Consider the following 144179-nt stretch of genomic DNA (forward strand, 5'->3'; position numbering starts at 1 on the left):
CTACACTGAGTGTGTTATGGGTTATGTTACTTTTGAAATGACAATACTATACATTTGTCTTCAATGCATATTTACTTTCTCTCTGTCTTCCTATTGGTTTGCTTGGGCCAGAGCAAGAATTATACAGATCTATTAGTTCATGTAAGGAGAACAAAAGAAGTTTTAGTGAGGAATTCTTTAGTAATCAAATTAACTGTTTCTGAAGAAGCTGTATGGGCATCTGCTGTCTAGTTGTGTAGACATTACATCATGATAACAAAATGCTAGGCATTGTTTTTCCTCTTAAAAAAAGAAAGTTAAGGCACCATAACATTTGCTGCACTTTGCTAACTAGGCAATTAGATGATTACCCAAAGAAAGAGTACACTTATTTAAGGGTCCCATAACAGCCACACCAGAATAAAATAAATGTCCATAATGTATTCCTTTTACTGTGTTCTAAGGTTCCACACTAGAGAAAAGATGGAAAGTGTTATATGGACTTTACTACTCCTTGCATATGGGCACACTTGTTCATCTTATGGTTCTCTGCTACATACCATCACATTTTGTGTGGTGAACTTCACTGCCTCTTACAACTAAGTTATGAAGTGAATCCTTAACAGCTAACTAACCTGTATACAGAGTCAAATGGATGCATGAAAATATATGTTTAAATTACTGTAGAGGATGGGAGCATGTTTAATAGCGCCATAATTGTTGTAATAAGGCCATTATAAAAGGAGAAATTCACTACCCTAAGGGATATGAGTCGTCAATCTATTCATTGCCTGATTTTCCCCTTAATCCAGTTCTGGTTTATATGGAAATCAAAGCCCATCCTGGTGCTCAGTGCATGCAAGGTATAGAAACTAATCCTGGACACTAAGCCAGCAAACGATGGATCTCTCTCTCTTAAACACACACACTCACACTCGCACTCGCACTCACGTACACACACACACACACACTCCTAGGGGGCAAAGAAAAAGGATCACATTATAATTTAGTATAGTTTTGACAGCAAGCCACAATATGTTTAATTTTATTAGCTTTTTTCATGTTTAAACCTGTAAGTTGTTGTATGGGTAGGGGCCCCAGTGCATTGCTCTGCCCAAGGGTTCAATAATGCTATCAAGACTGCCCTGTAGCACAGTGGTTGGAATTGTTGTGCTACAGTGCCTGTTTTTCAGTGCAGTTCTCAGATGTTTACTTTGTAAAAATGCTGTGCACACCTTTCTTGTGCCTGTGTGAATTCTTATCAGGAGTAATGGGATAGAGTAGCAATTTAAATCAAAACTAAATATATGTGATAAGAAACATTTATAAATGATGTCCAAAATGGCCAGTATTCATAGACAGCACAATGCTCTGCATAAAACAGCATGAAGAAAGGTGATTTGCAGGTAAGAGGTGATTCAGGGACTCAAGTGGCATGGCAATGATAGGTAAAAAAAGGGTGCACTATGGACATTATGCAAATCATTGCATGATGATATGGAGATGAGATGTCAAATGCAAATGAGGAACAGTGAATATGTAAATGATGACATCTACGATGACAGAGTGATTCAGCACCATATTACACACATCTGCAGTGCTGGGTCACTGACTTGTTCTGAATGCCAGAAATTGCTGGTGTATAGGATGCTACAGTATGCATTACAGCAATAACTATAGAAGAGCAGTGCATATTAGTGGCTGCTCTTGGAGTCAATGCCACTACATGGAGCACTATGGTCCTGTTTGTAAATGCAGATGACACTATCATTTGGCTGTCCAGCACATTGTGGACTATAGATGTGTGTCATCCATATCTGGAATAAATGGGAAGTTGTAGACAGCCCATTTCAATGGACACTAGGGTATTTGCAGCTTTAACCATTCTAGTTACAGGGACCTTTCAGTGATCTACAAGGGGACACATTACGAATTTCAAAGACATCATCCTTGGATATCCTACACCAGTTCCTTGGCATTATGCTGCAGCACGGTAGACAGCATACATGGTGCCAAATGATTGCAGGGGAGAGAACTATGAGAACTATTACTTTACAGCATTTTAAATCCTTACCTATTTCCCCCTTGAGGTTTTGGGAGCTATTGATTACACACACATTGTCATCAAGGCCTCATCTGGTCCACACAGTGTAAGATACATCAATAGGAAGGGCTTCCACTCCCCAGCTGCCAGGTGGCTTGCAGTGCAGCACAGTATCACCTACTGTCCATGCACTGATACGGTTCCTATGATTCTCATATTTGACACATAGCTGAACTATTAACATTTCATGCATGATGACTTTACACAGTGTCACCTCCTCAATGGATGTATGTCTATGTGGGTACCCACTACATAAGGTTACCATGTGATCAGGTTGCAGGACATATATAAATATGTGACCATTGTGTGTTGGAAAACAGGCTGTATAAGTACATGGCTGATGACTCCCATCTGTGAACCCCAGACCATGGCAGAGATGGTATACAACATTGCGAATGCACAGACATGGAACACTGTGGAACAGGCATTCAGTTATCATAAAGGATGCTTATGCTGCTTATCTGCATCGAGTGGAGTACATCAGGATTCACCCAAGACTTAGAGCCAAATATTTGTATTGTTTCTTACTGCATAATGAAGTTATGTAGAAACAACTTCATCAGCAGGGAACCATCCCAGGAGGGCCCACTATACCTGCTGGAACAGCAGATGATGAGCCAGACAGTCAGAGGAAGAAAAAGCAGCAGAAGCTGGACTTCGTATGAAATAGAAGTGATTGCAATACATCATGGTACTGGCAAAGAGGTGGCATCAAGTCCACAACTATGGGTTATGACACAAACAACATGGCATAATATGATGTATGCATTATCAAATGCATGCTATACAATAAAGTGCATTGACTGGACATGCCATGCATTAGACATTACTTATCTATGCAGGTTGGGGGGCAGGGAACAGTCATCATCATTTGTACAGGTGGGGGAATAAAGTGACAGGTGACAACAATAATGCCATACAGGTCAGTACCATGGGAGGAGGATGTGGTAACCACATAGTCTGGTAGAGTATTGTTATGAGTCAGGGTTCCAGTGTTGCAGTTGACCTGTCATGTCATGAATACTGGTGATGTGTACTGCAATTGTTTGCAGTCGCAGGTCTTTGTACTGTTTGTTGGGGGGGTGGTATAAAACTACAGGAGTGTGTATATGTAGCATGATGGGATGTCCAGTGTAAGGAGACATTAGATGTATGACATCTTGACCAGTATAGTGACCACATGTAAATGTGACACTTCATGTACCCACAGTGGATATTGATGGTATAGAGCAGTGGATCAAGAGACAACCATCTGATTAGGTCTTCTTGGGTGGATCCCGAGGAGTGTCAGTGGTTGCATATGTGAAACTGGCCATGGTCAGGTTTAGTAGTCTGCTTGGCCAGAGCTGACAATGATGCAATCTCAGCCCAGCCAGTGACTAATCAATTTGCATCGAGATATTCCATGGGTGTTTAGTACTGTAATATTGCCAGGTGTCTTGCCATATCAAAGTTCAGTGTCCTAGTACAATAAACTCCTGTTTCCAGTGTTGCTTGTGTTGACATCTCCCTCACAGTATGGTGATGCCACATTTCTTTGTGGTAATTCAGTCCTCATAGCATGGTGGTTATGCCAATGAGGTGATTTTTCACACCGTCTTCTGAACTACCATAATGCAACATACTATTATTATGAGTGGCGCTATCCTGCTTGGCCTTGCCTGTCCTGGGGGGGGGGCACTATATGCTTATACATGGCCTTGGAAAATCTCATAGTGCCATGGGTCTGGACTATATAATCATTTTGTAGTATCGCACTCCTGGACTATGATCCATATCACATGATGTCAGAATGTGCAGCCATGTACACAGGGCTACAGTTTTGCCCTATGAGTAATCCTATCTAAACATGGCTGCTTCAGGTGTTAGGAACAGAAGAGCTGCTGCTGCAAGGTCCAAGGGAGAGCAAGAGAGTTCCTGCTGGTCCCATATGATGGCTCTTTGTACAAGGCTGATACCAGGCAAGTGCTTGTCAAGATGATGCATGACACCTCTGGCATTGCCCATTCTGGTGAACATTGCAAGCATTACCTTAGCAACCTGTGGTAGTATCACCATGACCTCCTATGTCAGTAGTAAACAGAGGTTAGGGACAGACAGCTTGAGTTCTCTAACTTTTCCAGGTCCAGCATTGTACTAAGTTCTTCCTATTTTGTTTTATAGTGGTGGGAAAACAAAGGAAGAGCATGGCAGGATGCTGGATGAGCCATGACCACCTCTCCCAGTAGTGGGGTGCATATCCTATGTACTATGTGTATATTAATGAATTTTCTTTTTATTTTTTCTATCTTCTGCACTTCCAGTTGTAGTGGCAGCAGAGGAGTGGCAACAGTCTCTTAGCCTATGTTGCTTGATGCCTTTGACACTGGGTGACTAGTGGGTGCCAGACCAAATCAACAGGGGAATGTAAGTCACCCTACTGAAAGTGACATAAAGAGCTCACTGGTGACCCCTGTGGCCACTAATAAAAAGGGGAGAGGATGGTCTTCTTATGATAGCATCCTGAAGACGTCCTCTGTAGTCAACTGGCATGACTTGTTATACAGTGGATATAAAAAGTGTACACACCCCTGTTTAAATGCCAGGTTTTTGTGATATAAAAAATGAGACCACAATAAATCATTTCAAAACTTTTCCCACCTTTAATTTGACCTATAACCTGTACAATTCAATTGAAAAACAAATAAATCTGTTAGGGAAAAAATAAAAAATAAAAAAAAAGTACAATAAGCTGGTTGCATAAGTGTGCACACCCTTAAACTAATACTTTGTTGAAGCACATTTTGATTTAATTACAGCATTCAGTCTTCTTGGGTACACACCTGTCATCAATTAAAGAGACTTTGATTAACCCCAAATAAAGTTCAGCTGTCCTAGTAGGATTTTCCTGACATTTACTCAGTTGCCTGCTACAGTAAAAGCCATGGTTCACAGAGAGCTTACAAAGCATCAAAGGGATCTCATTGTTGAAAGGCATCAGTGAGGAGAAGGGTACAAAAAAAAAATTCCACAAGATTGGATATACCATGAAACACAGTGAATACAGTCATCAAAAAGTGGAGAAAATACGGGACAGCAGTGACGTTGTAAAGAACTGATCATCCCTCCAAAATTGATGAAAAGACAGGATGAAAACTGGTCAGGGAGGCTGCCAAGAGGCCTACAGCAACACTGAAGGAGCTGAAGGAATTTCTGGCAGGCACTGATTGTGTACTACATGTGACAATAATCTCCCATATTCTCTATATGTCTGGACTATGGGGTAGAGTTGCAAGACAGAAGCCTTTTCTTACAAAGAAAAACATCCAGGCCCAGCTAAAATTTGCAAAACAATATATCAAGTCTCCCAAAAGCAGAACATCACTTCCTTAATATTAATTTAGAGAAATTATTTAATTTTATTTCTTGGCAAATGCAATGATCGATGTTCTTTGGTTGAAAGTCTTTTGAATGTACAGCTATAAATGGGCCCGAGCAGAGCATGGTAAGCATACTGAAGTGATCCTTACTATACAAAGAGAGGGCTGATATATAACAATATTATATTGTATTATAATAGTGCCTTTGGATTTATAGCAATGCAATGTATCATCATGATTACACTTTTGCTAATATTTCATATGAGGAATGCTTTTATTTATAACATTTAAGTTATTTTAAATCCCATTTAGGAAGCATTCCATGATTTAATACAACTGAATCAAAGTAGCATTTCACTTTGATGCAAGATTTGCCACCAGTGTACATTACCTAGCACATATAACATCAACCTTTCATAACACTGTTGCAGATTTCTAGGTCTGAATTCATTAAGACTTTTAGTAAAGTATCGATACACACAAGAAACTGTTATATATTTCGTTTCGTGTTTTTAGAAATATCCAACAGGTTGACAAATCCATGCAGCTGAAAAAAAGTAGTCAAAAAAGCAGAGCAAGGCTAATTTGTGGAAACCAGTGGCAGAAACTCTCAAACGCAGAATCTTTCTTTCTGTGTAGAAAGGATTTGTGTTTGTATAAAATATTGTTTTCATTCATAAAAATGAACTTTTGTTTTATTGCTTGTAGCATATTTACATGCCTCAAATTGAACAATATCCATTTTGGTGGTTTTGACTAATTTATCAATCAGTTCAACAGAAGAGCAACAGATCCCAATTTGGTATGATTAGTTTAATCAACCAATTGGATGACAGACAAATATTTCAATAGGAACTACAGCAGTATGGTTTGAGAGGTCAGCTAAGAGTGAAAGGTTGTGATAGAGGGAAAGAAAAAAGAATCAGATAAATCAAAGATTCCAAGAGTTTCAGGTTTTCATTTTGAGATCTATCGAATCTAATGCAATTACATCTCTATGTTAAAGAAAGGTTTCTCATTTATTCTGGCAAAGCAGGGTACAATAACTGACAATATCCTTGAACTAAAGCTTTTTAACAAGGAAATGAAGTCTGAATTTTAAAATGAGTCAAATGGAATACACAAATGTAAGTACTAATTTGCATTTAAAATGTACTTTTACTCTGCCCTTACTGTCTGTGATGTAAACTTTTGAAAACTCATGTGATTTAAGCAATAGATCATTTTTGAGAAAACCTACAACAAAAACATGTTTTATAATTTAATCAGAGAAGAAAAGCAACAACTTGTTACATGCAAACCCCACATATCCATATTATGAAAATAAATAAAGGGGCAGGGTTTTTGTCATGAATAAAATGAAATATATTGAAGCTATCAACAGTTTTTAGATGATGACAGTTTCTACAAATGAATAACTTATTCAGATGTTATAAAATCATGCAAAAGTATCAATGGGTGCTTGCATCATTTTCTTAACACTTGACATATTTTTACTGAAATATTTACTTTTTCAAAGTTGAATTTTCAAAAATCCTAGAATGTTTGATATTCTCTAAATACACAGTAATACGGAGAGCTTTCCTTTTAAATTCACCTTTTCAGCTAAAGTGTGAACCCCTGGCCTTGTTAAATGGCCATGCCATCACTCATTTTGTTAGCAGCTCCAAGAGTATTTTAAGAGAGTCTTAGGAATTTTTGAATACATTCAGGGACATTGTGCTTTTAGATTCTACATTGTTACTGACTTTGGATATTGTGGATTTGTTACAGTCTTTTTGCACTATGTGGGGATTTATTAATACATTTTAATTATGTTTGATGATGTAAATACAAATTTTATTCAGTTAATCTGCAGCCTGGTGGAGCTATTTTTTGAAAATATATATTTTTTTATTTTGAGAAAGATTAATTTTAACAATTCAATGGGGTAGCAATGGAAGTTCCTATGGCCCTAGCTTAGGCTAATTTAGTTTTGGCAGCTATAGAAAGTAATGTGTTTAATTCAGATTTAATTTGTATATTTTAATGGTTATTTTATATATGACATGCATTTTTGTGCACTGGGTCCATGGAATATTCAATGGGCTTTGCTAAATTATTAAATAGCTACTCTAAAATTTTTAGATTCAAACTTAACTGCTCATTCAATGACATTGAATTTTTAGACATGAAACAACCAAAACACATCATTGACTTGTTTTTAGCCTAGTATTTTTTGAGAAATGCCCTTTGCACATTGTTATTTTTATTCTAGTAGCTTCCCCCATACTATGTTAAAAACTATGTTATTAAGGAACAGACAGTAAGTAGACTGATTTCTGACAACAAAGTGTTTTAAACTGAATTAACTCTTCTAAAAGAGTTATTTGGACAAAGGGGCTATAAACATGACAAAATAAATTATATTTTCCAACAAGGTGGATATCACAGACATGATATTTATAAGACCATTTTAAAGAGTAGTATCTTGACTAAAAGTAGACTAGTGTAAATTCTGATGCACAATAATGGACATCTACCCTTAAAGTTAGTCAAATGATGGATTTTATTTATTTACTGCATTGGAAAAGTCTGACAAGACACAGAGTCCCCTTTTCAGCAGCAGCCTGGGGAGAAAAGTTCTAAATGATACATATTAGATAAAGATTTATACATAGTATAAAAAAGCAGTACTTTATAAGAACATGCAGTGTATAGCGAATAAAGACATTTTATAAATGTTTATACATGGTACAGAAAAGTCATACAATAGTATTTTGAAAAAGTCTGTACAGTTATGGGGTCACTGCAGATAATACAATAAGGCACAGTTACAGATGATTATTTTGAGCAAAAGAAGATGAGCATAATTCAATATACAGCAAGTTTCAGTGGACCAGTAGCTTTGTATAGATACAGACATGAATTTCAGTGGACCAGTAGTATTGTACACTTCAGTAAGAAGCTTCATAATAAAGACATAAAATAGGGAAACATTTGCAGAAAAGCAGCTTCCTTTTATGCTTTAGTCTTTTATGCTACTCAGCAACTGGTGCAATAGACTAAACAACTAAAAATCACATAAGTATTTACACTGAAGACATATGCACCCTAGACAAACAATAACTAAAAAAATAAACAGATATCTTGTTAAAAATATCGTATTAAACAAAATATGTATTATTTGATATATTTAATATGCTTGACATTTTCAATATATTGTTTATTATTTAATTCTTTGCAGTCTTATGTTTTTAAAAAAGAGACCTGGGAAACTCAATGGCAAATTAAATTGCAAGCTAATAGATTATTGGGGATGAACAAAACTGTTAACATAATTAAAAAAAAACAGAAGATCATGTGATTTGTTAGACAGTCATTTTGTTAGGTATTTATTTTATTCACTTTCTCAGCTGTTTATTCTGATGAAGACCTTGGTTATTAGTTGAATGAAAGAGCTTAATAAAGTTATTTGTTATAAGAATTTTCCTTTGGGTTTCCTTCTAGTGGGTGTTGAGGTTGTCACTGGTACTTTTCAGTCATCTGGAGAATTTTAGCACTGATGGCTGGAATCGGGTTCTAGTTTGGTGGTGTCATAGACTAGAGACTAATTGAAGAAGAAGAATGACTAGAAGTGATTGAAAGTGTGATGAAGGAGGAGATGGCAGGGAAAAGACGTTTCTATAGATGAATGTAAGAAGGATGATGTGAGTGAGAATGTAGGGGTAGTAGTCAGTTATGGCAAGTGGGTGAGACTATAGAGAAGAAGGGATGTGAGAAAGTGATGAGAGGGAAGTAGTTGAGGGGTAGGAAGATATGTGAAATTATGGCTTAGTCTAGTGGTACTTATACATGGTTATTGCAAGTGAGAGTTTCTGCAGGTGTGACTTTAGCTTCTGTTTAAATTTTTTCCCAACAAACATCTTTATTAAATTTTCACACTTGATATAGGCAATCTTACATTTATGCAAATGAAAAACAAACATGACACCACTTTAGTTGCAAACAGTATACATCACAGATACCATTGAAACAGCTGCAGTTGCAAACATTATATATCATGTATAATCTATCCAGTCATTGTCAGTTAAACATTATATGGCTCTTTCAAATCCTGCCTCTGAAACCTCATTCCTCCTCTGCATATATTGTTCCCACAATTTGGAATTTTTTTCTATGTAGTTTGCTCCGTCCCTTTTCTTTTTTTTCAATAATAAATCTTTATTTGTTTTACCACTTATTCATACAACATTAAACAAAAAAGAAAAACAGATCATTCCCAAATAATGGTTCTAACAACAATACTACAACATATATACACTATTTACATGAATGCTTCCATCAGTTATCAAAGAGCAATAAAAAAATATATGAAGAAGATTATCAGTAGACCTAATATCTTGTAATAATTAATTTCTGATAACTTTTCCTTTTAAGGTATATATGTCCAGGGGTTAAGCTGGGTTCGGTACATTAAGCCAATATAATATTGAAAATTCGTTCCCATATTTTCGGATTATTTATATTTTTGCTATGATCATTGATTAGTAATTTGTGGGCTAATATATGTTTCATTGCTAAAATCTTAAAGTTGTCCCATGAAGTTTGAGATGGATTCAACCAATTTGTAGCTATGTAGAGTTTCATTAACAAAAAGATATTTATGAATATGGTCATTTGGGATCTAGACAAATTATTTGGAGGGATATGCAAAATCATAAAGTCCCAAGAAAGTGTTGAATTTTGGTAACCCATCTTTTGAAGTTGAATTTTTAAAGAATTCCAAAGTTTATATATACATTTGCAGCTCCAGAACATGTGAAGTAGGTCATCAGTTTGATCTTTACAGTATGGGCATTTAGGAGAGTTTTTAGAGTTAAATTTATGCAAGCTAAGACGTGTATAGTAAGCATTAAGTATCATACGTTGGGTAAATGTTAACTTTTGAAGAGAGATTGATTTTATTAAATTAATTGTTTTTAATATTTTACTTTCTTCCATCAATGATATTTTTTCTTTCCAATAATTTGGCAAGAGTACTTGATTTTAATATTTGAAATCTTTTATCAGTTTACTTGTAGATGTTATAAATTTAGTATCTTGTAAAAGAGTTTGCCATAAATTTGAGCATTTTGTTAAGTCATCATTAACTTTAAAATCTTTAAAGTAACTTACGGAAAGTTCCTTTATCTGTCTCAATATGACTAAGTAAGATTTAGGAAGATTCATTTCCTGTCTTAATTCATGAGTTAAATAATTGAGATATGGGTATATATCAAGTAAAGCTAAATTAATCATAAGTGGAAATTTTTTAAGATCTATTAATTGATTATTAATTTTCAGGTTGGGATTCCTATGAAAGGGTTGGAAGGTCATCATATGTTGAATAAGATTTAATGATTGAAAAAGATTTTGTATCAGTTGATCACCATAAATTTGAGAATATATCAGTTCAGCTCCCTCCCTTTTCTAAAGATCCAAATTCCCGTTGTTTTATATTTGTTACTATATTGACTACTTCTAGTAAAGTTGGTCTAGACTTTGATTTCTATTCTCTAGTAATTACTTTTTTGTCAGTCACCATAATTAGACTCAGAAAGGCTTTACTATGTCTAGTTAATTCTGATTCTGTATCATAACTCAAAAAAAAAAATCATCTCCCAAGTCAATCCAATCTGCTCACCCAGCATCTCCAGCAGAGTGGTCTGCAGGGAATCATTAAAGTCTGCCAGCTCGTTACACTCCCAGCCATCTCTTTCTTGCCTGTCACGCCTCCAGGGCTTGCTATCTGCCTGAGAAAAAATACTTTGGAGTCTACTTGGGGTATAAAAATACCTATGTAAACATTTCCAGGCAAAGATCCTAAATCTTCTAGACTTTGTTGCATATTTGGGAGATATACACATATCCTCCCATTGTCTCTTTTTGAATTTCTTATCCATTCTCTCTTCCCAAGCCTTTCTAAGCTCCTCTAATTGATTTTTATAGTTATCATGCGGTATTTTATATGCTTTACTAATTACTCCTTTTTTAATGGCAGCTTCTGTTCTACATTCTATTAAAAACTCTACCAGTGCTGGACTTTCATTCAGGAGCCCCCTATTTCTTTCTCTTTGCCTATACTGTGATATCAATCCTTGATAGGGAAGGCAATCTCTAACCTGCAGTTCAAATAAATTATTGGACTCTTCCCATTCTCTTACCTTTCCCTTTCTAGTTATTTGCTCTCAATTCCTTGGTTCCTTTGCCATTTTTCACCAATAAATTCCAACCCTCTCTTGCCTATTATCTATATCCCTGACCATAGTCATCCCTATTAGCAAAATCTACTTTTTCCATTCTCATGCTGGTTTGGTTCTTATAATACTCCCTGCTATTTTAAGAATATAATAATATTCTGTATGATTTTGTTGTTCTCCTTAAGAGTCTGCATACAAAATCACAATCTCTCTTTATTTCTTGAGCTTCCTACCTGTATCAGCATCATTCCTTTCCACTTTAAATTATAGTTTTATGCTTGTGCTATGTATAAGATCCTTAACTGTATTTTTGTAAAATACCCCCTCAAATTGGGTAATCCTAGTCTGCTTTGTTCTATTGGATGAATTAGCTTATCCCACTTGACCCATGCAGTCTTCCCTTTCCAAAAAAATCCTTCATCTCTTTTTTAATTGCTATCCACAGCTTCTCCTCTGGTTGATAAAAATATGCCTGACCTGTGTATAAGACTAAAGGGATGAAAACATTTTAATGGCTTGTAGCTTAGTATCCATTTCCATATAACTAAGCTTACAGTTTCTCAATTTTTGTATTATCTTCTGTTTAGTCTCTTCCCACATATCCTTAGCTGCCACAATAGAGTCATTTCTAATCCATACTCCTAAATACTTAATTTTATTATGTCCCCATAAATATGGATATTGTTGAATCAATTTGTGTGAGTGTACATAATTTACCGCTATTGCCTTTGTTTTAGATTCATTAATTTTGTATCCTGAGAAAATATGAAATTGTCTTAAAATGTTCCACAACATATGTCCCTTTCTGGTATTGTCATGAATAAAATAATATCATCTGCAAATAGAAACACCTTTTCCTGACTACCATAGCAATTATATCCTTGAATTTCTGAATCCCTTATTTTGTTTGCTAATGTTTTTAAATATAGTGCAAACAACAAAGGGGAACATGGACCACCCTGCCTGGTTCCTCTACTCAAGCAGAAATTATCGGAGAGGACCCCACCCACCATAATTAGCACCACAATTCCTCTTATATTCTTCTAATCAACCTTACAATTGTATCAAGGAAAGCAAATGCTTCCATTTACCTGCTCATGAAGTTCCAGTCTACTGTCGAATGCTTTCTCTGCATCAAGACCCACCAATAAAAGTGGTACTTTTTTACATTCTGCTTCTGTCTGATCATCAAAGTTCTGCTAATATCATCAAATGTTTGCCTCCCCTCCACAAAACCACACTGATCCATATCTATCAATTTTGGTATCACTTTTAGCCATTGTAGACATAACTTTATAATCATGGTTTAGTATTGAAATGGGCCTGTATGAAGCTGGATCTGATGGATCTTTACCCTCTTTAGGTATTACAGCTACCACCTCCTTCTTTCCTGTTTAAAATGTTTGAGATTGTTGGTTCTATTTTTTTAGAGAAAGATGTAGTGTTGTATGCTTTGGTGACACTGTTTGAGAATAGACTGTAACCAGCTATACTGTTTTATTTAGTGACATGGAATAGCAGCATTTGGGTTGAACACAAGGGGTCTATTTGGTTCATATGGCTTGACAGAGATGGACAGTTTTTAGAATTATAGATGAGGTTACAAGTGGTCACAAGTTGGGAGTAAGATAAGCGGTCTGGTTCGAGTCCATTTTGTTCACTGAGTGCTAGGCAGTGGTGGGATTTTTCTTGAGTGATTTACTAAAAACTTTGCTACTTTGTGATAGCATTGTCCGAGCTTTGAAAGCTGAGAGACTTGTAAGTTGGTGAAAATAGGGGCAGAGTACAGAAGTGTTGGTAGGAGTAGTGTAGCTGTTAAATGTTTTCTGCTTTGGTCACTGACAGAATTTTTGACTCTATATTGTGAACCCAATTTCTGGTTAGTTTTCTTTACTGTAAGTTGGATGTGGTAATCAAATTTAAGTCATTGTCAGTATAGATGCCAAGAAGCTTTGTATGTGATACAATTTCAATTTTAGTGTTATTCGCTAAGACAGTATCAACAAAGGGTTTATGGGCAGAGAGATGTCTTGCTGTAAAGAGAACAAGTTTGCTTTTTTGGGGGGGGGGGTTATGAAAAAGTTGTGAATAAGTTAACTAGGCCTCAATGGATGAGAAGGATTTTTGAGTATTTTGCTGCAGGTTGTTAAGATTTTGGGTGCACCATATGAGGGTGAAGTCATAGATGTACTGAGTTATTGTGGCTGATTTGGAGGCATCTAGAAGGTGATCTGTTAGCAAGATAGCTATTAAATCATGTGGTAGAGGCTTTATCTAATCTTAGAGCTGGGAGTTTTACAATTATTTTATTTAACTATTCTTTTGTTGAGTAGGTTAATCCCATTAGATTAGTATTCTATTTTCAGGGGGGACTTGAAGTGGTATTTATAATACTTGGTGAAATTTGGCCAGGGCATCAGGGAACTTCCTCTACTTCATTTGTTCGTGAGTGGGACCTTTACCAATGTGACACTTCCTGCTTCTATTTTGGGCACATAGAAAGATTGGAGAAGCAGTGAGCTTGTTGTGTATCCAAACAGGAACAAAAGAAACCACAAAATCCAAAGTGAAGCAAATGCAGGCAGGAAGTAGTAAATCCACACAGTTTATTTAGAGGAATAAGCGCTTTCGTTCCAAACAGTTAAATTATCAGGAACGTCATCAGAAACAGTATAGATTCATCCTTCACCAAATTTATGTAAGTAAAAGATGACATCATATCCTGTCTTGGAGCCCAAATGTATAAACACCCCCCCTAATATAAATATATGAATATGCATATAAACACTATATTAGTATCAGGAAATTAAGAATGTATAAATAAAAAACAATTCATTTTTAAAAAATGCAAACATAAATAGTACAAAAACTATCTTTTAAGATCTTTCAATTTTGAAACACTAGAGATAGACAGACGTTCATTTAAACCTATATGGAATTCAGGTGCATTTGCCAAATTATTTCCAATTTTTCCAAAAAATAGAGCCATGCACCACCTCTTTCTAATACAGATACAACTTCTAAAACAATACATTTAAACATGTATCCTGGGTTTAGTGTGACATGCTTTGCTAGTGCATTCACTTCACAACAATCTGTAATATTTCTCAGATGTTCCCCAATCCTGCTTTTGAGTTTACGTTCTGTCTTCCCCACATAAAAACATAAACAGTTAGAACATAAAGCACAATAAACCAATTTCTCACTGTTACAACAGCATTTATGGGGTATTTTCACCTTCATATTATTAATTGTAAATGTATTTCCTTCAAAGATATGGGGACAAAATTTACACCTACCACATTTATACATATATCCCCCAGTAAACAGAAAGTGCTGATGCTCAAAGAGGTTTTCTAAATTAGAGCCTCTTCTAAATCCACATGTGGGTCTATCCCCCACAAGTTCCCTAAGATCCCTGTCACCACTTAATAACTTCCATTTTTTTTTGCAAGATGTTCTTAATATGAAATGCATCATATGAAAATGTAGAGGTGAAACTGGAATGGAAGTTCTGTTGTGGCACATGTGCCATGGTATTCAAATCCAATCCACTTATAACTGTTGAGCACTGTACAGAACTGGCAATGGTAGTATCTGTAACAGTAGATCTGGTTATATTCTGATTAGAAGTAGGATTTAAGATTAGTAGAAAGTACTCATTATGCCTCTTATCCATAACTTCCCCCATCAGCTCATCTATTAGATTATTAGGTACCCTCTCTTAGAAAACTGTCTTTCAATTTCAAACATTCATTCTCAAATTACTCAAACAAGGTCACCATATGGGATGCCCTGACAAATTGGCCTTTAACCTGAAGGACAGAACCCACATGGTTAGAATTGCTGGAGCCATGTCAGACTCCAAACCAGTTACAAGTGGCGTCCCACAAGGCTCAGTCCTGGGACCTCTCTTGTTTGGTATATATTTCTCGGAGGTACAGGCCAACACGGAAGGACTGTGGCTGACCAAGTTCACAGATGACTGCAAACTGGGTGCCATAATCGACTCTCCAGCCGACACAAGCATCCTCCAAAAGGGCCTCATAGAAACAGACAACTGGTGCCAGAGCCATGGCCTCAAGCTAAATGCCAAAAGTGTATAGTCATCCCTTTGGCAAAACAAAGTGCCCACAAATTACCACATAGGTGGTAATCTATTAAGTACAGAAGAAGTAATTAGGGACCTGGGGACCCAAGTTGATAGCAATCTCTCATTTGACAACCACGTGGCCAAAGTGGTTAGAAAAACATTTTATATAGCCCACCTAATCATGAAGGGATTCACATCTAGATTAGGGGAGGTCATCGTGCCTCTTTACTCATCCCTCATCAGGCCCATAATCGAGTACAATGCCCCTTTTGGGATGTACCTTACCAAACACCTCAGCAACTGGAAAGACCCCAAAAGTACCTCACCAAGAGGATCAAAGGGCTCAAACAGATGCCATATGCTGCCCAGTTAAAGAAACTCCAGCTCTACTCAGTGGCATACCGCCTGCTCAGAGGTGACCTGTGCCTGATGTATAAGGCCATGTCCAACCGGAATTAAGGGACATGCTGCACCTCAAAAAATCCAAATCCCATCGAGCTACACGCTCGAGAGACTTGAACCTCAGCACTGAAATAAATAGGACATGCTGGAGGGACAGATTCATAACCCAGAGGCTCCCTTCACTCTGGAATAAAATCCCAGTCCAGGTTATGCAGAGTCCCTCATTGATTCTCTTCAAGAGGAATCTTAATGAGTGGATGGGAGATCATAGGTTTACCCCGGATATCACTTCTGTGTCACTGTTAGACAGAGGCACAGTATACTAACCTCGAAAAAGGGCATAGCAAAATTCATTTAAAATGGGTGGCAAAGCCAAACACACTCTGGCTAGGCTTATAAATGCCCTAGGGCAGATAGCCTAGTATGAACCTATGAACCTATGAACCTATGAACCATGGCCCATTTTTCTGAGAAGGAGCGACTACTACTATAGTGGAGGAAGCTATTGGAATATGTTTTTTTAAGATACATTTCCACTAGGAATCTATAATTTATATTGTCTTTCTTCAGTAAAATGTCCAACTATGGCATTTCAATATCACTAATAGTGTGTGTGAACTTCAAGAATGAAGTAATGTTATTAATATAGTGCAAGAATGGTTCAACCTGATCCCTTGGTCCCTTCCACAAAATAAATATATCATCAAGGAAAAGGATTTATGTATGGCAGAAAGGAAATAATGGTGAACTCTAAAAATCATCTTTCCCATTTGAGCATCACAATATTAGCATAAAAGCCCCCACAATATGAACCCATTGCCACTCCTTGGATCTGGAGGTAGTATTCCTTCTCAAAAATGATAAAATTACTTTTAAGTACAATATCCAGGAGTTGTTCATACATATAAATTTTTTGTTGTGGGATATTCTTCAGATGTAGGTAATCACAGAACCATTGTTCCCCTATTTCATGGGGAATAACTGTATACAAATCGACCACATTAACTGTTATCAGTATAAGTTCATTATCATATATTATATTATTCATTTTTCTTAAAAAAATCACAGGAATCGATACACAAATGGGGTTCTCCCATAAGATGTATCTTTAATTACATGTCTAGGAATTTCACCAGTGGGTGGGTTATTGAACCCCTGGCATACACTATAGGTTGCATTGGGGGCTGATAAATGCTATTATATAATTTAAGTACCCAAAAAGTAATCAGGGTTATGGAGGATTCTACTGATAAAAAGTGTAATTCATCGATGGTTATTAAACCATCAAGAAAGAGGTCCTGAATAAATCCATTTATTATTCTGTAAGTGCCATTCATTTCATTTAATGAATTCCTGTTATAAGTGGGGGTACTCAGGATCAACCTTATTTTCTTGATGTAATCATCCTTGTTCATGATGACCACACCACCCCCTTTATCTGGTTTCATGATTCTAGTCCCCACAGAATGCTTAAGAAATTCTAATTCATCTATTTCATCATTACTCAGATTGCACTTTTGTCTCCTATTATTATTGTTTGTATATAGCATTCTTATATCCAATTCACAAACCTTTTCAAAAATCTCTAAAGCCCGGTGAACAGGGGGGGGGGTTAAAGGTACTAGAGACCCTAAAGGGGTCACACACCTGCTCAGTTGGAATTGACTGCCTCTCCTGTAAATTTGTGTTTGAACACTCCTCCTGGGCCCATCTCATTTGCTCACTCAACCAAGTACAGTGAGATTATATTTTGATTTCAGACACTCCTACCATTCCCATCAGTTCAGCCCTATCCCAGCTCTATCCTAGTCTAGTCTCATTACCTCATCCTGCCTAATACAGAGAGAACATTTGAGTAGGCATATCCACTTAGGCCCTGAACTTGTCTGATTGAAGACTGCTGGAACAGGGCTCAGTTCTGCGTTTTTTTACTGGTTAATTGGGTAATTTGTTTAAATCAGTTTGCTTGTTTTCTATTGTTATATATAAAAAAAAATTTGCACTTTATCTGCTTTTACTCTATTTGTGTTTCTTCCTACTTTATTACCTTATTTTGCTTTTGCCTCTTCCTAAAATTACTCAACTGTGTTTATTCTGCTGCATTTATTACTGCTTGGTAGTAGCCTGATTAAATTGTAACTGTTATTCTAAGTATTTTGGTTAAAGCAATTGGGCTTCAGATCAGTTGTTTTACATTAAGAAGGTTTGTGGTCTGCACTGTTCTGGCAGGACAGGTAGCTTACATCCTTCTAAGTTGGGAATTGCTGATTGAAGGCTCAGTGTCTGTTATTCTAAAAGTGTATTAGTTCTGGTTTAAGCACTTGGGCTGCAGGCAAGTTATTTTACATTAAGAAAGTTTGTGGTCTGCACTCTTGTGGGAGGAGAGGCTAGATTCTGCCCTTCTGAGCTGGGAATTTCTGGTTAAAGCCTTACTGTGCCTGCTTATTTGAACTGTTTTTCTGATATTGGTGCACCTTGTCTGCTGTAGCATATACTAGATTCAGGCCTGCTGAATCTAGCTTTGTTTGTATAACTTGAACACTAATCCAGGCCATCTTTTTTGGAGAAGGTTCCCCTGCACCCTAGTGGCAGGAGTGTGCGGTTCGAATTTGTCTGATTGAAGACTGCTGGAACAGGGCTCAGTTTTGAGTTTTTTTACTGGTTAATTGGTCGAATTTGTTTAAATCAGTTTGCTCATTTTCTATTGTTATAAAAAATTGCACTTTATTCATCTGCTTTTACTGTAATTGTGTTTCTTCCCACTTTATTACCTTATTTTGCTTGTGCTTCTTCTTAAAAGTACTCATTTGTATTATTCTGCTGCAGTTATTACTGCTTGGTAGTAGCCTGATTAAATTGCACCTGTTATTCTAAGCCTTTTGTTTAAGCACTTGGGCTTTAGACCAGTTGTTTTACATTAAGAAGGTTTGTGGACTGCATTGTTGTGGCAAGACAGGTAGCTAACATCCTTCTAAGTTGGGAATTGCTGATTGAAGGCTAAGTGTCTGTTATTCTAAAAACACATTAGTTCTGGTTTAAGCACTTAGGCTTCAGGCCAGTTATTTTACATTAAGAAGGTTTGTGGTCTGCACTCTTGTGGGAGGAGAGGCTAGATTCTACCCTTCTGAGCTGGGAATTTCTGGTTAAAGGCTTATTGTGCCTGCTTATTTGAACTGTTGCTTTCTGAAATTTGTGCGCCTTGTTTGCTGTAGCCCAGAAGTTAGTAGTTTATTGGCCATTTTGGACTAATTTCTATCTCTTTCATTTCCCTGCTATAAAAACCGCATTTGCGCGGTTTTGCACACCGGGCAGCGACGGTTAGCTAGGGTTAAACTATTCCTTACTCTTCAATTTTCCCCTTGGAACTAGACAAACTTTCAACTTAAGCACTCAAACCATTCATTTCACAGCCCAACACTTGCTCAAAACTCATAGCAAGCACTAATTAACCCTAGCACTAGACCCTCTATACTGTCCAGAAGGACAAGACACTCTATTTGTCCCTATCAGCCACTCACTAAAACAGCTCACTTTACCTATTCAGGCATGTCCAAAGAGTAGTTTCAGGTGTACTCTCCAGTCCAACTGGTGAATCTGGGCATTTTGAGGTAATGTTACAACTGCCTCATGTACAATGACAACCCTCTCCTCCTAATATATGCGAGAGATGCAATTATACAGCCAAACTGGATGCAAAGCTCTCTCAACCCAAGACTGGAACTGACAGTCAAGAGAAGAAGGGAAATACTTGCAACACACCACTAGTCTCACATAGACCTACTAAACCAACACCGGCAAATAACCCACATAAATACACAAAAACATACTCAGAGGCTCTAAATAAAATCTGCAAAAGCAACAGAGATCTCCAAAGCAGACATCCAAGCAACCTCCACACCCCATCACAAACCATGAAACACATACTTCACATAATCAGTGTGCCACACAATCACAGCCCTTAAGGCAAAATAACATACCCAACACACTAGTAATAGGCGACTCTATAGTCTGGCATACTGATGTCCCACTAATTAGGCTGGACAAGGAGAAGGTTATAGTTAGCTGCCTGTCGGGCGCCAGGATCCGCTACATAACACAAGCACTCAGGTCTCTCCAGAACAAGTACAAATACAACTCTGTCATTGTTCCTGTTGGTGTGAATGACCTGAGATGTACCTCCCTGGACTACATGAAAAGAGACACGGAAGAGCTCTCTGATCACGTAGCCCAGGCAGGTATGATGCTGACCCTGAGTAGAATCCTGCCCTCACCAAGAATGATGTCACAGTATAAAGACAAAATTATCAATTTCAGCAATTGGCTAGGTTTCTGGTGTCATTCAAAGGGGATCCAGTATCTGTCTGCCTGGGATGACATGCTCAACGAGCCACGTTGCTTCACAAGAGATGGCTTGCACCTGTCACCCTTAGGCTTTTGAATACTGGCCAAGGCTTTTGCCGCTCCCATAGTGCCTTTTTTAGGCAAGGCTCAAAAGACAAACCCACAACTGTAAATAGCAGAAGTAACCAAAAACTGAGGGTAATGCTACTCAATGCCAGAAGTCTAAACCTCAAAATGCATGCACTTGAGGCACTCCTCAATATGGAGAACATCGATATCTGTGCAGTAACAGAAACCTGGTTTAAAGCTCCAGAGAGCACCCCAGCACTACCAGGCTATAACTCATGCCATACTTTTTGGCCACAGAACCCGGACCGAAATACAAAAGGTGAGGGTGTATCCATATTCATCAAGGATACCCACACCTCCATATTAGTGGTTTAGCACGATGCTGCAGAGATCATCCATGTGCAACTATCAATGGGCAAAATTGCAATTCAAATTGTAGCTTGCTACAGATCATGCACCATGACCCAGGACCCCCAATCCACATTTCTGGAGACACTGGAAAATATGAAGGTCCTACCAAATGCCCTAATATTGGTGATTTCAATTACCCAAACATTAACTGGGACAACTACTCAAGTACTAACTTCCTTGCATAATGCTTTCTAGAATTTATAAACTCGAACACCCTGGATCAACTGGTCAACACCCCACCAGAGGTGACAACATATTGGACCTGGTCATCACCAACATGGGTGACTGGTCTTCCACACCGGAGGCAAACCCCTCGCTGGTTAGATCAGACCATAGACTAATCACTCTGGATATCCACATTCTGCCCCCACCCCCAATCAAGGAATCCACAGTGAAAAACTTTTCAAAAGCAAACTTCACATTACTTAAGACTGAGGTGGAAAGGTTCACTGCCCCCATGCTAAAGGACAATGCTGTCTAAGCTGCTGAATCCCTTACAAAGGCACTCTATGAGCACCTGAGAGAATGCATGGATCGTGCTATCCCATGCAAAACCAAGACTCACTCCTCCAAGAAAAGGAAACCAGTGTGGTGGACCTCTGCCATAAACAAGCTATACAATAGAAGGTGGAAACTAGTACAGAAAAGAGTAAAATCCCAGGAAGGAAAGACATCCCTGATCAGTATCAGCAAGAAACTACAATCCCTCATAAAATTATCCAAGACTAGTTTCAAAAGAAAAATTGTCAAGAATTCCAAAGATAACCACAAAGCATTCTTTAGCTATGTCAAGAACCTAAGTGGAAACTCTCAGTTTTGCTCTGAGTTAGTGCAGAATGGCACAAAATACACTGAACCGACTGATATTGCCAACATTCTGGCAGACAGGTTTAGTGCAAACTTCACCCCCCTCTTACCCTCTAAAGGGCCCATAACCATACCAAAAGAATGTAAAGCCCCAGCAATCACTGATGCACAGGTTAAAATAGCCCTATCCAAAGCCAAAAACACAGCTTCAATGGGACTGGACAGTGTCCCAGGCTGTATCTTACACAAGCTCCAAAATGTAATAACCCCTCACCTAAGCACACTGTTCAAACTCAGCCTCTCTACAGGCTATGTACCCATAGAGTGGTGCACAGCAACAGTTATCCTGCTCCACAAAGGTGGAGCAACAATGGACCATGGGAACTATCTCCCTATAAGCTTGACTAGCCTGGTCTGCAAGGCTATGGAGCGCATCATCATGGAACTCATTAACAGAGACATTGGGAACCTCCAAACATTGGACCCTACCCAGTTTGGCTTGGTTAAAGGCAGATCATGCCTCCTAAACCTGGTGGACTTCTTTGAGACAGTTACCAAGGCTTTAGATGAGGGAAAGGAGGTCCACACAGCCTACCTAGACCTCGCAAAGGCTTTCAACACCATTCCTCATTCTGGTATTATAGACAAGCTCACCAACCTGAACATAAACTCCTACATCATGAGATGGGTTGCCAACTGGCTCATGGATAGAACCCACATGGCGAGGGTTGCAGGCTCTAGGTCCGACTCTAAACCGGTTACAAGTGGTCTCTCCCAGGGCTCAGTCCTGGGACCCCTCCTGTTCAGTATATGCTTCTCAGAGGTACAGGCAGGCACAGGAGGACTATGGCTGGCCAAGTTCGCAGATGACTGCAAACTGGGGGCCATAATTGACTCTCCAGCTGATACAGACATCCTCCAGAAGGGTCTCACTGAGACAAATACCTGGTGTCAAAATCATGGCCTCAAGCTAAATGCCAAAAAGTGCATAGTCATCCCCTTTGGAAAAAACAAAGTACTCATGAACTACCACATATGTGGTTGTCCCCTAAATATAGAAAATGTAATAAGGGATCTGGGGACCCAAGTAGATAGTAATCTCTCCTTTGATAATCATATTGCCAAGGTGGTTAGAAAATCCTTTTATGTAGCCCACCTAATCACACAAGGGTTCGCATTTAGAACAAAAGAGGTTATTTTGCCCCTCTACTCATCACTCATCAGACCCATCATAGAGTACAATGCCCCATTTGGGATGTACCTTACAAGACACCTGCAACAGCTGGAAAGACTACAGAAGTCCCTCACCAAGAGGATTACTGGCCTCAAACAGATGCACTATGCAGCCCAACTGAAGAAACTCCAGCTGTACTCGGTTGCATACCGCTTACTCAGAGGTGATCCATGCCTGACATACAAGGCCGTGTCCAACCCAGAATTAATGGACATGCTCCGCCTAAAAAAAAACAAATCCCCAAGAGCCACACGCTGTAGGGATCTAAACCTCACCACAATGATAAATAGGACATGCTGGAGGGATAGATTCCTGTCCCAGAGACTCCCCATGCTTTGGAACAGGATTCCAATCTACATTAGGCAGAGCCCCTCACTAACACTCTTCAAGAGAAACCTTGACGAGTGGATGGGAAACAGAAAATTTACCCAGGGGATCACTGCAGTGGGAAGGCTGGACAGAGGCATAGGGAACTAATGGCTCTTCTGGACAGAGGCACAGGGAACTAATCTAAGGGGGCGACAAAAGCCAACACATTCTGGCTAGGCTTATAGATGCCCTCGGACAGATAGCCTAGCACTTACCTATGAACCTATGAACATTATGAAAAATGACATTAAAGTTAAGCTTCCTCACATATTGTTCGAGGTCAATTAATGTCTGCACTAAATTCACAGATTTACTTGGAATAAAGGTAAAAACTTTAACAAGTAGGTCACAAGCAGTAACATTCAATATTAAATCAGAAAAGTTATACACTTTAAAGTCCTTAGTACTCTTTAATTCAATAGACACAGGTGGTAGAAAAAATACATTTATATCTAACAGCTCACTGTTTAAGTCCAGCATGTGTTCATCCTCTAACTGTTCTCTCTCCACGCCCCCCTGTTGTTCCCCCTGTTTGACCGGAAAGTTCCCCATTGGTAATTGGGATACTGTTGACACCCCTGGTTGTTGTTCATGCCTTCTTGGTTCATGAAGCATTTGGAGCACCTCAACAGGGATATTCTTCATCATCTAAAAATTATCCTCAGTCAGCTCATAGTTAATGTCAACAGTGGGGGCATTTGAGTCCATTCTGGGGTAGTTATTGATCTTACTTGGATACCATTCTTGAGATTGGATGGTGGGGGGTATGCTATATTAGTACTGCACTCCCTCTCATCCTTCATGAGTTTCTTTAATTTCCTATTTTTTTTATCACAATCATTTGTTCATCAGTGCTACAAAAAATTCTGGCATAGTCAAACCTATAATCACCAAACAACTGTTTTTTTTTACAATAGTTCTGTCCAAAGCAGTAACCTCCTTACTCAGCATCTCAATCTGGGTTTCATTGTGGTTAATGACCATGCCCATATACTCAAACCAAAATTTATCAAATAACCGGATTAACTCTTCGTGAAACAATGAGTCATAAATCAAGCCTGTGGGGTAATGCCACAAGCGCAGACCCTTAGGAACAATTTGCAGTCTTAAACACTCCTTAAAAAATAATTATTCATCTACAGTTTCTTTCATATTTTATACTGCTTTTATGCCTTTTGTGTATAATTGTTTTTATTTATACATTCCTTAATTTCTTAATACTAATATAGTGTTTATATGTATATTCATATATTTATATTAGGGGGTGTGTTTATACATTTGGGCTCCAAGACAGTATATGATGTCATCTTTTACTTGTATAAATTTGGTGTAGGATGAATCTATACTGTTTCTGATGACGTTCCTGATAAATTAACTGTTTGGGACAAAAGCACTTATTCCTCTAAATAAACTGTGTGGACTTACTACTTCCTGCCTGCATTTGCTTCCCTTTGTAGATTGTTGTGTATGGCTTCAGAAACTGATCTCAACAGTTTCATGGAGAATTCAGTGGTGCAGGAGAAGATTAAACTTGTTGATTTGTTGGGAGATAGTTGTAAGCTTTCTGATGAGAAGAGGAAAATGAGCGATGGTGAAGTGAAGTCAATCTAGACTTCACTTCAGGCTGCAAAAGCGAAGGGTATTGGAGATATTTTGCAGAAGGCAGTCAACCCTTCTTATGGAGACAGAATGCAGAGGAAAGCAGAGAGAAAAGTGAAGGGAATCGGTTCTTCTCAAGATTCGGAGGGCAGGTACCAGCAGGAACTTTTGAGGTGAACACCATGGCTGGAGATAAGGTTGTTTGCAGCCCTCCAGTTGGAAGGATTGCAGGATGATATTTTGCAGGATTTATTGGTTGCCAATGAATGTGAAAGTAGAAAGGGCATTTATTATGGTGATATAATGGATAAAATAGAAATTGAAGATGTAAAAGCTGTGAAGAAGAATAGATCATATGCATATATTGTAAGAGAGAGAGGGAGAAAATAAGGAGAAGAAAAGGAGTTGGAAATAAAGCAAAGGTGGAATTACAGTGTAATAATTTTTAGCAAAGAAGACAAGGGAATGGAAAGATATGAGGTATAGGACAATATAATTTCTCCATTTGGAACTAAACCAACTGAGGTAAGAGCCTTTATTCATATAAGTAAAGAAACTTTTTGTGACATTATTTTTGAAAATGAACATGCAGAAAACATTTGGGGGGGTATGAAAAAGAAAGACCTTGGAGTTTATATGTGTTAAAACTTTTCATACAGAAATAAAGAAGAGAATAAATATACAATTTAGGACTGAAGTTGAAAAAGAGAGTTTAAAAAGACACAAGTATTATATGTCAAGGAATAATAGATATTTCTAAGATACTTTAAAATATACTTAAGTAATATGTGTCAAGAAATAATGGATATTTCTAAGGTTTATGATAATAGAGGTTTATGGAATGGAGAATAGGACTGCAATGTTATACTGAGAATGTAAAAATGAACATATTTTAGTATTATAAATGTTGAAGGACAAAACGGGGTTGTGATATATTGGGGTCAACCAAAACATGTTTTTTTCTGTGGAAAGGCAGATCATTTGATTATGAATTAAGAGAACATTTTTATGTGTTGAAATAGGACATGATGCAAAAAAATGTAAAATGAAATGTAATACATGTAACAAGGGTGGACATTTGTAGAAGGACTGCAAAGAAGGGAAAGATGGGTTAGAAAAAGTAAATATATTAGAGCAGGGGAAACAGGAACACACTTGAGAAGAATTAGAAAAAATAAAACAAGAAGAACAGAGATAGAAGCAGAGAGAAGTAAAGGTTATGATAAAGGTAACAATAAGAACATGGCTTTAACAGAATTGTAAAAAGAACAGGAGTTAACCATAGAATAAGGATCTGAAATTAGTGATGAAGAAGATGTTAGTTGGAAAATTGTTAAACTTAAGAAGAATTTAATTGGTAAAAGGGTATGAGGGAGAAAAAGAAAATGTATAGGGTTAAATATGAAAGAAAAAAGGAAGAGAATGAAGGGATAATTATGTTCATTCTATGGTATAGTTATGAACAGGAAAATAGATAATTGTAGAATATAAGCAATAAATGTAAATAGTTTAAAAAGTGTGACTAGAAGGTTAGCTATTATAGGTTGGTGTAAAAGGGTGGCTATGGATATAATAATATTGGAAGATTTTAGATTGTCAATGAAAGAAGATAGGCTGCAAAAAGAAATTATATGGGAAAATTATATCATTTAGAATTTAGGTCAAGATACTTTTTCTAGGATAGGTATTCTAACAAGGAAGACGTTTTGTAGACAATCTCTTTTTCATCTGGAGTTCTAATGAAGTCAAGCTTAAAGAATTTTTGACAAAAATTTATGTGTTTACACAGTATTTGAAATTTACTATGGAAGCATCTTTAAATATGATATCATATTTGGATGTATATGTTGAGAAACTACCTAATGGTTTTCTTAATACAGGGGTCTATAGGAAAAGTTGTTATAGAAACTCCCTGCTACATAGAAATAGCATGCATCCTGGATTTATTTTTAAAAATATCATTAGAGGGCAGGCAATGAGGGTATCATGTCTTAATTCTACTGATATTGGATATAAGACAGAATTGAGTAACCTGAAACAACAATCATTAGACAGATCCTATAAGCCTAAAGAAATAAATGGAGAACTATATAAAGTAGTAACATAGCGCAGCCCTTCTTTTCTGACAGTGGAGTTAATACTGAAATAGCTGCTATAAGTAATGATGAACGTGACATAGATACTAAAAATGAAGATATTAGGGTGCTGATACACTACACACAGGATGTGACAAGTATAAGAGATATCTACAAAAAATATTGGGAGATACTGACAGTAGACCCTAAAATATTAAAAATAGTAGGTAATTATCCAAAATTTACATATAAAAATAAAATGAATCTATATAGAATGTTATGTGGGCCAAATAGAGTAGGAATGGGTCACAGGAAAGATAATAATAAAGAGACAAAGCCTTGTCAGAAATGTAGGTATTGCACATATATCGATGGTACTGCAAGCTTTACGCACCCTGAAACGTTACAATGTTTCACGTTTTCAGCACAAGCTACTTGTGATACGGCCCACGTCATCTATCTTGCTACCTGTATAGTCTGCCCCGCATTTTATGTGGGAAAAACAGATAGACGACTTAGGGACCGTATTAGGGAGCATTTATACAACATTAAAATAAAATCACACAACAATGCCCTTTCAAAACATGTCTTAGATACATCCACAGACCATGGATTCAAGTTTATGGTCTTACAAAATAATAACATAACGATTAGACGTGGGGATATAATTAATAAAATTGAGGAAAATGAAATGAAATGGATTATCAGACTAAGGGCTGATCATAAACCGGGTTTGAATGATAGAATTCCTATCAAACCCACTTTGAAGGCTAGGAAGTTAGGTATCAATAAATAATTGTACTATATAGAGTTAGAATGAAAAAGTGATGTACAAAATATTTGTATTCATTATATGTATGTTTTACATATATACTTTTCAAGTATTTGACATTAATATTGATATGACTCACTTACATCTAAAGTAGCATGTTTGGATAGGTATGTCTCTAAGTGAGAATAGTATGCTATTTATATGCATTCTCTATATATTTCTATTTTCTTATCATTTCATATTAATAAGTATGTTTAATATATGTATTCAATAAGAATTTGATTAAGTATGTTATTATAATATGGAAAATATATACACCAGTAGGCAAGAACTATAAGATATTTATATGCATGAATATCTTAAAATATCCATTCATTTAATTATGTATGCATTTATCAAATTGATTAAAATGATGTCTTAGTAGTTTTTAATAATTTAAAATTTTTTTAAAAATATTTAATAATTTAATTACGTATGTATTTGATTAATTGTTCAAGATTTTGTCATTGGATATCATTTGCATCATAACTAGTGAGAGAGAGTTATATCTAATGATAGCAAATAGTAGCAGTTATATATAAACTAACAGGAATGAATTTTATAATTAATAAGTTATGCAACCATGTATATATTTTGATTTTGAATATATGAACATTTTTTAAATATATATACATTATGAGATACTTATACATATAAGTGGATATTTATCTAGTTAAATATGTATGTAATTAACTATTATATTAAGTTTTTATAATAATATTAGAAACTGTTTCGTAATTTGAGTAATAGCAGGAAGTGACCTCAGTATCTATGATAGGAAATAGTATTTAAATGTATTAATTGTGAATATATGCTGTAATGGCCTGAGGAAGCCTACGGGTGAAAGCGCTAGCCAAGTTTTACTAAATAAATATTTGAGCAATACAGAACGAGTGCTCTCTTGTTTTATCCATGGTGAAGTGAAAACTGCTGTTGGATTATACTATCGTTGTGCCGAAGGGCAGTTGATGTTGTTAGCTACATTCATTTAAAGCGTTTCCAAGTAAAAGTATTTGAGAACTATACTGTTATCGTGCTGAAAGGCAGCAGAGGGTAATTACAACACTTTAACCACGATTATATATATTTTGGAATATTTTATTCACTTGGAATTCTATGCGAGTGACTAACATTTGCCATTGTATCTACCCGATTCTTGTTGTACTATTTATTTGTGTTATTTCCATAGGGCAAGGCACATACGAAGCAGTAACAGTTTTTTATATTTTATTTTTATTTTATATATATATATATATATATATATATATATATATATATATATATACATATATATATATATATATATATATATATATATATATATATATATATATATATATATATATATATATATATAAAATGGAAACAGAAAGTGTACAAATTAATTGTGGTGTACACTAATAGTACAAAGAAAGGGAAAATATGTTTAACAAAATGTTGAATTACATGGCAGTAAATATGGACATTATTATTGTGGAAGACTTTAATTGTGATTTAAGGAAAAGTAAAAAAAAGTGGTGACATTAAGAAAGTTATGGAAATTATGAGATGTGGTAAATTGAGCATTAGGAATAATAGTGACTGGACATGTAGAAGGGGATTTCCAAGAACAGAGATACACTATTTTTTTATATCTGAAGGAATACAGATTACATAAGTAGGTTTAGTGGAACCTCTTTTGGGGATCATAGAGCTATTTGGATAGAAATAAAAGATAATAAAGAGGTTATTAAAATAGGTAAATGTTTAAAAAGACTAAACAAGAAAGAGTGGGTAGGAAAATGGGAAAAATGCGGTTAGAATTCTGGAAAGTTCATATTAATATGAGACAATTCTATAAAAATTGGTCAGAAGGATGGATTGCTTTTAAGAGAAAATATAAAAAATGTTTTATAATTTGCCAAAAGGATAAGAAGAAATAAGTAAAAAAGAAGTACTGTATAATAAGTGAAAAAGCATTTGAAAATTTAGAAGAAAATAATTATAGGCATTTTATAAATGAAAAAGTAGTTTATAAGATAAATCAAGGAAAAAAAAATCACAAATGTATTATTCAAACATAAATACTTTCTTCAGAAAAAAAGAGGAGGTAGCTCCATATCTTACTAAAATAATGAAAGAAGATATTATAATTAGGGAACTGCAGCATGAAAAATATTTAATACAGAGAGATAAAACATATAATGAAAATAGTAATGGATTCTGTTCAGGAAATGTCTGGAGATAAGACAGAACAAAAAATTATATCAAAGGTGAAAGCATTATCAGATTGAGATAATAAGGATTAGAAAAAGAAAATAAAAGCAAAAGAATTGGACAAAGTATTAAGGAAAGTAAATTTAGAAACAGCATCAGGACTGGATGGAATAGAATATAAGATGTGTAAGAATTTGCCAGTAGTACAAAATAATTGTTTTTTAGAAGTATTAAATGAATGGTTAGATGTGGGTTTTATTTATAAAAAAAAAAAAAACATGTACTGTGGTAAATTTATATGGAAAAAGGTGATGGAAATGATATTCGGAATTAGAGGCCGATAGTATTGAATAGTACAGATTATGAAATCTTTATAAAGATTATTCAAAAAAAAACGATGAAATGTAGACTTTTACATATTTTATATCATACCTTATATAGTATTAAAGAGAAAGGATGAGAAGAACTATTAATGGTGGATAGAGAATTAGTAGATGACATATTAAGTAGGCAGGATACATTATTAATTATAGTAGGTGATTTATATAAAGTGTTTGATTATATGCAACAAAATTTTATGGGATATATTTAAGTCATATAATATGCATAATAATAATGAATGTATGTGTTGTGTCTTAAAAATACAATAAAGTAAAATTATTGATTAATGGGTGGTTAAGAGATGAATTAGACAAGGATGCCCTTTTAATGGCAAAATATTTGCACTGTCTTAAATTCCTCTAGTGATTTGAACATCCTCCAAGAGGGCCTTACCCAAACCAAGGACTGGTGCCAGAAGCTTGGCCTCAAAGTGAATGCCAAGAAATGCATCATTATTCCCTTTGGGGAAAATGGCATCCCCACTAAATATCACATTAATAACAATGTACTAAGCATGCAATCACTCGTGAGGGACTTGGGCACTCAGGTTGATAGCAACCATACTTTTGATCACCACGTTGCCTCTGTTGTATGGACGGCTTTCTACACGGCCAACCTTATAAATAAGGGTGTTTCATCAAGGAACAAGGAGGTCATAACATCCCTGTACTCCTCCCTTATCAGACCCATTATTGAGTACAATGCCCGCTTTGGCATGTACCTTGCCAAGCACATGCAGCAGTTGGAGAGACCACAGAGGTTCCTGACCAGAAAAATCCAGGGTCTCAAACAACTATCCTATACAGAAAAGCCCTGTCTCTCTACTCAGTTTCATACAGACTGCTCAGAGGTGACCTGTGTCTGGCATACAAGACCATTTCAGATGCAGCCTTGATGGAGTTGTTGCATATCTGTAAGACAAACTCCACTCAAGCAACTCACATGCAAGGCCTTAACCTGGTCTGTGGCAATAGAACTTGCTGGCAGGATAGATTTGTGTCCCAAAGACTCCCCCATCTGTGAAATTGGCTCTTTGAACATGTCAAGAAAAGTACCTCTCTAGCCCTCTTTAAAAAATAACCTGGATGACTGGATGGGAGACAGAAAACACATCCGTGGGATCCCACCTGTGTCCCTGCTGGACAGAGGAAACAGGTGCTGTCTTTGAGGGAACATGGGTGAAATTCTTAGCTAGGCTTATAAGGGCCTCTGGGCCAATAGTCTAGTATCATCCTATGAACCTATCAGTCGTGAGGGACTTTGGCACCCAGGTTGATGGCAACCTCACTTTTGGCAACCACATTACTTCTGGACTATTAATGAATTCAGCTACAAGTAATGTGAATCAAGATATGAAATATGTAAGATATGCATCTAGAGAAAAAACTGAAGTCCCTGTCATGTTCTCTTATACTGATCATATTATATTACTATCTAGAAAGACAGCTGGGATGGATGAGTTAATATGGCAATTGAGTTTACAAATAATAGGTATGAGTTTGAATAAAGAGAAAAGTAAAGGTTTGGATACAAGGGTAATAGAAGAGAAATTGAGTTTAAATATGCAAGAAATAGAAATATTAGGGATTAGATTTGGTAGGCAGGAATTATATTATATTTTCTTTTATATAGAGGTCCAGATTAAACCCTGCAAAGAAGAGAATTTTGTATGTAGAAAAAGAAGACGGGGGTCTGGGTTTATTTAACACTATTGTATATGCAGTATCTTTAAATTTGTATAAAGTGCTCAAGTAGATAAGGGATAATAATGAGATTTTAATAAATAAATTATTAAAATGTAAATTTAAAAAAGAATGGGATACAGTGAAAAGGTATAAAAGAGAAAAGGAGCAGAAAAATAAATATAGAAGAAGAAAAATATGGCATAAAAATGTAATGGGGAAATGTTTCTATGTGCATCTATGGAAATAATTAGAAGAAAATAAACTTAAAGCTATAAAAGTTAGAAATGATAGATGTAAAAATATGGTTGAACATCAAGATTTTTTGTGGAGACTTGTTATAAAGAAAGTGCCAGTGAAAGCTAATATGCCTTATAAAAAATGAAATGAAAGAATATGTTCTAAGTGTGGTGAAGAAGAAACTGCAGAACATGGTTTTGAAATGTACTACAATTATAAAATTATGGAAAAAATTAGGAGAAGAAAATTAATTAGATAGTATACAGGGCAGCAGATGGAATAAACATGGACATGACTGAATATAGCTTTTATAAAGGAATAAAAATACACTGACAAAATGAATAGAAAAAGTTTAATATTATTTGGGTTATTTGGAATCAAAGAATTAAGGAAATAATGTATGATGCTATATGGGACTTGGCAGAAATGTTAAAAATGATTAGATTCTGGTTCTGCAAGATAGAGTAGGTGTCAGATAAAAACTAATTGTGTATTTATAGTAAGGCATAAAGTATAATAGAAAGGTTTTTTTTTAAGTAATTTATTGAACTGTACAAACAAGATTATAAGTATTGTAAATAATATTTAATATGTTGTTCATAAAATAAAGGACCCCTACTTTTTCTGATAGGTGCCATGGGATATTTTACATCCACCTGACCTACCACCAACATAAGTAGATGGGCCTCAGTTTAATATGTCATCTGAAGACGACACACTCAGGAGTGCAGCACCCCCATTATGCTGCATTGCAGTGTCAGCAATCAATCTACCTGGTGTGGGAATAGAGCCCATGGCTTTCTGCACCAAAAGCACATGTGCTACCTGTTGTACCCCTGACACTGTGTTTCTGTAGAAGGATGTGGTGTGACACTATGCCAAAGGCTTAGGAAAGTTCTAGAAAAATGGCAGATACGAGATTTCCTTCATTTCTATGGGTATTTACAGTATTGATGAAATGTAGGATGGCAGCAGTAGTGCTATGATGGGGCAGAAGCTGTCTTAGGAGGGGGAGAGGACATTATTTTTAGTGAGGTGTTGGAAGAGCTAGTATTGAATGGATTTTTCAAGCATTTTAGATAAGGACAACAGGATAGAAATAGGGCAGTAGTTGCTAAGTTTAGTGTTATTCCTTCCTTTATGTAGTGGCGAGTTATAACTTTTTCCATTGTGGTGGGAAGTATGCTTCTGAGATAAAGCAGTTTGTGAGATTGTTGTGTTCTAGGATGGTGGGTTTTAGTTTTAAGAGTTTTTAATGGTTGAAGAGAAGTTTAATAGTGGGTGAACCTTGTATTAAAAATATAGTGGTTAATAATTGGAAAATATTAAAACTGAGATAGAGAAGTATTAGCTCAGTTGGCATAATGGTTAAGGTCTTTGCCTCCCAGCCACAAAGTACAAGGTTCAATCCTGACCTCCTGCCAATGCCTGTATCAAGTTTGCATGTTCTCTCTGTGGGGTTCCTCCCATCTCACAGAAACATGTTGAGTTTTTCCACCTCAAACTCACACAAGCATGGAGTTGTGGCCAGTTGTACAGACATTAGATAACTCCTGTAGGGGCTGAATGGAGAGATGATAAAACCAGCAAGCAAAAGAGAGTAGTATTGCTGAAGCTGAATTCATTGTCAAGTCTTGGTGAGTCCCTTCATAACGTGGACCCTGTTTTTAACAAAATCTCACTAAGACGACACTGATATATAGACTGTATTTTTTGTAGCATATATCATGGACAGAAATAGGTTGAACAATAAAAAAGATAGCTGGGTGCACAAGACCCAGTATAGAAAAGTGTCCAGTCTTGGTAGGTGCACTGATGCCAGGACTGGAAAAAATGACAGTGTAGAATCCTCAGGACATGGAAACATTTCTACAATGGGGTTAGGCCAGGCCCAGGGAGGGGATGCCCCCCCCCCAATTGTAGAAGGAAGCAGCAGTCAACAAAAAACACAAAAACTGATAATACAAAAAAGAGCCATAAAGACAATAGAATGGACTGTTGAGGATAAGAAAGAAATTATGTATGGTTACTATTATGCAAAAAGCCCAGAATTTCCAGACAGAAGCTATACAAAAAGACTAAGATAAAAATTAGAGGAAAGAAAAATACTTCCACAAGAAAAAATGTCAGAAGCTTCAAATAAAAATTTGTGTTCATTAATACAACAGATTAATGAAAAGCATTATATAGACCAAGAAACCTTGGTTCATTTGGAAAATAAGCAACTGAGGAAGTGAATAAATATAAGGAGCAAAATCCAGAGACCTTTGATAGGTATAAAAAAGAAATATAGACATGAAAAAGAGAGATCTGATATGATACAATATTTATGCAAAGGAGAAAGCTAAATTAATGAACGCAAAAAAGGCAGACCCGAAGATATTCGAATGAAAATACAGGCAAAGGCATCCAGCTGTGGAAAATTTGATAATAAAAAAAATTAGATCACAAAGAGGGAATGTAGAATGGAAGATTAGGAAATAGAAGATGACGCTGTGGAATACTTTCAAAGTGAAGGATTTAGTGTAGGAAGTCTAACACAGGTTACATCTCAGCATAATAGAACAGTAAGAACCCAAGGTAAGGAGAAACAGGAGGATCAGGAGACATCTGAAGAAGACGTATGGACATGGGAAAGAAAAAGAGATTTAATGTGGTGCAATATTTATGCAAGGGAGAAAGCAAAACTAATCAATACAAAAAGAGCAGCACCAAAGTTATTTGAAGAGAAATATAGGCAAAGGCATTCAGACATTGAAAATTTTACAATACAAAAATTAAGAAAATACAAAAAATAAGAAAAGAAAGAGGAAAAGTAGAAAAGATGATTAGTAATGGAGAAGTTAAAGAAATGGAAACTGAGGTTACGGATTACTTGCGAACTGAAGGATTTAGTGTAGAAAATCTAATTCAGAAAATAACACAACATGATACAGCAATGGCTGCCCAAATTAAGGCAAAACTAGTGGAGTGGGAAACAATCTGATCAGATGCCTGATGAAGATACTATGTGGCCTTCCATAGGAAACCAATACAAGCTTTCAGCTGGAGTTGCACAAGGGGAAGAACAAGAAACTGTGGCAACTCTGACACAGCCAATGCTGTGGGGTGATAGGCCGGTGAGTTCCCATATGAAGGACCAATGAATGACAGGATGAAACTGAAGAGAATGTGGTACAGGCAGATGTTGTGGAATTATCTATAGAATACTCACAAGAAATGGGGAACAAGGAATATGCACTCACTGTAGAAGAAAATGATCTAAGAGAAGAGTTGCTTGATTTAATAGAGATGGACAGACAAATTAAGATCAATGAAAGAAATAGAATACAGAAAGTCAATAAAACCCAAAAAGTTAGAAGTTTGATAAAACAAATGAACACAGTAATTAGGACTGTCCATAGACATTCAGCAATATAACAGAAGTAAATAGGATATATTACCGTGCAGCTAAATTAATAGCAGATAAAGTCTTATCACAAAAACACATGGTAGTAAGGGAAAGGAAGGGGAGAAATCAAATGCCATCATGGAAGTATCAAACAGAAAAAAAAAAGCAGTTAAGACAAGAGGTGCCACTGTTAGAAGAGTATAGAAGAGGGAACAGATCAAGAAAAATGCTTAGAGAGATAGACATGATAAGAGCAATGCACTGTATAAGAACAGATCAGGAGTTATCATGCACTATCGCAAATAATAAACTAAACATATCAGCACAGGCAGAAAAACTTAGAACATACACAGATGAATATAAAGGAAAAGTACAAAACAAGCAATTTATTGAGGTCCCAAGAAAGTTTTATAGAGAATTGGGAAACAAGGCAAAAGGAATTGAAACACGACCAAAAAAGAAGAAATAGATACCTTCTGGAGAAATATCTATGAAGACCCTGTGGAACATAACAAATATGCTAAATGGATAGAAGAAGTAAAAGAAAGAATACAAAGTTCAAATGTACAGGATATGCAATGGGATGAAGTAATGGCCAGAGAGACTGAAACAAAATTAAGTAAATCTCCTAATTGGAAATCCCCAGGCCCAGATGCAGTACCTAACTTCTGGTTAAAAGTATTAATATCTTTACATGAAGAGTTAGCCATGAGTAAGAACTATTTATATGCACACCCAAAACAGATACCAGCCTGGTTAATAACAGGAAAAACAGTACTCCTACTAAGAGCAAACCTGCAAGCTATCCTAAAAAACTATAGACCCATAACTTGTCTTCTGACGACATATAAACTATACACTGGAACTGATGCCCAAAGAGTTTATAGTCATTTAGAAGAAAACTCAATCATGGCAATAGAATAAAAAGTAACAAAAGAAAGACATATGGAACAAAGGATCATTTGATGTTAAATAAAGTCATAACGAAGAACTGAAAAAAGGGGAAGAATTTAAGTATGGCATGGATAGACTACAAAAAAGCATTTGATAGTATCCCATATTCATGGATAAAAGAGTGCTTAAAAATGTATAAGATACACTTTACACTGATTGATTACATTTATTTTATTTTATTTATTTTATTTTATTTTACATTTGTTGACCAGGCTAGTCCAACTGGATACATGTCCATTTTCAGTAGAGGCCCGGGGAGATAAGCTCCCCATTAACCTAATAATACAGGACAGCAAAACTCCAAAAATATTTAAATACATTATTCCTGAAGATTTTCAACAAAGAACTTAATTTTCGAGAAAAGTGAGTACAGAGTTTAACACAGCAATACAGTACTATTTACATGGTAAAGGGTATGACATTAGTAAGTATAGAGTTTAATACAGCAATACAGTACTATTTATGTGGTAAAGGGTGTGACATTCAACATAAAGTATGTTAGGAACGAAGGTACAGATTGAAATGAAGTATTCAGGTTGCCTTAAAATATAACTCTAAAACACAAGAGAGTTTGTATATACACACTTAACAAATGTTACACTCATAGTAAAAAGATAGTTGGCCTATATACAGGTGGAAGACTTTTGCTCACAGCAGAATGAATGTACAAAGAACAAACTCAATGATATTTTATTTTATTTATTTATTTATTTTATTTTACATTTGTTGACCGGGCTAGTCTAGCTGGATACATGTCCTTTTTCAGTAGAGGCCCGGGGAGAAAAGCTCCAACATAATGAGAGGACGACAGTACATTTACATACAGAGAAAAATAGTATTAACAAAAGTATAAAGGAAGACAGCAGTCAATACATGTAACTAAGTTAACATTCATATGAGAAGGAGATTAGTTTAAGACATGGTTACATAGAGAAGCCTTGAGGTTGAGGAACATAGTCTCCAAGAAGGTGAAGAGACTAGGGTGGTAGTTGTTTTGTCGGGTTTAGCCTGGTTTAGGACAAGGACATAACCAGTGTGATTTTAGGAATTCTTTGAGATTGTTTTTGAATTGATTAAGCGAGGTTATAAGTCTTAGGTTGTTTGGAAGGGAATTCCAGGGTTTCCCTATGGAGCTGGCGTAGAGGGCATCACCACCCGAGTTCTTGGATTTAATGGTTTGTATTTGAACGCTATTTGCTGATCGGAGGCAGTTTAGGTTAGAGTAGGGGGTTAGTATTTTGCTCAGAGCAGGAGTTCTATCAGGTTGGTTAATTATTTTGAATGCTTCAGTAAGTTGGGTGAATTTGAGAAGATTGGGCAGTTCCAACCAGCCAAGTTTCTTTAGGTTAAGGCAGTGGTGAGTGCGGTAAGGTGTTCCTGTTATAAATCTGGCTATGTGATTGTAGGCAACGGAGAGCATGTTAAGTTCGCGCTTATTGAGGAAAGATAGTATAGGGGAGGCGTACAGGAGGGTAGAGAGGAGATGAGTGCTGGAAATGGTTAGATTGGCATGAGGGGTCAGAAAGTTCTTAATACGATACATTGAACTGAGTTTTTTGTTTACTGTCTTAATGGAATTGCTAATGTGTATGTCAAATTTAAGCTTATGGTCGATAGTTACTCCTAATAGTTTGGTGTTGGAAACAGGCTCTATGATGGTCCCGTTGGTGGATTTTACATGGAATGGCATATTGTTAGGAGTTGGAAGTGCGTTTCCTAGGGGAGTGGTTGCTGAGGGGAAGAATAGCAGCAACTTGGTTTTTGCTGGATTAAGTAGGAGTTTCAATTCAGAGAACCATTTTTCGACTTTAGCAAAACAGTGCTGGGTTTTTACTTGGAGTTGTGGGAGAGAGACATCAGAACAGATCAGGGTAGAGTCATCCGCATATTGGATGCAGGTGGCTTTAGGTATGACTGAGTGAAGATTGTTAATGAAGACTGAGAAAAGAAGGGGACCAAGTATGGAGCCCTGAGGGACGCCAATGGTGTTGGGGAGCAGGCCAGATAGCCTGTTTTGCCATTGGACAGCTTGTTGCCTACCAGTGAGGTAAGCATCGAACCAACTTAGGGCTGGGAGTAGGAGAGTAAAAAAGGGGGGGAGGATTACTAATCCCACACTATGGGTTTTGGGTGCGAGGTATACAGTAATGTTATACTGGGGAGTGTTAGTCAGGGGTAGTACATGGGCATAGCCATTGTGTTTTTAGGAAGTTTTTAGTTGCTTTTTGAAGAGTGGTAATGATGACAGAGATGCAAGTTTAATGGGAAGCTTGTTCCAAATCTTCCCCACAGAATTTGAGAAAAGAGAATCACCTGCTTTGTTGTGGGATTTCTGGATGGTGACCAGTAGTTTATTTGCTGAGTGAAGAGTAGTAAGATTAGAGTAGGGAGAGATGAGGCTACTGAGAATAGGAGTATTACTAGGATGGTACAGAATCTTATGCATGATGGTGAGTTGTTGAAATTCTAGCTGGTTTTGCAGTTCTAGCCATCTTAGATGTTTGAGATTTAGACAATGGTAAGTTCTAAATGGAGAGCCAGTAGCGAATCTGGCAATATTGTTATAAGAAGTGGTTAGCTTATTAAGGTTGCTTTTGGAAAGATTACTATAAATGGGGGAGGCATAGAGGAGAGTAGAGATCAGATGGGTATGGGCAATTGTAGTTTTGGCTTCAGGGGTGAGGAAAGGTTTTATCCTATATAAGGAACCAAGTTTTTTGTTTACTGTTTTAATAGTAGAGTTGATATGCGAGTCAAAGTTAAGGTTGTGGTCAAGTGTTAGACCTAAGAGTTTGGTAGTCGGGTCAGGAGCTATGATCGTACCATTGTTGGATGTAATAGTGAAATTTATTGCGGAGGATTTAAGAGTTGGAGTAAATAGCAATAGTTTTGTTTTTTTGACATTTAGGAGGAGGCATCCTTGTTGGAACCAGTTTTTGACTAGGTTAAATACTGTTTGGGTGATGGATTGGAGTTCAGATGCAGAGGAGGCTTTACAAATCATTGTGGAGTTGTCTGCATATTGTATGCAGGTAGCTAGAGGTAGATTTATACTAAGGTCATTTATGAATATGGAGAAGAGCAGAGGTCCCAGGATAGAGCCTTGAGGGACACCAAGGGTAATAGGTAGATGTTTGGATAGGTTATTGTCCCAAAGGACAGCCTGCTGTCTATTATGTAAGTAGGACTTGAACCATTGTAATGCCTGTGAGTCAAATGAGAATGATTTGTGTAAGTTAAGAAGTATTTGATGGTTAACCATATCAAAAGCTTTAGATAGGTCTATGAAGAGTGCAGAGGAGGGCATGTTATTATTATTACGATGTTTATTAATGCAGTCAGTAAAGGATAGGAGAGCAGTGGTGGTACTATGGAAAGGTCTAAAACCATGCTGACAGTCAGCTAGAAGATTATTTTGGAGAAGGTGGTCAAAAAGTTGGTGGATGCATTTTTCCATGATTTTGGCTAGAGTTGAAAGTAGGGCTATAGGCCGAAAGTTAGAGAGTTCAGTTGATTTACCACCCTTGTGAAGTGGGATTATGTGAGAGATTTTCCAGAGAGAAGGAATGGAGCCTTCAGTGAGTGTTCTATTAATTAGGATAGAAATGGGATAGGCAAGTACCTTTGCTGCAGATTGAAGGTAGTCAGCTGGTAGGAGATCAGCTGAGGGAGTACAAGGTTTAAGGTTATGAAGTAGAGTATAAAAGAGGGATGTAGGAACTGGTTTTAAGTGAAAGGTAGAAGGTATGCTTGGTAGGGAGGATGAGAGGATAGAAGTAACGGGAGGTAAGATGTTTGCTAGAGATTGGACAGTTTCAGCAAAAAAGGTATTAAAAGCATCAGCAATCTGGTTGGGAGTGTTAAGAGAGAGACCTGATGGGGTTAGTGTTTTGGAGTGGCCTGGGTGTAAAAGTCTATCTATGCCTGACCAGAAGGTTTGTGGTTGTTGTTGGTGCTTTTGCTGGAGTTTAAAATAATAGTATTTCTTAGCTGTTTAAAGTATTGACGATCAACTGGGTCTTTAGTGTTTCTCCACTTGGACCAGATTTTATTTCTTAGTAGGATCTGTTGCCTAGTCTGTGAACCATGGGGCTGCTTTACTTCTAGTTCTTATTGAGTGTGAGGAGGCATGGAATTCCAGGATTTGTAAGAATTTAGAGTTAAAATAGGATACTGCTTCCTCTTCCTCAAGAGGGAGTTGTTTTAAGGGTGACCAGTCACAGGCTTGAAGTTCTGCCTGGAAGTTTGTTGGATTGAATTTTTTTTCGTTCCGGGTGGTTTTAAAGGTAAACTGAAGAAAAACAAACTGTCAAAAAACAAACCAAAAGGTTCCAAACCAGCAGGTGTAAAACTCCAAAGGTTTATTAGGAAATGTAAAAGTAAAGCGCTTTTCATCTCCCTTAGTAGGAAGACTTCTTCAGACAAAGGAAAAAATCATCAAACACAATTTAAAACCCAAAAAAAGGGGTGTATGTTACAAAATTACAAACAGCTGCCTTAATTGAACCCACTGACATACCTTCACATTTAAAGTTGTATTACATTAAAAGCATAAATAAATGTCCACTTAGAGTAGACAGGGTGTCAAACATAAAAAAGTTTTCAAAAAAAGAAACATGAACTTGATAAAAGTAACCAAGAATGTCTTAGTGAAGATTCGTGAACCTAATCAAGTGTAAATACTGTTTCCCTTAAAATATATTTTAGCAAACAACTTTTCATAGGGTAAAACAAAACTCATACAGAATCTTGTGATTAATAAGAAAATAAAATGAAGTAATGCTTGCAACTAAGTATATACAAATATAATATCCATTCCTTAACAGAAAAGGTAGTAAGGAGTACACATCTCTAATGCATAATGAAGAATCAATGATACATGAATAAATAAACAGTGCAACTCAACTAGGGGTCTGCAAAAAGCGGAATTTCAAAGGCGTTTCTAATAAAAGAAATGCTATTTCTAATGTTAAATAACCGAATATGTTTATTTCTATGTTAAAAATCTAACACAGAAATTGCTTGTCATTTCAACGCCAACAGAATGCAACAACAGTATATGAAAAAGAATTTTTTTTTTTAAAATGTTCCTTGAGCAATGGGTAAAGCACCAAGCTGCGATGAGAACACTTTCTAAGCTTTAGTATGCACAGTTGTAGCAGCCAAAACAAATCAAAATGCAACTGTTTCAGAAAAAATATGGCAAGGCATTGCGTGGAAGACACTTCTAAATCAAAACAAACAAACCGCTGGATTCACAAGACGGTACTTCATTCAAGAACCATGCAGGTACTAAGCATGCGAAAAAAGCGGATAGCCAAACAAATGAAAAATCAGTTCACAATCGTGCCCATGAATACGACACATTGCTCTGCAAATGAGCTTGTATTGTGTGCGAAAAAGGTAATAAATAAATTAGCAGAAGACAAAAGAAAGAAAGAAACACAACACCTAAATAAATCCACAGCTGTTGGTGTTCAATGACATTGACAATAGGTAAACTTAGTACTTCAAAATACCGTGGGTCTAAACATTAAGATCTCATTGTCACTCACACAAAAAGGTGTATGTGTCTAGAAGTAAGCAAAAATCAAGTCAGACCACAATGCAGAACCTGTCAAAAATAAAACATACAAATCCTGAACGAAACTATGTAAAATGAAAATACAAATAAAAATAATAAAATAAAATAAGGTATGGGTCAAAGTACAGCGAAGCGCTGCAGAGGTCAGAAAACCAATGTTTCTCAAGTTAAACATTTGTGAATTAAGGTTTAAAAACCAGACTTGAGGTTTAAGTAATGATGAAATAAGTCTTATCTTAGCAGGTTTCTTAACTTTAAAACACAAGTCAAAGAGGTAACTTCGTTCAACCCTGGTGACGTGTAAGAGTTCATTTTAAGTTGCCAAATGAGTTCCTTTTTTTCTAATAACAATTGTTGGGGTCCTCCTCTTTCATCTGTAAGTACCTGGTCTATAACTTTAAAAAGGAAAGCATGAGAAGGGTTGTTATTACAATGTCTTGCAAGGGCATTAGTGTTGCTCTTGTTCCTAATGTGGTACGTATGCTCATAAATTCTCTCTTTAAGTTTTCTGTCAGTCTTCCCTACATAAAAGGCAGGGCATGACTGGCACACAGCTAAATACACCACTGATTTTGAGTTACAATTGTAACGACCCTTTGCTTTAAACAGACATTGCTTCACTATACATGTGGACCCTGTAGATATAAATTTACAATAGTTACATGTCTCACATTTGTATGTGCCTTCAGTTCTGGTATGCTTTATTGAAGGTCTTTCCATAATGTTTTTGAGGTTTCTGCCCTTTCTAAAAATGATAACAGGTTTGTCCCCTATTTTCTCCGTGAGTTTTACACCTGCTGGTTCGGAACCTTTTGGTTTGGTTTTTGACAGTTGGTTTTAAAGGTAGTTTAGTTTGGGATAAAGGTTTTTTGTCTAGAAATATAGGTAAGTGAGTGGTCACTAATATCATCAGGAAGGATACCTACTTTGTAAGAGAGAGGATGGCTGTTAGTTAAGATCCAGTCTAAGGTACTTTCTTTGCTACTGGGTTTATGGATTCTTGTAGGGGTGGTAATTATTTGGGAAAAGCCATAAAGGTTTATATGGGTTGTGGGTTTATGAGTGGTACAGGTGTTCCAGTCTATATTAAAGTTGCCAAGTACAATGGCTTCCTGTGGGAAGGATGTAGAAAGCCAGCAGGGAATACTTTCTAGGATGCTGATGTTATTGCCTGGATGTAGGTAGGAGCATATTATATATAGAGATTTATTAGAATTGACCTGGAGCTTGGAGATAAGGATTTCAACATTGTTATGTAGAGGTGGTTGTACTCCTAGTGAAGTAACCTGTAACTGAGATTTGTATAGAATTGCTACCCCACCACTCTTTTTGGTTGTTCAGTCTAATCTCAGGATATTATAACCAGGTGGAATTATTTCATTGTCCTTTGTTAATGGTTTGAGCCAGGTTTCTGTTAAGCATAAGATATCACATGAGTGTGTATCTAGTAGAGCGTGTAGTTGGCTAACTTTATTGTTTACGCTCCTTATATTGAGATGGGCTATGAGTAGAGAATTTGAGGTTTTACTGGGAGTGCAGGGGGAGAATGGATGAGGTAGGAGGGGGTTTATAGGGGTGTTGCTGTTTGGTCCTGGGTTGGGATGAATGTCACCATGAAGGAGAGATTGTTTTTGAGTACTTTATGAAGGCTTCAGTAGTTTACAGAAATTATTTTGTGATTTCCTATATTGGAGGTAAGTAAAATGGGCTATTCTGTGATACTTTGGCAAGAAATAGGTTGGGGTAGATATTATGTTTGAATGGCTTTGGAAGGCTAGCTGACTTAATAGTAATGTTTGTTTTAGGGGTTGGTGAGATGTGGTATACTGTAGAGTTTCATAAAAGGTAAGGATATAGGATATAGAAAGAATAGATAGTGTTGCAAGTGAGAGAAATAGATTTATAAGTCTGGGTTTGTGAGTTAAGGGCATGGTGAGGGAGAGTATAGAATGTAGTCAGAAGTTAGGGGGTAGGTAGAGAGAGAGTCTAGAGTAAAGGAATATTTAAGGGGTAATAGAGATTAGTTTCATTATGGGAGTGTTACAGTGTCCATGAAACAGTGGCAAACCACTTTGCAATTAAAAGGCAAATTATTATTCCAGGGATAAAAATTCAAAGGGGGATATTCCAGGGTGACTCTCTGTCACTGCTGCTCTTTTGTCTTGCCCTTAACCCATTAAGCTGTCTACTTAACAGATTAGGTCATGGCTATAATTTGGCTCCAAGAAAAGAACAAAGTGTAAAGACTTCTCATCCTCGTTTTATAGATAATTTAAAACTATATAGTTCATCAGATGGGTGCCACGGTGGTGCAGTGGTTAGCGTTGTCGCCTCACAGCAAAAGGTTCTCTGGTTAGATCCTCGGCTGTGGTGCCTTCTGTGTGGAGCCTGCATGTCCTCCCTGTGATCGCGTGGGTTTTCTCCCACATCCCAAAGACATGCTATAGGTGGATTGGATACTCTAAATTGGCCCTAGGCGTGAGTACATGTGTGTGTGTGCCTTCTGTGGAAGGTTGGGCGCTGGGCTGGCAACTTGACACAGTAAAAACTCCACTGCCAATAATGAGCGGACAGGTGATTCGCTGTGGCGACCCTTAACCGGGAAACGCTGAAAGAAGATAGTTCATCAGATGAGGAACTGAAAACACAACTGCAAGTGGTCAAAACTTTTTCAGATGATAGAAGAATGTCATTTGGTCTTGATAAATGTGCAAAAGCAACCTTTAAAGCAGGAAAACTGCAGCACCAAGAAAACATCACTTTGGGACAGGAATGTGATATAAAAGAACTTGAACAAGAGGGAGTGTATAAATATTTGGGAACCGGTGAAGGATCAACAATAAAACATAAACAAATGCAAATAAAACTCAGTAAGGAATATTTCAGAAGGCTTAAATTAATACTAAAAATAGCATTGACATCTAGGAACAAAGTCCAAGCTATAAACCAATTTGCTCTTCCTATCCTAACATACAGTTTTGGAGTGATTGATTTGCCCCAAAAGGTGTTGGATAGTTTGGACAGGAAAACAAGAAGGATACTTCATGTTTATCAAATGATTTATAAAAATCAGTGCATACCAAGAATATATATTCCCTGTTCTGAAGGAGGTATGGGCCTCCTTGAAATTGATTACATGTATAGATCTGTGATAGTGGGATTGCATGCATATCTGTTGACCTTGCAAGACCCAAATGTAGTGAAACTTTTGAAATATGAGGAGAACAAGTCTAAGCTGACTTCCCTGCTTAGTTTAACAGAGGCATATCGGTGTCAAGTGGGAATGGAAATCAAACCAGAAGTAGAGAAAAATTGGGTAGCAAGTGAATGTGCCAAAAAACAAAAGAAATAATATAAGGTGAAGGGTCAGATGGGAAGGCAAGAAATGTGGAAAAATGTATAAATATAGTTGCAATATATGAAACTCTTGCAGCAACCTCATGTTGATCAATTTTGGATGCAGGAATGGTTAAGGAGAGGTGAATTTAAACCAAAAAATGAAAGGTTAATATTGGTGGCTCAAGATAGTGGACTAAGTATACATTGATTTACAAAGACATTGAACATGTGGGAGAAACAGAAAAATGTAGGTATTGTAAAACAGAATTTTAAACAGTTGCACACCTTGTTGCTGGTTGTGATATACTGATGAAAGAAGGAGTGTATACTGAAAGACATAATAATGTGGCAAGACTGTTGCATTGAGGATTGTGCAAACATTATAATACTGAAGTAACTGAAAAGCACTGGAAACATGAGCCACAAAGCATCATAGAAAATTATGAAGTTTATATTACATGGGATCACCCAATAGCAACAGTTCAAAAATAAATGCAAAAAAAACAGATATAGCAGTCCATGAAAAGAAGACAAAAGTAGCATTGATCATTGAACTTGCTGCACCCATTGACAGTGTCTTACATACAGAGAGATACAAAGTCATAAAGTACCAGGATTTGCAGGCAGAAACAAGGGCAATGTGGAAGAAAGATACCCAGACAGTTCCAGTAGTAGCAGTAGCAACGTGTCTTATAAAAAAATAATCTACATTTGTATTTAGATATGCTACCAATACATGCAACTCCATATGAATTGCAGAAGGAGTCATTACTGGACACATTACAGGTGCTGCAAAGAGTACTTCTGGCTGACATCAAAGACTGAAACAATACTAATTTTATGAACTTTAATCATACTTCGACTTAGGAATAGGGTCCATTCCTCGTCATGGTATTACAAACCCAAAAGATTTAGAGAAATTTAAAAAAAAGGGGGGAAGAGTAGCATAGACCAATTGCTTTGGGCACCAACTGTGGTTCACATTGGATAGGAGATGATGGATCACAGACTGCACACCATGTCAGGTTTAGCCACTTGATGGTGTAAAAAATTGGCTGTAGGCAATTTAGTTGTGATGACTAATGTCACCAAAAATGGGCATGGTTATTAGCTGGAGATAAGTCGGTCGAGAACTTGGTTAACTCTGACCTATGCAAGGGACCCACATTAAAGGTGGGAGGGTGTATGTGCTGCTATTGGCCAGAAAGAACCTGCCATAAATCCCAGCAACCCTGGGTCAATAATCTATTGGCTGGCTGGTGTCCAGTTGCCCAGCTTGGTTTACCTGGAATAGTTCTGCTGAGTGACAGCTGGACATAAAACAAATCAACCTGCCAAACATGAACTGACAATTGCTACACTCACTGTAGGTTCACTGAAAGGATGTAGCTTGGAAGTGGATGACATGATGACAAGGAGAAGGCTGGTCATCCTATGTATCCAGCAGACATGATGGAAGGTCAGTGCAGCAAAGCCACTTGGCTTGGGATTAAAGTCTACTACTTAGGAGGAGGAGGAGGACAGACTAGAAAATGTGTGGGAATTGTAGTGATGGAGAGGCTTTAGAAGAAATTGAGGAATATCATCAGAATTAATGACAGACTCATGGCAATCAGACTCCAGTATAAAGATAGGGCACTATTCATATTCTTAGCATGTACCCCACAGCAGGGTTATGACAATGAGGAAAAGAGTGCATTTAGACAACAGCTGCAGGATCTACTAGATAAAGAAGGACAACAGGAATTGGTTCTGATGATGGGTGACCTGAATACACATACTGGGCCAGACAGAACAGGATATGAGGACTGCATCAGTCCACAGGTGTAGGGCAACAGGAATAAAGAAGGAGAGACCATTCTTAACTTCTGTCTGGTAAATGACTTGATGGTGGCCAACACTTGGTTCATCAAGAAAGACAGTCACACGATCATACATAACAGTAGCCAACACGCAACTTGCTTAGTCTTCCTCCTAGTAAGGGATAGCGTCAGAGATTGCAAAGTCATCTCCAGTGAAACAGTCAGCCCACAGCATGAACCACTGGTTGCCACAATCAGCTGAAGCAGTGTTCAGTTCAGAGAAGGATCTAAGGTTGATGAAGACAACGTTGAAGACCTGGAAGTTGAATGGAGAGAAAGGAAAAGAGTTCAAGGAATTGCTCAAGGCTTTAGCATCTCAGGAAGATAAGAAAATAGGTGGAGTGGAAGAAGAATGGCAGTACCTGAAAACTACATGTGTGAGGACTATAGAAAAGATATGTGGTTAGACAGGTATGGAAATAAGGAGCATAAGAAAAGCTGGTGGTGGAATGCAGAAGTCCAGGTAATCAAAAGAAAGAAGAAGTGCAGGAAAAAGTAGGAGACAGAAAAGACAAACCAGGCTAAGAAGAAATGCTGATTGGCTAAGAAAGAGGCTAAGAGAGGAGTTGCAAAAGCAAACAACAAGGCATCATGGGCACTGTACCAGCTTCTAGAAAGTTTCTTGGTAGATGCAAGGCAAATATAGAAAGATAAAGAAGATAGTCACCCTTCATAAGGATGCCAACAACAACCTGCTCACAGACAGGAGTACTTTCAGCAGTTTCTGAATGATGAAAAACTGCACAAAAGCTGTACTGTTCCAGATGCAGCCTATAATGAAAGAGAGGATGAGCTCACCATAGAGGAAGTAAGGACAGGACTAAGGAAAATAAAGTCAGGGAAAGTATCAGACTCAGATGAGGTTATGGCAGATATGATCAAAATGTCAGGTGAGCTAGGGGAGAAATGGCTCCTGAGAGTACTCATAGCAGTGTAGAAAGAAAAGCATATTGCAGATGACTAGAGAATAAGCATTCTAGTGCCCTTATACAAGACAAAAGGGGGAAATCCACAACTGTGAGTAATACAGACATATCAAACTCCTTTCGCACTGCATGGAAGTTCTGGAGATGGTGATTCATAAATGAATATGCAGAGTAGTAGAAAATAAGACTAGAGATGAACAACTTGGACTCAGATCAGGATGCAGCACAACTGACCCAATATGTGTTGTGAGACATCTAGCTGAGAAGACGCTAGAGATGAAGAGTATCCAACTGGACATTCCTAGACTTGGAGAAAGCATACGACAAGGTCCCAAGAAATCTGATTCGGACAGCCCTATGGTGGTTTGAAGTCCCAGAAACATTGATGAAATTAGTGCAGGCTATGTACAAGGATCTAATTACTCAAATATGAACAGTGTTCATCCACGCAGAGGGGCTCCCAGTTGGAGTGGGAGTGCATCAGAGTTCAGCTCTAAGCTCACTGCTATTCATACTGGTAATAGATTACATTAGCAAAGAGGTCATAGGAGACAGATCAACAAAGTTGCTATATGCAGCCGATGTGGCATTACAGGCAGATCCTGAGCAAAACCTTCAGCAAAGTTAGGACAATGGAATGTAAACCTGAAGGCACATGGGATGAAACTGGAGTACAGATAAGACCATTGTCATGACTGCAAATGGTGGAGTTCAGAAGAAGCTGAGATTTGAGATAAAAGGGAAAACAGTGGAACAGTTTAACAGCTTAAGTATCTGCGAGGGTGGTTGAGGAGAAAGGAAGTCTGAATCAGGTGGTAAAAGCTAGAATCAGTGGGGCAGCAGCCAACTGGCATATAGTGTCAGAGGTAGTGTTTGATGGAAGAATACCAACGCGCTGAAAAGCAAGGTGTACAAAAAAGTGGTGTGACCATTACTACTGAATGGCACAGAAAACTGGGCAGTAAAGGCAGAGCAGTTAAGGAAGATAGACATGATGGAAATGAAGTGCCTGAGACAGATAGTAGGATCCATAATGTGGTACAGATGAAGAAATGAGGACATCAGAGCAGTAGCAAAAGTAGCTCCAATTGCAGAGAAGGTCAAAGAGAACAGATTACATCATTTTGAGCACATGTGCAGAAAAGCAGAAGACAATCTGATGAAGAAGATTTGGGACAAACAGGAGGTAGGAAAGAGGAAGTGAAGGGATCCAGCAAAGAAGTGGATGGGCTGTGTGAGAGAAGATCTGTGACCGTCAGGTATAACTGTCGATGAAGGTAGGAGAATAGCATTGAAATGAAAGAGATGGAGTCAGTTGACCCCATGTAGAAAATGTAAAAAAGACGGTTGGTGATGATGATGATGAGTTGGAAAAATCAGTCCTAAAAACAAAGGATTATAAACATATCAACATATGTTTGTCAACTGAACTGTTTAGCAGAAAAAACAAAGTGGTTGCTTCATTTGAGACCATTGACTAGATTGTTCATGGCAAAAGACAGTGACACAGAAATATTAGCTGTACATAAAATGTATTATCTTTGTAACTAATTATCAAGGCTATTATATATTTTCTTAATTTTCTTCATTTTTACTTTTGTCGTTTAGCTGGATGGGATGAATGTTCCTTTTCAGTCACAACCAATGCAGTAATGCAGAAAAATATGAAGTAAAAATAAAGTATGCATCAGTCTAGCAGTGCATTTGGATATATATGATATGAATATATATGTGAAGTCTTTATCAGTAGGCAGTAACTTAATATATGTACATAGTTACATCAGGCAAGTAGTCTATGATGTCAGCTCCATTAGTGCAGAGGGATAAAGTCATCAATATGATCAAGGTGAGCAAAGTTTGATTAGTGTGATAAATGGCTTAGGCACATGTTGAAGCTAGTGGGGGAGAGGACAGGAAAAGAATTATGATGGCTAACCTGCTTTCCTCTGTGTGAAGGAAGGGATGACTGTAAATTCTTGAGGGTCACTCTCCTTGGTAGAATCTCTTTTGTAGACCAGGGATCTCATGGAGGTGCTTCTGTACAAGGGGGTTGCAAGGACAATTGATCACAGTGCACACTGAGTTGTGGATCAAGCCTCAACCCATTGGATGCAGTTGTGCATGCTTATGGAAGGGATTAGCATAACATTTATCCCATTCTCCATGCATGGATGACAGATTCCACTCCCAGTTTGCTTGCCTTTTGCCACACTGGAGCAATTGGGCCATTGCATTCTTGCTCTAGGAAATAGATCGGTCCACTAGGCAACCAGGAGAGACAGGCTCAATGGTCAGTATAGGACAGTGGGCCAAAGGAGAACAAATAAATAAAGTGATGCAAGTTATACAACGATAAGGCTATTTAAAGCATTTATACAAAAGTTTGAGTTTAACATACTGTTTAGCTGCAGCTGAATGAAAATAACTAAGATACTCTTGGCATTGCCATATCCAAAAAATGGGCTAAACTATTAAGAATTCAATTTGAGAATTAAAAAAAAAATCTGACTTTTTGAAATTCTGGAAAGAAAGTATAATAGTTCTCATGTTTTAAAAATGGTGATAGAAACAAATCCAGCTATATATTGTCCAACAGAATTATTGGATGTTATTTTAATTTATTTCTTTGTCAGCAAACCATTTTAGAGGTGCTTAAAAACATCAGTAGAATAGGTATGTCTCAGTTTTAATTTGCTTAAATAAATAGCAAGTTAGGGCAACCATCATGTTTACTATTGCAAGATATTCTATATAAGTATATGTAAACAAAAGTTGTTTGCCTTTTATATTGGCTTCTGAAGACATAGATACAAATTGCAGGAAATCATGGGGTAATGATACATGGTAGGTTTAGAACTATAAACATTTATTTATTTATTTATTTTACATTTGTTGACCGGGAAGGTCCGACTGGATACATGTCCATTTTCAGCGGAGGCCCGGGGAGAAAAGCTCCAACACTGGCAAATAGGTACACACACACAGTCTTAAGCTTAAACTTAAAACACAGCCTTATAAAGCCATAATTAGAGTAGAGTTCTGTAAAAAGAAAGGTACTATAACCAAATATTTTCGGTCAAAAAATGGTTTAGACAGGATTGTGCATTATCCCCGTGGCAATTTAAAATTCATGTCAATTAAATAATCAAGAAAGTTTCTTTCACAGCTGGAGACATCCTGAGATTTCATGGACTTCATGACAGAAATTGTAGAGTGACACTGGGTGGACAGGGAAACACGAGGAGAAATAATGTGCAACCTCTGCTGCCCTCACCTTAGGCTCCAGAGAAATTGTGGAGAACCCATCCCAATGGAAACAAAGATGTGTAGCATTACGGATCTACCTGAGAAGAATGAAAGCTGAAAATGCTGACAATGAGAAGACCGACACAGGAAGACCGACAATGTAAATAATTGACAGTCCGGAATCCCGATGCTGAAAACACCAACATGCAAAATGAGTGTGACTGTGTAAGTATGCGATAGTGACGGACTTTAGGGTTAGGGTACAGGAAAGGTAAGTGTGCGATAGTGACGGAATATAGGGTTAGGGTGCGGGTAAAGTAAGTGTGCGATAGTGACGGACTTTAGGATTAGGGTGCGGGTAAGGTAAGTATGCGATAATGAAGGACCTTAGGGTTAGAGTTTGGGTTAAGGTTAGTGCATAGATAGTTGTGTATGTAAGGTTTAGTGTAAGTTTGTAAGGTTTTTGGTGTGCTTGTGTTGTGTGTGTGTTTTTCGGAAACGGATTTGTTTTGTTTTGTTGACTGTCGGGATTGTGGTTTGTCGGGCATGTGAACTTTCGTGTTTTTCAGCTGTCGGTGTTGTGGTGTCGGTGATCTCATTGTCAGTGTTTTCGCTTGTCGGTGTTATGAGGTAGATCCAGCATTACATATATTAGATACAGGTAAATTTCAGAGACCCACAGGGAATGTATTAGGGATGATACAGGCTTCAACTTTCAGAATATTACATCAGTTTCCAAATGCAGTGCTACAACATGCAAGGATCATGTCTGTTTTCCACGGACTTCACAGGACAGAGCAAGAACCATGCAGGAATTTTACGCAATAGCAGACTTCCCTGAAGTTTTGGGGACCACAGATAGCACATACATATAAATAAAAGCCCCACCCAGTGAAGAGAGAAGGAAGTACATCAACAGGAAAAGGATACCACCCTATAAACTGTCAGGTTGTCTGTAATACCTAAGGGATCATCTACAATGCCTGTACAGGTAACCCAGGCAGTTTCCATGATTCACACAGATGGCACACATGAGCTGTACATAAGTTTACTAGGAGTGACTTTCAGCAAGGGCATCCAGTGGGGGGTGTGGGATATACTCTGGAACTGTGATTCATGACACTCATGTGAAACCCACAAGACCCCATTGAGCAAGGATACAATGATGCCCATGCTCAAACAAGAAATATCATAGGATGTGTATTTGGATTGCTTTAATCAATTTTCCAGTGTCTAGATACCTCGGCAGGTGCCCTGCAGTATGACCCATCAGCCTCTGCTGAAGTAATTACAGTCTATTCCATGTTGTACAACACCATTCTCAGGAGACAGCTTCAACAAGGACAACTAGGGGCAGAACCACAATTCCCAGTATGACAGGCAGGACCAGCAGCTCCAACAGCCTTAGTAGATATAAATATTAGAAATGATGTCTGACAAAATGCACAACCTTTAATTAACTTTGAAATAGTTGTATTTGTCTAGCATCAGACACAGGCAAAAGCCCCCTCCCCCAGAGAGTTCTCATATCTGCATTATTACCAAGGTAAGTCTGGAACGTTTATAGAAGAAACAATATAGTTGTATTAATGATTGCTGTAATATGCAAATGTTCATATGTTCCTAAGCTGATACATGTCCCAGGTGTACAGTAATGTCAGTAATACCTTATGACTGGTATTTGCAATACACAACTATGGATTTTGCCCTCTAATGTGCATCAAGCCTTTTATTTGGCCACTGTATATAAACCAATTAGCAGGTCATGGGTAGCATCGTTTGCACAAGTATAACAGAAAGCAAGACTTAAACGTTTATTTTGACTGTGTGAGTAACAACAGTAACACAAATACAGTGATGGTCAACAATTAAGCAATTATACGCAACTAATAATGAACTATGAATAAAAGCATTATTTTGCAATACAGTTCAATTAAAGGAAAGTTCTGGGTAAAAAAGCATTATCTACCCACTCTGTGCCATCAGACATATATGCAACCCAAAGTCAAAAAGAAATGTACAAAATATATGGCACAGTCATCACCACTTGCACAGGGTGTGGTTGGGTGGTTAGGAGAGCAACCCTGACATCAGAGAAGTAAGTGTGTGCAAGTAAAACATAAATTAAGTATGCAATTTGCAAGGCTGGTAGCAAGAAATATTTAGCAGTCAACCGTACTGCTTAGATAAGTCAAGTGTGTGCGTGAGGTGGTAGGGGCAAGTATTTGTTGAATGTGTGTGTCTGCATGAACACAATCAAGCACTGTGCTAGCACTATGTCCTGTCATCTTGGACAGTTGTGAGTTGTGCATGGTAGAGTTGTCAGTTCAGCGTCATCACCCCTGACCTTGAGAACTACCTCTCCCAGGAGTTGCACTACTAGTTTTATGTCCCTAGCTAGAATATGCGGTGCTACCTGACCATGTCTGATGTCTGATGGATGAGCTGTCATTATGACTGTGTCCATGACCATGACCCTGTGGCCTACCACATCTGGGTGTGGACACCATAATCACTGACACAGCAGTGGAAGTAGTGCCACTACAGGAGTGGGATCTTGCATGGCCATGTTGGCTAACACTGGACAATTTAGTGGCCCTACAGCCATGTGGATGCTGACCCTCCCCCCCAGCAGATGTTCCATTACAGACATTGCCTGATCCAGTGTGTTATTCATCCTGTCCAAGGAGTCACCCACACAGTTTAGGTGGTCCTGCATGTCAGAATGCACAATGTTTAGTACTCGCACTATCTCTTGTGAGGTCCTTCTGGAATGTGCCTGTGCCTCTGTGACAGCCCTTCCCATATGTTGTGTGGCACCTACTGACACACCAACATCAAGAGCAAGGTGGACAGCAGGCCTCCTCTAAGCAGCTCTCACAACCCCCTGTGTGGCACCTTGTCCTCATGATGACTACAGGGAGAATCAAGCAGTTCTGTAAGTGGAGTACCCACACTTCCCTGATCAACTGTGTTGCCCTCAACCTGTCCTATGTCTGATGTCCCTGTGCTATGGGTATGTATAGGCATGCTTACTTTGTCCAGAATAGGAACAGGGGATGTTGTAGGCACAACCTCAGTGTCAAACTGACACTCTGAACCTCCAAGACTGTGCCTATTCATCACCGACATCATCATCATCAGAGGCTACTGATACTCTGGCATCAGGCTGCCAGACAGTGTCACTGGCAGTATCAGCTATGAGAACAAGTAAGGAAAAAGAAGAAGAGAATAAACAATTGTCAGACCTATGTATTGTGAAACATATCTTACAACTTAAAATATGCTAATACAATAGAATCAAATAACTTTTAATTTACATCTACATCTACCTCTTGTATATTAATAAGAATACAGAAGGTGTGCTTACCATATGCAGCTTGTGCCACAATGGCAGAGCCAGAGAAAAGAGAGATGAAATAGGGATGATAATGGTATCTGTCTCTCTCTCTCTCTGTATATATATATATATATATCTATATATATATAATATATATATATATAGATATATATATATATATATATATATATATATATATATATATATACATGTATATTTATATACATATGACATGACCGTTATTTATTTAAATAGCATGCCTGGATGTTCTGCAGTAGATGCACTTGGGTTGTCTTCCACATCTGAGTTGTCAGGATCTTTGACAGTGGACAGGAACTCCTCTATTTCGATCAGTGGTGCACAGTAGGAGGGCCACCTCCTGTAGTCATACATTAATGGGCAACTGCAGTTGTATGACGTCTGTCTGCTGTAATGTCACTGGCCCTATGTCTTATTTTGGAATATGTATGTCCATGGCCTCCCACTGCAGTCACATCATTCACCACCTGCTCTCAGATATGGTCACAGAAGAACTTGTCACCCCTGCCTCTATCTAAGAGGAATGACCAGTGGTGAAATTGTGCTTGAATGAGCACATCATTCTCTGCATCTGTACATAGTGGTTTATGGGGTGCAGATGTCTTGAGCACCATAACCCTGTATGACCGGAAAAATAATAGGAAAGAAGACATTTGCATAATTGCAAAAACAAAACATGGTTGAGCACAAAAAGCATTAATGTATCCATCCACCACACAGAAAATACCTGAAAATATAAGTCTATATATCAGTCCACACAATTTTATACAGTTTCCCTCTCCCTAACTGTAAAGCAAAGAAAGAACTTGATTAAAAATTTATAGCAGGGCTAACATTTCTGTCACTCTGTAGTACATTGGATCATTAAAAGAAATACATATACATCTGTTAAGGGAAGAAGGTTAACACTTTTTGGTCTGATATGCATTTCTGTGGAGGTCAGTCAGGAATGCATCTGAAAGTTACCAAAATTATCACTAGTACTAATGCCAGAACCCATGAATTTGGTAATAATTAATACAGCAATCTTCTGACCAAATTGGTAAGCTTTCAAGATTGACAATTCCCATTAAACTGTCATCATTAGTTAGAAAAATACTGTATGGTCAAGAAATAACTGAGGTGTACATGCCCATGGCAATAGCTACTGAGAATAATGCAGACAGTACGGCAACACTTGTATTGTGAAATGCAATCCATGAGTAAGGTTCAAATGCATCACTTTATTCATATGAAGGTATCCATCCATCATATATGAAAAGGGAAGGATTCATATGAGTACACACAACTTAATAACAGATTTCCCTCTAACTCCCCCCTAAATGTAAAACAAAGAAAGGACAAACATTTCTGTTACTATGGTATACATTGCACCATAAAAAACAACTGTACACCTATCAAGGAAAAATGGTTAGCACTTTTTTGTCTGATATGGACTTTCATGGAGGTCAACTAGGATATACATCAGAAAACCTTGACAAAATTGTCACCGCTACTAATGCAAGAATCGATGACCTTGGTAATAATAAATACAACAGTCTTCTAAACAAAGTGGTCAGCTTTCAAGACTGAAAATTCCCATTAAACTGTCATCATTAGGTAGAAAAACACTGCATGGTCAAGAAATAACTGTGGTGGACATGCCCACGTCGATAGCTACTGAGAATAATGCAGACAGTACACCAATACTTGTATTGTGAAATGCAAACCACAAATAAGGTTCAAATACATTACTATGTTTCATAACAGCAACCTACCTTTGCAGTAAGTCAGTTGTGAAAGTAGAAAACAGTTTGCAAAGTAAGCAACAGTAAATAGAGTATTGAGTTCTCTGGATCCTAACAGTTTCCCCTACTGCGATACACAAGTTCCTTAGCTACACAATTACATTTTTATAGTGTAGATTCAGCCCTCTTGACACTGAGAATATACACATGGACCTACACAATTGCATGCACACCCCACCTCTGGAAGGATGAGCACTGAGAAGTGTTGACTGCAAAGTGCTTGCAAGTGTGAAGGATTAGTCTGACTGCAGTAACAATCAGGGTGTGTCACGGAGAAAAGACTTAAAAGAAATGTTGTGACTACCAGTGACTGCCTTAGGAGAGCAACATTACTAACATCGGTATTAAGTGTCTCTGAGAAAAGTTTATGCCTCTGACTACAAACAATTGTGTCTTCAGTTCTAAGGAAGTATATTACTCATTGAAACATATATCAATGGAAAGGCAAACCACATAGCAGTCTTGTTAGGGAAGCACAGCCACAGGAATGATGTTCACAAAATAAATGGAAGCAAAGAGGTGAAGTGTTCACAATTTTTATATTGTGTGAGGAATGATTTGTCTTCTCTGTTGCCAGTATTACAGCCATGCACACATCTAATTGCAAAGTACACAGGACAAAGGTCAGGAATTGTCGATGCCATGTTATATCAATTGATACAATGTTACATATTGAGTATAGCTAACCTGTCTGTTATCTTCACAGTTTATGTTGTGTGTGGCACATACCAGTAAGCATCTGAACTATGTCTTGTGAATACTCTGGGGTTCTAATCCTCAGAGAGCATTATTTGTGTGAACATGAAGATGTTTAATTAGGATATGTTCAAGATGAAACACAGCAAAGTTGAGGAAATATCAAAAGTATATATTTTAAGAACTTTTTTTATAATGTTTACCCTGTTTCAGTGCCTTTATTATATTTTTTTCTTTTCATCGCTTGTGTGCCATTTGGCATTGCACAGTCTGGACTGGAAGGGGTCCATAGCTCTGAAGTACTTTTAACTTCTTAAGGGAAAAAGTGAACATTTAATTTAGCTGTCTTATGTAGCACAAACAAACTTGGTGGCATTACCTGGCCATTAGCATTTTGGATAGTACTCAGTGAAGAAAATGCACCTGACAGTTAACTTTCTCTGTGGCATAAGGTGTAAGTGCAGTGAGCTTAGAAAAAAAAAGGTCAGCTGATGCAGGTTTCAAATCTAGTAAGCTAATAATTTTATAGAGTATGTCTAAATACATATTTGCTCACATTTTGTGATATAATTTTGTTTAAAAATCAACTATTCTCAGTATTATTAACAACATGTGAGCTGTTGTCTGTCTACATTCATATTATTTGGCATTATCTACAAGTCTGGTAATGTGTGACAGACATTACATTATCATATTGCAAGGAGATGTGAAAAGGATGAATGTGTCACTTAAATGCACTTCTTGCTCTGTGCACTGCTAGGTAAACCCATCAACTGAATTCATTTTCCTGTTATCTTTTTTCTCTGTAATGTTCTTATTTATAATGCTTTTTGCATTCGTTCTCCATTTGACAATATGAAAACCAGGTTTATTCCCGAAGTAAAAAAGTTTAAAATTTAATTTGGTCTGCCTTCTGAAGCACAGACATGTCTGTTGCCAGTGTGCTGACATCAGCAGTCTGAAGAGAACTTAGTTACCACCTTCTCTACTGCTTAATGTACTCATTGTCAATATGTTTGTCAAGCCATTGCTGTGCTTCCAGTTGTGCAAATGCAGTTGCCAAGGCTGTGTCTTGACACACAAGCTCTTACATGTGGGATCTGAATTGGGCTTGAGTTCACCCAATATTTCTGGCTTGATTGTGGTGAGGGTTGAGATGGTGTGCCACTTAGGGCCAAAAATCGAGTGTTGAGAAGTCCAGGATTTTTGTGGCACTCCTTGTGAAGCACTATAGCTGGAGGTTACTGCTGGGCAATATACCGGGTCTTAGTATTAGGTTGATTCTTGGATTAGCTTGGCCAAGGCTGTCTGCAGTGCAACTGGCATTCTGTGCACAATGTCATCACCACTGCAGTGACACGAAGAATCACAAGCTGCACTTCCTTAGCTGATAGGAGGATGAATTTAGCCTTGCAAACATCCCTCAGTTGTGTAAGTATGCTAACTCATAACCTGTTTGTGATATGGCATTAATTATTTAGCTACCCAACACAGTTATTCATTATGCTTTATTAAATATAGTTTGCTTTTCTTGTGTTGTACAGCTGCAGCAGAAATTAAAGAAAACCACGAGGTGCATCAGGAGACACTAACTCACCTCAGAGAAGTACAGGTAAGTATGCATCCAATTTGATTGCAAGACACTCTGTGCTTCCCTAACAAGACTGCTATGTGGTTTGCCTTTCCATTGATGTATGTTTCAATGAGTAATATACTTCCTTAGAACTGAAGACGTTTGTAGTCAGAGGCATAAACTTTTCTCAGAGACACTTAATACCAATGCTAGCAATGTTGCTCTCCTAAGGCAGTTACTGGTAGTCACAACATTTCTCTGGATGAGAACCCTTTTGTGATACTTCTGTAAGTATTCCCAGTCCATCACTGTATACCATCTTGAGTAGGCATATCTTAACTTTTATATCAAGCTTACATGCCTGCTCTAATAGCTCTTGGTTATTGCATTAGGCAATGACTACATCAGATTACTTGTGTGTGTAGAGTTGGTTTTTCAGCTACTATTTGGATCACTTGTTTGTGTGTTTTTAATAAAGAAAATTCAACTTAAACTAGCTTGTGCTTCCCTACTTTCATTAGTGGATTTATACTTTGGAAAGTTTTTAATGAAAGTTTCTACCACCTGTTATTAAGTGGGATGTTCACAGTATGATTTTTATTAGGTGCCTGAACTGTAGGGAATCTTAGATCTTCCGCCCAGAAAAGTTTCCTCATTATTTGTGTGGGTTTAATACCCAAAAACATATTCAATTTTTTTGCAGGATAATATTTGCAAGGTATTTTAACTTCAATAATGCATGGCATTAGCAATTCAATATTTGCAAATGCAGTCATTACCTTACAAAGCAGATATCTGACATAGCACAGTGAAATACATAAGTTTATTACTCATATCATATCATTATGATAGATAATTTTAGGACACATTCATGCCTTCCCATCATATCCAGGTGTGGCTAAGGTATATTTATATGTTTATTATACTGTATTATGTATTAAAATAATTAAGTAAAGTGACATGCCATTGATCTAATTCTCTCTTTTTTTGTCTGCCCCTACCCTTTATATCTCCTTTTTTAAAACATTGCTGCTGAAACTGAATTGACCATCAGCACAGGGAGGTAGGCCAACCATTGGAGTTTGGCCTGCAATACCTCCACAGGTGGCTGTGGCAACACCATTACAGGCAGCACAGATAAGCAGCAAGCTCTGGGTCACAAACTGTCACTGCTACTTCCACAACTCCTTCCTTACCTACTTCACCTGTGCCAGTTAGCTTTGCCCTGGCTGCTGGTGTAGTGGTACCCTCAGGGAGCAATAGTAGTGGAGGTGGTGATTTTGTTACCTGACATGAGCTGACAGGGCTGGTGGAGGACACAAAGGAGATGGGCCTTGGTGCCCAAATCAGCAGGGTTGAAAAGGTCCTGAGTCATATTGTCAAAACAATGCAACATTCAGTACTGACTCAGGCATCTGATACAGCAGGCAATGATAGCTCTGTGGGTGAGGACTAGATTCTCACTGTTCGCAAGTTAGGCGTGGATGTGCCTCTGAGGTCCCCTACCTATCCCCAATCATGGTGTCCCCCAATCTTTTGTGTCCATCACTATTTCTGTCTTGTATATCTTCATAGGTAGGTACTAGGCTATCTGTTTAAGGGCCTAAGTAAGCCTAGCCAATAAGGTTCTCTGGCTTACGCCACCCAAGATAGTTAATTTCCTGTGCCACTGTTGAGCAGATTCACAGAAGTGATCCCGGGTGTATTTCCTATTTCCCATCCACTCATCAAGATTTTTCTTGAAGAGTGCTAATGAGGAACTTTGCTTGACATAGATGGGTAGCTTGTTCCAGAGTATAGGAAATCTCTGGGACAGGACTCTATCACTCCAGCATGTCCTGATTATTGTGGTGGCAAGGTTTAGGTCCCTAGAGCATGTAGCTTGGAGGGATTGGGATTTCTTTAGGTGTAGCATGTCCAACAGTTCTGGGTTTAACATAGCTTTATTTGTTAGGCAGAGATCTCCTCAGAGTAGGCAATATGCTACAGAGTAAAGCTGGAGATTTTTGAGACGGTCAGTGTAGGGCATCTGTTTGAGGCCAGTAATCCTCTTTGTGAGGTACTTCTGTGGCCTTTCTGGCTGCTGCAGATGTCTTGTGAGGTACATTCCAAAAGGGGTGTTGTATTCTATAATGGGTCTAATGAGTGCCGAGTAGAAGGGAACAATGACCTCTTTTTTTCTGGATGAGAACCCTTTTGTGATAAGGTGTGCCACATAGAAGAATTTCCTGACTACTGTGGTGATGTGATTATCTAAGGAGAGACTACTGTCCACCTGGGTCCCAAGGTCTCTTATCACACATTTGGCATTAAGTAGATTGCAGTTTATGTGGTAGTTCATGGGTACAGAGTTTTTACCAAAGGAGATGACAATGCACTTTTTGGGATTGAGCTTGAGGCCATGCCTCTGACAACAGGTATCTGTCTAAGTGAGGCCCTTCTGTAGGCTGTCCACATCATTTGGGGACTCGACTATGGCTCCTAGTTTGCAGACATCTGCGAACTTCATTAGCCAGAGGCCTTCTGCTTTAGCCTGTACTTCAGAGAAGTAGATACCAAACAGGAGAGGTCCCAGGACTGAATCCTGTGGTACTCCACTTGTCACTGGTTTGAAGTCATATTTGGAGTCTGCAACCTTTAAACTGTGGGTTCTGTCAGTGAGTCAGATGGCAACCCATCTTGTAACGTAGGGACTTATACCTAGTTTAGTGAGTTTAGCTATAATTCCAGAATGGGGATGGTGTCAAAAGATTTGGTGAGGTCAAGATAGGCTGTGTGAACCACCTTACCCTCGTCTATGGCTTTGGTGACTGCCTCAAAGAAGTTGATCAGGTTCAGAAGGCATGATCTGCCTATCACAAACCTGAACTGGGTGGGGTCCAGAGTTTGGAGGTTACCAATGTCTTTGTTTATGAGTTCCATGATGATACGTTCCATGGCCTTGCAGACCAGGCTTGTCACGCTAATAGGGCAATAGTTCCCAGGATTAGTGGTGGCTCCCCCTTTGTGGAGTAGGATAACTGTTGCTGTGTGCCATTCAGTGGGCACAAAGTTTGACATGAGACTATGATTGAACATGGTGCTTAGGTGGGGAGCCAGTTTGTTCTGAAGTTCATGTAAAATGCAGCTTGGGATGTTGTCCAGTCCCATGGATGCTGTGTTTTTGGTTTTAGACAGTGCAGCTTGTACCTGCATAGATGTGATTACAGGGACATTGCATTCTTCCTGTATAGATAAAAGGCCCTTTAGGGTGTTAGAGGGGGGGGGGCAATGTTAGCACTGAACCTGTCTGCCAGGATGTTGGCAATATCAGTTGGTTCTGCAATTTTCATGCCGTTGTTCTGTAACTCAGAGCAGATCTGGGTGTTGCCATTGAGATACTTGACATAGCTATAGAATGCTTTGTGGTTGCCCTTAGAATCAGTGGCAATTTTGTTTTTGTAGCTAGCTTAGCTTTGGAGGCTCTCATAAGGGATCGCAACTTCTTACTGAGGCTGATCAGGGAGCTTCTCCACTCATGGAATTTTACACTCTTTTGCAACAGTTCCCTCCTTCTGTTGTAGAGTTTGTTTATGGCAGGGGACCACCAGATTGGCTTCCTTGTTTTGGAGGATAGTGTCTTGGTTCTGTTTGGGATAGCACGATCCATGCACTGATGTAAGTGCTTATAGAGTGCTTTTGTGTAGGATTCAGCAGTCGTAATTGTATTGTCCTTCTGCATGGGTGTCATGAAGTTCGCCACTTCTGTCTTAAGAAGCATGAAGTTGGCTTTGGAGAAATTTTTTACCATGGTTTCCTTAATGGTGGGTGGGGTGGGATGCAGATATCTATGGTGATTAGCTTATGGTCAGAGCTGACCAGTGAGGAGTTGACTTCAGGTGTGGAACACCAGTCACTTATGTTGGTAATGACTATGTCTAGGATACTGTTGCCTTTGATGAGGGTGTGGATAAGTTGATCCAGGGCATTGGAATTTATGAATTCCAGAAAACGTTGAGCGAATGAGGTGGTACATGAGCAGTTTTCCCAGTTAATGGTGGGGAAGTTGAAATCGCCCATTATTGAGGTGTTAGGTTGAACCCTAATATTTTCCAGTATATCAAGAAAAGAGGAGTGGGAATCCTGGGGCATGGTGGGGGATATGTAGCAAGCTACAATTTGGATTGCCGTTTTGCAGAGTTAGTTGTACTTGGATAACCTCGGATGCATTATGCTGCGCAACGAGCCTGGAGGTGTGGATATCCTTAATGAATATGGACACACCTCCACCTTTGGTGTTCTGGTCCAGGTTAGATGGCCGAAAAGTGTGGTATGAGTTATAGCCTGGTAATGCAGGGGCGCTCAATACAGCCTTGAACCAGGTCTCAGTCACTGCACAGATATCGATGTTCTCCATTTTAAGGAGTGCCTCGAGTGAGTGCATTTTGAGATTTAGACTTCTAGGACTGAGTAGCATTACCCTCAGTTTTTGCTTGCCTATTCCTGTTATGGTGGTGAATTTGTCATTTGAACCTTGCCTAAAAAAGGCACTATAGGGGTGGCAAGAGCCTTAGCCAGTATCTGGAATCCCAGGGGTGACAAGTGCAGGCCATCTCTGGCAAAGCATCGTGGTCTGGCGACCATATCATCCCAGGCAGACAGATGCTGGATCCCCTTACAATGACACCAGAAGCTTAGCCAATTGTTGAGGTCAGTCATTTTGTCTTCTATGTCTGTGCCTACTACCTAATCTACCCTACATAACTGGCCCTCTCAAAGCATCTCCTCAACATTCCTCTCTCTCAAAAAAAAAAAAATGAGCTCCTGTCTCATTAAAAAAATAGCGCTTCACTTTGCCCATATATGATATTGACATACTTGATTTGATCTCACTGGCTATACAACATTGATCTACAGTTGTCACCCATTCCTGGTGTGGTGACTCTCCAAAGTCATGAAATTGTGTGTACAATAATACATTTATGTTGTGAAGAGTTGAATATCTATGTTGCTTTCTGATCACCCTCCTACAAATTCCTGTATTCCTTCCCCTATGTCCTCCTTCTGCTTATAACTGCCGATTTTCACCACTATCCTATCAACTTTTTTTTCACACATTTAATCTAGTTAAAAAAATAGAATCACAGGAAACAGATGTGGCCAGAAATGGCCCTTCAATTTTTGTCCTCAGCATTTGTGTGAAGGTTGGCATCATGCAGCAACACTGAGCAATGGTGAATGCTTTTCATCTTGTTATGGCAAAAGATGATGATTTTAATTTCAGCCACAGTATTCTGGTTACTTATGTGCAAATGTGCTTAAATCCACTGCGCCACGGGAATACAGAGTAAAGACAAAATAACAGCATCATGTCTTAGACTGTTGCATGCAATGAGCCAGAAATTCCTATGTGGCATGATGAGATAAGTCCCTTAGCTTCACTGATGTTTTTTGAATAGTGTCATGGGTTCGATTACAGCTAAAGGTCAAACTATTATTTCATGACATTTCATATTCCTATCATATAGTTAACTGCAAATGCCTGTTTTCCAATCCATTTATAAAAAATTCATTGACATACTTATTTATTTATAATTTATTTATTTCAGTTTGATAACCGGGAAAGTCCACTGGGCCACAAAGAGCCCGTTTTCAGTGGAGGCCTAAGGAGAAAAGCTCCAAAAACAGTTACAGAGAAGCAATCAGTTTTTGGCTACAAATACAGCATTCAATACAGTAAATTCACAGAGAAATACATCACACGATACAATAAAAATAATGTGAATTAACACATTCTTCATAAAGACAAATGAGAAATACTTGTGAATATATATATATATATATACATATATATATACATATATATATATATATATATATATATATATATCTATATATATATATCTATCATCATCATCTTCTTTCGGCTGTTCCCGTTAGGGGTCGCCACAGCAGATCACCTGTTTCCATTTCTTCCTGTCCTCTGCATCTTGCTCTGTCACACCAACCACCTGCATGTCCTCTCTCACCACATCCATAAACCTTATCTTAGGCCTTCCTCTTTTCCTTTTACCTGGTAGCTTCATCCTTAGCATCCTTTTCCCAATATACTCAGCATCCCTCCTCAGCACATGTCCAAACCAATGTAATCGTGCCTCTCTGGCTTTGTCTCCAAACCTTTCAACCTGGGCTGACCCTCTAATATACTTACTCCTAATCCTGTCCACCCTTGTCACACCCAGTGCAAATCTTAACATCTTTAATTCTGCCACATCCAGCTCAAACTCCTGCCTTTTTGTCAGTGCCACTGTCTCCAACCCATATAACATAGCTGGTCTCACTACCCTCTTGTAGACCTTCCCTTTCACTCTTACAAGTACTCGTCTGTCACAAATCACTCCTGACACTCTTCTCCACCCACTCCATCCTGCCTGTACTCTCTTCTTTACCTCTCTTCCACACTCACCGTTACTCTGAACTACTGACCCCAAGTATTTAAACTCATCCACCTTCGCCACCTCTACTCCTTGCATCTTCACCATTCCTCTATCCTCCCTCTCACTCACACACATATATTCTGTCTTATTCCTGCTGACCTTTATTCCTCTTCTCTCTAGAGCATATCTCCATCTCTCCAGGGTCTCCTCCCGCCCCTGTTCCCTACTCTCACTACAGATCACAATGTCATCTGCAAACATCATATTCCACGGGGACTCCTGTCTGATCTCGTCTGTCAACCTGTCCATCACCATTGCAAATAAAAAAGGGCTCAGAGCTGATCCTTGATGTAACCCCACCTCCACCTTAAATGCATCCATCACTCCCACCACAGACCTCACCGCTGTCACACTACCCTCGTACACATCCTGTACCACTCTTACATACTTCTCTGACACTCCTGACTTCCTCATACAATACCACAACTCCTCTCTAGGCACCCTGTCGTATGCTTTCTCTAAGTCTACAAAAACACAATGCAACTCCTTCTGACATTCTCTGTACTTTTCCATCAACACTCTCAGAGCAAACATCGCATCTGTAGTGCTCTTTCCCGGCATGAAACCATACTGCTGATCATTAATCATCACGTCCCTTCTTAACCTTGCTTCCACTACTCTTTCCCACAATTTCATGCTGTGACTGATCAGTTTAATCCCTCTGTAGTTACTACAGCTCTACACATCACCATTGTTCTTAAAAATCGGTACCAAAACATTTTTTCTCCATTCCTCAGGTATCTTCTCATTTTCCAAGATTTCATTAAACAATCTGGTTAAAAACTTCACTGCCATTTCACCTAAACACCTCCATGCTTCCACAGGTATGTCATCTGGGCCAACAGCCTTTCCATTCTTCATTCTCTTCATAGCTGTCAATAAGAAATACCAAACAAAGACCAGGAACCGCAGAAGCGAAAACCTTCCAAGTCCAAACTCAAAGAACTCCAACAACTTTAAGTTGCAAGGACTAGTTAAATTCACAATAAAAATGAAAATCCAGTGAACTAGCTTAAAACCACAGGACCTTTGTGACAATTTTACTATTTTCAACTCCACGGATCTTGACATCACTCCCAATCATTTTGAGTTATTCACTAAGGGTCTTCATTATGTCCCTACTAAATCCAGCTATCTCCCAAGGTTATTAATAGAGCTTAAGATGTTTATCAGGAATTTGAATTTATCTTTATTGTTCAAGAACTAAGGATTACCTAGTAACAAATTAACTAGGGGTAGCATTTTCAATCCGCCTATTCATCCGATTTTAAAAATATTTGAGGAGATGGTGGAAAAGGAAGGTTTGGAGGGATAACTTAGGTTGGCATCAGATGAAGCAACCCCCTAACTTCTCCCCAGACCTGCAAGCAGTAGTGGACAAGATAAAAGCTGAAAGGATACGTGTAATGAAGCCCGATAAGGGGGGTGGAATTGTTCTTATGTAACAGCAAGACTATGAAAATTATATGCATGATTTATTGCAGGATACAAATGCATATGAATCTGTTTCGGCAAATGAGCTCTCAATGGCAGTTGACAAAATAAAATATTATTTGTATGATTATTTAATGCAAGGTGCAATAGATGAGAAACTTTATAATTATTTATCAGTTCCTAAACCTAGAACCCCGGCGTTATTTGGTATCCCAAAAGTTCATAAAGGGCTTGACCCCTTAAAATTTCGACCTATAGTAGCAGGCGCGGGGGGGGGGGGGTAACAGAACCCTTTAGCAAATTTGTGGATCACCACTTGAAAAGATATGTTTCCAGTCTCCTGCACATTTGTAAAGATTCTTGGGAATTTTTAACAACCCTGGGGCTGGATATGGATAATTCGGATCTTTTGATGGCCACCATAGATGTTGTGGAACTCTTCCCCAGTATACCGCATGCGCAAGGCATGGAATGGTTTAATGAGATGTTAGCCACTGAAGCAAATTTGGATAACAATTTGACAAATCTGATAATTGACTTCATGGACTTCATTTTGCAAAACAATTTTATTTATTGTAATGGTGAATTTTTTAGACAACAAAGTGGCGTAGCGATGGGGGCACCCTGTGCCACTGCATACGCTAACATAGTTATGCATAAATGGGAAACAGTTTTCATTCACAGAACCGATTGGAAGAAACACATTAGATATTATAAAAGATATTTGGATGAATTCTGTATACTGTGGGCTGGCTCTAAGGAGGAATTTTTGGCTTTTATTGATTATCTAAACAACTCAACGGTTTTTCTCACTTTTACATATGAAATAAGTGATAGGACACTTCATTATTTAGATGTTATGCTCATTAAAAATTCAAGCGGAAGAGGTTTTTTATCTAAAATTTTTAGGAAAAGCACTTACTCAAATACCTTTTTGCATTTTGACAGTGGTCATCCACCTTATACTAAAAAAGGAATTATTAAGGGACAACTTATTAGAGCATCAAGAATGTGTAGTACCACGCAGCTTTTCTTTGAGGAAGTGGATTTTCTTAAAAATTTGTTTTTGGAAAGAGGTTAACCTTTAACCCTGTTTCAAACTGTGTTAACAGAAATTATTAAGAAAAGGGATCAGTTGTATTTTCCGTTACTAGGTACTCATTTGGTCATACCAGATGATAAAGATGTGACGGAGCTCACTGCGTGTAAAAATTTTGTCTACACTTACACATCTGACGAAATTACTATTAAAAATTTTTGGCCTATAGTCACTATGCAGGATGAAATGGTGGAAATATTCCCTGCCACTATTGGGTTCACTAGGAAAAGAGATATCAATCTCAAAGGTATTTTTGAGCAGAGCAAGCAGAATAACCGAGTTTACAGGGGGGGTGGTCTTATTGAAAAATTAGGTACTTTTAGTTGCGGTAGATGCAACCAATGTCCTTACATTTTGCAACTAGATAAAGTACGTATTTCCTCACGCAATTTTACCTTGAAATCAGGTGGCCATTTCTCCTGTAATTCCTCTGGGGTGGTATACATAGGTTTCTGTCAAGCCTGTCCAGCTTTCTATGTGGGCAAAACTGAAAGGGCATTGAAGCGAAGGATTTATGAACATCTTTATGACATTAGTAAAAAGAAGGAAACCAATGCCTTTTTCAAACATTCTCTCAGTTGCCCAAACAGATCCATAAAATTTTTTGTTATCGAAAAGGTACAACAGGATCACAGGGGAGGGGATTGGGAAACTGTGCTTGGAACTAGGGAGCTCATATGGCAGTTGAAACTAAATGCCACAAAACATCCTGGACTGAATGAAAGCATCAGCCTTGCTTGTGTACTAAAGATGAAGAGAAATGTACTATAAGTGATTTAGCATTGGTTTGATTTTTTGACATTAATCACACATATATACAGATTTTTTTCTATACTCCATAATGTTCACGAAATGTCAATTTATTAAAATTAAATACAATGTGAATGTATATATTTAATAACAACTAACCAATGAACAGTTTAGATACACTAAAATGCATTAAGAGGTTTAAGTTAGGGTTACAACATTTATTATTCTTCATATTGGGGGCATCATTTTGTCTTGTCCAATGGAATGTAACAGCACAGCTATACAGTGGGAGCATTTGCGTATTTTAAACTGCACAATTTCAGGCAACGGATTGGTTTATTGCTGATTTTAATTTATAGCTAGCAGGGAGTTTAAGCTAGTTCAGCTTTTTTAGCCTCGTATTATTATTTTTTTTTTTTCACACTTTTTCTTTCTTTTTACGAATGTTTTTTATCACACTAAGAGTGTAGATCTATTTTTATGTTGGTTTGTGTAAAAATTTTTTAAAAAAAGATGGTATCTTAACATTAATATGAATACCTTTAATTGGTCCTGACACTCTGACTAAACTATTAGTGTTTTTACCAATTAAGTCTGATTAATTAAGCTCATTCAGAGCTATAAAAGAGAAGTTCTTAGCTATGTCTTAACACACTTGATAAAGCCCGGTAACACCGGGCGAAAGCGCTTGTGGTCTATTTTGTGTTTTGGTCAAAATAAAGGTCCTGTGGTCTTAAGCTAGTTCGCTGGATTTTCATTTTTATTGTGAATTTAACTAGTCCTTGCAACTTAAAGTTGTTGTGGTTCTTTGGGTTTGGACTTGGAAGGTTTTCGCTTCTGCTCTTCATAGTTATCCTTACTTCCTCCTTGCTAATCCATTTGTACTTCATGATTCAATATCCCTGCATCATCCAACCTTCTCTCCCTCTCATTCTCTTCATTCATCAACCCCTCAAAGTACTCTTTCCATCTCCTCAACACACTCTCCTCACTTGTGAGTATATTTCCTTCATTATCCTTTATCACCTTTACCTGCTGCACATCTTCCCTAGCTCGGTCCCTCTGTCTAGCCAATAGGTACAGGTCCTTTTCTCCCTCCTTAGTGTCCAACCTTTCATACAACTCTTCATATGCCTTATCCTTAGCCTTCACCACCTCTCTCTTTGTCATGCACCTCATCTCCTTATACTCTTGTCTACTTTCTTCATCTCTCTGACAATCCCACTTCTTCTTTTCCAACCTCTTTCTCTGTATACTCTCCTGTACTTCCTCAGTCTACCACCATGTCTCCTTGTCGTCCTTCCTCTGTCCAGATGTGATACCAAGCACCTTTTTAGCCATCTCCCTTACTAGCTCTGCTGTAGTTACCCAGCTATTTGGTAACTCTTTACTGCCACCCAGTGCCTGTCTTAACTCATCCTTGAACTCCACCTCACAATTACCCTTTTTCAATTTCCACCATTTGATCCTTGGTGCTGCCCTCACACTCCACCTCCTCCTCTTAATTACCAACGTCATCCTACAAACCACCACCCTATGCTGCCTAACTACACTTTCTCCGGTCACCACTTTACAGTCTCCAATCTCCTTCAAACTGGCCCTCCTACATAAGATATAATCCACCTGTGTGCATCTTCCTCCACTCTTGTATGCCACCCTATGCTCCTCCCTCTTGTTAAAATACATATTCACCACAGCCATGTCCATCCTTTACACAAAATCCACTACCATCTGACCTTCTACATTCCTTTGTTTAACACCATACCTACCCATCACTTCCTCATCCCCTCTGTTCCCTTCACCAACACGACCATTGAAATTTGCTCCAATCACCACTCTCTCACCCTTGGGTACAGTCATCACAACTTCATCCAATTCACTCCAAAATTTTTCTTTCTTATCCATTGCACACCCAACTTGTGGAGCATATGCACTAACGACATTCATCATTACACCATCAATTTCCAGCTTCATAAACATTACTCTATCTGACACTCTTTTCACCTCCAAAACACTATTAGCATACTGTTCCTTCAGAATAACTCCTACGCCATTTCTCCTTCCATCCACACCATGATAAAACAATTTGAACCCACCGCCGATATACCTAGTCTTACTCCCCTTCCATCTGGTGTCTTGCACACAGAATATACCAACCTTCCTTCTGTCCATCATATCAGCTAGCTCTCTTCCTATACCAGTCATACTGCCAACATTCAAAGTTCCGACCCTCACTACCACAGTCCTAGCCTTTCTCCTCTCTTCCTGTCTTTGGCCCTGTCTTCCACCTTTTCTCCTCCTTTGGCCAACAGTAGCACAATTTCCACCAGCACCCTGTTGGCAACAGTACTGGTGGTGGTCGTTGTTAACCCGGGCCTCGACCGTTCTGGTATCAAAGTATTTATTGGTGTCTGCATGAAATTATTTGGCAAAGTTTTATGCCGGATGCCCTTACTGACGCAACCCTCCCCATTTATACGGGCTTGGGACTGGCACAAAGAAATGCACTGGCTTGTGCATCCCCAGTGGCTGGGTTATATTCTTTTTTTTTTTTTTTTTTTTGTTGTTTTTTGCAAGGACAGACATCAGTTTGTGAGAGAGGACTGGGTGCAGTAGTTGACTGTCCTGATTAGAGTATAATGGGGAGATTGAAAAATTGGTTATTGCAGAGAGTAGAGGGGTTGATGGTTGGAGGGGGAATTTAAGTTGGGGAGTGGGGTGGGCAGATCCATTTAATTGTAAGGTAGGAGAACAAAAGATATTTGAATTTGATGTGGTCGGGGGTATTGCAAAGGGTGGGAGGGAGAGATTTCCATAGTTTAGAGATGGAGCAGGAAAGTAGAAGGTGGCCAGGGGGTCATGCGAGTTTGTAGATTTGTAGGAGGTTTTGGTTTTCTGATCTGACTGAGCAGTTAGGGTTGTAGGGACTTAGTGCGGAAGAGAGAAAAGGGCAGCTAGTAGGTTTGTGGATGAGTTTGTGGGTGTTAGTGAGTTTAAGCAAGGTCAAGTAATTGGGGAGTTTGAGCCACTGTAGAATATGGAGAGAGTGGCAGTGGTGGGAGGAGTTTTTTGAGTTGGTAGCAAATTTGCTTTTTTTATTATAGCATGATTTGAGTGTGGCTTGTAGACCAAGTTGAAGATTGTTTAATGGGGGGGGGGCACCATACATAAGAGACAGGAGAAGGTAGGAGGAAGCTAGGGTTTTGTAGTTCTGGGAAAGAGTAGTGGTTGTGCTGTATAGAAGTCCCAGTTTTTGGGGTTTTTTTAATGGTGGATTGAATATGGGTGTCAAATTTTAGATGGTCATCAATGATGATGCCAAGGAGTTTCGCATTAGATATGATTTTGATTGGGAGGCTAGTGCTATTGCGAAAGAGTTTTTGTCTATTGGGGAGTTTCTGGAGGGGGATAAGTTCATAAGTTTCATTTTATTAGCATTAAGGGCAAGGTGGCTATTTTTAATCCAGGATTATGTTTTAGAGAAGGTTGGCTGAGATTTTAGAAGTAGTTCAGAGGTGGTGTAAACAGAGCAGATGATTGTTGAGTCATCTGCATATTGGATTATTGATGATGTCAGGGATGGTGTAGTGGAAATTGTTAATAAAGATATTGAAGAGTAGAGGTCCTAGAACAGGACCTTGTGGGACCCAGGTGAGAGTGTGTTGAAAGGGGAGGTTGAGGATTTCCACTGAATGTCTTGTTGACATTCAGAGAGGTAGCTTGAGAACTAGGCTAAGGTGGAGGTGGAGAGGTTGAGAGATGAGGGTTGAGTTAACAGTAGAGTGTGGGAGACGGTGCTGAAAGCTTTTGACAGGTCAAGAAACCGGGAAGATACAAGTTTATCATAGTTGCAAACTTTGTTTATGGTTTTGAGAAAGGATAGGAGGGCAGCGATGGTACTGTGACCAGGGCAGAAGCTATATTGAGTGGGGATAAGAAAGTTGTTTTGAGTAAGATATGACATGAGTTGAGTATGGATACATTTCTCCAGGATTTTTGAAAGAGGGGAAAGGATAGCTATAGGTCTAAAATTGGAAGTGTCAGTGTTTTTGCCTCTTTTGTGTAGTGGATTAATGTATGCTTGATGCTAGATGGATGGGGCATATGCTTCTTGGATGGATCTATTGATTACGATGGAAATGAGAAGGGCTATGCTGTTAGCAGATAGTTTTAGGAAGGCTGTAGGCAGAGTGTCAGGTGTGTTCTGACTAGGATTTAGCTGGAGTAGTAGTTAGTACATGTTGGGATAGATTCAAGGTTGAAATGGGGGAGGGGATTAAGTGGTTGAGGTATGGAGGAGTTGTTGTTGGGGGGGTGGGGAAAAAAGGAGGACAGTTTGGCTATGCAGTCTAGGAAGAAGGATTAAATTGAGTGGCAGTGTCCAAGTTTGTAAGGTTTGGGTTTGGGCAGGGGCTCTCTTTGTTACCAGGGTGGAAGAGGGAGGAGATTGTGGTCCAGAACTTTTTAGGGTTGGTTTAGTGGCTGGTTTGACATTTGATGTAGTATGTTTCTGGTTATAAGTTTTTTTATGGAGTTACGAAGTTGCTTGAATTCTAGTAGGTGATTGGATAGTTTAGATTTTTGATATAGTTTCCAGGTTTTATCTCTTTGTAGCATGGTAAGTTTGGTTTCCTTGGACAGCCAGGGGGAGGCATTAGCTCTGATTTGTTTGGTTCTTGTAGGGGCATGGTTGTAGAGAGTGTTTACTAATGTATCATTGAAGTAGGTAGTGACACTGTCTAGGGGCAGGGTTCTTAGGGGGGACCAGTCAGCAAGTCTTAGACATTCAGAGAACGCTTGAGAGTTGAAATGGGAGAGATTGTGTGTGTGTATCTAATGGTGCTGCTGCTGGAGAGAGCAGGGCTGACAGTCAGCAAAGGCTGGAAGATGGTCGCTGAAGAAGTCTGGAAGGATTCCTGAGTTTGAGATAAGGTTGGGATGGGATGTAAGGATCCAGTCAGTGATGGTGCTAGAGGATCCATCTTTGTTGGGCCTAGTAGGGGAGTTTATAAGTTGGCTAAAATTGAAGAGATTGATTGATTGAGATGGGGTTGGTGAATTTATTGAGGCTCAGTTTATGTTAGTATCACCTAGGATTTAGGTTTCATTTTGTATGTTGGAGGAAAACCAGGAGAGGAAGTCTTCTAGTATTGGGATGTTATTACCAAAGGGTATATTTAGGGCAACTACACATATGGATTTGTGATTGTTTAGTTTTAGTAGAGCAGTAGTGATTTCAGTGTTACTAAAGTTAGGGATAGGATTGGTGTAAGGAGCTATGGTATAGGTGGAAGAGAAGAGTATAACTACACCTCCACCTTTTTTTGTTAAGTCTATCATTATGAATGATTTGGTAGCCAGGTGTCAGCATTTCATTGTCCATTAAGGTGGCTTTAAGCCAGATCTCTGAGATGGCGGTTATGTCAGGATGGTTATGGTGAATCCAGGCATGGAGGTTGGGGATTTTGTTTCTTAGGCTTTGGGCTTTGAAAGTGGCAAGACATATAGATTTAGGGGTGTGAGTGTGTGTGTGTGTGTGTGTGTGTGTGTGTGTGTGTGTGTGTGTGTGTGTGTGTGTGTGTGTGTGTGTGTGTGTGTGTGTGGGTTGGGGGTAGAAGCTGGGGGTCTGGGCCCTGGGGTTAGGGTGAATGTCATCAGACAGTAACAGAGTAATTTGATGGAGGATAACTGTGAGGTGGTTTAGTGTGATAGTAGAGAATGAGTGTAGGAATGGGAAAGATTTGGTGGAGTGTGGGTGTGGAGTGTGTAGTGAGTATGAAGGATGGTCCAGTATTGTATGTTTGAAAAGTAGGGTTGGGTTGAGTGGGTAGAGTTCGGGTGTTATGGAGGTGAAGTGTTGTGTGCAGGCAGGTTGTATGGTAGATGTGGAGTGTGTAGGGAATGTATGGTTGGACTGAGGTATTTCAATGAGATAAGTGAGATAGTTAAGTGAGGTAAGTATGGTTAGTAGGCATAGGGGAGTGTATGGGGAGTGGACATAGTGTAGATGATGGGTGGAGAGTAGAAAAAGCAAAATGTGTGTGTGGAGGGAGTGGTCAAGTGTGTTTGGTAGATAGGAGAAATAGGTGGGGTTGTGGTTGAGATAAATGTGCAGGTAATGGGGGTAGGTGGGAATTGGGGGTAGGGTAGGGGAGCAGAGTGAGCCCGCAGGGTGAACTGAGTGGGTTAGGGCAGAGGTGAGCAAAAATCTATCAGTGAATGCTGATATTGAGTGGAATTGGTGGCTGGCCAAAGGTATGTGGGAACAGTTGTAGTAAGGGTTAATGCTTTTGCTGAAATTAAATTAGAGTTACTGGTGGCTAAATGTGGTTGATAAGGTAGCTTCTAAAAAGCTGAAGTTACAGGTTAAATTAAAAGTGACTGTGTGGTCTGTTACTGCCTATAAGCAGCTGTGCAAATGTTGCTGGCTACAGTAGATGTATAAGGGAGAGGTGCTATCAGGTTCCGTTGGATCAAATGGATGCCGGGGTTCTGTAGGGTATATGGCTGTTGGGACTGGTGAGTGGAGATAAGAGGAGGCATGGATGTTTGCTCCCACCTAGAGGTAAAATAGAGGTGGTACAGTTAGAGACAGGTGGGGAATAGGGACCCTGCGAGTGTGTACCCAATCAGGAATGCTTTAACGAAGGCAGTTAGAATACAATTTGTACAGGTAAGTTATAGATTAAGGAAACACTATCTTACATACCATTTAAATAAAGCCGCAAGACATAATTTGCAAAAACACTGCAGCCCTGACATGGAGACTTAGTAAGCCACCCTTATCTTGCTTATGTCTTAATGGTGGTTGCACTCTACTACTCCTACTTGCTCCCTATAGCAAGCACTTTATTGTACAGAGCATGGCAGCATAATAATGAGGAAGTAGAAAGAGTAACGCACCATAAGGATAGCCGTACATGTCCTACAACAATGCTGTTGGCATTCCTCTCTCTGTCTGCTCCTCTCTCTCTGTTCACCTCTTCTGCTTCAATAGCTTTCACTGTCCTTCAGTTGTGTCATTCATCATTTAAAGTGTATGAAGTAGGAGTTCATTTGTGGTGTGATGCAGTAATGTTCAGATCTATAAAAGGAGTTTTGCATACTTTCAAGGGTTCTAATCCAGGCATTAATTAAGTGCTACTGACTATATAATATTTTATGTGTAGCTGTTGCCTGCATATCATGAGCCAACATTATCCCTCTTCTGTCATAGGTTCATAGGTTCATAGGTAGGTACTAGGCTATCGGCCCTAGGGCCCATACAAGCCTAGCCAAAAAATATACCCTGGCTTTCGCCACCCAAGAAAATTATTTTCCTGTGCCCCTGTTGAGCAGAGCTACAGAAGTGATCCCTGGGGTGAATTTCCCATTTCCCATCCAATCATCAAGATTTTTCTTGAAGAGTGCTAATGAGGAACTCTGTTTGACATAGATAGGTAGTCTGTTCCAGAGTATGGGAATTCTCTGGGACAGAAATCTATCCCTCCAGCATGTTCTGTTTATTGTGGTGACAAGGTTAAGGTCCCTAGAGTGTGTAGCTCGGAGGGATTGGGATTTCTTTAAGTGGAGCATGTCCAACAGCTCTGGGTTTGACATAACTTTGTATGTTAGGCAGAGATCGCCCCTGAGTAGGCGATATGCGATAGAGTAAAGCTGTAGCTTTTTGAGACGGTCTGCATAGGGCATCTGTTTGAGGCCAGTAATCATCTTTGTGAGGTATTTCTGTGGTCTTTCCAGTTGTTGTAGATATCTTGTGAGGTACAGACCAAAAGGGGCGTTGTACTCTATAATGGGTCTAATGAGTGATGAGTAGAGGGGAACAATGACCTCTTTTTTTCTGGATGAGAATCCTTTTGTGATAAGATGAGACACGTAGAAGGATTTCCTGACCACTGTGGCAATGTGAATATCAAAAAAAGAGACTACTGTCCACCTGTGTCCCAAGGTCTCATCACATTTTCGGCATTAAGTAGACTACCAGCTATGTGGTAGTTCATGGGTATAGAGTTTTTACCAAAGGGGATGACAATACACTTTTTGGCATTGAGATTCAGGCCATGGCTTTGACACCAGGTATCTGTCTCAGTGAGGCCCTTTTGTAGTTTGTCCACATCGTTAGGAGTTTTGATTATGGCTCCTAGTTTGCAGTCATCTGCAAACTTTGTTAGCCAAATAACTTCTGTGTTGTCCTGCACTTCAGAGAAGTAGATACCAAGCAGGAGAGGACCCAGGACTGAACCCTGTGGTACTCCACTTGTCACTGGTCTGATGTCGGATTTGGAATCCGCTACTTTCACAGTGTGGGTTCTGTCCATGAGCCAGTTGGCAACCCATCTTGTGACATAGGGATTTATACCTAGTTTAGTGAGCTTATCTATAATTCCAGAGTGGGGGATGGTGTCAAAAGCCTTGGCGAGATCTGGATAAGCTGTGTGAACCATTTTACCCTCATCTATGGCTTTGGTGACTGCTTCAAAGAAGTCAATCAGGTTTAGGAGACATGATCTGCCTATTACAAATCCAGACTGAGTAGGGTCCAGAGTTTGGAGATTACCAATGTCTTTGTTTATGAGTTCCATGATGATACGTTCCATGGCCTTGCAGACCATTCTCATCAGTCAAAGCTACTTGGTCCCTGCCTCCCTGTTGATGTACACGAACCAAAAGAAATAAATACAGGTATCGGATAACAGCTCGGTATTCACCTCAAAGCTTCAGACCTAAACAAAAAATGAAGCCAAACCACCATGGCTAAAGGAAAAAATTCACTTTAATAAAAGCAGAAGTAAGCGCTTTTGCGATCTTCCTGATCATTTCATCAGACTATAACTACATTTCAGCCTCACCAGATTTAAATATTTCAGACACAGCCTCACCAGATTTAAATATTTCAGTTGAACAGAAATGGATACTACAACTGAATGCAGATAGACCCCCAGGCATTAATGAAACAGTATCATTGAAACCGTTCCTAAAAGCAAGAGCACATAAGCACTAAACTCCTTTTTTGCATAAATGCTGGATCTGTTATTCATTTATTTTATTTATTTAGGTTTGATACTGTAAGATATGTTATGTGTTTTAAGATTTGATGTGAAATTATTAAGATGTATTTTTCATTCAACTATGCCTTTTAGTATTTGCATTGAATAATTTGTTTAATTGATTGTATAAGCAGATTGGCTGCCTGAAATATTTAAATCTGGTGAGGCTGAAATGTAATTATAGTCTGACGAAGCGATCAGGAAGATCATGAAAGCACTTACTTTTGCTTTTATTTGTTTGTTATTAAAGTGAATTTTTTCCTTTAGCCATGGTGGTTCAGCTCCCTGTCGATATATCTTCTCCCTTCTGTGTTGTTAGTCTTCCTCCTCTGCATTTGTACAATGCCTGGCACCAAGCATCAACTACAACTGAGGCTAAATGAAAGTACACAGCATATGGCAAAATCTTGTGAGTTTTTCCTTTGACCACATTACTGTAGTGCCCTTTGCATTGCTGTGCATAGCTATGTTTAGCCAGGTTAATCTAGTTTTCAAAAGTTGGACTTGAATGTACAGCTTACAGCTGTGATGAGGGTAATGAAGAGTAACATGTATAATCTCCTTTTCTGCAATCTGTTCCAACATGGGAACTGTGTGAAGTAGGAGCTCCTATGTGGTGTGTTTAGATAATACTCAGGTCTGTATATTTTTCTTGCAATACTCTCAAGGTTTGAATCCAGATGTATGCCAAACTGTTTTTGAATGTTTTGTATGACTACAGTGGGTGTAAATGTTGGCCACGTCTTTTCTTAACACACCATATATTGCTACTGTACAAATGTGCTTGCTCCCTATTGTGAAGCCTCTCTTGTAGAGATCTTGCATGAATAATGCTGATAAAGCAAACAGTAACACAACACAAATATGTGCAGAAAAGACACATGGGTATGTCTGTATTGTGTATTCCTGTCACCAACGTTCCACCTCTTCCCACCACTTCTGTGTCATCCAATAAACCTCTTTGAGTCACAAATTTCCATAAGCCATGTTTCCATCAGCAATGACATATATGGTCCCTCATGTGTTAATAACATACCTGTATCACACATGTAAGGATTGACTGTGACTATCATGACAAATGTGTAAATCATGACACCTGACACATAACCATAACACATATCTGTTCTGTATTCCATCAGATTCATACATAGTATGTGTATAATGCTTCTTTGCACAAAGGTTGGCAGAGTATCATAGCCTACTGCTAATTCCCATTGTAAGTTTAACACCTCAAGATATGATTAAGCATGCGCTAATACTTTGCCATCAGCTGTTCAATTGAACTTGGCAGTGCGGTGCTTCAGTCAGAGTGTAAAAATTTTCAACAAATAATTCTCTGTTTAGGTAGCACAACATCTGCATGGCTGTATTGCATTTTGACAAGTTATCTGGATTTCAGAGTGATGTTGACTCAGTTAAGTCAGTCTGTTAATGTATGTTGGCACTCCAATGGTTACACTTGCAACTGTGTGACATTGTTGGGTAACCTATTCACATATAATCCATCAGTGATATTCTTCAGTGCACTGTCGTATTTGGAAGTGTCTGTTTGTATTGTCAGTGTGCATTATGCAAGCATGAGTCAATTCAAGTGTGCAATAACCCCAGGATGAACTGGCAGGAATGCTTGATTGATAATCCAGTGGTTGGCAACTTCGATTGTCATCGGCATCCAATACTGTGAAACACGAACGCCCCTCATAGTAACACAATGTACATGAAGGACAGTATGTAAATCTTAGTAGAGAAGCATGTCATTACATGAGACAATCACAGTGTTATTAGGCTGGCCTGTCCACACACATGCATTTGCCCCAAAACCTGTGATGCACAGCACCAGCTCTTCCAGACAGTGAAGTTTTACTAATTATAAATGTGCATTTTCACATCATTGAATTGAGACTTTTCCTGTGGCACTTGCAGGTAATGGTGCGCTTTCAAGATTGTATAGCTAGCTAGGCAGGAGGTTCAGTTGTCACCCTGGGGAATGTGTGTGTGTGTGTGTGTGTGTGTGTGTGTGTGTGTGTGTGTGTGTGTGTGTGTGTATGTGTTTCTGTCTGGGGAGAGGATGTAGTGACAGGTAAGTAACTCTTCAATGTCAAATGTGTTGTGTCTACTTCCACTGAGGAGAATACATTTAACTTTGCAAACAGCTCTCTACATGTAATCGTACTTTTAATACAAACATCCTCTCTGCAACAAACTGATGAGGTCATCCTGTCAAAAATGCACTCTGTCGGGGGCGTGGCCAAGGATGAACACAGGATAGCAGCAGATTTCTACAGCTCCACCAATTTCATTACACTGATAGGAATTAATTACTTAAAAAATTAATTTTTGAAGTAATTTTCTTTCTAAATATATTTGTTTTATATAGTTCTTGAACTATATCTAAAAAGGAAAGGAAATTTTAACAATATTCCTGTCAGAAATCACATTGGAAATTTTCCTGTCAGTTTATCAGTCTGAAATGAGTTCCAGTAAGACAAATTCTCAGGACTCCAGCATCAAGAAAGAACTTCAGTCTCTGATAACTATAATCCAGCAACTTACTGCTAAGATGGATAAAATGGATACTAAAATTGATACCTTCATAAAAAAAAACTACAAAACAAATAGACTTGTTACATATAGACCTGCAACAACAGAAGATCCAGATGACAGGCATAGAAGAAGCTGTGAATGACATGGAAAATAGAATCCAAGAAGAGGAAATCAACATTGAGTTTCTGCTGAAACAAAATACACACTTACAAACAAAGCTGGATGACTTGGAAAATAGATCTAGGCGCAATAACATTAGGATTTTTGGACTGCCAGAAAATATTGAAGGTAACAATATTACTTCTTTTTTAACAACATGGCTCCCTAAAACTTTAGACTTACCAGAAGCATTCTCTTTTGGTATCGAAAGAGCACATAGATCTATAGCTAATACTAACTCTAACAAAAACTATCCTAGATCAGTTATAGTTAGATTTCTATCATCTTTTGATAAAGAGATGGTTCTTAAATCTGCTTGGGATAAAGCTCCTGTTAAGTTTAATGTGACAACTGTGCATTTTGACAATGACTATTCTCCCTTGGTAATAGCTAAAAGAAAAGTTTTTCTGCCACTAATAAGGGAGCTTAAAAAAGCACACTTTAAAACATACCTTCTGTTTCCTGCCAAGCTAAAAATCTTCCTTCCTGATGGTCCTAAAATTTTTGATGACTTAGACTCTGCTTTACTGTTTATCAAAAAAATAAGATTTTGGATAAAATAGAGGAAATGGAATGGGCTAGTCCTTCATTAAAGAGACTGGCAACTGAAACTTCGTGGAAGACTTCTGAGAGGAAGAAGAGACTAAAGAACAAATGATTTGTTCTATGTTTTTTTTTTTCTCCCATCATTTTACTTCATTATTAATCTTTTTAAATATAGTTCCTGCATTTCCAGAAAGCCACAAATGTTCTGAAAAGATTTAATCAAAGTTATTCTCTGTGTGCAAAGAAATGTTTTGTTTCATAACCAGTCAAAATATCTGAGGAACTAATAACAAACTATTATTCAATTTGTTTCTCTTTCTGAAAAAGAGAAGTAAGGTCAGTAATTAGATACATTTTTTTTCCTTTTTTTCTCCTTTCTTTCTTTCTTTGTTTAAACAATGACATTCTATTTAGATTATGTAGTGGGTAAAGGGTGGGGAGGGCAGGAGAGAAGAGTAATGAAAATATGATAAATAGAATAATAACATATTTATTCCTTGTAAAAAGTTTATATGTTCTTCAAATGCTATTCCTAATTATACTTTCTTGATTATACTGCTTATGCTTGTTTGTAAATAATATGTCATGCTTTAACTAATAATAATTAGAACTAAATAATAGTAAATAATGTGTTTTATTTTTAACTCTATTAATATAAACATTAAGTAATATTCCATTGTATATATAGAAATGCTTTTGATCATATAGACACAGTAAATAATGAGATTTGCATAGAATTGAGTTGGGACAGTGATATTGAGTTTTATTACCTATTAATAACTTTGGGCTTGATTTCACTTGCATAGAGGCTGTGGTAACCTGTGGGGTACATGTGAAGGTTTTGTCATGTTTAGATGCATTAACACTGCTAAATGAATGTTTGTCACTAGTTTTAACAAGTTTCCCGCCAAAATGTTAAGGGAGACAATCTGGGATGTGGGCTACTTCATGAACAGTGTCCTCATGCTGTTTCAAAAGCTTCAACTCTCAGAATTCTCACAGAGAAGCTGAAAGCAGTTAACCTGACCTTTGACCCAATTATCACACTGACACATCACAGATTCAGGAAGAACACTCTACCAGGAAATAGAACTGATGCAACTGTGACTATGTGAAGGAAAATGAACTCTTTGACATTTAAATGTGAGTTATTTTATATAATTACTTAAATATCTATGTTATAATTCATAAAATATGTCAAGTATAATGATTTTAAATGATGCAGTTTCTTGTAGTAAGTAAATGTCTTATTTTAGAAGGCATAGAAAATGAAACATTTATTCAAGTGTTTTTGAAAATCTACCTGACTGCAGCATACTAATCTGTGTTCAAAACTTATGTTCCAAACATATACATTACTATAACTCATTTAATTCATCTGATTGACAAGCATAAATAACTTTATAACTCTATTCTGGAAGAAATTGTCTTGTGATATATTTTAAAGCAGTAGTATAGACATACAAAATGCAGATGTTTTTTTTTTTTTTACAATAATGCAAGTGTTTCTGAGAATCTGCATAACTATGCAGTATGATTTATAACAACTTCTATAAATGTAATATTTTATTCTATTGACAATAATGAGTATGAGTAAAATGCTCATATACAAGCAATTCAAGGTTTTTTTTCCTGGAAGCTGTTGACTACATTTAAAGCAGTAGTATAGACATACAAAATGCAGATGTTTTTTTTTTTTTTTTTTTACAATAATGCAAGTGTTTCTGAGAATTTGCATAACTATGCAGTATGATTTATAACAACTTCTATAAATATAATATTTTATTCTATTGACAATAATGAGTATGAGTAAAATGCTCATATACAAGCAATTCAAGGTTTCTTTTTCTGGAAGCTGTTAACTGCATTTACATGACAGAAAATAGATGCATCTTAATATATGTAATGTCTGAACCATATTAGCCAAAGTTTTTCATTTAAATGAATGTTAGAACATACTTTTACATACTTTCTCTCTCTTTCTTTCACTCTCTCCTCTTTCACATCTTTTATTTCTCTCTCTCCTCTTGGTTCCTAATATCAAGTTTATTTGAATGCCATTTGAATACAAGTGTATTATATTACATAGATGTATATAGTAGTATGAATAGTTTTTTAAAAAAAAGTTTATTTTAGTTTATATGATGCTGTTTTATCAAATGTGTAGTCTTGTCTTGCTAGATAACTGAATTGAAAGCTGTTAATTTAAGTTAAATATAACCAGTATTAAATTGATAAGGTGGTAGCTGAGGTACTGCTGCTTAGGGTAGGGGTTAACTTGAGTGGTAAATACTACTCTAAGTTGGAGTTTTAACTCCAGGCTGGATGCAAGGTTTAATCCTTACATTATTTTCACTTGTTCATTGTTATATGTATATAGTTTTGACATCCACAATATATTTTGTACACTCATTGTCACTACAAACAAAATTGAATCCTATACAAAATCCCATAAGAGATTCAATAAATACAGCTATATTTAAAGGTACACCTAAAGGAGGAGATGTAACATTACTTATGTTGTTATTTGTTATTTTGATCATAAGATTCTTAAGTTTTAAAAATGCCAAATGACATCTTTAAAAGGAATTTCTTTAAACATTAATGGATTAAATAATCCGTGTAAAAGGGCAAGCCTAATAAGATACATTAATTTACATAAGGCCAACTTAGTCTTCCTGCAAGAAACACATCTCTTGAAAAAGATATTGATAAACTAGCCACAAACAAATATACAGTATTGGTTAGTTCAGAGCACACTCAGGAAAAAAAGAGGAGTGGCTATTTTATGGAATAAAAGTATGCCTATTCCTAAAACCATTAAGTCTTATCAGGATGACAAAGGAATGTTTTGTATGGTTACAGTACAAATTAATGGGAAGACTTACACTTTAATTAATGTATATTGGATACCTGGAATTGGTATTAATACAGTGAAACATCATCTTGATAAGATTATATCATTCTCTATAGGAGATATTATTTTAGCTGGTGACTTTAATTGTATACTACATGAAAGTGATACTACCACTATAGGAAAAAGAAGAATTACATCTAATGCAAAACATTTAAATGATTTTGCTAATTCTTATCATTTGAATGATATTAATAATCAGATAGATTCAAAATCATTACCATACACCTTTTTTCTAACAGATACAAAACTTATTCAAAAATAGATAGGGTCTTTATTTCTAACCAGATGGTAACAGTTTTAATTAATTCCAAAATCATTTCATGTCCTATATCTGATCATAATTCAATTGTTTTTGAATTCATGATAAAAAATACTCATAATGTTCAGATCAAAAGGATACCAGCATACTTAACTCAACTAAAAGACTATAAAGAATATATACTTTCAGAAGTACAACATTTTCTAGACATAAATAATACTCCTGAAGTCTCCATTGTCTATGTTTGGGATGTCTTAAAATCATATCTATATGGACAAAGTATAAGATGGTATAATAATAAAAGGAAATCTTGGGATAAGGAATTGTTAGATATTCAAAGTAAATTAGACTCTTATAAACATAATAATAATGAAAATATTATGGATAAGAAAGTCATTGAAGAAATAAACAAACTAAATGACAAATACAAAGAAATTTTAACTCATAAAGTTAAAATAACTCTAGAGAAATACAAGTGTTTGTCTTACTCAATAAGCCCCAAATACTTACATAGACTTAAAAATAAAACAAAAAGGTTGAATAAACAAAACCATATCAAAGAAATCTTTTCTCTAAGGAAAAAGAAAAATGTTTCTAGCCTACCAGAAATATTAGATGAATTTAGAAATCACTTTCACAATATTAACAATAATAACATTAACATGGAACCTAAAGATAAAATAAAGGAGTTTATAACCACAAACATGAATAAAAAGCTTAATAAACAACAGAATAAACTATTGGACAAAAGTATTTCATATACAGAGGTTATTACACAAATAAATAAGCTTAAACCAAACAAAGCACCGGGTAATGATGGTATTATACCAGAGATATATAAAATCCTTTCTAAAAGTACATATTCATTAATACATAAGGTTTTTATTTTGGCCCAAACTGAGTTAATAACCCCCATCTTGGCAATATACATTTATTTCGCCAATTTTAAAACCTAATAAAGATCCAACTAGATGTACTTCATATTGGCCCATCTCATTACCTAATGTTGATTATAAAATGTTTATGAGTATTTTTGCTGATAGATTGAAGACAATCATTCCCGGCATTATAGATATAGATCAGACAGGCTTCATTGTAAATAGAAATACTTTTGATAATATAAGAAGAACTTTAACATTAATTGATTTTGCAAATAGGAAAAAGAAAGATTTAACACTTATTAGTCTTGATATAAGTTCAGCATTTGATTCAGTAAGTTGGGACTATCTGTTTACCTTACTGAAGTGCACAAACTTCTCAGATGCATTTGTAAATCTAATTGAGCATTTATATAAAGGAACGCTGGCTTATATTAAGGTAGGAACATATGTTTCACAAAAAATACCCATTCTTAAAGGTACAAAACAAGGATGTCCACTTTCTCCACTATTATTCACTTTAGTAATGGAGCCTTGGGCTAATTTGATCAGAAACAGTACTGACATAGAGGGTTTTGAAATAGATGAAAATACAACATCCAAAATTCAACTTTTTGCAGATGATGTTCTAATTACATCAGCAGGATCTAATTCTTCTATGCAGTCTCTATTTGATAAAATGATGAATTTTAAAAGTATTTCTGGTTTAATATTCAATGAAGTAAAACTAAAATACTACCTATATATACGAAAAAAAATATTCTCATTAGTAATTTTACTAAATATGTACCCAATTCAGGTCAGATAACTTATTTAGGTATAATACTATCTAAAGATATTAAATCTATTATATATAATAATTATAATACCTGTTTTCATAATATACAAAATCTTTTTAATACCTGGAATAATATGTTTTTTACTATGGAGGAGAGACTTACGATTATTAAAATGATAATATTCCCCAAGATTTTATACTTAATACAATCAATAATACTTCCACCAACAAAAATAATTATCAAGAAACTGAATACACTAATGTTAAATTTCCTATGGGCACCTAATAGACCTAGGATTGCATTAAAGAAACATACTAATAGCTGGTCTCAAGGGGGTATTTCTTTTCCAGAATTTAATTTATATACTATTTCTTCTATTGTAAAAGTTATTACTTTATTAATAGATCAGTCATATGTCGCAAAATGGAAAGATTATTGGGAGCTAATTAGTATGCACTTCATGAAAATCTCCTTGACACATAAAAATATGATTGTAAATAACTCCATGTTATGGTTACTAAAGGAATTTTGTACTTCACCTATTACACCTAAACATATGGTTTGTTACCCATTAAATATTATTATTAGCTATCGTAACTTTATATTCATGCACCCTAAGTATAGGGAATGGAATTTTATTATATTCCTATAATGTATACTCAGGGTATGCTTTTGTTATCTACTTCTGAAGGAACTCATTTAGCTATAGATAATGATCTAAAGTACTGGTATCAGTTGATATCTGATAATAAAGTTAAAAATCTAGATTTCTTAAAACAAGAATTTGATCTAAGAGAAACTTGCTGGTTAGAGGTTCAGACCTTTAGACAACATCTCATTGATAGAATAGATCTAATGTCTATAACAGTTAAAGAATATATTCCAACACTGATTGATTACTTGATATTAAATTTACAACATAAAGTTTCTGATAAAGGTAAACTTTCATACATACATAAAATTATCAGACAAGAAACTTTTTACAGTGTAGATACATACTGGAATTATTTCACTTCTATTAATGGGGAACCATCAAATCAACAAGATAAACAATATATATTGGAATCTGCCTATAGAACTACATCTTCCATTGTCTGGAGACTTTATACATGGAAATTTTTACATAGATCTTTTTATACACCTTTGATGATGAGTAAAATAAATAATAAAGATAATCTATGTAAGAGATGTAATGTAGAAATTAATGCTGACTGGGCTCATATGTTTTATGACTGTATAAAATTGAAAGAATACTGGAAATCAGTTAATGAATTTTGCAGGCTCTTTTACAGATAATTTCATTATTTCTAAATCTCTTATATTATTCAACACACCTGTACCTCAAAGTGTTAAAAGGTTAAGCTTCCCTTGTTATGGTCTATTTTAGCAGTGGCTAGGAAAATAATAACCAGAAATTGGATTTCAGATACACCTCCTTCGTTCAATGAATTTAAAAATGTTATGAATATAGTGTGCCATATGGAAATAAACACAATTAGGTCAAGAACAACTAGAAAAACATCTTATTATATTGTATGGGATAATTTACAAAATTTGTTAAAAAAATCCAAATTTCAATAGCATGGTATTTTAGTTTAATTAATTGATCTGATTGTAGTGGATGTCTTTGTAAATACTTTAGTTGTTTTGTTGAATGTTATAATCATATCTATTTTTAATTACTTGTATAAAATTGTTATGATATTTCTCTTGTATGTTAAAACAATAAACCTGTTTAAAAAAAAATGCACTCTGTCCTCTTATGAGTCAGACTTCTCCTGAGCTGCTTGTGGCTAATATTGTGCTCGCTTGATTATGTAACTAGATAGGATGTTCAATTCTCTCCCCTGGGAAAACATGTGTGTGTGAGTGTGTGTATGTGTGTGTGTGTGTGTGTGGGGGGGGGGGTGCAGTGACAAATAGGTAACACTTCAATGTCAGATGTGCTGTGTCCACTTCCACAGATGGTGATACATTTAATGTTGCACAGGATTCCTTCTGCACTTTACCCCACTTTTAACACAAGCATCCTCTCTGCAACACACTGATGAAGTCATCCTGTCAAAAGAGCATGCTGCCCCCTTAAGAATCAGTGGGACTTGTGACTAATATTGTGTTTTCTAGATTCAGTAATTAAATAAGTAGGAGGTTCAGTTCTCACAATGGGGACATTCTGTGTGTGGCTGCAATATCAGGTACATGTAGTTTCGTGAACAGACATGCTGTATCAACTTTCAGTCAGGGGAAAATTTAACCTTGGTGAGTATACCACCATCATCCATAGGTTCATAGGTTCATAGGTTTATACTAGGCTATCTGCCCTAAGGCATTTATAAGCCTAGCCCAAATTTTTGTGGCTTACGCCACCCCTTATATGAAAAAATACTGTGCCCATTAGTTTGTTGTGCCTCTGTCCAGCAGTGACACAGAGATGATTCCCGGGGTAAACCTACGATCTCCCATCCACAGGTCTAGATTTCTCTTGAACAGAGTCAGCGAGGTGCTCTGCCTCACATGGACTGGGATTTTATTCCACAGCATAGGGAGTCTCTGAGTGATAAATCTATCCCTCCAGCACGTCCTATTTATATCCGTGCTAAGGTTTAGGTCGCTTGCTCTAGTGGTTTTGGTGGATTTGGATTTTTTGAGGTGGAGCATGTCCATTAATTCCGGGTTGGACATGGCCTTGTATGTCAGGCACATGTCTCCTCTGAGCAGACGGTATGCGACTGAATAGAGCTGGAGTTTCTTCAATCTGGCAGCATATGACAGATTTTGGAGTCCCTTTATCCTTTTGGTGAGGAACTTTTGGGGTCTCTCCAATTGCTGCAGATGTCGGGTGAGATACATCCCGAATGGGGCATTGTACTCGATCATTGGTCTGATAAGTGAAGAGTACTGGGAACAATGACCTCACTAGATCTGGATGTGAATCCCTTCATGATCAGGTGGGCAATGTAGAAGGTCTTTCTAACCACTTTAGCAATGTGAGTGTCAAAAGAAAGGCCACTGTCAACCTGGGTCCCCAGGTCCCTGATAACCTCTTCTGTGCTTAGTGGATTGCCACCTATATGGTAGCTTGGGGTTACCTTGTTTTTCCCAAGGGTATGACTATACATTTTTGGCGCTTAACTTCAGGCCATGGCTTTGGCACCAGCTATCTGTTTCCGTGAGTTCCTTCTGAAGGATATCCGTGTCCGATGCACTTTCCACTATGGCCAGTTTGCAGTTGTCTGCAAACTTTGTCAGCCAAAGTCCTCCCATGTTGGCCTGTACTTCTGAGAAGTAGATGCCAAACAATAGGGGCCAAGGACCGAGCCTGTGGGACACCACTTGTGACTGGCTTGGAGTCTGACACAGCCAGCAACTCTAACCCTGTGGGTTCTGTCCTTAAGCCAGTTTGCAACCCATCTTGTGACATATGGGTTTACATTTAAGCTGGTAAGTTTTTCTACAATACCCGAGTGGGGTATTGTGTGAAAGCCTTTGCAAGGTCAAGGTAGGCTGTATGGACTGCCTTTCCTCATCAATGGCCTTGGTGACTGTTTCGAAGAAGTCGACCAAGTTCAAAAGGCATGATCTTCCCTTGACAAAGCCAAACTGGGTCGGGTCCAATGTCTGCAAGTCCCCTATATCTTTGTTTATGAGCTCCATTATGATCCTCTCCATAGCTTTGCAGACTAGACTTGTTAAGCTTATGGGGCGGTAATTACCAGGGTCTGTAGAGGCACCGCCTTTGTGGAGTGGGACCACAGTTGCCGTACGCCACTCCTTGGGCATGTATCCTGTGGTAAGGCTGAGATTAAACAGCTGCCTTATGTGTGGGTTTAATTCCTCATTTAGCTCATGTAGCACACAGCCGGGGACACCATCCGGTCCCATTGATGCTGTGTTTTTAGCTTTAGAGAGAGCAGCTTTCACCTGCGCATTTGAGATGTCCGGGAGGCTACACTCGGCTGGGATAGTTATCTCTCCTTTAGGGGAGGGGGGTGAAGTTTGCACTGAACCTGTCTGCCAGTATGTTGGCAATGTCTGTGGGTTCAGTGATTTTTGTATCATTTTGGACTAATTCTGAGCATATCTGGGAGTTTCCACCCAGGTTTCTAACATAGCTGAAAAAGGCCTTATGATTGTCCTTTGAATCCATGGCAATTTTTCTCTCAAAATTGGCCTTAGTTGATTTTATGAGTGCTCGATTTTTTACTAATAATGATCAGGGTGACTTCCCTTTTATGGATTTTGTTCTATCATGTAATAGCTTTCTCCTCTTATTGTAAAGTTTGTTAATGGCTGGGGTCCACCAGACTGGACGTTGCCCTTTGTGGAAAGAGTCTTGGTTTTATTTGGGATTGCCTGATCCATGCAGTCCTGGAGGTGTTCATAGAAGGCATTTGTAAGGGCTTCCAGCTTGGGTTGTGGTTTCCTCTGGCTCAGGGGCCTTGAAGGATACCACACCAGTCTTGAGTAGTGTGAAGTTTGCTTTAGAGAAGTTCTTCACTATGGTCTTTTGTTTGGGGTGGGGCGGATGTGGATTTCCAGTGAGATTAGTTTATGATCAGATCTCACCAATGAGGGATATACTTCGTGTGGAGCATTTTGTCCCCATGTTTGTGACAATGAGATCTAGTATATTTTCTCCTCTCGTGGGAACAGTGACTAGCTGTTCCATGGCATTTGAATTTATGAACTCCAGGAACCGTTGGGCTAGAAAGTTAGGGCTTGAGTAATGTTCCCAGTCTATATTCGGGTAGTTGAAGTCACCCAATATGATGGTGTTTGGAGATACATTTATACCCTCCAGTGTCTTCAGGAAGGCTGTGTGGGGTTCCTGAGTTTGAGAGGGTGGCCTGTAGCATGCTACAATTTGTAGAGCAGTTTTGCCTATGGTTAGTTGCACCTGGATGGTTTCCGAAGCTTCGTGCGTTGCCACCAACCTGGAGGTGTGATTATCCTTTATGAATATGGATACACCCCCTTCTTTTGTGGTGTGGTCCGGGTTTTGGGGCCGGAACGCATGATATGAGGTAAAACCTAATAGTGCCGGGGTGCTCTCAGGAGCCTTGAACCAGGTTTCAGTTACAGCACAGACATCGATGTTCTCCATACTGAGAAGGGCCTCGAAAAGTCGTGCATTTTGAGATTTAGACTTCTGGCATTGAGCAGCATTACCCTCAGTTTCTTCCCATTTTTGTTTTCTAGGGTGGTAGGTTTAGAATTTGAGCCTTGCCTAAAAAAGGCACTATGGGGTGGCAAGAGCCTTAGCCAATATCCGAATCTGAGGGTGACAGGTGCAAGCCATCCTCATGAAGCAGCGTGGCTTGTCAAGCATGTCATCCCAGGAAGACAGACACTGGATCCCCTTTGAATGACACCAGACATTAAGCCAATAGTTAAAGCTGATCATCTTGTCTCTATATTGTGGCATCATTCTTGGTGAAGGAAGGATACTGCTCAGGGTTAGGGTCATACCTGCCTGGGCTACATAATCAGAGAGCTCCTCTATGTCTCTTTTCATGTAGTCCAGGGAGGTACGTCTCAGGTCGCTCACACCAGCATGGACAATGACTGTGTCATATTTGTACTTGCCGTGGAGTGACCCGAGTGCTTGTGTTATGTGGCGGATTCTAGCCCGATAGGCAGCTTACTGTGACCCTCTCCTTGTTCAGCCTGGTGAGTGGGACGCCAGTGTGTCTGACTATGGAGTCACCTATGACAAGTATGTTTGGTGTTGTATTTGGCCTTAAGGGCTGTGACTGCTTTGCACACTGCTTTTGTGGTTTATGTGTTGCTTGTGGGGTGTCTTGAGGTAGCAGTTGTTTGGGTGTCTGCTTTGGAGGCCTCTGCTGTTTAGGTAAATTTTACTCAGAGCCTCCGAGTATGTCTTTGTGTGTTTATGTGTTTGATTCAGTGGAGTGGTAGCATTATGTGAGGCTGGTTTTGTGGTGTGTGTAGTTGCCTTCTCCTCCTGTCTGGTCTTGCCAGTCCTGAGTTGAGAGAGCTCAGCCTCCATTTTGGCTAAATAGCTGCATCTCTCGCAAGTATTTGTGTTATGTGGGAGGAGGAGAGGGTTGTCTGTGTACATGAGGCAGTTATAACATTGCCTTAAGATTCCCAGATTCACCAGCTGGACCGGAGAGGAGATTGACAACTGACCTTTGGACATGCTAGAATAATATTGGGAAATCCTTAATTGAAAACAAGGGCCAGTGGGGAGTGAGGGTGTAGTGCTTTTAATTTTTAGTGCTGACTTATATAATTGCTTTAGTGAGCAAGTGCCAGGTAACTTGAGTGCAATGTGTTACACGTAACTAAATGCAAAAACGACAAACAGTAACTTTCTTTCAAGTGAAACAAGGAAATAAGTACAGTAAGCAATGCAGATATCACTAGTGATCCACAGAAGCGCTGAGAAGTTGCGTATTAGGTGGAATTAGCTTCCAGGGAAATAACAAGCAAACAAACAACAAGCATACCTAGTTTTGCCACAAACATTTTCTCTGCAACAAAATGTTGAAGTCATCCTGTCAAAAGTTAAGTCTTTCCCCTTGTGAATCTGTGGCACTGGTGACTAATATTGTGTTTTCTAAACTCTGCAACTAGATAGTTAGGAGGTTCAGTTCTCACCTTCAGAACATTATGTCTGTGACTACAATATCAGGTACATATAGCTTCCTGCACAGACATGCTGTCACAACTTCCAGTCAGGGGAAAAATTTAACCCGGGCAAGTTTTCCAACATTCCCTTATCTCAGTTTTATCAAAAACAGCTTCTCTGCAACACAGTGTTGAGATCATCCCATCAAAAGTGCACTCTGTCCCCATAAGAGTCAGACTTCTCCTGTGGCAGTTGCAGCTACTACTGTGTCTTCTAGATTGTATAACTAGTTAAGTGGCTTGATTCTGAGAATGGTGAACTTGGGTGTCTGCATGGCTCTAGTGTCATGGAAGTAAATCTCAACAGATATGCTGTATTCAAGTCCACTCAGGAGAAAACGTTAACTTAGGACACAGCTCTCTCTGCAATTTATCCTGCTTATAATACAAATGTCTCATCTACAACATAATAATAAAGTCATCCTGTCAGAAAATGTACTCTCCCCCCTTAAGAGTCAGGCTTATCCTCTGGTGCTTGCCGATAATACTGTGCTCAATAGATTGCATAATTAGAGGTGGAAGCTACAAATCTCACAGTGAGACTTGGGTATGTGGCTTCAGTGTCAGTTACATATCGCTTCCTGGACAGCAGTGTCATATCAACTTCTACTCAGCAGATTTTTAACATGGGACAGGCTGCCCCCAACCCCTTATCCCACTTCTGCCACAAACATCTCTTCATCCAACTGATGAAGTCACCATGTCAAAATTGTGCACTGTACCTTACAACTTGCACTACTCATGTGGAACTTGCAGCTAATTTTGCATAATATAGATTGTGTAAATAGGTAGGGGTTTGATAATCTAACACTGGGTAAATCACATCAGTGTGTATACTATTATATACAATTGTGTCCATAACAACACTCCTTATGTAAAATTCCACTTAGGTAATGAATTTTGACTGGCATAGGATTACCCTTTATTTCTATATTACCCCCAGGCAAAACACATTTTTGGAAACACAATGCTTACATCCTGATATCAAAAAGAACCATATCAAAGTGGTCATATGAGTTCCCTTGTGGCACTGGCTATTGATACGGTGCTGTCCAGACTGCATAAGTACAGAGAGAGGAGGTTTGAATCCAGCAATGATGGACTACTGTTTGTGTTTGCAATGAAAGTAAGACGAAACGCTGCTCGTGCAGGTAGAGGACGGATGTTTCAGCTCTCAGCTCTCAGAGAAGTACAATACATTCACCTTGCAAGGATGTAAAAAAACTTCGTCTTCCAGATAGGTTAAAATAAATTTCCACAATTTATTGAAACTGAACACTATAACATAGTGGGTTAAGCGCTTTCGATTGGTACAAATCCAATCTTCATCAGAACAATACTATTGGATTAACACTGGTCTTAAATACCTGCGGAATCTAAATGCTTTGAAAAGTGCGCCAAAATTTCTTAAAGCCATACTGTTCTTTTGTTCACATTGTGTGATAAATACATAATTATAATCTCCACATTGTGTCAACGGCTTGCTTACACACTTTATGCATCACTGTTCTTCATATTGTACACTTTATCCTTATAAAATTCATTATTTAAAATTCTAAAAGTTACCTAAAATTAAATGACATTATACATCTCATAAGCAACATATATAAATATGTATGTGATTGTGAAACTCATCATTACCTAACTTGGTACTGTGTATCTATAACTTCTGAATGGAACTCAATTTGTCATAATGTATTCAAGTATTTGATCCTACCTTGTTTGATACATCACAATAAATAAATTAATAAATAAAAAAATATATATATGTACTGTATGCTTTATAACAAAAATAAATATATACTTAATTTCATAATCAATAAATATAATAACTGATATGTATCATGAATATAACCACTCGAAATAATTAATCATTAATAAGAAATGGCTTGATGCTGATGGAATCATTTAGACCAGGAAACCTGGTTGCATCAGTTTTAATTTGCCATACACTTTCCTTCTGTGCTAATTTGTTTTTCCAGTTACCTTCATTCACTTTTATTTGATCTATAATAGCAAATAAAAAATTGTGATTTACTCCTTTGTCCACAATATGTCTGTACAACGCATTGGTTGTGTCTTGCTTACTGATCTTATAATAATGTTCGTAACCGCTTCTTAATGTGCCTTTCCGTTTTTCCTATATAGTATGCCTTACATGCTGTGCAACACGCTATATAAACTACTTGTTTGCTGTTACAGTTTCCTCTTAGGCATCTAATAACCGTATGATTTATATCCATTAATACTATCTTATCAACTTCATTGATGTAACGACACTGGCGGCACCTTCCACATTTAGTGCTGCCACACTTTTGTTCGACTTCATGTCGTATTGTTTGTCCATACGCTCTATTAATCTTTTATATTTGGAGCTACTTTATATACTATTTTTGGTATTTTTCCTAGTTTTACTTCCAAATTGTTTGATTTAATAACATCCCAATGTCTATATAAAATTTCTTTCATGTAATGCACGTGGGGTATAAGTAAGAACACATACTCTATTAAAACTATTTAGTCTTTCCTTATCTCTTATATTATTTCTGTCCATATCTCCCAGTAATGGTTTGTATTGATTATCCCACCGGGAAATAACATACTCAGTTATATTTTTTATCATTTTTGATGGATAGCCTCTCCTCTCGAACATTTCACTTAACCTATTGATGTCCTCTTTCATAACATCAAAGTCTGATGACATTCTTGCAGTTCTTATACATTGTCCCTTGACAATGTTCTTAAACATATGAGGTGGATGGTTACTATTGAAAGCAATATAGTCATTCGAATGTGTAGGCTTTCTGTAAATTCTTCAAGCGAATCCCTCATCTGTGTGCCAAATGAGTGTATCCAGATATGCTATTGTCTTACTGCTATATTTGTAAGTAAATTTTAAGAAATCCGTAGTATGGTTAAGAAAATCTATAAATTCTTGAATCTCTGTTTCTGATCCCTTCCACAACACAAACAAGTCATCCAAAAATCTTGCATAGTATTCTATTTTGTCATAATACATGCTTTTGAATAAATACTCAGTTTCCCATTCAAGCATGACCATATTTGCAAATATGGGAGTGCATGACGCCCCCATAGCAACCCCAGTCTTCTGCTTGAAATATTCACCCTGAAACGTGATGTAGTTGTGCTCTAGTACTAATGACATGGGTTCAGTAATCAAACTAATTCTATCCCAACTAAACCCTGAGAACTTCCTGAGGCTGTTGGTGAAGAACTCAAGTCCCTTTTCTTTAGGTATACAGGAAAACAAATCTGTCACATCAATTGTGATGAATATATATTCTTTGCTCCATTTGTCTGTTGTGAGGTTGGTTAAGAATTCCCATGAGTCCTTCATTATGTGCGGCACTGTATTGTAAATGTGCTTGGTCCAAGTATCAATCAATACACCTATATTAAAAGTTTTTGATTTTGATCCTGACACTATGGGTCTGTATGGAGGATCGTCCACTGACTTATGAATTTTAGGTATACCTATAATTTTGGCTAGTACAGGGTAATCATTTCTTATGAACATGTAGTTGTCATTACTTATTCTATTATCTATCATGTATTCCTCAATTATAAGATCTATTCTCTTGTAGCCTATATTAATTTCATTTATAGATATAACTTCATAGTTGCCAGATTCATATAACCATTTACACATTTTAGTATTGTAATCCGTAGTATAACTAATAGCAATGCCCCCACCTTTATCCGGCTTCATTATACGGATATCTTTGTTACACATTATATTTTTCAAACAGGTCCTTTCTTTCTCTGTGAGGTTATCATTTATATTATTGTCCTTTAGGTTACCCTTCTTAATGTTGTAGTTTAACCAGTAGATATCTTTGCTGATCATCTGTTCATAACTGTGAATGGAAGAATTATTAAACGGCATATATGTACTTTTCTTTCTTAGTTTAGCTTTCCCATATACACTTTCAGATGATCTTTCAGATGAGTTATTATCAAATTGTAAAGCTAAATTAAGTCTCCTACAGTACAATTTCACTTCTTTAATAGTATCTACTAGATTTATTCCTGTAGTTGGAATGAATTTCATTCCTTTACTCATTAGGCTTATAAATTCATTCTCTATTGGTATGTCTGTATAATTATATACTCTAAAATCATTATGCACTGACATAATCTGATGTTTCACTTCTTTTTCAGTTTGAATTAATAGTTCATTATCAGCGTTGTTAAAAACTTCATTCCCTGTTTTAATAATGTCAATGTGCAAAGTATTATTTTTATTTTTGTTTTTACTTACTTCAACACTTTCATATTGGGGTACACTTAAGGACTGAATATTACTGTTACTATTTCCTGTCTTGTTTAATTCCATCTGTTGAATTGATTTCTTTGTTTTGGGGCTGGAAAAAATCTGCCCCCCTGAAAATTTTCTTCCCATCTGGCACTCCTAGGTCTATCATTATAACTTGTAATTCTTTCTCTTGTACCTATTCTCCTTTCGTTAGGCCATATGTATGCTCTATCATTCTCATAACTATCCATATCTCTCATTATTTTCTTGTTCTTTCTTTCAAAAACACCCTTAGCTCTTTCCTGTGCATTACTAAATTGCTTGTTGCATAAATCCCTCCAATTAATAAACTCAGAATGTTTGGTGATGGTAGCATTCATACATTCTAATTCATTGGTCAAAATACTCAATTTTTCGTCATTATATTTAATTAATGTCTTAATATATGAAAATCCAAATGTATCAAATAAATCATTAAATTCCCTTCTCATTTCTTTGCTGTAATTAATACCTAAAGGGAGTTTGAAAAATCTGATGCCTTTTGGAACTATTTTTGCATTAAGGCATTTGGATAAATATGCTATGTCCATCTTGGTATTCTTATATAATAACAGTTTCTTACCAAAACTGTATATCATATCTTTCACCGTACTATATTTATAATCATGCACATAGAAATTGGCATTTGATTCAGTATTCTTATTGTTTTCAAATTCAAAATCATCAGACATAAATTGATCCATCAAACATATAGAAACATCATCATTAGTAAAAAAATACTTTTGTTCGTACTTATTATGATCTAATGTTCTGTGAGTCCCATTTCTTTTTTCAGGGCTTAAAACACGTGTAAATTGAGACACAGTACCTTTTTGACCATTTCGTTTATTGTTTCCATACTGTTTCATTGTAGGTCTTTCCTTAGGTCTCGCACCGATTTTTTCATGCTTGGTTTTTAGAAAACTATAATCAAATGTATGGTCATTTCCCAAAGAACAACCCATCATTCCGGTCCTGCTCGACTGAATGTCAAGATTTAATGAAGAGCGTAAATTGTCCTGCGCATTTTCATTTTGTATAACAGGCAAATCTATACACATATGTTGCCCGTATTTGTCAGTCTCTTGTAATATAGCTGGAAAGGCATGCTCCGGTGTGTCATTAATGGAAATATCAGCTGTTAGCTCTTGTATAAGTATACAGTCATGTTGTTGTATAACTTCCGTACCTTGTCTCTCTTCCCGATTGGAAGTAGTAGCTAACCTGTTAGATTTACCAGTAACAGCTACCGGATTGGTAGCTTTTTCACGGTTACGTTCACCTTGTACAACACCGAGCTTGTGTTCGGATAACAGTTCCATAACTAGCGTAGTCAATTTAGTGATATCCTTTTGTAGTGCCGAAACATCGGCTCGTAATACACCCATCTCCTCACCCGACAATGAAGCTGGCGTTCCCTCAATACTTCCTGCCATATCGCAACTGGGAACAAAAATCAAAACTCACAGCACAACTGTAAACTGACTGCAATGAAAGTAAGACGAAACGCTGCTCGTGCAGGTAGAGGACGGATGTTTCAGCTCTCAGCTCTCAGAGAAGTACAATACATTCACCTTGCAAGGATGTAAAAAAACTTCGTCTTCCAGATAGGTTAAAATAAATTTCCACAATTTATTGAAACTGAACACTATAACATAGTGGGTTAAGCGCTTTCGATTGGTACAAATCCAATCTTCATCAGAACAATACTATTGGATTAACACTGGTCTTAAATACCTGCGGAATCTAAATGCTTTGAAAAGTGCGCCAAAATTTCTTAAAGCCATACTGTTCTTTTGTTCACATTGTGTGATAAATACATATTTATAATCTCCACATTGTGTCAACGGCTTGCTTACACACTTTATGCATCGTACTGTTCTTCATATTGTACACTTTATCCTTATAAAATTCATTATTTAAAATTCCCTAAAAGTTACCTAAAAATTAAATGACATTATACATCTCATAAGCAACATATATAAATATGTATGTGATTGTGAAACTCATCATTACCTAACTTGGTACTGTGTATCTATAACTTCTGAATGGAACTCAATTTGTCATAATGTATTCAAGTATTTGATCCTACCTTGTTTGATACATCACAATAAATAAATTAATAAATAAAAAATATATATATGCTTTCAATAGTAACCATCCACCTCATATGTTTAAGAACATTGTCAAGGGACAATGTATAAGAACTGCAAGAATGTCATCAGACTTTGATGTTATGAAAGAGGACATCAATAGGTTAAGTGAAATGTTCGAGAGGAGAGGCTATCCATCAAAAATGATAAAAAATATAACTGAGTATGTTATTTCCCGGTGGGATAATCAATACAAACCATTACTGGGAGATATGGACAGAAATAATATAAGAGATAAGGAAAGACTAAATAGTTTTAATAGAGTATGTGTTCTTACTTATACCCCCCACGTGCATTACATCAAAGAAATTTTATATAGACATTGGGATGTCATTAAATCAAACAATTTGGAAGTAAAACTAGGAAAAATACCAAAAATAGTATATAAGGTAGCTCCAAATATAAAAAGATTAATAGAACGTATGGACAAACAATACGACATGAAGTCGAACAAAAAGTGTGGCAGCACTAAATGTGGAAGGTGCCGCCAGTGTCGTTACATCAATGAAGTTGATAAGATAGTATTAATGGATATAAATCATACGGTTATTAGATGCCTAAGAGGAAACTGTAACAGCAAACAAGTAGTTTATATAGCGTGTTGCACAGCATGTAAGGCATACTATATAGGAAAAACGGAAAGGCACATTAAGAAGCGGATTTACGAACATTATTATAAGATCAGTAAGCAAGACACAACCAATGCGTTGTACAGACATATTGTGGACAAAGGAGTAAATCACAATTTTTTATTTGCTATTATAGATCAAATAAAAGTGAATGAAGGTAACTGGAAAAACAAATTAGCACAGAAGGAAAGTGTATGGCAAATTAAAACTGATGCAACCAGGTTTCCTGGTCTAAATGATTCCATCAGCATCAAGCCATTTCTTATTAATGATTAATTATTTCGAGTGGTTATATTCATGATACATATCAGTTATTATATTTATTGATTATGAAATTAAGTATATATTTATTTTTGTTATAAAGCATACAGTACATATATATATTTTTTTATTTATTAATTTATTTATTGTGATGTATCAAACAAGGTAGGATCAAATACTTGAATACATTATGACAAATTGAGTTCCATTCAGAAGTTATAGATACACAGTACCAAGTTAGGTAATGATGAGTTTCACAATCACATACATATTTATATATGTTGCTTATGAGATGTATAATGTCATTTAATTTTTAGGTAACTTTTAGGGAATTTTAAATAATGAATTTTATAAGGATAAAGTGTACAATATGAAGAACAGTACGATGCATAAAGTGTGTAAGCAAGCCGTTGACACAATGTGGAGATTATAAATATGTATTTATCACACAATGTGAACAAAAGAACAGTATGGCTTTAAGAAATTTTGGCGCACTTTTCAAAGCATTTAGATTCCGCAGGTATTTAAGACCAGTGTTAATCCAATAGTATTGTTCTGATGAAGATTGGATTTGTACCAATCGAAAGCGCTTAACCCACTATGTTATAGTGTTCAGTTTCAATAAATTGTGGAAATTTATTTTAACCTATCTGGAAGACGAAGTTTTTTTACATCCTTGCAAGGTGAATGTATTGTACTTCTCTGAGAGCTGAGAGCTGAAACATCCGTCCTCTACCTGCACGAGCAGCATTTCGTCTTACTTTCATTGCAGTCAGTTTACAGTTGTACTGTTTGTGTTTGTTTGTTGTGCTGTGTAGAGAAGGCTTGTAATGATGTAGTCTGTATAATTGTGTAGTGTTACTGTGTATTTCAACCACCTTCATACATTTTTAGAAGAACATCAATGCATGAAAGAATGGCAATGTCAGCTATTCAAATGTACACAGTCACAACTGGAAAAGAGCTTCTCGTGTGGCACATGAAATTCAGGCAGTGTCCTGTACCTTGTGATCTTAGGTAGTATGTTCAAATCCAGTCATTACTTAGACTCACTTGTGTCACATGTCTGTGAATGTGCAGGTGGGTCACAGTTTTGTCAGCCAGCTATCTGATGTATACATGTACGGATGGGGATTCCTATTACAATACTTTGTGCTCCTTTTTCACACAGAAGTGCTTTCTTTGATAATGATGATACCATAGGATGACATTTGTCTTTCCCATGGGAACTACTAAGGCTTTTCTTGTGGCGAGAGGACATGAGACTATGTTCTATATGCTTGTGCCTTAGTAAGACATGTGTTCATGGTGCCTGATTGTCATTCTCCCATCACAGTAACAACTGTATTACTCATCTTGTGTGCTTGGGTATACCTAGGAGAAGGCAATGTTGTGTGAGAAACACACAAATAGTAATGCTATTTTAAAGAAATGACAGGCACACATATCACTTGCAGTAATGAAATGTCATGGCTTCCAAGACCAAAATATCTCACACTTGTAGCAACAGTGCACCCACGGTGCATTCATTCTTTCAAATATCATGTAGCTTCTGTCATCACGTTGTCAGTTGTTCAAAACCCACACTGGTTGACTGTAAGCATTGCATGTCCTACTGCTGTTATGCATGAATGACATCCACAGGTGGTATAAGGTGTACAATTACAGTGGGCGAAACCTCCCTCAGCTCTTTTATCTCATACAAATTGCAACACAATCATATGATGTAAGGATTTCACATAGGTGGAGTCTCACAGATTTGTTATGACTTCCACTGTGGTACATATGATTCATGCACATGTTTGTAGTTGAAGGGCTTTACATAGCTTGCTGTTTAATTCCAGCCAAGGATAATAGTCTATGAATGTATTGACATTATAGAAGCAATACCACATGCAGTTATTATTCTCAGTTTTTATGTATTTATTATTAATGTAAAAAATATATGTGGTTCTGTTCTTTACATGCTGTTATTGCAGTGTTCACTGCAATGGATGTGTGGGAGGTTGGCATAATGGCTAAGGTATTTACCTTACACACACAAGATGCAGGGTTTGATTCTCACATGGGGTAACTGACTAGGCTTAAAATGAGCCACAAGGACAGTTAACCTAGTATGAATCTATGGGTCTACTGCTATAAATCAAAAGTACAGTTCTTCGAAATAGAGCAGGAGACCCACACTTCAGCAAAGGTTCACTTCAATGAAAGTGCACTTTTGCTGAAGTCTAGTTCCCCAGGTGACCCCAAAAAAAAACAAACACTAAAACATGTTTTTGCAGGGGGGCAAGCCCCCCTACTTAAATATACCAACTCCAAGATTGCACTACAGCGGGGAAAAGGGAATATTCCCATTCTGCGGTGTAATGTGACTGCCGAAGTCAATGTTCGAAGTTTCCACAGGATCAGGAAGAGGAAGCACAACAACCAGAATCAACAGAATGGCTGGGAACCTCAGTCATTTTGGAACCAGCGTGGATACCAGCAGAGGAATTCATTGAACCAACGGAGGGGTGGGAATCAGAACCAACAGCAGAACTGATGAGCTTGAGAGCAACAGTGGGTGATGATGGTCGACCGCGTATACTCATTAACAATATAGATGACTTTAAGGTCTTTAATTATAGCTCTCGGGACTATTCTGTTGAGATCGCAAATTTATTTGCAAGGGGACTTACTTTTGTTCCTGCTGTTCATTCTAATCTTCCACAATTGATTTTAGACCTCAAGTTGTTTACCAGGAAAATGAACCTTAACATTGTATTCAACAACAGTAATAGGGCTATTCAAAATGAATTGAGACCTTCCAGTGTGTGTAACCCGCCCATGCAGTCCACCCTCCACTCCTTTGAGCAAATGTATGAACAGGATTTCAGGCATTTATTTAAATCTCCAGTCGTATACCATAAGAATTTAAAACCAGCTGAAATTGACATTTTGACTTTGGTGCGACAACAAAAGGTTGGAATTGTTCAACATGACAAAGGTGGGGGTGTTACAATAATGGACATGGAGAACTATATCCAATGTATGTATAACATTCTTTTCAGTACCACTTATTGCCAAGTGTCTAGGAATGAGGTTAACATTGCCTATCATAGGATTAACACACAATTAAGTGACATGGTTATGGAAGGTCGCATCTCACTTGTTGAATTTAAATATTTAAAAATGAATGCCCCAGTTATTCTAACTATATTTGGACTCCCTAAACTGCCCAAACAAATTATAGATCCACCATTCTATTCCATTGTAGATGCCTGTAATTCTATTACCTCCCCTAGTGCTAAATTCCTAGATACCAAACTTAAATTGTTATTAAGAACAGAGAAACATCTCTGTGTCGGCTCTTGGGACTTTCTTGCTAAATGTAATGAGGTACAGTTCAACAAACAGTTTTTCTTTTTTACTGTGGATGTAAAAGATTTATTTACTGTAATACCTCATGAGGTCGGCTTAGATTAGTTTGGTGAATTATTATTGAGAAAAGGGATTGACCAAAATTCCATCAACACATATGTTGAAATGATGGAAATGGTCTTAAGGAATAATTATATTGATTTTGATGAGCAGTTTTTTTGTCAGCAGACCGGGATTGCAATGGGAGCGGTTTGTGGACCTCTTTATGCAAACATGGTTATGTGTGAGTGGGAGCGGAGACACTCAGGGTTCCAAAATTGTATTCTATACTTGAGATACCTGGATGACCTGTTTTTTATTTGCAATGGAAACACAGAAAGTATTGGCATTTTCTTAGACTATATTAATAATACAACCGACTTTCTACATTTCTCTTATAACATTGGTGAGGAGAGTATTAGCTATCTTGATGTCAAACTTGAGAAGAATGTAATAAAAGGGAGATTTGTTTCTACTATATATAGGAAGCCTACCTATTCTAATGCCTTCCTTCATTTTGATAGTAGTCACCCATTGTCCCAAAAGAAAGCAGTTGTTAAGGGACAATTTGTCAGGGCTGCAAGGATGGTGTCGGACTTTGATTTATTTTCATCTGAGTGTGCCCTTTTAGAGAGTATGTTTATTAAGAGGGACTAGCCCATGGGCTTTGTGCAAGATATTAAAAGAGAAGTAATGGATAAGAGAAGATCTGGGTTCTATTCCCCCATTCTTGATGAAAATGGTCATGTCTATAATGTAAGTACATGTAATTCAACTATTCTAGTAAATAGGGGGAGTACAGTTATTACTACTGATGCCAAGTTCAAATTGTCCTTTATAACCATATTCTCTGTGGACTTTAAATCGATCCAGGAGATTTTAGCAAAAAATTGGAAGGTTTTGTTGGGAGATGGGGAGATTAGATCTAGAATTAGTAACAAACCAGTTATAGTATGGAAAAGAGGTTTGAACATCAAAAACTTGGTAGAAAAAGTTGGTAAACAACATGATGATTTAAAACTTAGGTACATGTATCCATGTGGGAGATGCCATCACTGTAAATACATCAATGTGGGTGAGCTTTTTGCTATCAATGGGTTTAATTTTAGAGTGAAAGGGCATTACAATTGTAATAGTTCTGGAGTTGTATATGGGGCATTGTGCCAGGCCTGTCCTGCTTTTTATATTGGCAAGATGGAGCGGATGTTGAAGCAACATATTTATGAGCACAGATATGGTATATGGGGGAACCAATGCCCTATATAGACATATTCTGGAATTCCCTGAACACCACTTCAAGTTCATTATAATTGAACAAGTGCAAAAGAATACAAGAGGTGGTCCATGGCAATTATTCTTGGAGAACCGTGAGCTGTATTGGATTTTGCATCTGGATGCAGTGAGGTTCCCAGGTTTAAATGAAATAGCATCTATAGGATGTGTGTTAAAAATGAAGTCAGAACTGAGGTAGTATAGATTTATACACATAAATATGTGTTAATGGACTTATATACACATATTTACATATTTACATTTTTATCTGGTTTTAAAATATGTGCTTTTTCACATTCCTATTTATGCATTATTTTCATAAATAAATATATATATATATATATATTTTCTGGGTAATCTACTGATGGTTATATGTGTTTTTAACTGTTTTTACACATTTTTATACATTGTTGCTTTAATTCATTAATTGGTGTTTGTCATGTGATAATGCAAGTCATATATATGTGCCCATTTGAATGTTGGCTTTTATCTATAAAAACGCTAAAAAAGGCATTGTATAATAGGCACACCATCTTGTGAAACCATTGTGACTCAGAGTTAAAAACTTGGGGAAATAAAGTGTAAATACATTAAATGCGCACTACATGCAAAGTATCTTTATAAAGGGTTATTAATAAAGTTGTTCTATACATTGCTTCATAGGTTCATAAGTTCATCAGTGTGTACTAGGCTAATGGCCTTGGAGCCTATACAAGCCTAGCCCAAGAAATTTCCCGGCATAATGCTACCGGAAGTTAGTTTCCAGTGCCCTTGTAAAGCAAGGTCACTGAGGTGATCCCCAGGGTGACTGTCACCCGAAGTTAGTTTCCCATGCCCCTGTCAAACAGGGCCACTGACGTGATTCCCAGGATGAACTTCCTATTGCCCATCTACTCATCAAGATTTCTCTTGAAAAGGGCTAGTGAAGTGCTCTGCTTGACACGAATGGGGAGTTTGTTCCAGAGTATGGGAAGTCACTGGGTTAGGTACCTGTCCCTCCAGCATGCTCTGTGTATGGTAGTAATGAGGTTTAGGTCCCTGGAGCATGTGGCGTGAGGGACTGGAGGGATTGGGATTTCTTTAGGTGGAGCATATCTAGCAGCTCAGGGTCTGACATGGCCTTGTAATTCAAGCAGAGATCACCTCTAAATAGCCGATATGAAACCGAGTATAGCTGGAGTTTTTTGAGTCTGTCAGTGTAGGACATATGTCTGAGGCATAAGATTCTCTTAGTTACGTATTTTTGTGGCCTTTCCAGTTGTTGTAGGTGTTTAGCGACGTGCGTACCAAATGGGTCATTATATTCAATAATAGGTCTGATGGGGGATGAGTAAAGAGGGATTATGACCTCTTTCTTTCTGGATGAGAAACCTTTTGTGATAAGATGTGCTACATAGAAGGACTTTCTGACCACTGTGGCAATGTGGTTATCAAAGGAGAGGTTGCTGTCAACCTGTGTCTCCAGGTCTCTTATCACACCTTCAGTGTTTAGTGGGTTACTGTCTATTTAGTAGTTCATGGGCACCTAATTTTTCCCAGAGGGAATGACAGTGAACTTTTCAGCATTGAGCTTAAGGGTATGGTTCTTGCACCAGTCATTGGTCTCAGTGAAGCCTTGTTGTAGGATGTCTATGGTCCATAGGAGAATCTATAATTGCTCCCAATTTGCAGTCATCTGTGAACTTGGTTAACCAGAGTCCCTTTGTGTTGGCTTGTACTTCAGAGAAGTAGATGCTGAACAGGAGAGGATCCAGAATGGATCCCTGTAGAACGCCACTTGCAACTGGTCGATAGTCAAATTTAGAGTCCGGTACTTTTACAGTGTGGATTCTATCAGTGAGCCAGTTTGCTACCCATCTTGTGACATAAGTGTTTATACCTAGTTTAGTGAGTCTATCTATGATGCCTGAGTAAGGGATGGTGTCGAAGGCCTTGGCAAGATCCAGGTAGGCTGTGTGCACTGCCTTGCCCTCATCCACAGCTCTGGTGACAGTCTCGAAGAAGTCTATCAGGTTGAGCAGGCATGATCTGCCTTTTACAAACTGAAACTGCGTGAGGTCCAGAGTTTGGAGAGTCCCTACGTCCCTGTTGATAAGGTCCATGATGATGCACTCCATGGCCTTACATATCAGACTCATCAGGCTAATGGGGTGGTAGTTCCCAAGATCTGTGGTCCCTCTCCCTTTCTGCAGTGGGATGATCATAGCAGTGCACCATTCAGCAGGAATAAAGCCTGAGTTGAGGCTGTGATTGAACATGGTACTCAGTTGTGGTGCCAGTTCACTTTGCAGTTCATATAGGACACAGCCCAGGATGTTGCCAGGTCCCATGGAGGCTGTATTCTTGGCTTTGGACAGTGTGTTTTTTACCTGTGTAGCCATAATGATAGGGACCTGGCATTCCTCAGGTATTGATATTGGCCCTTTGGGGGGTGAAGGGGGGTAAAGTTCGCACTTAATCTGTCAGCCAATATGGTGGCAATATCATTCGGTTCTGTATATGTATTGCCATTGTACTGTAACTCAGAGCAGATCTGAGACTTACCATGTAGATTCTTGACATAGCTATAGAATGCCTTGTGGTTATCTTTAGAATCTGCAAGAATTTTTTTTATAACAGGCTTTAGATGATTTTATAAGGGATCTCAGTTTTCTGCTGAAGCTAACAAGAGAGTTTTTCCAGTCTTGGGATTTCATTCTTTTCTGCAACAGTTTTTTTCTTCTGTTGTAGAGTTTGTTAATGGTAGGGGTCCACCAGATTGACTTCCTTTTTTTGGAGGAGAGCATCTTGGTTCTGTTTGATATGGCCTGTCCCATGCACATGTGTATGTGCTCATACAGTGCATTGTTATATGATTCGGCAGTTATACACCTATTATCCATTTGCGTAGACATCGTGAAATTTGCCACCTCTGTTTTTAGAAGTCCAAAGTTGTCTTTGGAGATTTATTTTACGATGATTTCTTTTAATGGAGGTGCGGGTGGGATGTGGATGTCCATGGTGATAAGCTTGTGGTCAGATCTGACTGGGGAGGAATTGATTTCAGGTGTAGAACAGTGGTCGCCAATGTTGGTAATGACCGGGTCAAGAATGTTTCTACCCCTGGTGGGGGTAAGTATGAGTTGGTCTAGAGCGTTGGAATTAATGAAGTCCAGAAAACATTGAGCTAGTGAGTTGGTACTTGAGTAATTTTCCCAGTTAATGGAGGAGTAGTTAAAGTCTCCCACTATAAGGGTATTGGGTTGTACTTTAATATTTTCCAGTGTGTTTAGGAATGTGGAGTGGGACTCCTGGGACATGGTGGGGGATCTATAGCAGGCTACAACCTGGATTGCAGATTTATCCAGTGTTAGCTGTACCTGAAATATCTCAGATGCGTTATGTTGGGCTATTTGTCTGGAGGTATGCATATCATTTATGACTTCTTTGATTTAGGAATGGGATCCATTCCCATCATGGTATTAGAAACCCAAAAGTCTTGGAAAAATGAAAAAAGGAATTGCTTACAAGACAAGTGATCTATTCTTATACATAATAATGCATAATTATGCTACTCAATGCTAGAAGCATAAATCTCAAAATGCACTTGCTCGAAGCACTCCTAAAGATGGTGAACACTGACTTCTGTGCAGTGACCGAGACCTGGTTCAAGGCTCAGGAGAGCACCCCAGCTTTATCAGGCTATAATTCTTACCACACCTTTTGGCCCCCAAATCAGGACCAAGAACTAATTTTTCCAAGTTTATCGTATACTTATCGTTGTTGCCTCATAGCAAGAGGTTCTCACATTTGATTCTCGGTTGGAGTGCGGGAAGTGCATTCTTTGTGGAGTCTGCATGTCCTCCTCACAGTTGGGTGGGTGTTCGAAAGACTTGCGTAAATGGGCGTGCCTTCATTGAAGGTTGAACGTCGAGCTGGCACCTCGGCGTTCGTGAAAATCTACAGCCAATCATTAGCGGACTGGAGTTCCGCTATGGCGACCCCTAACCAGAAAAAGCTGAAAGACAACAACAACAACATTTTATACTTATTTTCCTCATGTTTTAAAACTTTCACTACATTTGGGTCTTGTGAGGTCAGCAGATATGTATGCAGTCCTACAATTGCAGATCTATATATCTAATCAGTTTCAAGAAGGCCTATACCTCCTTCAGAATGGGAAATATATAGTCTTGGTATACACTGATTTTTATAAACTGAGTAATATAAAAAACACCAAGTTCATGAAAACCTGTGTGGACAGTCATTATATTGTCTTTTTTTCATGATTTTTATAAATCATTTAATAAGCATGAAGCATTCTTGTTTTCCTGTCCAACCGATTCAGCACCTTTTGGGGCCAGTCAATCACTCCAAAGTTGTAAGTTAGGACAGGAAGAGCAAATTAGTTTATAGATTGGACTTTGTTCCTAGATGTTGGCATTATTTTCAGTATTAATTTTAGTTATCTAAAACATTCCTTACTAAATTTTGTTCACATTTTAGATTTTATTTACATTTGCTCATGTTTTATTGTTGATCCTTCATCAATTCCCAAATATTTATACAATCCCTCTTGCTCAAGTTTTTTATATCACATTCCTGTCCCAGACTGATGTTTTCTTGTTGCTACAGCTTTCTGCTTTAAAGGTTGCTTTTGCACATTTATCAAGACCAAATGGCATTCATATATCATCTGACAAAGTTTTGACCACTTGCAGCTGTGCTTTCTGTTCCTCATCTAATGAAATATACAGTTTAAATCATCCACAAACAGAAGATGAGAAGTCTTTACAGTGTTATTTCTTGGAGCCAAATTAATTCTGTTAAGTAGACAGCTTAGAAGACTTAGCAATGAGTGATTGGAGGCTAGCTTTCTTACCCAAGTGGAGTAAAAGGGCATGTCAGTATTCTTTGGAAGAGGCAAGAAAACTCACTTTATGTATGTTAAGACTGGCCATTGTGGTAATGGGCTAACTGAATGGCAAATGTATTATAGCAGTGACAAAGCAATGAAAGCAACTCTGTATCCATTGCACTCTCCTCTTCATCATAGATGTTTTCCATGCTACTCTGTGTCTGCCATCATTACTCAATCATTAATTCCATTTTGGCTAGAAATCAAAGCAGTCAGCTGGGGGGGGGGGGGCATGGCCAAGATGCCAGACTGCTAGCAGCACTGAACATTAGCTCTTCTTATAACATTTTTATTCTGACAGGAAATTTAATCTAATTTTTGGAAATATTAATCCAAAAGTATATCAGAGAATTTATGAATATAGGTAATTTATTATTTTTCAAAAATTAGTACTAAAACATAAGTTTTTATAATTTTTTCCTGTCAAGAAGTTTTTCCTCAAGAAATCCAAGTATGAGTAACTCAAAAAACTCTCATTAGGACAGCGTGGCAAAGAAGGAGCTGCAAACATTAATAACTACTATTCAAACACTATCTATAAAAATGGACAAACTAGAGAATAAAACAGATACTATTAAACAAGACTGTAGTAAGCAACTGGACATTCTTAGTGAAATGGCTAAAAAACATTCTGAACAAATTCCTTCTATCGAGGAATCTGTAACCGATATGGATGGCAGACTGATGGAATGTGAAAATCAAAATGAGTTTCTTTTGAAACAGAATAAAAAACTAACAGAAAAGCTGGAAGACCTAGAAAGTAGGTCATGGAGAAACAACATTAGAATCTATGGAGTACCAGAAAAGGAAGAGGGAACTGATATAATACACTTTCTTAATAACTGGCTTCCAACAGCACAAAATCTTCCTGAAGCCCTTTCCTTCAGTATAGAGAGAGCTCACCGGTCTCTAGCAAAACCTGCTTCAACAACAGTTTCTCCTAACCCCAGACCCATCATTGTTAGATTTTTTTGTTCTCCCAAGATAAGGATTTGGTTCTGAAGTCTGTATGGAATAATTCTCCCATCAAGATAAAGGACAAACTTGTTCATTTTGACAAAGACTATACTTCTTCTGTCATATCTAGAAGGAAAGAATGTGTTCCCTTGATAAAATATCTTAAAAAAGTTAACATCAAAGCAGAAATTCTCTTTCCCTTCAGGATAAAAATATTTTTACCAGAAGGAGAGAAGATCTTTAGCTCTTTGTCAGAGGTTTTGGACTCTATCCGCAAGAAAAAAATATGAACTGATGTAGAGGACATGGAATGGTCTACACAGAGTCTGAAAAGACATGCAACTAAGAACACTTGGACTGTCAAAGAAAGAGCAAATAAAAAAATTAAAAGACAAATAGGATTGTTATCAAATAATACTAAATACTTTCTTGCAGAACTCTTTACTTAATGTTTTATTGGAATATAAACACAAAGCAAAGTTAAAGTGTCTTTATTTTACAGAATATTTTATTGGAATACATATACAAAACATAGGTCTTTATTTTGCATAGGCATAGGCATATAGCTATATATGTATACATGTATGTATGTGTGTATGTGTATGAATATATATATATATATATATATATATATATATATATATATATATATATATATATATAGCTATATGTGCGCATGTATATATATATATATATATATATATATATATATATATATATATATTTTTTTTTTTCTTCTTTCATACCATATGTTTACTACAACTGGGGTGCAGTTAACTTCATTATATATTCATTTGGGATACAAACGTCATGCTATCTTACTATTAATTAATGATTTCCAAAGTAAAGCATTCATGTGTGTTAGTGGTGGGGTAACACTTTAGAGTTTACTGTTTAGTCTATTATGATTACACTATATTGAATCCCCACAACAAAAAGTGCCCTTAGGAGATGGTTTACTTAAGATAGTTTTGTTTTGTCTTGACATTTTTGAAACATGTTCATATCATGATTAATATATATGTCTTTACTTAAAATCTGCATTTCTTAGTGTAATATATCAGTATTCAGTGCTTTACATTAACTAAATGCTCTTATTTTAATTCTTAACCTAATTTAGTTTAAGGGATGTAAACTATTGATTTATGGTGAAAATCTTACTTTCCCAACATTTTTAGAGAAGGGCTGTTCATGTTTTTTTTCACTGTGGAGGCTACTCGTGCACTTTGTATGCTTTTTTAGACTGGAAAAAAACTTAGTTGTTTGAAATTCCTGGCAAAAAATGCCTTTTCTAAGCCTTTGTGACTGTTTCTTCATGTGCACGAGCATCTACAGGGCACTAGCAGCAAGCTAGATAAGCTGGAAGCAAGAATACAGTGGGCGATGACATCACACGACCTTTGATCCCATGCATGACTCAGAAACCATGAAGTAAAGCTGAAAATGAAACTAGAAGAACAAGTAACTGTTTTTTTTTTTGTTTTTTCATCTTTTATGCATCTAAAGGTATGGAATCACTTTAAATATGTATTTTTAACAAGCTAGGACTTTAATGGAGTGATTATTTTACTAGTCTAATGAGGAAAATTGCATTTTAATGCTACTGTATGTCTGTTGGTTTGAAACACTGAAGTCTGACAGGATACCATTCTTTGCTTTGATAACATGCCCTAAATGATAATATATTTATATTTGACTACTTAACCAATTTCTTTAATATTCTGAATGCAAAGATATATATAGGATTGAGTCTCCTTTTCCTTCTGCTACTTTTATGCTTAAGTAACTTTAATCTGTATTACGTATTCTAATTGATGCAGATTTAAAGCAATGTAATCAGACTCAGTTGCAATGATATTTATGATACTAAGATTCAAATTTTTGTATGACCACATACACTGTAGGAATGGATTGTTAAAATGTTCTAGGTCACTCTATTCAGTTCAATTAGTATTAAGAGACCGACATATGGCCCCCCCTTTTTTCTGTATTGCTATAGTTATAAACACAAGAGACTGTAATACAGGTATAAAATATATAGGTATTAGAAGCTTATGTTGATAAAGCATCTAGGTTAATTGGTAAAACTGACACCTTATTTTCCAATACCTAGTAGTGGTTTGCACAATATTACATACAAATCCACTGTGATTGCCTGATGGACTTTTTATGTTCATATTTGTTTGAGTTACCCTAGAAATGCTTTACTGTTTGTATATACTACATTTAAAGCAGAAGCTATTTATGTATGTTTTTGATGTGTGAAATGGTGTTAAAGGGTAGTTTAGTTAATTTATTAACTAAACCTGGAACTTTAAGTTCCATGTATATATGTTTTCTTAGTTATTGGTTTCAGAATTTGTTTCTAAAGATATTTGACACATCCATGATACATAACTTCATGAATTACTTCAAGTCCTTATACTTGGAAGGTATTATTGATGCTCTAAATATAACTTTAACAAATGATAATATATAAATGCTTATCATTAAATATTAATGGTTTAAATAGCAATTTCAAAAGAGCTGGTTTAATTAAATTCATTAAAATGCACCGAGCTCAGATAATCTTCTTGCAGGAAACCCACTTGCTGGAGAAGGATTTGCAAAAAAATATCATTTAATGGTTTTACAGTTCTCACAGATTCCTGCTTTACAGCCAAAAGAAGAGGTACTTTTATACTATGGAATAATACTTATACACTACCTAAAATTTTAAACACCTTTTCAGATAAAGATGGAATGTTAAGCTTAGTAATGCTAAAAGTTAATAAGAAATGCTTCACAATGGTAAACTCATATTGGCTTCCTGGTCTAGGAACTAAATATGTGAAGAAATACTTGGATCTCATTACTTTACATGCAAAGGGAGAAATTATTCTGGTGGGAGATTTCAATTGCTTGTTCCCAGATGAAGACACCTCTAAAAATAGTAAGGTTAAACTAACGACACAAGCTAAAAAGGTAAACAGTTTTATAGCCTCAATGAATTTTAGAGACATACATAATTTAAGAGTTCAAAATTCATTTCAGTACACTCAATATTCTTTCAGATTTGGCACACAAACTAATATTGATAAGATTTTTGTGTCTAACACTCTTTACTGTAAAATAAATGATGTTGCAATACAGTCATGTCCACTCTCTGACCACAATGCCTTCTTGTTCAGCTTGACTGAAAAAAGATGATATGATAATTTTTCAAAGAATCCCAGCCTATGTTACTAAGTTAAAAGGTTTTAAGGAGTGGTTATTAAAAGAAATAAATGCATTTATGGAAAACAACATTAATGGTGAAGTAACAGATATCATACTCTGGGATGCATTAAAAGTATCCTGGCTTGAATGACCATTTATCTATAGTGCCTTATTAAAACTTAGAGCAGCAAAACTGTAATGATATTAGAATAGTTTAATATAATTTGTAGTTTACTGTGGGTTTTGGTATTTTATATTGACCAGTAGATGGTGATATTGCCTTAGATAAACACCTATATAAGCTATGGGATGGTTAGGGTTAGATGGTTTATTTTATACAATACATTTTTTACACAAGTTTTTTATACAATTTTTAAATGTATTTATATTAGTATGAGTAATATTAATTATGTGTATTAATGCATTATATGTAATTCAGTATTTACAAGTAATTGTGGTGATATTTTAAATGTTTTATGTTATGTATTAATATTTATGAAGCTTGGACCTTGATTGGTGGGTTTGTAATTAATTGGATTATTTAAGACAGTTGAGGAAATGTGTTTTGTATTTCTGATGAAGTCTGGAGATGAAAACGTGTGAAACGTTGTAGCGTTTATTATAATAAAAGGTTGACTTTATCTTGCATTTTGAGCTCTTCCTTGCACCTTTTGATTTGTTAATGCATTAAAAGTTCACATCTTTAGTGGAGTTAAAGCTTGGTATTTTCAAAGGAGAAAGGAATGGGACAAGGAACCTTCTGATTTACAAGCCAAAATAGATAAGTTGAAACTAAATTTAAAATCAAATGATAAAGCAGTACTTAATGAAATTTCTAAGCTAAACCACAAATATTTAGAAATATTGAATCATAAGGTTGCTATAAGCTTAGAAAAGATTAAACTACAGTCCTATTCAGTAAACCCCAGACATTTACATAAACTAGCTATCAGATCCAAACAAATTAATAAACAAAATCACATTAATGAAATTAAATACAAGAATAATAACACAGTATAAAAAACAACTGATTTAGGAGGTATAGTAGAAGCCTTTAGAAATCATTATCGGTCAATCAATGACATGCAATCACCACTAGATTCAGACGATGTAATAGATACATTTCTACAAGAAAATATCAAGACTAAACTATCAAAACAACAAAATTGTGCACTAAATAAACAAATAACCTTAGAAGAAGTGAAAGAACAAGTTAAAAATCTGAAGGATAATAAAGCCCCAGGGTTAGATGGGATAATTCCAGAAATATATAAAATTCTTCCAGCGCGCACAATAAAGTTATTATTAAACACATTCTTCATGGTTAAACAAGACTTAATTTTCCCTCCCTCGTGGAAGTACTCAATAATTTCCCCCATTCTGAAACAAGGTAAGGACCCCCAACTATGTGCATCCTATAGACACATATTGTTAAATATTGATTATAAAATTTTCATGTCTATCCTGGGCAAAAGACTAAAGAATATATTACCTAGTTTAATGCACTTTGATCAAACTGGCTTTATCTTGCATAGAAAAGTACACAACAATATTATTAAGCTACTATCTCTAATAGACATTGCAAACAAAACCAAGAAACAATTAACTATTATTAGTCTGGATATTGATAAGGCGTTCGATTCCCTTAGTTGGTAATAATTACAAAAAAATCTTTAAAGAATTTAACTTTACTTCAGATTTCACTAAACTGATATTAAATATTTATAGTGATTCTAAAGCATTTGTTAAGATTGGTTCATGTCTATCATCCTCAGTAAAAATTCATAAGGGAACTAGACAAGGTTGCCCTCTATCCCCATTATTTTTTGCTTTATTAGTGGAACCTTTTGCTTCATTTATTAGAAATAACCCAAATATCAAAGGATTTCAAGTTAATGAGGGATACTGTCCAAAAAGTTCAGCTTTTTGCTGACGATATTCTGCTAACATCCAGTGACATAGAAGGCTCTTTACAACATAGTAGGAATGCCATAACTCTATTTGGAAAAATCTCAGGCTCAATTTTAATCAGAATAAAACCAAAACAATTTTAATCAATAAGAAAATAAATAGCAATTTGCAAAAATACAATACATTCAACTGGGAAAACGATAAGATAGATTATTTAGGAATAAGTATTAAGAATAAATGGAATGAGACTATTAAATTTAACTTCACTAAACTAGTAGCTATAATCAGTGACTTGAATAAAAGTGGAACAAAATGCTTTTCACCATGGAAGACAGACTTACATTAATAAAAATAATTATTTTGCCCAACAGTTTATTTTACATACAATCATTGATTTTACCTCCTCCTAAGAAATTCTTTAAACACATAGATTCCCTATTACTAACTTTTCTATGGTTCCCAAAGAAACCAAGAATAGCCTATAAATGGCATTTAGAGCCTGGGACAGTAATGGGATTGGCTTTCCCAACATAGAATTATATTCCAAACAAGGGCGCCCGCAGGCAGGTGCAAGGGGGTGCACTTGCACCCCCCTGGAATGGGCTGACTGGGAGATTAATTTTCTTTTAATTACAATTTGCGCATTTTTCTTTAGTTTTCTTTTACATTGCATTTTTCTTTAAGAATGGTCCTGTCCTGTGACATCACGTCTCTGCATACAGATGTTCTGTTCTTCCTGACTGCCCGCCCGCACTAATTTGAAATTGCTTCTTCACTACATTTGTGCATTTTTCTTTTGTTTTATTTTACGATGCGTTCTTCTTTAAGAACGGTCCTGTCCGGTGATATCACATCTGTGCGTGCAGATGTCCTGTTCTTGGTAACAGCCCACCCGCTCTAATTTGAAATTGCTTCCTCCTGTCCGAGAAGACCATAGATGTTATGATTGCTTCTTCCTGTCTGCCCACCTCATGGAGAACACCACAGATGTTATAAAGTAAGTGTAAAGGAACTGGAAATGTTATGAGGTAAGTGTAAGGGAATTTGAAATTTTGCGACCAGAGACGTTATGAAGAAAGTGTAAAGGAAATGGAAATTTAGTATGCTTAGCTGAACTAATGGTGTGTGTGTGTGTGTGTGTGTGTGTGTGTGTGTGTGTGTGTGTGTGTGTGTGTGTGTGTGTGTATTAGTATGCTAAAGGTAAGTGTGTGTGTAAGAAGTAGATAGGTCTGTGTGTGTAAGAAGTAGGTAGGTCTGTGTGTGTGTTTGTAAGAGAGAGGTAGAGGTGTGCGTGTGTTTGTGTGTAAGTAAGAGGGGGTTAGGAGTGTGTGTAAGGGGGGTTCATACCTCACAATTATCCAGATTTTTGCCTCATATTTTCAGTTTGTTTCTCATAAAATTGTTTTTTCTGGCAAATCATTGAGGACTGAAGTCAGAAAATAATGGCAGACATTTGAGTTTGACTTCATATCCTCAGAAAATGCATACTAATGCAAACCTTGTTTTCTTCTATCCACTTTCTAAGGAGGTAGGGTGATGTATATCTGTCATACCTTTCAACTGTATAGATTTTCATACAATGTCTAAATTTTTGTTATATTTTTAGTCTGTTACTCATAAAAATTCTTGTTTTTTATTGACAAATCAAAATCACTGGGTTGAGCTAAGGATTAAAGTTATTACATGACGTGTTTTAGTTTGACTTTCATATCCTTAGAAAATGCATTCTAACACAGATCCTGTTTTTTTAGAATCTTTTTAAATGTGTCCCTAGTTTTGGGTCTTTGTCCCTGACATAACAGTCTTTGTCCAGATTTCTTGTGCTAATAGATTGAGAGGAATAGTGTGTGTGTGTGTGTGTGTGTGTGTGTGTGTGTGTGTGTGTGTGTGTGTGTGTGTGTGTGTGTGTGTGTGTGTGTGTGTAAGAGGGAGGTAGCATACCCCTCGGCTGTACAGGTTTTTGAAGAATGTCTAAATTTTTGCCCCATATTCCTCCTAAAAAGGATTGAAGTTGCTAAATAACAACATACATTTGAGTTTTAGACATCATATTCTTTAGAAAAATGCATACTAACACAAATCCTGTTATTCTAGCAATTTTCTAAGTTCATGAGAGCAATATTTACAATCTGTCCCTGTTTATTTTAGGCTTTGTCCAGATTTATTGCACTAAGAGGTTGAAGGTGTATGTGTCTGTGTGTGTGAGAGAAAGAGAGAGAGAGAGTGAAATGCCTTAGTTAGAATTAGCAGGTGGAATTTGTTTTCAAGTGCATTTTCAATGAATTGTGAGCTTCAAGAGAAGAGAAGTTTACTGCTGCTCATGCTGTCTGTTTAAAATGTACAACTGTTTTGTTTAGCAAATGGTATCACTATTATGGGATAGGCTACTCATATTACAACAGCATTTTGTGTGGTGAGCGAGCTTAACGTTCATCATGGAATGGATCAGTATTCAGAATTTAACGCTCACTCATGCGAGACGGTACAGTGGGTTAGTGGAATTACATCCCTTTCCTCGCTGTATTGCGATCGGAGCTGGAATATTAAGGGGAGGGGGGGGCTTGGCCCACCCGCATAACTGTGTTTAGGCTAGGTAGGTAGGTAGGTAGGTGGTTTTGGGATGGGTGGTATTGTCTGAATATGCATGAATGTCGCATTTCAATACACAACTGCTTTCCAATTTAGGCTGAGGGAGAATTGAAGATTTTCATGTCGATGTTCAAAATACAAATTTTACATTTTTCTGATTTTCGAATTTATGATAGTAAACCATGGGATAGAATTCTAAGGCAGTGTTGGTAGCATGCTTGCATCTTGATGCAGAGGGCTTGAGGTTTGACTCCCACAGAATGTATATTTGTAATGAAAGAAGTTTAAGTGGCCTTTTATGGTTGAAATGTTCTCAGTTGGGCAATTTGCCATTATTGGTTCATATGTTTCATTGCTTAAAGGAAAAGTGTTCGGAACTATAAATTTAAAACACACTCTAACAAGTGGTGCTGTATTATACAAGTGATATAATTCAATTATTATACAGTATAATTAATACAATCAGGAAGGTGAAATCAAAGAACTTTTGCATGGTTCTGAAAATGTGTGCAAGAGCCTATGATTTGAAAATAGCCCAAAGGTAAACTTACCCTGCCACTGGTCAGATGAATATTCTTTGAATGTGGGTTTCAATGCTGTTTCAGTGAATGTGGGTTTCAAAGGTAGAGAAGTTTTAATGCTAAGTCTGTTTTCATTGTAAGACTATTGCTTTGTTTAGGTTTAATAAATGTCTATCAGTGTTTGTGCTATAAAATTTGAAATAAATGGAAGACATTTATTATTATGAACAGCATTTGCATTTTTACATGCTTTGCAATCTCTGTACAAAGTGCACCTGTTATTTTGGCACTAATTTTTGATACAACCGTTTTATATAGATTCATGTTTATGCAACATTAATAAACTTGCTTTATGTCAGGCTATTGGGACTTGCATTTCACTTTTATTATCTTGCAATTGTTAAGTATGCAAATTCAGTTATCACAGTCGACTGTTTTATCTAATGTTAATCTTGGGTTTGATTTAATGTTGCTGCTTTAAAAAAGGGTTATAATGCCCAAGTTAACTATTTACAATATAATTTGATTTCAGGAACTGACTAGTGACCATAGTGTTTTGTTTTCACTGTTTTAACATTTGAGCTAGTGACTTCATATCCTGTTTTGCAGTCTACTTTACAGATAAACATTTTAGGTGCTTTGTTCCCTGTAGGTGTCCTCTTCAAGCTGTTTCCATTACAAAATCCCTTACAGCCTTTTTTTTATGTTTTTTACTTTGGAGTTATGTAGTTATGTTTTAGATCTCTAAAATAGTTCTCAGTCTGTCACATTTTTAATTTCTTGGTTTCTTTTTTCCACCTGTCTTATTATTGATTTTATCTTTGTTTTTTCATTGTCTAATTATAACTTTATGTCACTGTCAACACTAAAGACGACCATACTCTAATCTGTTTTGTACATGTTACTTTGTACAAATTGAACAAAACATTGCTATAAAATGCTACATCTAAAGAAATCCCAATCCCTCCGCACCACACGCTCCAGAGACCTCAACCTCATTACCACAATCAACAGAACATGCTGGAGGGACATGTTCATAACCCAGAGACTGCCCATGCTATGGAATAGACTTTCCATGCATATTAAGCAGAGCACCTCACTGGCCCTCTTCAAGAGAAATCTTGATGAGTGGATGGGAAATGGAAAATTCACCCCGGGGATCACTCCAGTGGCTCTACTCAACAGAGGCACTGGGAACTAAGGTCACGTGGCATGATGCCAGGGTAATCCTATGGGCTAGACTTGTAAAGGCTCCAGGGCCATTAGCCTAGTACACACCTATGAACCTATGAAATTAAATCCAAATATCTGGAATAATTGTAGAAGTAAAGCATAAAACAGTATGCACACTGAGAGAGTTGAACAGTGTCTAGACAAATGGGGAGGAATAGCCAAGTAATGGGACACTGGAATGGCTGTGTGGGCGGAGGGGGTGGGGCTGTGTGGGCGCGGCTCTGGGTTTGCACCCCCCTGCAAAAAATCCTGTGGGCTCCCTTGATTCGAAATCTGTCATTATTAACATAATACTACACTGGATTTCATCCATATACAACTCTAGCTGGAAGCAACTACATGAAATACATATAACTTCCTCTAAGAACTCAGAAACCCATTTTAAGGAAACCTTTGGAATTAACAAAATATTTTGGATACTCCATGAATATTGTTTATATAATAAGAAATTTAGCCACTTCTCACATGGTATAAACCAAATATTTTATATTTTCAAAAATATAATCAACAGCAATTATAGTCTAAAGAACACCTTTTTCATTACATTTCCCATAGCTTATACACCAGATTGCCTAGATACCTTCAATATCAATAAGATGCGGAATCTTAAAGAGAATCATCTAAAATTTTGGCACCAGTTTACAGACAATAAGAACATCCAACCAATGAACTTTCTCTTAGCCAGATATAATGTCTGTCAAGATAATTGGCTCTGTATTCAATCTTTAAGACAGTTTGTTGAAAATAAAGTGAGTGTGTTAATAAATCTGGAAACTGATATTATACCAAGATTGATACAACTATTCATATGGTGCAGTTCGATGAACATTGAACATAAATTAAGCATATCACCTGTATATAAAATCCTACGACAAGACTTGATTACTTTTGAGCAAGCTTTTTGGAATTACTCCATAAAGATTAATGGTGAACCTTTATCTAACGATAATAAGAAACAGTTATTAAATTCAATAAAAGACACTTCATCATCTTTATATTGGAGACTATATACCTGGAGATTTATTCATAGAAGCTTTTACACTCCAGACAGAATTGACCTTATAACCAAGAGTAATGAAAGAAAATGCTGGAGGTGTGGTGATATTCTTGAAGCCAACTGGGTTCATATGTTCATCGAATGTAGAACTCTCACACAATACTGGAGTAATTTTAGTCATTTCGCAAAAGCCCTGTGGTCTGATAACTGTCAAACTACTAGCTCTTTGATATTTTTCAATGTCCCTACCCCATGTGTAATTCCTAGACATCAGTTACCTGCTCTTTGGTTAATTCTAGCTATTGCACGAAAAATAATTACATTGAACTGGAAAAATAAGCAAGACCTTATGTTTGCCGAGTTTATTTCAATAGCAAAATCTGTATGTAAAAAAGAAATGCAAACTATTTATCAGAGATCATCAAATGTAACACACAAAAGACTAGCTTGCCAAAAATTGGACAGATTGTTAGATAAATATTGATTACCTTTCTTGGATAAAACAAATGTTTATCATAGATGTTTGTATATAGTGTAAATAGTTATTATGTTTTATATTGTTTATTTTTAATACTTTATGTCCATATTTATTAACAAAATTTAATAAAGATGTTTTTGGAAAAAAAAAGCAGTCAGCTGCTCCCATGGAATGTGTCTGTTTTCTGAGCATTCTAATACAAGAATACAAGCATTTAAACTGGGCAACATTCTGCATCAGTTTATTTTGTGACTATAAAGAATTAAACTGAGTTGGTGCTTCAGCAAGTGAGTTTCTGTTTGGTTCGTTTTTATCAGCAGCCATTCAGTGTTACTTGTTTTTGTTATTTGTTATATCTAAAAGAATTAGATACCGTTTATGACAGTGGGACTGACCAGAAGGCTTTATAGTATTGCAGTTTTGTGCTTTGGCAAATACTTTATGTATTGCTATACTTTATATTCCTCCAGGCCAAAATATCCCTGTTTTGGAAGACGTTCGATCCTGGACAACCCATAACATATCAAATGAAACCATCGTTGTTGGTGATACTAATATAAATTGGCAAATTCTTATCTCTAACTTTCCATCAAATAGCAAAAACTTGCACAGGTATACACAATTCATCACAGACCCCACACATATAGTAAATAAACAAACCAAGTCAACCTTGGACTGGATACTTGTCTCAGACTCACAGAAATATACCAATGCTGGAACTCTCCCAAATACCTTTAGCGATCATCTTCTTGCCTTCACCTATAGAACCCATACTCAAATACCTAAATCACATTCTTATAGAACGTCTAGAAATCTTGCCCGCTTCAGCTAAAAGCTACTTATAGATACTCTACAAGCCCACAACTGGTACCCAAAAAAAGATACTACCATTGGACGATGCAGTTAAATACTTCAACAACGTCTTTCTAAATACACTCAATAGTCTAGCTCCCATTCACACTAAAAGAACAAAGCAGTCATGCCCCTCGAGTAACAAAACATGCCAAACAGTTACATCCGCAGGCTTCTTATAAGCTCCTTCCCAGCAATCCTTCCAGGCTCCCCGCCCCCATAATCCTCTAAAGCCCGGGCCCTAATCCCCTGTCTGCGGAGTACTGATCTCACTCTTCGGCTTCATAAAGGCCATTAATCTGCAAAAAAAGATTTCACAGCTCCTTTTTTTTATTAATCTTGTTTGTGTTGTGTGTTTAAGGCTCTTTCTCTTGTTTAATAAATTTTTTAAGGTTTTTAGGTTTTTGTGTGTAAGTGTGTGTGTTTTTTGGTGAGTGTGTTGTTCTGTTTTTTGCTATTTCTTTGGTTGCAATGTTTGTGTGTTTAAGGCTGTCCTCTTTCAGCGGATTTGTTTTTGTTATAAGCTGATTCTTGGTTGTGTGTGTATCAGGTTATGGTTGTTCTGCTGTGCCGAACTGGGCTTGCAGCTGAAATCCATTTGTGTGGCCCTGTGCTGGGGGGGCTTCGGTCTGATGTCTCTGAACCCCCAGCTACTGGGGGTTGACCTTGGCCGAGTGCTTTACCCCATTTGTGCAGGGAGGCTCTCCCTGTGGCTGGAGGCTGTGAGGGGCGGGCCCATGCCGGCCTCCGCAGACTGTGCGAGGAGCACCTCGGAGGGGAGAGAGGAATCTCCCCCTCGGCTGGAAGAAGGCTCTTCCCCGGAGGGGATTAAGAGTCTCCTAGCCTCCAAGAAGGCTTCCCTCTGCTTTCTCTAAGCACACCCTCCTCGGCTCCACTCTCCTCGGCTCTCCCTCATCCTCGCTTCCTCCTGTGCCTTCTAGGAGTCCTCTCCTCGGGCACTCTCTCGGAGGCCGAATCTGGACGAGGAGAGAGAACTTTTTTCCAGGCCGTCCCAGAGGCAACCTCCCTCTCTCCTGGCCTCATCTCCCCCCGGGCTGATTTGAAACTTGGCCAGGCCCCTCCATATGGGAGCCAGCTCCCCCCCCCCCATCTGGGCCTCCCCCCCATGCTTTTTTCCATGGGCTCCCCCGCCCCCGACCATCCCACCCCGGCCCACTGCGGATCCGAGCTGCCCTGCGCCCGGGTGGATCCGGATCCTCAGGGTGCCGGATTTGGATCCGCCCTCGAGTCCTTCGAGTCGTCGAGCCTCGGTGCCGCCGTCGAGCTGGCACCGAGGGAGCCCGGCTCGAGCAGGCTCCGACGCAGGCTCGTGTGTTCCGGATCAGAACAGGTCTCCGACCCTGTCTCCCGGATCCGGGGGCCAATCTCCGATCCTCGGCGGTCTCGTCGGATCGAGAGAAGCTCGGCTCCTCGGCTCGTGCACCTCGGCGGCCCCCGGCACGCTCGGTCCCCAGCTCCATCCGGCCCCCCCAGGCCATCGGGACCTTACCCTACCACCCCGGTGCCCTCCTCACCAGGCCCGGCCCCTCCAACTCGTCCAGGGAAGGCCCCCCTGCTCCTCGGACCATCCTTCCCTTGGAACCGATGAACTCCAGCCCCCTATGGCGAGCCCCGGGACAGGGAGGGCGCAGGACTCACTGAGCACATGGACTGGGTGAGTCACTTGGCTCCCCGGACGGACTTCCTCCCTTGGAACCCTCTCACTCGAGTCTGGCAGGATGGAGGCATTTGGATGGAGGGGGGAGGACTGAGAGGTGTTCTGCCCCAAAGAAGCTTCTCTGAGACATCAGAGGTGTCCCTGGAGGCTCGAGACTGCCCTCTTCTACCTATTGTGGTGGACCTCCTAACCATTCGACACCATTGACCTTATCTGACACTCCTGGGAAGGCCCCCCCTTTGCCATTCTCCCCTCCCTTCTGGTAACGTCGGACCCGCATTCTGGTCCCCGATCCACTGGAGTAAGGGTCCCCAGGATGGCCGTTGATGTGATGCAGCCTCGGGCCCGGGGAGTTCATCCGTGGCAGTCGAGGGGCATCCCGTGGCGATGGCCGAACAGTTAGGCGGAGGCCGGGGATCGCATTGAGAAGAATTTTAGTTCCAGTCCTTCCGTCTGAAGGAATAGCATGGCTCTCCCAAGGAGATCCAGAGATCTGGCTGATTAATAGTATCTGCAATGAGTCCCAGTGGCATCTCTCTCCAGGATAAACAGGTTTACTCCCTAGGATGGCACTCTGGATCAGTTTCAAATACATCTGTCGGCTGCTGTCTCTGTGCTACTGAGGGCCGCTAGAGCCAGCCGAACGAGCCTAGTCATGAGGCGGCAGGCCTGGCTCCGCCATTATGTTTTGCAGAGCCCTTCAAGGCAACCTTGGCGAATACCCCTTTACGATGGTTCTGCCTTGTTTGGCAAAGACTGTTATGACTTTAGTACCAAATGAAAAGGACGAGGAAGCCTTTGTCTGCCGTGGAGTCGCTTCTCAACTCCCAGAGGTCCTTCTCTAAGAACCAAAAGGACAGAAGAAGATGTGGTTCGGAGTAGCAGCAGTCCCAGCCTGCTCCGGATAACCAGTCCTTCCGTGGCAGAGGAGGGCGGGAGGTCGTCGTGCTAGAGGCAGGGGCTCCTGGCAACTTTGGGTCCAGAAACCTTTCTCCTGAGATTGCCTGGCAGCAGCCCTGAAGGGTTGCCCGGCTGTCCCGTCTCTGGGAAACTGATCGGGGCGGTTCGTGCCTGACTTCTTGGGGAGTCCGCAGACAGTTGGAGTGCGGTAAAGGTCATATCAAGGATATTCTATCCCACTATTCAAGGTTCCCAAATCTGGCCTCCCAGATGTTCCACCCGACCAAAGGAGGCAGCAATATCAAAATCGAGCAGCTGCTAAGAAAAGGAAACCATCAGTAGCGTCCCCCAGATCAAGCCAGTTAGGGTTTTACTCCAGGTTCTTTTGGTGCCAAAGAAGGCAGAGGGCGTAGACCAATCTTAAGACCTTTCCCAATTGAACCTGTCAGTAGCAAGCAAAGTTTCCGGATGGTGCACCCTGCAGTATTTCTTCCCCTCTTGAGGAAAACGACTGGATGGCACTCCATAGACCTCAGGATCGGAGTACTACCACATTCTAATGGACAGGCGAGTCAGGAGGTTTCTTAAGTGGCTGAAGCTGGGAGCCAGTCATTATCAGTTCAGGGTCCTCCCCTTTGGTCTCACCTCAGCCACAGGGTGTTGCAAGGTGCTAGTGGTGGTAGCGGCCCTACGAGGCTCCAGGCTCCAGGTACAGGTCTTTCCATTTCCTGGGCAGGCAGCTAGCTCTGTGGCGCATCATCATCAAGGCATCTTCTGTGCTCAGCCAGGGATTACTTTTCTTCAACTAGCACCAAGGCTGGGCATCAACTGGGAGAATCTCCAACTGGGAGAGGTTCAACTTCCCACTCCAAGTTTTAGTTTTAGATTTCATAGGAGGAAGACTAGACACCAGATCAATCGAGCCTTCCTCACCCAGACCCCGTGTGCCAGCCTGAAGTGTCATGTGACAGTGATCCTGCAACCATCTCCAACTGCAGCTTACGGTCCTGCAGCTAGGGCTCCGGTTCTCAGCTATTCCGGCCTCATTCATGCGTTTACGCATGCGGGTCCTTCAATGGACCCTTCAAGTTTTGTGGTCCCCTCTTTGTTCTTCTCTAAGCTCCGATTGCAGTCAGCAGTCAGCAGGCGTGCAGGGGACTCCCTCTTCTCCGGGCCTCTTTTTGCGCTACATTTCCCGAGCCACAGTGACCACGGGCTTCTTGCCTTGCGGGTGGGGGCATTCTGCGGGAAAGATTGTCAAGGCACGTGGAATCCCACAGAGGCGTCGCTGCATATAAATGTCCTGGAAATGAGGCGGTGCTCCTGGCGTTGCAAGCACTTCACCACGTTCTCCCTTCCGGGACTATTGCGATTCAGACAGACAACATTGGGGTCGGTAGTCTGGTATATCAACAAGCAGGGAGGAACCAGGTCTTACCCACCTTTATCGGAGAGGCCATGAGGTCTGGGGAATGGAGCAATTTCCAGCTTTCTGGTAGCAAGCGCACATTCAGGGAAAGTCCAACATCATGCGGACAAGCTCAGTCGCACCATCCTTTCTCCACAGTGGTCTCTCAATCCTCAAGTCGAAAGAGAAGATTTTTGCCATTTGGGGCAGCACCCTGTTGCGATCTTTTTGCTCCTCCCTCAAGCATCGACAATTTCTTGGCTCTTCTTCCCCACAGGGGAGTTTTCGAAGATGCTCTGGTGCATGCTTGGCCTCTTTTATGCCTCTTTATACCCCTCCCTTCCTCTGATGCAGAGGCTTCTGCAGAAGCCAGCCAACAGTTTGGGGAGCAGAATGATTCTCATTGCCCCATTCTGGCCTCGACAACCTTGGTTCCCCTTTGTATGGTCTCACAAAATCAATCCTCCATGGATTCTGGATCTGGATCCAATCTTCGGATCTCATCTCTCACCCTTTAGAATGTCAGTTCCCAATCTCTGGACTCCTAAGTTGACAGCTTGGCTGCTCAGTTCCATCCTAATTAGGACTCATCTCATCTCATCTCCAGTCAGTGGCAGCTCATAAACCTTCCACCAGGCACCAGGTTTATCGGGTAAATGGAAGGTTCTCTCTATGGGCAGGACAGAGAACTTTGGATCCTTTCGGCACCTATGTCAGCGGTGCTGGATTTTCTAACAGACCTCTTTCATCAAAGGGGCTAGTTCTTCCCGATTAAGGTACAATTGGCAGCTATCTCGCATTATCATATTGGTCATGACACAGCTCCTTATGACATGCAAGATTATGTAAAACATTTCTCAAAAGGAATTTTTTGTTAAGGCCTCCAGTCAAGGAGGTTGTACTTTGGGACTTGTCTTTAGTCCTGCAGGCCTTACTGCTCCTCCATTCGAGCCTGCAGCTTCTTCTGATTTAAAGTACCTTTCCTGGAAGACTGCCTTCCTGGTAGCTATCACTTCAGCCAGAAGAGTGTCTGAGCTTCAGGCTCTGAGTGTCAAACCGCCTTACCTTTCTTTCTTCCCTGATAGGGTGTGCCTCAGGACCAATCCATCTTTTCTTCCGAAGGTCGCTTCTGAATCCAATATTAACCAGTCAATCAATTTACCTGTGTTTTTTCCCAAGTACTCAAACAAAGGAGAATACAAATTGCATTCTTTGGATGTTCATAGACAATTACGTTTTTATATTAACAGAACAGCTGGACACAGGAAATCAGATCAGCTGTTCGTCTCCTTTGCTAAATTTGCTCTGGGTAAAGCAGTATCTAAAGTCACACTTTCTAAGTGGATTGCTAATTGTATTCTGCAGGCATATGACACTTCAGGCAGACCTGCCTCAGAGGTCACGGCTCATTCTACTAGGGCAATTTCACATCCAGCCTTTAAGTCACGTGTATCATTGGATGACATCTGCTCGGCAGCTACTTGGGCCTCGCCTCATACTTTTATTTCTCATTACAAGGTGGATGTTGTTTCTAGAGGAAGAGCATCTTTTGGCTCAGCGGTGCTCGAACATCCTTCCATGATGGCCGCCCAAGATTCAGGTAGCTAGGGACTCTGTCCCACAGGTTCAGAATGAATGAAGTCTGCCTACTTCAGATTTAGAAGTTATGTACTCACCATAGCGTTCCATCTGAGTAGGTGACTTCATTCGATGCAACTCCTCATCCATCCCCCTTTTTTTTTTTAGAGCGAGTATTTATGCTGTTTTAGTGTACTGTTGTCAGTATTTTAGCAAACTCAATCTGAGGTCAGTTAGGAGCTTGGCAGGGATTATGGGTAAGAGGGAGGAGCTGGGGAGCTCGGGCCTAAGCTTTTGAATTGCCGGCTCGGATCCGAGGTCGGATCCGATACCCACAGGTTGCATCCGAATGAAGTCACCTACTCAGATGGAACGTTATGGTGAGTACATAACTTCTAATTCTTTCTAGAGACTGAGCCTTGAAAGTATGGCAGAAAAATAGAACCTCACAAAATGAACTCAACTACAAGCAACTTTGTAATAGTGCCAAAAAGCTAGTCATTAATGATAAAACAAAACAAAAAAATCCACTATTTCTCCACAGAAGTTATCTACCCAAAGTAACAACCCCCAAAAATTCTGGACATCTGTTTCCTCACTCCTTAATCCTGGAACCCAGCATAACCCTACACCATCACTTGACAAAGACTCTCAAGAGATTGCCCAAGCATTTAACTCTGATTTTATTGATATCACTCAAAAACTTGTCAATGAATTCTCTCTACAAATTAATAAAAACATAAATAGTCTTGAAACCAACTCTAATTTTACTCATCTTAACTTGAGCTCGTATCCCCCACAAATGAAAACACTAATAATAACCCATCCACTCCTACTTTCACTATAAAACCGGTACCCACCTCTCTAGTGCTCAAATTCATAACTAAACTAAAACCATGCTCCCCCTCTGCTGATAGCCTTCCAGCAGAATACCAAAACTTGCAGCTGATGCTATAGCATACCCGGTTAGCATTCGTATTAATTGATTTATCTCCAAATCATACATCCCACAACTGTGGAAAAACTCCATTATAACTCCCTTACATATAGGTGGTAACACCGGTGACCTTTCTAACTACTGGCCCATCATTATACTTTTATCTGTATCTAAAATCCTAGAAAGGTGTATAGATACTCGATTGGTAAAGTATCTCTCTATCAATAACTTACTTGTACCCACCCAACACGACTTTCATCCAGCTCACAGCACAACCACAGCCTTACTTTCATTTACCTATACCGTGAACAAAGCTCTGGATGCTGGTCTACTAATTACAGTCATCTTACTAGACCTATCCAAGGCTTTTGATACAGTATTACACCCTAAAATACTACAACTTGAATCATTAAATTGCTCCCCACTCTCTTTAACTTGGTTTTCCAGCTATCTAAGCAATAGAAGAAAATCTGTCAGATGACAAAATAAGCAATCTGAATATCTAGGCAACAACACAGGAGTCCCCCAAGGGTCTATGGGCCTCTGGTTTTTAACATTTTCATTAACAATCTCCATAAAGCATCCCAGCAAAGTATACTTATCCAATACGCTGATGATTCTACTATAATCTCTTCTTCAACCAAATTCCCAGTTCTCCTAAAGATAACACAAAAAGCCTTTACATCTAACGAATCCTGTCTAAATGAAGCACAACTTCTACTAAATTCCCAACAATCAAAGCTCTTACTATTCTCATCAAAACCACCAACTCCAGACTTTAAGACATTCTCATAAAACAATACTGAAATCGAACTAGTGAAAACATACTTACACAATAAAAAACTAATTTTAAACTGGGTAACCTCTTCAGGCATAAACTTTAATTAGATAGGCCCACCAAGATAACCTCCTCTATGGTAGCCACATATTCACTAACCTCTACGCATTTTTCATGAGTAAGTTGCAATCATGCTACTACAAAGTAGCAAAGTTTGCTTCCAATATGCGAAATCACATATATCACTGCTTAGCCATTAAAAAATTGAACTGGTTTGAATTCCCCCATTACCTAAATTACACCCAAATAACATAACCCAGACTATTGCCCTTCACTTCAGATTATGCTACAAACATACCCTCCAAGCCGGAATCTTAGGTCTTCTAACAAACAGTCCTTAAGCATATCAAAACCCAACAAACGAGCTGGACAAAGCCTTTATTCCTATACTATTGCCAAACTATGGAAAGTTCTGCCTTCCTCTATTACTCAGCTAAACCCTATAAAAGCATTCAAATCTGCACTAAAGTGCCACTACCTAAATAATCATATCTGTTCCCATAAACAAATTATTTCTTTACAAACTTCTCACAAGTCCTTTAAGAACGTCTTTCTACATCAGTTAACAATCTCTAACTTTACTTTATCTCAAAAATTTCTCTTATTTCTAGCCATTTAAACTGCATAACCTAGCTTACAAAAATGTTTACATATGTAACTTTTTAGCTGAATGTTTTTATGACAATCTCATTGGATATGATTGCTTTTAATTCCTACTTTAATTATGTACATAACATCTGAACATTGTCTATACTATTTGAATATTACTGTTGTATAAGTATTTTATAACTGCATTTGCAGCTTTTCCCCCCGGGCCTCCACCGAAAATGGATCTGACCCAGTGGACTTTCCTGGTCAATAAATGTCAATAAATAAAATAAATAAATAATTTGTAATGGGATCTCTCCAGTAGGCCAGCTATTTTTACAGCGTGACTGCTTTGTCTGTGTAACCTCTTATGCCATTTTCTTGCACATGACAACTAATTTTGAATAAGGTGGGAATTTCCTTTCATCAGACGTATAGCACTTAAGTCTTATGAACTTCTGGAAAAGATTATTATCTTTATAATTTTTTTTCTAAAATGCAGAATGCAGTTTTTAATGTAATTTTTCCAGAAATTGAATAATTAAGTATTTTGAATACTTCTTCCATATCTATCCCTGCTATTGTATTTCTGCTGTGGACATTTTTTTTAAATGATACAAATCCTTTGTTCAGCATATGAAGTCAGGTAAGCCCTAAGTAAGTGATAATTGCATGACATTACGCAGGCAGTTCATGACAAAAGATTTGCTAAAAACAGAAGTGTTTAGCATTGTCGAAATGTGATGTGCAGAGACATCGTTCTGTTATAGGCTATGAACAACTTTTATATTCTGAACTTGTAGGCTTTAATTCATAATAAGCAGAAAAGTCTGAAGAGCTGTTAATGTCCTACAGCTAATGATTTATCTGCCATCTTTGGTCATTCTGTGTATCTCAAAATACAGCAAAAGGCGGCTATATTTTTCTTTTTTAGCCAAGAGTACTGACATCTAAACTTCTGTTTGGCCTTGTGAATTTTGTTTTTTATCATCTTTGATTTACAGTTCTTTTTTCTGATTAGCAGAGGGATGTAGTCTTGTTTGTTTAAAATGCTTTTACTTTATTCCCCAGCTCCTTTCTTGTTTTCAGCTTATTTTGGTTAGTCTGATTTTGCAATAGATCATTTTAACTTTTTTACAGCAGTAGACTTCTTCCAATATAAGCCCTTGAGTTAAATCCCAGTGAAACCAATGTGTTGAATGAAGACGCTTGATAAACTAACCCCATGAAAAAAAATTAAATTTAAGTATTTTTTACAGGTGACCAGCCACTTAAACCCCTAAACTTATATAAACCAACTCCATGGCTTCACAGATGTGAAGAATGGAGAAATATCTCAAAAAGGAATCATTTGGATATACACTTAGAAACTGCACCACACTGAATTCTTATAGAAAAATTGATCAGGGAGTTTAGCTTCACTGAGTTGTATGTACTCAGCAAGATGGTTCTTTTATGAGTTGTAAATCTCAAAAAGTAGAACAAGTTTTTTGCAGTCCATTTTCTCTGTTTTTGCATTAGTACATAGACCTTCTGATATGGCTTAAAATGTAGTTCTTTACGATAAGTTACCTGTATCTGTTTCTATAGGACTTATGGAGGCTTCAGATATGAGTCAGGATAGTTCTTACATAAAACAGGTTGATAGGCATATGCATTCTTATGCTAATTTGATGAGGCACATTCCTTTATACTCTGTAACTTCCTGTCTGGGATGTTACAGTCAGTTGTTGTTGTGTCTTTCGGCTTTTCCCAGTTAGGGGTCGCCACAGCGGAACTCCGGTCCGCTAATGATTGGCAGTAGACTTTTACGTGCTGAGTTGCCAGCTCTGATGCACAACCTTCAACGAAGGTACGCCCATTCATGTATGTCTCCACACAGAAGACGCTTTAGCTGAGAATCAAACAGGACAACGTCTTACTGTGAGGCGACAACGCTACCGCAGCACCACCACCGCAGTCCTCAGGATGTTACAGTCAGTACTGCTAACCAACTTACTAGAGATTGATGTTACAGTCAGTACTGCTAACCAACTTACTAGAGATTATTATATTTTACATACACGCGCACGTGCACACACACACACACACACACACACACACACACACACACACACACACACACACATAGAAATAGTTCCTACTATTTTTGGCCAGACAAAGGTTGCTCACTTTAATTCATTAATATCTGACAGCAGTCTGTTAATTAAGTGTCCCATTCTTGATTGCCAGCTAGCTGTAAAGCAATTGCCTAGAGCTGAGAGGAAAAAGAAAATAATCCATGTGAGAAAATCTTTTCAACTGAGCAAGACAAGGCAACTTTTTACATTTCTTGTTAAGTTAAAGATATTTGCTCATATTTAATGTACTTAATCATGGTACTGAATACTGCAAAATTCAACAAATATAAAGTTATGGTGGAAAAATTGATGTGTTAAGTCCACCCTTCAAGTGCTCTCAGTTTGAACAGAACAACACATCTCACACAAGTAGCATTGTAAAAAGTATTAAGAACATAGGGCAATCAGCATTTTGCAGGTGTTAATGATTTAGGTGAGTTCCAAATCCCAAGGCTTTTTCAATTCTACCATTCCTAGAAAATATGTTATCCCATTTGACATAACCATGCCAATTTACTGTTTGCCCACTGAAAAAACTGACAGATTTTATAGGGCCCTGAAATATTCATGATTATAGAAAAACATCTATTATCAATACTTTCCTCTATAATTGTAATTGAAAGCGAATTGCCTTTGTTTAAAACATCTTCCTTAACCATTAGAGCAGTTAATGACCAGACTTGCCTGCTTTCTCACCTTTTTGACTTACTTGAATAAACAAGAGAAATGGTATCCATTTTACATGGTCAGTTAAGTGATAAGATTTCTTGCCAATGACCATCTACCACACCTCTCAGCTGCTTTGCTTAGGAATTCTAGACAAAGCCAACAATACTTGGTGGACATAGACCCCAAATAATGGACAAATGTTAAATATTTGTCTAATTCCCTCTTAAAAAGTTAATAGAAAAATAGGTTTTGTAACAAAAATGCTTTTTTCTGAACAAGTAAGTATGAAGCTCTAGTGCTTGGCATTATTTTCTGACTGTCTTCGTCTTCTTTTGGCTTTTGCCGGTTAGAGGTCGCCACAGCAGATCACCTGTCTGCTCATGATCGGCAGTGGAGTTTTACAGTGTCGAGTTGCCAGCCTGACACCCAAACTTCCACAGAAGGCAAACACATGAATGCACGCATGCCTAGGGCCAATTTAGAGTATCCAATCCACCTACAGCATGTCTTTGGGATGTGGGATGAAACCAGAGCACCTGGAGGAAACCCACACGACCACAGGGAGGACTAGAAAATCAAAAATATGAAACAAATTCAGGGATATTCTGTAAAATCAGGCCCAGATGAGAGGTGTGCCTTCTACAAATAATATTAAAGTTCTTGATATTAGATGCAAATCTAATAGGATAGAAGTTGGCTACTCAACAAATCTTTTCCTGATTATATAACATTTAACTTCTCGGGTCCTCAGTTTCTTTAAATATGTTTTACAGAATAAATATTCCAGGAATGGTAAGAGATACAAAATACAGCTAATTCTATACAGACTAGGCATGGTTACAAATCTGTTTCTGCTTTAAAAATAAATATTAATAATAAGCACTATTTCCTCATGGCCCAGACCACACATTTTAAGAAAGTGTAATATTTTCAAAAATTCCTACCAAAGTTTCAAGATTACTAGTGCTAAGGATCCCCATAACACTTTTCCATCATGGATTTTATTTTCTAAAGAAAAAAAGTTTTTTTTTGGGGGGGGCATCCTAGGACCACTCTCCCCATCTTTACCTTTGGACAGAAGTCTTGCTTGTAAGTTTTTGAAGCTCATACATTTGGTAAGAGAGGTAATTTGTTTACCTTATGAAACTGAATACATTTCAAAGCCTTTTGTAAGTCCAATACTTGTTATTTTCACTCCCAACATAAAACTCAGTTACATGTGACCATCCATTATACCATTTACTTAAACACAAAGGTCTCATTCTGCATTACAAAACTGGGTAAAGGCCTCAACTGCTTGTATTTACACAGTGCATACCTAGGAATTTAAACAAGTAATGAAGGCTAACATGGTGGGCAGTTCTGTGAAATAACAATCTGCCTATAGCTGTTCTTATGTGCAACATATCAGACTGAGGGCCTCACTATTTCCCAAAGGCCCATACTTCTTTATTACAGTTCATACGGGAGGATATCATTATGCTTAGAAAATGGGTTATCTGTAATTGTTTTGTATTTGCTTTATTATTAAATGTATAATTTAGTTTTATATTTTGATGAAAATTGTACCTTTGCTACATGTTTGAAAATGTGTGTAGGATAAGTAATTGTTGGAGGATGTATTTTAGATACAAAATATATGATTTATGAAGTGATTTAACATATAACTCATTTGTGAGGTGGAAGTGATACTCGTTGACGTATTAAAAAAATGTACTTGAAGCCATTTGTCACAAGAATATAAAATACAGTTGTATGTTATTTATTTATAGGTTCATAGGTTCATAGGTAGATACTAGGCTATCTGCCCTAGGTTGGCTTTCACCCTTCTTAGATTTAGCCCATTTAAGGTTAGTTTACCGTGCCTCTGTCTAGCAGTGACACAGAAGAGAATATAAAGATTAAGTTACAGCCTTACAATTTATTTTGCAAATCAGTGCTGGCTTTTTTGCAATTTTATTCTGTATTGGCCATGCACAAGGTCAAATAGAACCATCCATTTTTTGTGTGTTTTAAATTCCAATCCAAAATTTAGTGTGCCATAATATACCATTTCCCTAACCACAGTAAAAATAGTGTGATATGTTTGGGTTTGGGAATGGTTTTATATTTATTAGTTGATTTACATATCAGCTTTCTATAATTTGCTAACCTTATAATACTCAGTGGTTCAACTACACAACATACTGGTTTGGCAAGAGACAAATTCTGAGATAGTATCTGTCAAATAGAAATCCATCAAAGAAATGTTTAGCCAGAGCAAGCACACACCTCGTACACATACTATACCCAAAGGTGCATATGAACTAGATGATTAACAGAAAGCACAGCTTTCATAACAAGATGCTGTCACTGAGGGTTAAGAAAGAAGAAAAACAACACTTGTTCAGCTATGGCTTAACATCTATCCATCACTTAGACTAACATCCTGAAATACACTAACCACACACCTGTACAGCTCAGACTGCCTTGCTGTATCTTTGCCTATGCATTATACACAGTTTCTAAGAATAACCAAATAAAGTGGGAGCCAAAACACCGTCCAACTAATCAAAATCCAAACATTTAATTCACCCACCTAAATGATTCCCTTTCATAATCATGGAGGAAAGCAGTTGCCCTAAACCACAGGACAGATGTGTTGGCAGATCAAACAGCTGCCAGGAATTCATGTGTATCCAAGGCCATCAAGCACACAATACAACATGCACCAAACAGTTCATATAACACATATAGCTCATAGCTGCCCAGACACTTGGCTCTACTTTCTAGAAGCCCACTCACACAAAGCCTTCACTACAATGCCACAGGCAGTTTTATGATGCACACGTATCTCCAAACCACCACTGCCTCACCATTTCATCAATATACCTTAATCAGTATAATTGGTCATTGTCTGAACACAGAACAATCTAAAAAAATCAACAATAGCAATAGACAGTATTGTTTTCATCAAATCAGGGTTTAGCAGTACAAGTATATATACCTTAATAGGCCATTTAAATGTATGTTGTTGTTTGTCTTTCGGCTTTTCTGGGTAAGAGGTCGCCACAGTGGAACTCTGGTCCGCTAATGATTGGCAGTAGATTTTTACGAAACGCCGAGGTGCCAGCTCGGCACTCAACCTTCAATGAAGGCACGCCCATTTACGCATGCATGTCTTTTGAATGCTACCCAACCGCAGGGAGGACATGCAGACTCCACACAGAAGGCACGCCCAAGCCCAGCCGAGAATCGAACAGGAGAACCTCTTGCTGTGAGGTAACAACGCTACCGCCGTGGCATATTCTGAAAAGAAGTTTAGGCAGATTGGCTCTACTAATTCATTTACAAACATGTTTATTTGATACAGCTAAATTAGCATGTTAATTGCACAGCTGTCTTGAAAACAAGTGCACTAATACAGTTCCTCTAGATGCTTGGTCAGCATTTAGTTGAATTCTGAAAATGTAGCAGTTTATAATGTTGCAGGACAGATTGTTTCAATTAACTGGGGTAATCATGAAAGGATTTTTTTTCCATAAGAATAGGTCAAAGTAGGGGCAGGTTAGGAGGAGGGAGTTTTAGATTGGCTTAAGTATATATCTAATGTTTCCATATATAAGCTTGTTAGCTTGTGGTAGGCAGTAATTTTGCATCAGTAGTTTATAAATGAGAGAGATGTAATAAGTAATGTTCTAGCTGTTAATATCAACCAATTGGTCTTTGCTAGGGAAATACAGTTGCATTCTTCGTTGCTAGATAAGTTAATCTACATATTTTATTAACAGTTATCTGTAGGCTTTTGGTATGTTATGATGATTTAAGAACTATTAAGAGACTTGTATACTCAAGTTTTTGGTATAAGCACATTAATGTCTATATCACTTTCAACCTCATAGGCCAGAAGATCCGCAAGGTGGTAGGATAACTTTAGCAATGAGGGTAATTTGTTGCATGTCAGGTGTGTGATATGTAAAATCAAGGTTTAACTTGTCCAGATGATGAAACATTTTTGCTTAAGAAATGTGCTTAGAAAACTACAAATTTCCTTCGGCTCATCAATGCTACAAAAGGTTAAGTGCACAGTAAAACAACAATTCTAGCAGAGGTGAGTACAGCAGCAGTTACCAGGAGTTATACTAGCTGCCATTAGATAGACAGGCAGACAAACTTCAAGCACAGTATTGTAGTATATATTAATATTGTGGCTGAAGCCTTTCTACTGAACAATCTAATCTCATGACAGCTGGACAAAATTCAGGCCAAGGAGAAACAAAATAGTGATATGTAAAACGTTTTGTGTGTGTGAGCATGTATTTCTGAGTTTCTGTGTATATGTATGTCAGTCTGTGTCTCTCTCTCTCTCTCTCTCTCTCTATATATATATATATATATATATGCAAAAGTTGGCATATGTGTGTATGTTGGTGTGTATATATTTATGTGTTAAATACATGTTATAAATTATCAGTTAGATACTTATATAACTTATATTTTGCATGTAAAATACTCCCTCTGATTATTATATATCCCTTACCAACTTCTGAACATTAAGACATGGAGCTAGTTTACATAAAAATATGATATATAGAAAGAGAGAGTGAGAGAGAGATGCATGTTAATCCATCAAAAACTAAATAGATTAAATGGCAACTGATCGAACATAATTTGCCAATTAGCACCATATAAAAAAGGCATTTTTTTGCACGGGGAAAAGCCCCCCTGCACCCCCAACCTCTGATAATTATATATACCCATTCTAGATCACACTACAGTGTCATGAACCACTCCTGTTCACCCATAACTACCACTTAAGTTTGGGAAAAAATCCTTAGCATTTTATAAATAACCTTGAACTGTAGCCAAAATCTAAGAAATTAGATCTGACCACATTACAGAATCCTAGCTGATACAGTAAGCATCAGTGGGGGATGAGCAAACACGTATTAGAAGACCATAGAAAACAGGACAAATGGATGACTTAATACTTAAATATTTGTATATGGGTCTCTGACATATGATATCACTCTGGCAAACATTTTTAAATGGATTTTAAGTCCCTGCTCCTGGATAAACTCCTTTAATCTTCAGACAGCAATTATAATAATGTTCAGAGTCTGCTTTAATGGCCATAATGGTGGCTGTCGTTTTCATTATAGGTCAGCATGTATTCCTTCACTGCTATTCCATTCACCCGAGCACTTGTGATTTCTGTGTAAGCAATCGATTCCATTAGAAATAAGAACACCTTATCAGTTAGGCGAGGTGCAGGTCTTGGTAAGGAAGTATTTTGTATGAAGGCGAGAACATATTAAACATTGCTGACTACCTATATGTCCACTTCTGACACAGCATACCACTCACAGTATGAAGACGTTTGGTAGTGGTGGTGAATCCAGCCTTGCAAAATAAAATCCTGTTTTGTCTTGGGGTAGTTGCACTTCTGAACCTAGTCTAAACTTCTGCTATGGAGGAACTGCTAATACTAATGTACTGAATGTTCTTACTGTACTACTCAAGGATATTTTCATAGTGGAAAATACAGAAAACAATTTCAAACAACAGAAAAAGATAGCAGCTTCATTCAAGTCTACTTATTTACACAAAATTATTCCAAAGAGGGTAACTTTGCTTCTGGTCAGGGTAACACAGGAGCCCTGCTCATTAGTGACTTGCTCAGAATCATACTGTCTGAGATAGCGTGTGTGTGTGTGTGTGTGTGTGTGTGTGTGTGTGTGTGTGTGTGTGTGTGTGTGTGTGTGTGTGTGTGTGTGTGTGTGTCTGTGTGTGTGCCTGTGAGGGTGTGCGTGTGGGGGTGTTGGGCGTATACACATGTATGTGCTTCTGTATATGTGCATGCGTGTGAGTGCCAGTATGCACGTTTGTGTGTGTGTGTGTGTGTGTGTGTGTGTGTGTGTGTGTGTGTGTGTGTGTGTGTACGTGCACATGTGTGTTTGTGTGTGTGTGCTCATGCACACATGTGCGTGTGCATGAGAGAAAGAAATATGTTAGGTTTATTATTTTTTACAATTTGACTATGAAATTACTAACAGTTTTGGTATGTGTCAGTTATGCTAAAATACAGATTACTGAAAAATGTTCTGCAGTTTCACTTTTAATGTCACTTTTCTGCACGTCAGAAAATATATTACTGAGCAGTATGTTTTACTTTAATCCTTTACAGTTCTACACTTTAGTAAACAGACAGTATCAGATTTTAAATATGATTTAATCTGAGTTGAATTAAGTTGGGAATGCAACATACCAAGGTACATTCTTTTTTTAAGAACAAAAGCAATTAAACTGTTATCAAGACCTTTAACAGACTATATCAGCTAAGGTTAGATGACTTACTAACAAATTACAGTGGTCTTGTGTCTTCTTTATAAAGTCTTTTTTATCTTAAATGCTTAGATGGCCATTTTACTTTTTGTGAGTAACAGAAAAGTCTTAAAGTGATGTGCAAAACGTCATCATTGACAGTGTAAGTCATTATTTCATTATTTTCTCAGGGCTCCCCATTAAAATGTTGGCACTGAAAATGCTCTTCTCCATAAAACATTTTTTTTTGCAGGGGGGGGGTCAAGCCCCACTCCCAAACTTATATATACCTGTGATGATATGAGGTAGTGCCATCTGTGCCAGAGCGAGTAGGCAATGCATGTGTAACATATGCCAGCATAGCTAACTGAAGTTTTGTAAAGAAGTTTATGCCATTTGACTATACTTGTGTTAAAAATGTATTTGTGAAGTTGCTTATGTTAAAAATGCATCAACAGTGGGTCCAACTGGACAGAAAAGAGATATACACGTATGTCAGACAGTATTATTATAACTGTTTAAATGTATATGTTTTAACTAAGAATTCTGGAAGGGAAGAGTTTAATCTCAGTCCAGCTAATTTTTAAAAATAAGTTGAAAATGAAATGGGTTGGTTTAGGCCATAAAGATTTTATCTTACAGGTTTGAATGCAGCCAGAGACAAACATGTCTGGGAGAACAAGGACTAGGAATGTTACTGCATTGTCCTTAGGGATGAACTAATTGCACCCAGGAAGGGTGGAAGTTTTTGAAATAGTGTTATAGCTTTCAGATGCCGCAACAGATCTAAGCAAAGCTCTGGTGTGTATTGTACCACAGTCAGGTGACCAGATGTGATGTCATTCTATAACTAATACTGGCATGATTCTTTAGATATTAATGAAAGATGTGATGGAACTCTCGCAGCAGCACTTTGTTTTTTGGAACCTGACAGAAAAGATCTCTCACAGATATCTCACACAACCTCACACCTCATCTTGTCTTGCTGTAGTAAGTTTTGATCTCACTGTATTGCCAATCTATACAATATCTTTGAATGCCTTCTGGCCAGGTGACAATGCTTCATTCACGAAAACTATTGCCTAGTGCTATAAGGTCCTTTTGAATTTGTTCCATGCCTTTAAAATGACAGCATCTGAAAATACTCCTATACCACCTCTTTTTGATCCCAGTATCACACCCCACAACCCATACACTTTAAACAAAAATTCTCAGCCACTAGTGCCTGAAATTACTTACTCAAGTACACGTGCACTCCACAATCTGCTTGTTTTCAATATCATTGTGGGCACAATAAAATAAGTATTTTGGGAGGTATGTACCGATGTACCAACACACCAACTTTAGTTTATTATTCTGACTTTGAGATCACTCCATCTTAGAGAAGGAGTGGCAAATTATAATATATAAATTAATGTTTTCTTCTTTTTCGAGGATTTGCATTTTCAGAGACAATAGCAAGCAGCATAGGTTGAACCCTTTCCCATTGCTGCAACACCTAGTGACTAAATATTAATGAGGAAACACAGCATCATGCAAACATGCTTGAAGACATAAAAAAACATGCATTCATGAAGTGTGCAGCTAAATGTAACTCCTCTCAACTACATGCAACCTAACGATATGGCTCACATTTTCTGTCAGTGAAACATATTGAGAGAAAGCTATGAAGGGCCTGTAGTGAGTCTCATTCTGCACTTATGGAACTGAACCATCAGTGTTCACCTGCATACTGTATGGCTTGGAGGAAAGTTTATTATTCAGGCCAAGGCTTCTCAGTCACCACTTAGAAAGAGGCTAATGACATTTGCTGGTCAACATGTTAAATATATAAACAAAACAAGCATAATTCCCTTTCTTAGTACACGCTTCTAAAACAGACCATATGTATTCTCTATAGGCTTTCACCAGGCTTTTGAGCTGTTCATATAAACCCTCTGAAGTAATATATTTACAGACAAAAAAGTGTTCAGGCATAGTCCCCACATGGGAGGCATGGTGCCACCCTGCAAAAATACCTTCAAACAATTAGTTTTCTTAAAGCCAACAATAGTCATTTGGTGTGGTGGAACATTGGGAATAGAAAAAAAGGATGGTAGTTTGGGAATTAAGGCAACATGATATGTCAGAAATAAGCATGACTTTGTCACTTCCTGTCAGAACAGTGGCACAGTGAGCAGCATAGCTACTTCCCAGCAAGAGGTTTCCTGGTTTGATACTTGGCTGGGGTGTCCTCTGTGTAGAGTTTGCATGTCTTCTCTGCATCCGCATAAGATTTCTGTGAACACTCTTATTCTGTGCTCCTCTCTTAGACATGCAGTATGTGAACTGATTTTTTTCAAACTGCCTGCAGCCTTGTGAGTGAGTGAGTATGCATTCTGTGATGGACAGGTGCCCTGTCCAGATTAGATTTTAATTTCTTGCACCCATTACCTGGCAGGAAATTCTTTGATATCCCTGTGACCCTGTATGGAATAAAGTGGGTAACTAGAAAATCAGTGGATTCATAGATGATCACTAGCTTCTGTCACAGTAGCCAGAAGAGTGGTCAGAGTTCCTTTAGCAATATGTCTTAATTTGATCATCATTTTTACAGCCAATCATACCCAAGTAATACCTCTGACAAAATGCCTACCTGGTAACACAAAAGCTAAGCTCCAAGCCATATGCCTTGAGAAGACTTACATACTAGTGCAATGGCTGCAAAAGTTTGAAGTCTATACGATATCGAAATCATATGTAAAAATCCATTGAGTGATTTGAACTGCTAGATATCAGGCCTATACAAAACTATCCCCATAAAATTTAAATACTGAGACATGCATATCTTCATTTTTCTGATTTCCACAGCCCTTCTGTGTCTTTTGAAAAAGGCAATCATATAAGTCTCTTGTCCTTTAATGACCATGTGACATATCTTGGGATACTCGGGTGTTTCTGTTTTTTCAGTTTCCAAGCTGTTTTCAGTCTGCCTGCCTAGAAGCTATAGCTCATTTGCAACCAACTCTGAATTGTTGGACTTCTTTGTGATACTTCATTTTCTTTATATGCATTTTTAAAAATGCTATATAGACTATATTTTATGATCTAATAAGGCTAGTAACTTCATTCACAAGGGCCCAGAAAACTCTATCCCATGTACCTTTTATACAGCTGCACATTTTTTTGTTTCATCCTTAAAGCACTAAGACACAAAGCATTTGCAGCAATATCTGGCTAATGTGAAAATGAAACAGCTGTCTGCGATAGTACAAACTCGTGTAATAAAGTCTTCATACTGTAAGTACTGGAACTGATTCAGACCTAATTAAAATTATAAATTAGGCCCTCGAGTCATAGCTATGACTATGCATTGTAACTTCGCTGTACTAAATAGAGTTATTGTAGTGGCAAGCTGAAATAGTTGGTTTAGGCACTTGTTAAGACAATAGAATGAAAAGCATATTTCTTCTGTCTGATGTCCACAGTGATAATGGAGAATACTTGGACTGAGTGCAGCTAGTGTCTATGAATACGAATGAGAATAATGCTCAATGCAGATTTCAACATTATCAACTAGCATTCGACCACTTGCATCCAAGAACAATCTAGGACACTTTTTTAAAATATTAATAGTATTATCTTGAAAGGCTGATAATATAAGATAATTTTAATACTAGTTTTAAATCTTGGTTTGCCTGTGTTAGTTTATCTGATGAAGTCTCTTGGATTTTTAATTTGAGACAAAAACGCTTATCTCTTTTTCTAATAATAAAGTTTTTTTGCCTGCTATAAGGAGAAGTGAATGTGTTTTGCCTGCCTTATACTTGGTTGCTTTAGGATTTACTATAAATAATTATTGCAGTTATCTATAAAGTATGGTACACCACCTTTTCTCCAAGAGAAATAATTAGGAGAGAGAGTGCAACATTCTGAGACAAAGCAAAAAGCAGGTAAGAGGTATGCCTGGAGACGTGCACAAAAATAAAAATATTGCAACATCATCTTCGGATAAGCTTTTTAACTATTATTTCTAAATGCTGGGGGACAGTTATCCAAGATTTGCAAATATAAAGGTTCAATGCAAATAACTTATGTTGAAGTATAACTAACAAATCTACACAGTACCGTACCTGCTGACCCAGATATAATGGACTGAACTGGACTGAAATAGTGTCTTTGTGATCGTGATTTAAAATGTTAAGACAGCAGCGCACATGTGTACAACTACACTTCTGCCATGAAAATTCAACCATCATGCAAATTTATTCAGTCCAGTGTTCCCCATTATCGCCATGGTCCAGTGTATGTTAATCAAAATTAGAACATGTTTGGAAGGATGATGTATTCCAACCTCCTAATTTGCTCCTGGACATAAAAATAACACACCAACTAGAACTAATGCTCACAGTTTCAGCATGCCTGATTCCATCTTTCTTTTGATTCTTGGTACAAGAAACACATGAATATATGCAGATGATATGGAAGTAACAACATCAGTTTTTGTCGACTAATAAAAAGTATGAATGCTTCTCAACGAAGGGAGTAAGCAGCACCAGCTCGGAAAAATAAACAGAGTTAAGTTCATAAGTTTGTAGGAATTGTATTTATAAAGTATTTTTTTACATATATACAAGGACTAATATTACTATGGTTATAAAGTGCATCCATTATATCTTACCAAAGAAACTAATGATTAAGGGTTCAACTGTATGAAAGAAATAGTCAAAGCTTCTACCTGATCGGAAAAAAAAAAAATATAAATAAATATATATATATATATATATATATATATATATATATATATATATATATGTATATGGGTCTGCTTCATTTGATAGAAAGCACATTTCACTGAAACTCATTT

Source organism: Protopterus annectens, chromosome 7.part1 (assembly GCF_019279795.1).
Source record: "Protopterus annectens isolate FY-2018-M chromosome 7.part1, PAN1.0, whole genome shotgun sequence".
Taxonomy (NCBI): Eukaryota; Metazoa; Chordata; order Ceratodontiformes; family Protopteridae; genus Protopterus; species Protopterus annectens.